The 106,478-nt window shown below is 37.0% G+C and overlaps 1 protein-coding gene across 6 annotated transcripts; it reads left to right on the top strand.

The window, feature by feature from the left end:
- The first annotated feature begins 13,401 nt into the window (after nucleotides 1-13,401).
- On the top strand, nucleotides 13,402-103,487 carry AHI1 (Abelson helper integration site 1). 6 transcript variants are annotated; one of them, XM_032101802.1, is made up of 25 exons: nucleotides 13,402-13,499; nucleotides 18,008-18,079; nucleotides 18,911-19,032; nucleotides 24,837-25,447; nucleotides 26,010-26,164; nucleotides 26,458-26,671; nucleotides 27,588-27,777; nucleotides 29,272-29,367; nucleotides 30,844-31,029; nucleotides 31,979-32,116; nucleotides 33,142-33,274; nucleotides 34,269-34,392; nucleotides 36,574-36,803; nucleotides 37,862-37,965; nucleotides 38,759-38,877; nucleotides 41,862-41,992; nucleotides 43,292-43,432; nucleotides 45,326-45,528; nucleotides 57,456-57,573; nucleotides 78,827-78,885; nucleotides 84,297-84,362; nucleotides 86,633-86,795; nucleotides 88,223-88,323; nucleotides 98,697-98,776; nucleotides 102,321-103,487. In XM_032101802.1, the coding sequence occupies exons 2-25, from the start codon at nucleotides 18,070-18,072 to the stop codon at nucleotides 102,556-102,558; spliced, it is 3,732 nt and encodes a 1,243-aa protein (XP_031957693.1). In that variant the 5' UTR covers nucleotides 13,402-13,499; nucleotides 18,008-18,069; the 3' UTR covers nucleotides 102,559-103,487. The 6 variants fall into 6 exon arrangements, with proteins under 6 accessions (XP_031957693.1, XP_031957691.1, XP_031957695.1 ...); XM_032101800.1 differs by having other exon boundaries at nucleotides 13,418-13,499; nucleotides 14,969-18,079; XM_032101801.1 differs by lacking the exon at nucleotides 13,402-13,499 and adding an exon at nucleotides 13,829-15,081.
- The last annotated feature ends 2,991 nt before the right edge of the window (nucleotides 103,488-106,478 follow it).

Genomic DNA, 106,478 nt, shown 5'->3' with positions numbered 1-106,478 from the left:
TCTGCTGTCTCCTTGACCTAGAGATTCCCTTTTTTCCCCTCTATTTGGGAGTAGGACTTAATTTTAATTTCATTTAAATTTTAGATTTAAGAGGCTACTTTAAACCTTAAACATTAGGTTTAAGAACCATAGGTAGCAATTTAGTGTTCTTCCTCACCAGACATTTAACCTCACACTGCATACACAAACTCATCCAGTGAGGGTGTCAGACTTTGCTCTGCTGTGTGTTATCCTGATTTCAACATCAGCTCACTCTGCATTTCCCAAGCAGCCTTTACCTCAGAAAAGTTGCACTGAAGCACCATTTCATGGCTTCTCTTGCATGTAAACTCTCTGGTGTTGCTTCAAAACAACTTACTGAATCACATGGGCTAGTGATGCACCAGAGGCAGGAGCAGGATGAATATTTGGATGGGGAGAACGGACTTGAATGGACACTGCTGGATCATGCAATTCAGTCCTCTGCAATTGAAGGCCAAGAGTTTACAGAATCATGAGTTGCTTCTAAAAACTAATGAGGCTATCCACTTCTACATCATCCTGCTTGCTTTAAGTAGAAGTTCCATTGTACTGAGGGCTTGGGATAAAGCTAGGAGTGCAGGAGTAAATATGTGAGAGAGGCATTCTAGCATGAGCAGCAGCTTAGCTTCTATTTTACTGATTATGTGAAAATTTTAAAGCTGATCCTGCCTCTGGTCCTATGCTATTTTTCTCTTGTAGGGTAGTATAACACTATGTTATTTGATTGTTTTCTGTGCTTGAATCTGTTTTAATGCAACTTGTGAACAACAGCAAAACATGAGATATCTGTAGAGGCTTGGGATACCACTGATGTTAGTCCAGGGAAGCAAAGCAGATGGGCTAGGGAGAGGAGCTGATTGGAGCTGGACTCAGCTCAGGGAAACATTTGAAGGGTGACAGGGAGAGTGGGTCAAGATATAGTGCAATAATATGTGGGATCGGGCTTATCAGGTTTTAGGAACAGTTACTCATTGGGAAAGAAGGGTAAAACAAAGGAGCAGTAGGCTTTAAAACCAAGTAGGCTTTACTAGCAAGCAGGCTTTTGAGAAATATTCAATCCTGGTTTAGCCTCACATATTTTAATCAATCTTAAATCCATTTGCAATTCTTGCTCCAGATCCTGGTTTCCCTCTCTCCTGCTCTATACCCCCTGACTCCCTGGCCACAAACAGCACCTGCTCACCAATCCCTGTGCCTCCTTCCCATCAGATATTATCTGATAGTGGGTTTTTTTCCTTACTCCAATGCAAAACCTCTTTTCTGCTCAGCCCTGCCCTCCCCAGCATCTTTGGCACCTTCCCCATTTTTCTGTATGCCCCATTTTTCTGTATCCCCCATTTCCACTGAGGTAGTCATTGGGTTACTGTGTTATGGTGCACATCTCGTGGTAAAAATCTAAGAAAAAAAGCTGCAGAAGTGGGTGAGTGCAGCTTTTTCTGCTGCATGGAGAGGTTTGAAAGGCTGTGAGTCTTAACTGAGTTTGTAAAACCCATCAATAAACACTACATGTCAGAGATTTTAATCAGATTAGCTCTTCCTACTGGTTCTCAAAACCAAAGAAGCTAATCGTGGTAGCCAAAGGTTTGTTAACACATGTCCAGGATAGTTTGGGAAAATTTGCATGCATCACACAAGCAAACTCTTCTGCAAGCTTTCCTCATGTTAAAAGTCTACATATACTCCTTCAGAATCTATACTCCTTCCTCATAGTCGATAGTTGTTGCCACTTTTAGGCTTGGCTCTGGTTCTTCTCTCAATCTCATTGCCTCAAATCTGATTTAAATGCACCTACATTGGTGTGGATGCTCTGAAGAAAGGAAAGAACACTCATATTGCCATTTCATTCAAAGATGGCAAGGCAGATTTGAAGAAATCTTATTATCTCTGCCTAAATGGATCTGATCCTGGAAAACTGGACTTGACAATATTATCAGCAATTGCTCCTGGTACAAAACCAGTCATTCTGTAAGTTTTTCCACAAGAAAAAGACAAAACAGAGGTGTCTTTCATCTGCCACACTGGCACTCCTCACTGTTGTCTTATGACAAGGATGTGACCCGTGAAGGCATTCTGTTTGAAAGGATCTCTTGTAAACTGTTGGTTTATCCTTTTGTGCCTTTCCTTCCTTCCTCTTTTCCCTCACAGATACACACTGTATCTAAATCTTTCCCCAGTTCTGGTCTTGTGGTGTTTGTTCTCATTTATTTGATCACTGTGAGGCCAACCCATAGGTGGAAGTTTATCAGATCTTATTTCAGAGTCAGGGTACATTTGTTAGCACAGTGGTTAAAATATAAACAACAGTAGGAGGCTTTTTAAATAGAAGTTGACCCTTGAAATTGGGTTTACTGTAAGTTCAGAAAAATACTGCCCCCCCCCCAAAAGAAATTGCAAACAATGTCAGAGCACAGAGCACATAAATTCACTTAAACATAAATTCTCTAAATTTCAGAACAAGAAATTGTCAGAAAACAGACACTTAGATATCACTTACTTGCTAAGAGAAAAGAACCAAAGGAAAGTTTTAGTTCTCTTTGAATATCCTCAAAGGAAGGGAAAATTTCAAAAGGCATCTCTAAGGCATTGCACATCCACAAGACTGGGGCAAGCATGAAGAAAAGGAGTTTGTGTAGTTGCTCCAAAGAATAATGCCATGACATAGAGCCATGCACAGCTGGGAAACAAGGAAGGCATTTTTACTTTCTTTTCAAACACAACCAGAAAAAGTAAGTTACATAGCCCTGATTCCCAGAGCGAGAGCAGCAACCCCAGATGGACAATGTGGATGGCTTCTAACATCAGGAGCTGCTGAATGTAAGGTAGGGAGGAGTTTGGGAGAGGGAAAGGTAGCCAAGTTAAAAATAAATTCTGTCCCTGCTCTGCACTTGAAAGAACACAGAGGGCAGAAGATCTGGTAGATAAATTCATCTCTGCGACTTGTGGCCACAGATGCTAATGGATCTGTGTCATCTTTACAGCAGAATGAGCTAAAGAATTAATTACTGAGGTTTCTACATTGCTGAAAAAGTGTCTGGAAATACAGAGACTGTGCAATTGCCTTTAACAGAGGTGTGGAGAGCATTAAAGCCATAGAGAATCTGACAGCCAGCACTTAGCACACTGTGTGCTACAAGTCTTTGTACATAAGTGACAGCTGCATCATGTCGCTGCTAGACAAGAGGGTAAAATAATTCTTCATTTCCTAGACAGAGAATATCAGAGAAACCACAGCTACACTAAAGGACTGTGGACAGCAGAGTGACCCTGTGTGTGCAGCTCTGAGTCCTGCTTGAGTGCCCCAGCATGTAACATTCAGCACTAGCACTGCTTTGGGAAGCGGTTCAGCAAAACTGCTGTGGTGATCTCCTGTAGCCTACTCCACATTTCTGTTAGGGGGAGCACGTGTTCCACACCCAAAATTGTCCTTTCTTGATTTTGTTATTCTCCTGCTATACTGCTGTCATCACCCTGTCTAAAGAGTGCTACCTGCCATTTGCATGTGCGGCTTCACAACACAGAGAAGCAGCACGTAATAGGGCCTGAAACGCAACCTGTATGTCTGATTTTCTTTTTAGTTCTGTGTTCTTCTTGGAAGAGTCTGTAAGAAAGTGAGAATCTGTTTGTGTTCAGGCTCCTCAAAGACTGGTAGGGGCCAGGTCATTTTTGTGTTTAGCAGGCGAGCAGTTCCTGTCTCTGCTGTTCCAAGTCATGGGACTCAGCCGTGAGCTCTGTTCTGGAGCCCATGCAGATGGAGGGTTGTTGAACTCTTATCAGTCCTTCCTGTCACACCTAATGGTGCAACTTAACCCTTTGACCACTCTGTTCAAAATGTTTAGAGTTAATGGTAAGTCCTTGGATGAGGGTAAGGGCAAATTGGCAGCAGAATGTGGAAGAGAAAATGAAGAAAAGAAGCATAACCATTATTCCACTTATGGTTAGAAAAGCCAAGGAGAGACTCTGTGGAGAGATTTTGCATTTTACCCAACAGTTATCCAAGTGCTTCCAAAGACCCCTGCAAATGTCTGCTATTTGTAAGGTGCTGTTCTGGACTATTTCTACTCACCTAGGCAGTTATATACAATGATCAGTGCTGCCGTGCTTTGCTAACTGATGGTTCCAGCTAGTGATGAAATCAACTGTGTAGAAATGTCATTGAAATAAAATGAATGTTTATAGTTCCTTACTTCTGTGACAGTTTCAGAAAAGAGGGACAAGCCACCTCCATTTCCCACAAAAAGGGTATCTTGAAATTTCCAAGTGCATTTTCTGCTTGTCACTTACATATAGGTTCATTTCCATGCTTGCTCTTGGCTCATGAACTTGCATAAAGGAGGGATGTTCTAACCAGTTTAATTTTATTGAAAGTAAGTGTTAAAAGGGTAAGGCAGCAAATGATGCTAATACTCCATTCAGGGCTGTGTGGAATGGGATCAATTCAAGACACTTGAATCAGTGAGGTTTTCAACAATATGTCAGCAAGGTGAGAATATTACCTTCAGGTTAATTTAATATTTTGACAAATTGCGTGTGTGTGTGCATATGTGTGAATGTGTTTATAGAACCTACTATAACATCTTTGTTTACAAACAGTTAATCAAACTGTTTATGACATTCCAGTTTAATGGATGTTGTATAAAACTCCTCTATTTTTTACTAATTTTTATGTCTCTATGCAAAAAGACCTTGTCATTATATTCCACAGCTTGCAATTGCTGAAGACAACATTGGAAATGTTGCTTGGTTCTTTTTTCCCTGACTCTCATGTAAACTCCAAAGTTGAGATCAGAAAATTTTGCATTAGGAATAATGGAAAATTTGCATGTCATCTTTATCATTTTCTCCTATTATATTTTAATTCAAAGTAAATTTCTGAAAGATATGCCATTTACATGTGTTGTGTGTCCCAAAGGCTGTAGCATATCATGTTCTATTTTTGTCATAGAAAGTGCAGAAATATAAGAGTCATCACAAACAGGGGGGTGGAAGGTGGATGAAAGTGGGATAAAAACTTAAATGGATGATGCTGTCAGCAACTGGAATTACCTTAATAACTTTTTCCAAACTTGCTTTTCAAACTCTGCAGCACCTTCCCTATTTACAAACTACCCATTAGTCTTCTGACATCCTGTGTAAGACACCTTCTTGAAAAAAAGTTTTTCTAACACTCAGAAAGCTCTGGAGTGTTGCAGTTGTCTACAGGCTTAAGAGACAGGAAAACAAGAAAAAATCCAGTGGTACTACATTTAAAAATGTGGCAGAATAGGGACATACAGATCACCGAAGCAGACCCAGACAGATGAAATGAGGAGGATGGTAATTGTGTGCCAAGGATTCACAATTGTGTGCAGAGTCCCATCCTATGACAAAGTGCTGGTGTTATCATCAGAATCAGGGTCCAAGCTCCTACATTCTATGTCAATGTATTGACACACTCCTAGCAGTAATGGCACAGTCCTAGTAGTCAACTGTAAATATGAAAAAAGATTTATTATTTAGGCACATCCAAAGACTGGAAAATGCAGGAAACCTTGCCAGAAGTATCACTAGGTGCCAGAACTAGGACAGATGACATAGTAAATCAAGAATTCCCATGCTGCAAAAGAACAGATAAAACTGCAGCTGTTTTCTAAGCTGGAGAAAATAATGCAAGATTTTCAGACTGTATTCGCACAAAAGCTAAAAAAATATCCCAAGTCACAAAATGACACATAGAAAAGACTCAAAACACTGTGGAATGAAGTCAAAGAAGATTCACAGAATATTGCAAAGTGAAGGTCTGACAGTCTCTAGCTTCTGAGAACATCTTGTAGCACAAGGATGGACTGTAATCAGTCACATGGATTTCTCTGGAAGAAACCTGATTTCCAAATGTGATGCATAATAACATGAAAAATTGTTATACTGATGGGCACCCCAAATCTAACCAGAGTATTGAGAGGTACAGAGACAAAAGTTTCTGAGGAGAGTAGCCATTTTTAAACTTTAAAATCAAGAACAATAGCCTTTGGTTTACATGAAACAGCAGCAGCATTTCAGTGACAAACGCACAGGGTTGTTGGGTTCCATGGGCAGCACGCTGCACGTCTGTCCTGCTGTGATCTGTGCCTTACAGGCACACTGTGCAAAGCCTCTCCAGGCAACAGCATCACCTAGGGGGGCAGATGCCCAGCAGGCACAGTTCAGCATCTGCTACCAAAACACAGTATCAGATATCAGAAATTTCCATTAGACAGCCCCAACAGGACCTGCAGAATGTCTCACAGGAACCAAAAGAAACAGGAACAATTTTTGGGTCTGGCCGGTTATTACAGAGAATTGGTGCCAATGTTTTTTTAAAGAACAGCACTACTGGCAGAACTTTCAAAGCCAACAGTACATGGGGGATAGAAAGCAAGTGCCAGATGGCAGCTAGCCTTTTGTGTGCTCTGGGAAAAGTTGTGCTCAACAGGTTCTGAAAGCATCCAAATTTACTGAGCATGAAGCTCAAGAAAGGCCTTTGGGGCTACAGTACAACAGAAGAACTAGGGAGAGACACACTGAGTACTGTACTTGAGCAAGGAGAGCTGGTTTTGAGTTCACATTTCAGGTTTTCCTCTGACCTTGTCTCACTGGTTGATTAGTGAGGCAAATGCTAAGAGCAGGCTGCAGAAGTGCCTGTAGGCTGAAGCATGGTCCCCTGTAACAGCCTGTTCAGATGACCACACAGAAAAAAGTGGAAGAGACCCACCACCGTTTTCAGCTCCCCTGGGTGAGAGTACAGGGGTCTGTGGCAGTGTGAGAAACTCCACACACTTCTAAAGGGCCACAGGGGTCTGTGGCAGTGTGAGAAACTCCACACACTTCTAAAGGGCCACACACTTAAAAAAGGTAGCCTGTTCTTATGGCTGTGATGGGGATACAGAACTAAGGGCAGACTGAATGGAAGGAGAGCAGGAGCTTGGAGAGGGGAAAAATACTCAGGACTTGAAAGGAATTGAAGAAAAGATGCTTTCAAGAAAGACAGTTATAGAAGAGCTATTCAAACAATATCATGCTGAGCAAAAGAAATTGATGAATGGATCAGAATGGAAGCCATAAATCATTGATGAAGATTATCAAGGAGTAAGCAGAGAGTCTACAAATATTTAATTTCTTTTTTAGCTGTAGCTTTTTAAAAATCCCAAAACGAGTTTTTGCAGAGCCTGATCTCTGTAGGCTTCTTTATAGCAATAATAAAATACCTAAATACTAGATATAGATTTATAATATACTTTAAATCAGGCATCCAACAGGAAGACTAAAAAAATACAGATATCCTTCTTCAGATTTAGAGGTCCATTTCTAACGGGCAGGTGTACATTTCTTTCATATGTAGGTCAATATATACTCTGTTTGGAAGTGGTATGTTTTTATGTGATACACAGAAAACTAGAACAACAGCTAAAAATTCTGGAATTAGCTTTGGTAACTGACTGGGAGTCTATGGGTCAGGTGTGTTTCTGTTCATTTTTGTTGCTGCTGGAACATGCCCCACTCACCAGTTTCCTTTGGTCACTGCAGTACTGCTTGAAGGACTAACCCAGACTTTCCTGACACTTCCAGTGGCAGTCCTTTTCCATTGCTCTGGACGGCACCCAGGCCACATTCCACGGCTCTCAGAGGCTTGACTAACCTGTGGGTGCTTCTTTCTCCACTTCCCTGCAGGAGAGTTAGCCTAGATTTACATTGATTTGAACTCTTTCAAACTTAAGGTGTTTTCCAGGCAAGCAAGATTTTGTGAAACCAAGGTTGAGTTTTCCCAAAATATAATTTATTTAGATGTGGGATTCTGTCTCAGCTCCCCCTCCCCTGCTGATTTTGTGACCAAGCTGCACGACATGGCAGGGCTCTCTTTCCCACTGCTTAAATGCAAGAATGGTGTGTTGATTTTTCCACCCTAAGTGACTTCAGAAGAAATCTAGCCCGTAGCATTTTTTTTGCTGTGATCACCAGAAAATAGAAAGTAGCTGCCACCATGTGGCAAGCTGAACAACAACAACAACAACAAAATTGCAAGTCAAGAGAGAGGAGAAAGGTGAGACGAAAGACAGTAATTACTGTCTGTGCTGGAGAAAAGTGTTTCTTTATAATGCTGATGATTTACACCAATATTAGAGTGACTATTCGAATATTTCTTTTCACAGCATCAATTTTGTTGCTAAATGACATGAGAAAGGAAAGGAAGTACAGCAACCTCTGTGGACACTTTATAGTAAAACTCAGAGAAAGGGACATGGTTTCTTCTTTTACTTTTTTCCTATTCTATGGGTGCACATACAAAGAAGAATCCTTGGCTTTGTTTTACAGGTGGATTATTAAAAACGTGGGTCTGGCAAATGGGTGGGAAGGGCATCTCTTGCATATAGCCCAGCAAGGCCAAGTGTCCATGTGGGAGTTGGGACTGAATGAGGGCACATACCAGCATCACTGCTGGAAGCTGCAGGGATGAGGAATTGCCTCCTGCTGCAGCAAAAGCCAGTCAAAGACAACTGGGTATTCTCATTCACAGGTGGAGTGAGAGCTTGGCAGCAGGACAGCACAGGGTTGATTTTTAATGCTAGACTGTGAACAAGATTTGTGAACACTGTATTTGCAGTAGAACTATTAAAGTATTCCCCAAGTTAAAAAAATGGCCACTTGTTTGCTGACAATAGTGATTCTTACTCAATAAACCAGTGGAAGGATAAAAAGAAATGAACCTTAATAAAATACTGAAGAATAAAATACCTCAGAGAGATAAACAATAATGTTTAAAAAGGTAGGCTTGAAGACTTTGAAAAAAAAGTTGTAAGAATCTATTGAAGCACTACAGTCTCCAAACTGACTTGATAAAAAACCCAACCCTTCAGAAGAAAGGATACCTGATGAACCACACCAACAATTACATTCTGAAACAGAACAAGTACATTTTCAAGAATAAATACTTTTCTGAAAAAAAAAAAAAAAGATTGTGGGAATTATTCTACAAATAAAATACTATTAACCATAGGATACAATAGGGATATTCAGGAGATCCGTTACTCTTTATTAAAGTTTATTGTATAGCTAATAAACAGCACAGAAGGAAAATAATTTAATCAAAACATATGCAAAGATGCACTAACCATACAAGGGGAACAACTGTACTTTGAGAAGTTAAAAAGCAACGATGCTGCACGTAGTTACAGACAAATTCGAGCTCCAATAGCCAACGCTTCCAGAACACTTCAGAAAAGTTAGACACAACGACACGTGCTGTGACACTGCCATCATGTGGCGAAGTTCCCGAAGCTTTCTGAGAACATGAGCGTTTTCCAAACGATAACCTGCTTTCAAAAGACTTAGCATTCCTGTTCTGAGGACGGGAAAAATATCACTAGAGATTTAGCTATACCTCAGGAGATGTTGCTCAAGAAACACTAATACTGAAAACACAATAAAATTTTTCTTCAGCGGGTTCATGACCCTCCTTGTCTGGACACAATTTGAACCTATGGCTTCTGAAACCTAGTTTTCTGGCAGTTCAACCAAATGAGCTTACCCTCTTTTCCTCATGTTGCAAAATAAATAGCTATTCTAGTACATTGAACATATATACAAGGGAGTGTTCATGTGACTTTCCTAATAACTCCAGCTCATTTAAAATGAAAAATAAAATTATTTATTAAAAATTTAGGAGTCTTACATTTCCTGTTAATACCAGACCTCTAGGATTGTGTCACTTCATAATTCCAGCCTTACTTCAAGTCTCTGCATTAATATGATGACTAAGACTTGATTTCCTTAAACCATTTTAAAGTCCTAAACTGGAAACATGTCCAAAAAAGAAAAAAGAAAGTAGGTTTCTTTAAATGTTTTGCTGAATTTTAATATAAGACTTTTTTGCTTTTGACCTGCAAGTAACAACTATAGTAGACTGTGAGAAAACTTTTCTGTATTTCAGAATTTTAGCTTTGGGAGAACTGGCATCCACAAGAAGTTGATAATACACAAGAAAAAAAAATCCACGGTCATAATTGGTCTTGTACCTACTCTGGAGAAAGCTTTGGGAAGGTAAATATGGCTCAACAAAGCCAATGAGGATAAAGAACATTCTTAAACTCTTTTCTGAGAAAGGATTGCTTACGTGCCCCCCCTGAACTAAGGGCACCCACTTCAGGACTAGGAGACAAGTCAAGGATTGAAATAACATGAAAATCTTTTCAGTTCAAAGACTTTCAGATCTCTGAGAAGCTGCCACAGAAATTCAGATTGCCAAATAAACATGTACAGACATTTTTACTGCCAATAGCCACATATTTGGGGCACACCAGCTTTCCAGCATTGCTAGTCCTTATGACTTGCTTTCAAAGCCCTAGAAATTTAGCACGCAAGATCCAATAATCACAGGATGTAGAACATCTTGCAAAATTGGTCTCTAATTATTAAAAGAACTGATGACTGACTTTAACTTTTTGATGCTTCTTTTTCTTATCAATATTATGTATTTAAAATTCTTCTTTCAGTTGCCCCAACTCAAGCTTCAAACTGTCAAACATTCACATCGTTTACTCAGAATACCAAATACCAGAAACCCGATTATATTTTGCTATCAAGAGAAAGTAACCCATTGATCAGTTAAACAATTAACTTCTGCCAAAACATCACTGTGTCTTTAGAACTCTCCGACTTATCCAGCCCCAGATCTTGTTCCTATTTTGTACACTCGAGTGACACCTAGAGCTTGTCCCTGCATGTGACACATTTTACCTTCTGTTGAATGTCAGCTTCTCTGACAAGAAGCTCGATCCATTCTTCATCATCCTGGAATTCCAGCGGGATTTTCAGAATGCATCTGATATCTACAAACTGTTTACCTGCATGCTACAATATTCCACCTTAGTTCACGCCCCTTTCTACTTCCCAAATGTAAGATAATGGAAAGCCTTCTCTATACAAGCCCCTGCAACTGAAAAATCAGGCAAACACAGTGAGTACATGATTTTCAATCCATTGAAAAACTCCATGAATCCATAATTACTGTTCCATCTTTTTCAAAATTCTTGCTTTTCCTCTTCTAGAAGAATAGGAATTGCACGCTTGTCTCTGCTTAGGATGTTGATGTATGCTTTCTTTTCTTTGGTCTGTTCCACAGGCCATCAAAGTACAGACAAAAGGCATCCTGTTATTTTGGGGGCTGTACAGGTTCCCCTGGATTCTTTAGGTGCTGCTCCTGACTTCCACTGCTTTTGCAATAATGAGTAAAGTCCAAATATTGTTAAAAAAATTTCAGTGTCAGGAAATGGAAAAAACCAGATTTGTGCACTGACACAGGAATACACATTGCAACACCTTTAGCTGCAATGAAAGTGTGACTAGCAGCCACAGGAACTGCTTCATATCAGCAGGTCACCTTATGCACTATGCAAAGCACATCAGAAGAACTGTAGGACATAGGAGCTCACAAGAAGTAACATGGGGCAAAAAAGTCTTCTTCAGATCAGCACATCAAACCTCGGCTTACAGTAGCTTTCCGTATGGAACGCTCTTAACTCCAGAACAGTGATTTTTAACTAGTCCAGGATGAAAGTAACAAATTTAACATAGACTTACTGGTTTTATCTATTATTTATGAGTAAGAACTGCAGGGGTGTCATCTGTCTATACCCCCCAAAAACACAACTAAGCAAGTCAGCTAAAGAGGTCAGATGTATTCTCCGCTGACATGGAAAATGGGCCTGAGCACTACTTGCTGATAGATCTCAAACTGTACAAATACCTTGTGCTTGTCAAAGGTCTAATGGTCACAGAAATCTTTAAGACATTCTTTTGAAACAGGTGTTCCTGGAAACTTGACACAAGCTTGTGCTAGTAATAGAAAACCCCTTGATGTCTCGTGCCAGGCTTATTTAGGTGGCTTTGTAGCCCATTACTGCTGCTGACAGGTCAAATCAGACAACATCAAATTTGTTTTCTATGTCAATAATTAAAAATGACTGGGTTTCAGTTTACCATAAGTGAGCCTCTCAGCTGCCAGGAAGTTAGTTAGGAAGGAACATCTGGATTTCTGGTCCAATCTCCTGTTCAATGCAAGGCCAACTTGCAAGTGAGATCAGGTTGTTCAAGGCCATTATTTAATGGAGTTTGGGGTACTACAAAGAAGAGAGAGATAAAAAAATGGAGACACACTAAGGATAAAAAAGAAGCACAAGAATGCTGAGGTGTTGGTTTTTGTTTGTGTTATGCCAAGGCAATCCAGGACAGCTACCTTATGAAAAAAGAAATATCCCTAGCTATCACTTGAGTGCATGTAAACATTTGAGAAAGCAGAGGACAGGTAAGTACAAAAAGAGACAGTACCATCTAGCACTAACAACACTTGAGGAACAGGGAAGCCAGGTTTCAGAAGGTGCATTCTTTCAGAAGCCAGTGTAATTCATTGACAGAATTTGAGGGATGCAATGCTTGGGAACTACATCACAAACTCAGGATCACAAGCATTTGCTCACCTCTAGTTTGTGCAAATTGCTGTCAACGGAAGACTAATTTTACCCAACTTCTGAAAAAAACTAACCATGTTCATCGAAAACTTTGCATTAATTTCTCAAACCTTCTAGTGCATGAGGTACCCTTGGCATCTACAGTTATAATCTGTTTTTATACAGAAGAAATGAACATACAGTTTTTCCGTTACAACAATGATAAGTTTATTAGGTAATTATCCCTAACGGGGAAAAAATCCCCCAAAACACCGCTTAAATCAACTACTAAATCAGGCAACAAATAAAAGTTTCTCCAGTATCTGCATAGCTCGAGGACATCCATTTGTGCCGCTATTTGCAGAAAGCTTGGGTTCACTCCAAGCACTTGTCACTTGCCCTCCTGAGCTCTACAGAGCCCACTACACAGAGACTTTATTCTTCCGGCAGCAACTTCTGTCAGTCTGAACTCTGAGAGCTCATATGTACTTCTGACACTTTTTTTTTAATGGACCATAAAGTATCCGCGGGACGGCTTCCGTTTCTAATGCTTTTCACCGTCTTTCCCCCCCCCCCAAATTTCAATCTCACGTTTCCAAACAGGTTTTCGTAACCAGCTCATCACGCATGAGTGGAAAACAATTCCGTCCCCATGCCCCCGGCAAGCTTTTCACGAGCAGCTCATGACGCGGGAGCAGGTTTCCACAAGCAGCCCTGGAACGCGGAAGGAGGCACGGCAGGGCCCGGCGCGGATACCGCGTAGAGCGCGCTGTCCTATCACCGCCCGAGCGCCGGGAGGCGGCACCGGGCCCCGCGCTCCCGCCGCGCCTCCCTGCGCGCCTGCGCCGGCCGCGCCGTTTCCTTGGGAGCCGGGATTGTTTTGGGCGGAACCAGCCGCGCGGCGCTGCGGAGGGGGGAACGGCGGCAACGAAGAGCCCACTGGCGGAGGGAGGGGGGGAGGCGGGGCGGCCGCAGCAGCCGCCGGGCCACGTCGCGGCCGCCAAGGGAGCGGACGGGGCCGACGTGAGTGATGCCCTCGGCGGGGAGCGGGGCCGCGCCCCGGGCCGGGCCCCGCCGGGCGTGTGCCGCCGCTCGTCCCAGTGCGCGGCCCTGGGGGCGGGTAGGGCTGGGTAACTCCTCCCCGCCGCTGTTCCCTCCCCCGGCCCCCGGGGCGGGGGGCTCAGCCCGGGGCTGCGCTCGGCCGGGGCCGCTCGGGGGTCGCGGCGGGACCGCGGCCGTTGGCGCGCGCGGGCGGGGAGCGGGAGCGGGATCGGGCTGGGGAGCGGCAGCGGCGGCGGGAGCGGGATGGGCGGTGGGAGCGGCGGGAGCGGGCTGGGCGGCGGCCGGCGCGGGCCGGGGTGCGCGGGGGGCTCGGCGCGCTCCGGGAGGCAGCGGGAACGGGCGGCGCACCTGGCGAGGGTGCCCGGAGTAGCCCCAGAGGGACCCCGCGGTGACTCTCGGAACAGGCGGCCTAGGGCGAGCCGCGCGCTGTCGCTGTCCGGTCGCGGCGCGGTGGCCGGGGCAGTGCCGCGGGAAGCCGTAATCCCCAGGTCGGTGTTGTTTCGCCCTCCGCTCTTCACGAGCTTTATAGTTCGCTGGGGTGACATTGCGTGGGCAGTTTACTAGTGAATATCCAGTGCTGCTCCGTGCCTGGCACCTTGGGCTCCAACGTGGGGATGCCTCCCTCGCTTGAGGAATGCGCATCTGCATGCACATCACATCCTTGTTGAATAATTTCATCGGTTAGTCCAGTTGTGGTGTGTGGTTGGAACGTCCTTTTATGCCTTTTAAATCTACCACTGTTCTTCCAGGCAAAGCAGAATGTCACATTGGAAATAAAAATACTTAGGGTGGTCACTTGCTGAGAACACATTTTCGTAATTATAATCTAAAATAAAGCAGAAACTTAATAAAAGTCGGCTGTATTTCCTTACATAGAACTGAAGTCTGTAATTTTGCCATCAGTCTGTTTGCAACTTTCTCTTGACTAAAGGTGCCAAATTTCTGGGGGAAAAACCACAACCTCTGAAGCAAAAACTTTCTGATATGTTACTACTAGAAAACGGAGCTTTTTAAAGCTCCAGCTTTTTAAAACGTATTTTTTAATTAGTATGAGCACAAGGTTTTTACAGGCACATCTAAACTGGTAGAAAACTATTGCACTTGTATTAGTATTTATTTGACATGCAAGTACATAGGGAGTTTACCTGGTCTGTCACTTAAAGCTGTCTGTCAGTTTTCTGGACTAAAAGACTGAATTTTCGCTGATAAAATTGGATTGGTTTTTGTTGTCAGATTTGTCAATAGTGAAGAAGAACAGATTCATCTCTGTGTAATTTTGCTGTATAATTCTGAGTTGAAGCTCTTTCACATCTCAAAGTAGCAATCCCTACATGTAGCTTAATTAGAAAGCTACTAGTAAAACCCAAGATTTCCCTCTGTGGTCTAAAAGATGAGAAGCAAACAAGGCCTGATGCTCTACTTGTTTTCAGCCACTGAAGTTTATGCTCGCTCAGTGTGACAAAAGAAAAATGAAGAATTTAGTTCGGGAAAATTCTAAGTGTGCAATTTTTGTCAGCTCAGTTTCCTAAATGGTTATAATTAGGTAAGAAATTTTTCACTTCCCATTATGTAGTGCAAATTCTGTATGTTCTGCTCATTATAGCATAGGTTTAATTTGTATCTTTTAGTGGCCAGTAAAAGTGGGGTTTGTGTATGGTGACCTTTATGGCACGTTTAGCATAGAGTTCCCTGTATTACAGGTGTAGAATATAGCAACTCAGTGAGTATTGTAAAATATGGTGAAAAGAGCAAGCGTTTAATGTAGAATCACTTTTATAAATACAGATAGAATACTGGAGAAGAGCAAACCAGGTTATTTTCAGGAAAGTATATTAATTCTTGGAAGTTTGGGCTTTATGAATTTATTTTCCTGTTTATTTCTGGTGGCTGAAATATGCCACTGTTCCAGGTATGTGTTTTTGTTGGTCTTGGATTGTATTATATTTACTAACATGGAAGACATCCAATCTGATGAGGCAAAAATGTGTTTTACAAAATTAATGATACCTGAGCTTATTTGCATTGGGGCATGGTGGTTGCTGAACTTTGATATACGATTAAATCTCTCCTATTCTAAAGTGAGATTACACTGAGTAAACAGCCTTGTTCTTATCCTTGTTGATTAATGATCTATATTTACACAAGCCTGATAGTTGCTTTAATGCACCATGTCAAAGACCATGAAGTTCTAAATTGGAAATGCCTTTAAACAATGGCACTGTCATTAGAGGACTTTATCTCTTAATTTTATTGCCACAACAGGGTAGACACTTAATGAATAAACAAACAGCACTCATTGGTGAATTTTGCAAATTATGCATTTTACAGAGAGTGCTTGCGGATGTGAGGTGAGCCTAGCCTTTGTTCCATTATAGTCAAAAAGTATCTGCAAAATTAATATTTTAACCAACCTATGGGATGGTTGGGTTTTTTGTGGATTAATTTATTTAACCTTTGACCAGAAGCTCATTTCCATACTTGGAATAGGTATGCACTTTTCTCATTTTGCTTTTGTGTTCTGTATTGTCTCTCATATTTTTTGCTTTAAATTTAAGAGCCCTTCAGTATTTAATTTCTTGTTTCTGACTAGTTTTTGAGGGCTTGTTGAAATCATTCAGCTAATTATAAGATACTTTTCCGTGTTCCTGTGGTCCTCAGTCAATGATTAAAGCGATATAATCTGGTGTATTTTATAAACTTACTTAGTTTTCTACTCTTCTGAATTATGTGGTTTTTAGCCAATTGTGAATTGACTACTTCAAAAGCAGCACTTAGTAACTTGTAAAATGCCCATTTGGTTTAACCAAGTATAACTTGGAAAAGCAGTTTTATTTTTCAAAGGTGTTTTCTCTTTCCATGAATGGTAAGAAGTGTTATTTTTAGCAGTTACTGGTTTAGTTGTGACAGTAAAGCTTAGCTTTGGGAGTCAGAACATGTTGTAGATAGAGAAAATACTGCAACTTCATCAGTGTCATTTGGAAGCATATTGCAAAACTAAACTTTTTTTTTTCTTCCAATGGAGTTTGTTCGGCTGTCCGTACTCTTTTGAAACCTTAAATTGTTGGATACTTAGTATAAATGCTAAAGACATGAAGTTAACTAATTACTCTTGGCATCTGGCTAATCAGCTCTTCTATAATCCTAAACCAACCTGAACACTTTGCCTTTTTTTCCTTAATTTGGTTTAGTTTGGGTACCCAGCAAACCAAAGCACTGTAAGTAATGGGTGTGAAATGACCTGAAAGTAACAGGCCTGTGCAAGTAAGGCTGTGAAAGAGATGAGAGGGATGTGAGGGTAGGGTGGTGCAGATGCTTGGGGACCCAAGTATAGCCTCAGCTCTTTCCTGTGCTGGTGAAATGTATGTGTCCAGGAGGGATTTTTAGTGCTGAGGGCCAAGTGCTGTATTTGGCTCTCTTCACTGCTAATCAACTCCTGCAGCCTCAAATCAGAGCAGCTGCATGCAAACTGCCTGTTAATAGTAATCCATAGTAACTCCTGCTCTGTATCCAGGTGTAGTTTGGGTGAGTGTCAGGTGGCTCGGACCAAAATGGTGCGAGAATAGTGCAACTACACAGCCTGGCAGTATTTAATGCCATGTCTTAATTTGTTCGGGTCAGTGTAGTCTGCAGTGAATGTGAATTGCTGCTGTCTCACAGGACGTGTTACCTAGGGAGAACTCGGAGCTGTCACCTGATGGGCTGTGGGGGACATGGGTACCAGAGTTCATTGCATGGAAGGCTAAGGGGAATATCACACCTGCATAGGAACCTACGCTTCATTAGTTCCACTGTTTACACAACAGCTTTTTGTATTAAAGTTTTTTGTAGAACAGTCTGAATTTTCTTGATGAAAAGATAAACCTGTGTAATATTTTTATTTGCCTTCAAGCTTTGTTTGGATTGCATTTACAGGCTTTTCTCCACAACCAGGAGGGCCTAACATTTGTTTTCTTTAGCAAAATGAATTTCATGTAGTTGCTTGTCTGCTTTATGAAAAATACAAATGCTTTATATAAACATAAATATGTAGAGATTTGTAATAAAATTAGATTTGCTGTCAGATACTAACCTTTGCATTGGAAACTATCAGCTGGCTTCTTCAATGATGCTGTCAGGAGACAAACCTGATTAGAAAGGCTTCAACATAAATGGTTTCATGGGTCATTATTATTTCAATAAACTGTTGGGGTTTTTAGAAGTCTGGAGGACTACAGTGCTGAATTATTTGGCTACTGTCCAGAAATACAGCTAATTAAACTGCTGTAGTGTTGTTTTTTATTTACCCTCAAATAATAAGTATCAGAGCTGGGACTTGATAGTGAAAACTTCTAATAATTTAGACAAATAGGGAAATACTTACTTCTAAATAAAATGTACTCATCCCTAATACTAATTAGCACAGATTGAATTATTAACTTCAAGTCTATGGACCATTTATGTTAATGATGGTTGTTAAATACTTTAAATAGAATGGTGAATTCCGAGGGAGAAGCAGCTGTTGTGTTGAGCCACTTCTAACTGAGGACTGAAAATGCGAGCAGGTAAGGATACTTTGTGTTTGATTTCCACTACATATTTTATGGTTATAACTAGATGCTAATGATAGAAGTTATTTCTGTCCTATATAAATCTTTAATGCTGCATTGGCTCCTTTTAAAGTTCATTATTGTAGCTGATTTTCAAAGTGGTGTTATTTTTTTGTTTTAAATTCAGGGGCTTTTTAAAAAGTTGTAATGACAGTGGTAAATACCTTTTGCTGAGGATTCAACAGCCTTTCTCAGTGGTGTGCCAGGTTGCATTTTGAATTCTTAGTTGCAAATTAAGCATTACCTGAGGGGAACTAGAACACCTATTGCTTCAAGGTTGAAATGCTGCTGATGGCAGTATCATGATTCATAGAAAAGCAGAGTGCTGGCTCCTGGCTCTTACAGGTCTGTCTCAGTATGGTGCTCTTCTGGGTTCCAGGCACAGTAAGAACTGGGAGCTGCTGCTTCTCCTCAAAGACAGTGTGTCACTTCTGCTCATAAACAGGGAGGGCAATAATCTGTCCTCTGCTTTGGCTAGCCCAAGTTTTGTGCTAATCCTGGTGTGCATACTCTTCAAAATGTATTTTCTTCAGGAGACAGAGTAGATGGTGCTGTCTTTAGTGACAAGACTGGTGTGTGTGTGTGTCTGTGGAAAGCTGCTGTGTTATCCTTGTATGGCTTAAGTTGCCAGTGGAAATTCTTAACTGAATACAAAGTGAATTTGTTGGTAAACTTTCCCTGATAAATAATTCTCATGCTTTGCAATTTTAAAGCATGATTGTGCCCTTTTTTTTAGCAACAGTGATTACTGAGATAGCAAATCATACTCTAGATTTCTTTTTGCAGTTGAAAGTGAGGCAAAGGCAAAAACCAAAGTCCGCTTTGAGGAAATCTTCAGGCGCCATGCTGGCCTAGCAGACACAAAGAAATCAAAGAAAAAGAAGTTTGACTCTCAGGAGAGTATTGTGGTGAGTTGGAACACATGCAGGCTTTGTTTGGTTGCCTTCCTTAACAGAAAAAAGATCAGGAAAACATATTGTTGAAAAAAGATGTGAGCATTTAAATAAAATAAAGTGTAAAATATGTTTCTGCATGTATCCCTTGTTTTTGGTGTGGCTTTTTTGTTTGTGCACCAGCAAAGTGTCCTTGGAGGTATGCCAAAATTAGATAGACTATAATACTGGTAAAAAGAAAGTGGCGCATGCAGGCATGCACTCATTTGATGTCTACCAGTACTTCTTTGTCCATTCCCTTTTTTCATAAAATTTTTCAAAATCACAGTTGACTTTACCAGGAGTTAATTAGATGTTTGAGAGCTAGTAGAATTACGTCTGTAAATGTATTTAATTTTGAGAGTACTACATCTGTGTAATACAGGTATGTCTGTCTGATACAGCTGTCAATTGAGAACTGATGAGAAAGTGTAATAATATTAGAGATAATAATTAACTATTCCATTCTGTCCTTTTTTTTTAATCTCAGTAATTAGTGAATTTCTCCATTCAGCTTTGTGTTTTTAGTGGTTCCGTGTTCACTTGTCGACTTTTTTAAAAGATTTTGGCTTTAGCTTGTGACTTGCAGATTAGGAAGGATTCTATCACCCTGAATTTATAGTTAGATGACATTTTTGTTTGTGGTATATCTGTCGTTAAAAAATCCTCAGAAACTCCTCTGAGTTATGGTTCACATTGTAGCCTTTTTCCTGAAGAGGAGAATAAAAGTTCAATACGAGTTTATGCATACCTGATTATTGACTTGGAAGAATTAGAATTTAGAAAGAAAGCAATTTGCTTAGCAGACAGATATTCTGATTTTTTATTTTATTCTTGTTAGGTTTTATATTTTCAGCCTTTTTTCTTACAATTGTATCCATATCAGATTCTGAAAATTCCTTCTTTAATACTCATTTAAGACAAATGAGTTGTATTTTATGTAATGTCATAAATTTTACGTGTAGTTATATATATAAAGTATATTCAGAATAGATATATTAAACTTAGTATTGCTATTTGGTCTTAGATTGACAATTTGAAATTGGATTTTGTGTGTATTTTTAAAAAATTATATTCCTTGATGTATATGCTATTTAGTCAATTGTCTATACAAAGAATCAACGATGTCTGAAAATAGCACAGAGAGTTAGAGGGTGGGTTTTTTCCTTTTTTACTGGCATATATGTAAATAAAAGACTAAATTCTTCCTCAGTTAAGTTTACTTTTTAATGAAATGTTAATTATTAATTCTGTAATTTATAAGTATTTTGAACACATAATTGTATGTTCATGTGCAACTACATATTACTCATAAGTATTTTAAATTTGCTCTGGTTTTGAAATTTGTTTCCATTCCAGAAGTCTCTGATGTAAAACACTAGTGTTTTGGAGTTATGTAGAAGCACTTAAAATCACAGTGATCTGAATCAAAACTTAGTGGTATGAAGCAAATTAAGAAGCATTTTTAGGATCCGTGTGGAAGCCGAAATTTCTGGCTTTGTTGAAGCTATAAATATTACCAATCAAACCACTTAAAAACTAAGAACTTGAGGAGAGCTTGTATTGAAACCTCTTACTGACCATTTTGAGTATTTCCTTAAAGTGTGACAAAGTTGCAGGAGCTCAGGTTGGTATTTTCCATGCCAGTTGCATTCGAGTAGAAATTTCTGTAAAAGCTTCAGCAAATAAACAGTCTGCAAGAAATAAGAGTGTGTGGGAGTGGAAGAGTAGGTAGATGGAGGAGGTTGGCTGGTTTTGTTCCCGTTTTCTTCAGTTCATATGATTTAACTGTACAGTTTCAGGTATCTTGAAATAATGTGAAATTTGTCAGTGATGGTTGGCTTTGTGTCATGCACTTGCCATAAATGGTCTCCCAGCTTTGATCAAAAACAGGTCACGGTTCAGAGCCTATTTCCACTTGAAACGTTCCCGTCTGTTTCCTTCCTTTGTCTTTGCTCTAGCCTTTCTTAAAGATTAATAAGACTTTTTCCCTTATAGTCCACTGTTTCTTTGAAACCTGAGTTCTGGAGCTGCAGGGGGTTGCTGTGGTTTTAAATGACAGAAGTGAGGATACGGAGAGTGCCTGCCTGCTTGCCTGCTCTGCTCTGTGTGCCCATTGCCTGGAGAGCATGCCTGGAGAGCTAGGAAGCAGTCTGCGTGGAAGAGGAAAGGTTGATGTCTGTAGGGCGGGATGAACTTGAAGCCACAACTGATAGGAATGAAGAGCTTGTAATGGAGATGGAAATACACCTCAACTGTGGCCAGTGAAAGCTCTGGTTTGCTGTTCAGTAAAGAGCCCCTGGGGAAGTAGGTGTGAAGCTTAAAGGCATAGTGGGAAAAACAAGCGCTTGAGACACAGTCAGAAAGTGAATTTGCCAACATCCTTTCTAGGGCAGTCACCATATTTATTTTTTACCAGTTATGCCTCCTATTACAAATTGTTAGAATGAGGCAAGCCTCGGATCAGGTAATGTCCAGGTACATTCATCTATCTAAAGTCATCATGAAAATGATTGAATTTATTTGGTTCAATGTCAATTCTGTGGTTGAAAAGAGGATGTTTAAAATTTTCTACCAGATGAAAAGGTTAGATCCCTTTATGAAGGGAAAAATTTCCTCCCTAGACTGTTATCTGATCAGATTACAATATTGGGATGGACAGGCATTGATAACTTGGGTTTTGTATTCAAGGCAGGAGTGCAACTGATTTATCTGGTTTATAGGCTGAAAAGCAGTGAATAATTGTGGAGATTTCCACTGGATTTTAGCATTTTGGTTTTTGTGTGTAAAATAGGAGAATTGATAGTAGTTGACTATATAATTGATCCACACATTTTCTCAATGTTTTCTGTTAGAATTTGGTGAAAAAATTCCAAGCCCATCTTATCTCTAAATAAAAATTCTTCTAGCTTTGAGTGTCTACATTTTATAGTCTTACACAAGCAATGGCAGTAAAATTGGTTTCCTAGTACATTAAGGTTTTCTTATACCTCCCACCCAACAAGCCATCTTCACAAGTACATTCATTAACAATTCAGTTGTAAGTAAATGGTCTTTTACATGTCAGCTCTTCAGTGGGCTGGCAGTGTCCATCCCTAGTTTTTCAAGGTGTGCCTGTGTTATTATGGGCAGAAATTCAGGTACCTCTGTAAATCTGGCTACACAAGTTTCCAGATATCCGTGACAAAATCACTTGATATGTTGCCAGCTTCCACTCATGCGTATTTGAGAAGCCCTTTCGAAAAGGTGTAAGATTCTTAGGTGTTGTCCCTGCTATCAGCTCTGGGACATGAATGGCAGTGATGTGACCTGGGGGTGACTAACTGTGGTGTGAACCTGGAGTGTCAGCCCACTTGTGTGTGCCTTGGCTGGCACCCATCTCCTGCTCTTCTCAAGGCAGTAGTGCCAGCAAGGCTGTTTTCAGGGGAGAGTGCTTCCTCTGTCCTGGTGTAACGTGGCTACAGAGCTGTTTTGAAACAAAGCCTTCTTATTTGTTCCATGTTTTAGGCTGAGAAAGTCAGGTTCAGGGTCAGCAACCCTCTAGAGTTACTCCAGAAACAGGCCTGTCTTTCTGAGCTGCTTTTCCAGCCTAACTCCTTTCTCTAACTCAGTTCTGTGTTTATCTGTTGATGATAGCTCTTAGTTGATATCTCTCACTTCTTTGTTTCAGACAGAGAATCTGTACCAGTAATCCCCACCTCTGCCTGAGTCCTCAGGTTTTTATGAACCTCTTGACTTTTACTTTATTGTTTTGTAACTTCACATCTTTCCTCTCTGTTTAATTATATCATGCAATTACAGCATGTGGAAAAGGTAGCCTGAATTGAGATCATACAGGCTGTTTATCTGAGGAGTTTATGTTTGAACTGCTGAAGCAGCTTTGTGCTGTTTGCAGTACCTATTAATGTTCCTGAAATTTGCTGTAGTTTGAGATTGTGGTTTGTTTGTGTTATAAGGAAGTAACCTCAAGTTGTGCCAGAGGAGGTTTAGATATTAAGAAAAACTTTTCTGTTGAAAGGATAGTCAGACATTGGAACTGGCTGCCTAAGGAAATGGTAAGAGTCACCATCCCTAGAATTGTTCAGAAGGCCTGTGAATGTGGCACTTGGGAATATGGTTGAACGTGATGATTTTAGAAGTCTTTCCCAACCTGAGTGATTCTATGAATCCATGATTTTTTGTTTGTAGGCAATAATAAATAACGAGTTCTAGTAAGTATTTCAAGCCAGTTTTTGCATCAGGTAGATTCTTTAAGGAGATTATTCTTGAATATCAGAGTTATTTTAGAAACTTTTGACCAGGTCAAAGGTGAGGGCTTTTTGTTTAGGATTTCTCAAATAATTCTACTATTTGTGCTTAGTGGATTGATGTTTTATCAAGGGCAAAAATCAGCATGACCTTAGTTATTGGCCACTGCTGGGTCTTAATTGTCAGTGTGTTTTAATCTTTATTTCTCATACTCTACAGTTGAAGTTATTAATAGAAATAAAGATATGGAAGTGAACAATCTATTAGGAAGCATTATCCTGTTAGGGTTTTTTTTTTTTTGTTTATACAGAGCCTGATGCTTTAATTCTTTTATTTTCCGTACTCTGTTCTGTATTTCAAGTTATTTGTATGAAATTTTCCACATCCTCTTGAATCATTGACTTAGAAATAAATATGATGTTAGTGATTTGTTTAAGCAAGTATTAGATGAAGATACAAGGACAATTTTTTCATACTTATTACACATATTGTCCTTTTTTACAAATTTTTGAGGCAAACATGATTCTGTAACTGGTATCCTGAATACAAGGGAACAATGTGTTTATTGAAGAAGAAGGTCTTGGCAAATAAAACTTTGTATGCAGATACCTATATTTTCTCGAAACTTTTTCATTTCTTTCCGTTGTGTTTTAAAGCCCTTCCTATTGTTCCATGTTGAGACTCGAAGAGAGTTTTCTGTAAGACAACAGAGTAAATGAACCTCAGTGACTTTATAGAAGTTACATCAAGGAACAGAGATCTGTGTCTTCACCTCCTTACAGAATTAGACCTCAGTTACTTGCTGTGTTTTTTGGCATTATCATAAAATAATGGTTTGGATTGAAAGGGACTTTAAAGGTGATCTAACCCAAGTGCCCTGCCATGATCAGGAACACCTTCACCCGATCAGGTTGCTCAGAGCCCTTCCAGCCTGACCTTGAACATATCCAAGGAGGCAGGGAATTGGCATTATAACCTTTAGTAACCAGAAATAGAAACCTGAAGGAGAGAGGAAAGGTTACAATGTGTTTTTTATAAAACCATCAAAAATTAGCAGCAGAAGTGCTTGAACAAATGCATTAGCTAAAATTTAATTCTGACAAGCAGCTTTCAGTACAAGAGACTACAAACAGCCGAGCCTGAAATCTCTCTCTCACTTGCATTTTCAGTGGACGAAAGTTTTTGTTATTCTACTGCACATAGTCTTCAAGTCCTCTATAGTGTAAAATATTGGCATCTGTTTATGGAGTGGACTTGTTGATTTCCTTTTTTCACTGCATATACATAAAAGTCGTATGAAAACATAATGTAACACTGAGGATGAGGTGCCCAAACACCAAATGTTTTTTTTCAGTGTGAATTTTCTGTTGACTTTTAATCTGTCACTTGTCAAATAGAAACAACAAAATAACTAGATCTTTGATTTAATTTTACTTTGTGTAATGTTGCTGAAGGAATAACATGAAGTGCAATGTTTATCCTTAGAACATGATTTTTAGTACAAGTATGTTTTATGTTCTTTTCATTTATAGCTTGATACCTTTAGAAATAATATTGATCTATCTAAGGAAAGTGTGAATGATGAAGCAATTATAAACAACACATATAATCCTGAAGAAGAGAGCCCCAGATTTACAAAAAATAAATTGAGAGAGAAAGCGTCAATTGCAGAGAAAATAAACAATGATGTTGTTAGTGGAGAGGAGAAGAAGCAGCCAAAGTCGAACAGGAAGAAAAAGAAATCACTGTTACAAGAACAATTTAATGAGGAGGAAGATTTATATGAAGCTAAATTGGGGAGTTTTGAAGAAAAGACTAATGATTTTCCAAAGAAGAAAACAAAAAGTAAATCACAAACAGATGTACCTCATCAAGAAGGTGATAGAAAGATCAAAAATTCCTTGACTGAAGTGAGAAATGTAACTGAATTAGAAGAAGAAGAGCAGCTAATTCAAGCCTATCAGCTGCATGTGGCTGAGGAAGAAGCAAATGCAATTAAAAAGAAAATGAGAAAGAAACTTAAAGAACAGATGTCTGAATCTACCTCCACTGTTCAAAGGCATGAAGTTGCATTGAATAATGAAGTGGGCAAAAAGAAGAAAAAGAAGAAAGAACGAGCAATTTTAAGTGAAGCTGAAACAAGGTAACATGACAAACTGTACACGGTGTGTCTGTGAATCTTAAGCAAAATGTTTCATTTTAAGATAGGCAGAAGGTTTCTGATAAATTGTTCATATTTTCTAAGTGATTAACTGGATGATATGAAAAAAATAGTACCAAATCCTTTCTCAAAAGGCTGTCATGATTAATACTTAGCTCACGGATTCTTTTTAACTCTTTTTAAAAATATCCTCCATTGCTATTTGATGTTTGTTTGGAACTCACTCTTAACCTCTTAACTAACTTAAGATAGTTTTGTGCCTGATTTTTTTTTTTAGTGATAAGTGATGGCCTTCATCCAGCAAAAGAGTGTTAGCTTAACTGTATTCATATAAATGGTACTGCAATTGTCTGGAAATTAGAGGGAAAGGAAGTGGGGAGAGCACTGAAAAAGGCAAGACACTAATGGGGCTGGGGGCTGTTACGTTTTCAAGATACACAGATGATGAGTTGCAGAATTTCAAGCGGATTAATAATGGCAATGAGTAATTGTATCAATATATGCAGTGGACTGCAGTTGCTGACAGTGATCCATTTCCTTGCAGTGCAATGTCCCTTTCTGAGCTGCAGCATCATCCAGAAGGTGGCAATGAAGGTCAGTCACTTGAAACACTGTTTACATCAGAAGGCCAGAAACTGGAGGAGAGCATGGATAAACAGAAACCTAAAGCCAAGAAGGTTAAGAAGAAAACCAGAAAAGGTCTGCCAACAAAATAATACTGTACTACTTTGCTGCACTTTTTTTGGTGCTGCTATAGAAATATTTGTCCTTAGTAATAATACAGAAGTGATTAAGCTGTTTGAGTTACTTATATTTCTTAAGTTACTTAATTGTATCTCTGTTCTTCCAACTCTGAGGCTTATTTTTGAGGATTTTATTTGATAAATCAATCGAAAATTTTGAAAATTCATTTACTATAAGCAGCTTTGAGTTGAGACAGAAGTTACTTTGTTCCGCTAATGACAGTTTATTTACTTTGTTCCCACTTCCAGAAGAAACCATGGAAATTGCTGCAGAAAACGATGAGGAAATGAAGAATTCAGAAATTTCAACTCAGTCTAAATTTGGTTTTGGTGATGATCTTGTTTTGGGAGTTTATATCCATCGATCAGATCGACTTAAAATTGATCACTTGATATCTCATCCTGTGGTTAAAATCCATATTGTTGATCAGAGGAGTGGCTTATATGTCAAGAAGGATTATAGGTGACTTTTAATAAACTGTTTCTGTTATCAGTGATTACAATAAATAGGTATACTCTTCCCTACAAAATTAAATATGAAAATGAAAATGGGGTATTTTAAGCTTGTGAAGTTGTTCGTTAGTTTCTACATCTATGATAATGTGTATATATATACGTACAATAAATAAGGGTGATATTTTCTTTTCTTTTTGACACTTTTAAATGCTCTGCACCGCTGTATTGCTCTCGAGGCTCCCCAGGGCAGTGGTCACAGCAGCAGCCTGACAGAGTTCAAGAAGCATTTGGACAATGCTCTTGGGCACATGGTATCACTCTTGAGGATGGTGCTATGCAGGGCTGGGAGCCGGACTTAATTATCCTTGTGGGTTCCTTCCAACTCAGCATATTCTGTGAATCTGTGATATTTCCAACACATCTATGATATTTTCAACACATTTCTTCCCAGAGACAAAATTTCTTAAGTCTCAAAAATATGTAAAAGCAAAGATTAGAATATGTAAGCAAAATTCTTGTAGTATAAATAGCATCTGCCTTTTCTTTTTTGTTAAGAACTTTTGAAACCTTAAATTTAGTTCTTTGTATTTCTAATTACTTCAGTTGTTTGTTTCCACTGTCATTATGCATAATTTCCTGAAACCAGATATTAATGGGGCTTGAGCAGTAGACTCCACCATGATCATTATGCAGAAATTTGCTAACAGTAACTTAATTGTTAGGATTTTCAATTTCAGCCTGTAGTTTTTCTATATACATTGCAAATTGTCTTAAATTTTGGGTGGGTTTAGAAAATTTTTTCTAGAATCATACATATAGTATCTTATATGTTTCCTAGCTTTCAGTAATTGAAAATATTGTTTTGTTTGAGGTTGCTTTTTAAATGCTCTAACAATTGTAATTCTTTGGAAATTTTCAAACAGCAAGAAGGAAGATTCATCTTATGAACAAGAAGAAATACAGCACATTCTTCCTATAATGACACAACCATGTGACTTTAGAAAGTCTAAATCAGCAATTCCAGAGTGGGAAGAGCAAGTAATATTTAATGAGCGTTTTACTTACTTTATTCAAAACACTGAGGAAAACCCTCAGGTTATCCTGTTTTTTGAGGTAAGATGAAATATTTTTCATCAGATTTATGCACATTCTGGTTTTTGGGCTGTTTCTTCAACAACATATATTTGACTGATTCAGGTGTTTTATTGCAGTTCAATTGGGTTAATAGCATGACTTTAAGATACAAAATCAAGTAGAGTTACCAAAAAGTGGGGTTTTTTGTAGAAAAGGATCCTGTTTTGATAATAATAAGGAAGATGACACTTTCTTATAAAATCAGCTCTGAAACTTCTGGGAAAGCCTGGTAAGATATGGTGGATATCACTGGTTTCACATTCTTGAAATTTGAAAAGAGGTTTAAGTACAAGAAGCTCAAAGTTAGAATTTTTCTGCTTGTAGCAACACCTCATTGTACCAGTGAGCAAACTATTACATTGTTTCCTTTAACATTTTACACATCTGCCTCTCCTGTCCCAGTCTTCGTAATTATTAATTTGTCCTCCAATACCATTATGATTAAAGGAAAAATTTTAAGTTATATATTCCATGTTATTTTGAGCTTAAGTATTTCAATATTTGTACAGGGAGATTCTGTAGTATAAACATCAAAATGGAAGCCTAATAGAATAAATATTTTTTATTCCTTGGGTTTTTTTCCTATTTCAAATAGACTGAATATAACTTATTACCATATTTTTTAATGTTTTGTGGTGCTTGTAAGTGAACATATTCGTAAAATTAAGAGTCCTTAGTTGCTTAATACAAAACTAGTTACATTTGTATGTAAAGATTCTTCATGCAAGTTGTGCTAATGTTGGGACCAAAAATATGATTACACTGAAAAAAAGCTGTTTGACTTCAGGTTTATGAAATACCAATTTGAAAAAAGTACTATGCTAAGGATTTTTTGTATACTGGGTAAACTTCCAGGAGTAGCTAAATATGAGAAAATTCTGGTCCCTGACAGAAAAATGAAGGCTCTTGTAGGCATCCCTGGAAGTGTTCAAGGCCAGGTTGGATGGGGCTTTGAGCAGCCGGAGTTAGTGAAAGATGTCCAAGCCCGTGGCTCAGAGCTCTGTGATCTTTGAAGGTTCCTTCCAACCCAAACTGTTCTGTGACTGATTTGATGACAAAACTGATAAAGCTAGGGAAGAAAACCTAACTTTTAGACTGCCATTTTCCATCTAGATTATTATGCAGCTGGTTTTAGCTGTCAGATTTGTGATCTAAGGGATTTCTGAATTACTAGGAAAGCTACACATTATTGTTTCTTCTCTTTTATTGAGATGTAAGGGGAGCAAGAACAGGTTTTTTTAAGACTAGGCTCTTTTTTAATGGAGGTCATAAATAGTCATCAGGTAAATACATAAGGACCTGTTATTTCTAATTTCTTACTTGTGAGGAAGAAGCACTGGTTTTGTAATTTCTCAAAATTTAAATCTGTTTAATTTAGTGAATTGACCAAGCATATCTTCAGCAGTTTTTTTTTAATTACCATGAAGTATATATTCATTAGAAATACATTTATATTCACGCTGATACTTCTAGGTCCTTGATTCTCTACGTATGAATGAAATGAGAGCCAACTCTGATATACAAGTTCAGGAAGGTCGTTACCGAAAAATTTGTTGGGCGTTTCTAAAGGTATTGTAAATATTTAAATGAAGAAACAAAATTTGTAAGTCCTTTTATCTGAAAATCTCTTGCTGTACTAAGTAGGAAAGCATTTTTTAATATTTTCAGCAGCAGAGATGGAAAAAAAAATCCTTGTTTGCTTGGCTGTTCTCTCCTTTTCCTCTTCTTTCACTCCCTGAAATCAACACAGTGACAAGCTTGACGTTAAAGAATGTGTTTTTCAAGAAAATATAGAATGTGTAAGATTGTTTTTGTTTGTTTGTTCATAAAGTACAGAAGGTTGTGTTCTTTTAGGGTTTTCTTTGTGTTCATGTGATTGTGAACAATAGGACAAATCCACTAATTTCTGTACCTCAGCTGTTCTGTATTCTAGTGGCATTTTCAGTTGTCCAGTCTTTGAAAAGACTCCCTAACTTAATTACTAAAATGCTTCTCATTTTCAGTTGCAGAGTTTGAAATGCTGTGGCAATTGAGATACAAATGTGCCAAATGTGAGATATGGATAATTTAGCCAGCACGTGTACCTTTCTACCCTTTTAAGAGATATTTGAATGTGTCAATTTGTTCTTTGAGAGCTGACAAACTACAATTTCCCTGAGGATTGTTTGTTTACATCTACCCCTGTGCGTGATAGTCATTGACAGTCCACAGCATAGAGGAAATGTGAGAAATACAGGAGAAGATAATGGACTGCAAATTAGGTGAAGGGATAGGCACCTCCATAGCAATTCAATACAGAGATTCTTCTGAGCTCTGCCCAAGATAAAGCTACTGGAATCAGGGGTCTGGTATCCTGTGTCTGTTAGCAGAGCTTGTAGGAACTGTGCATCCAGGCATTCAGTACAGCCTACTGCTGAACAGAGGGAAAAACGAATTTTCAGCTCATAAATATGAATAAAATTATTGCCTGTTCATCATTCTTACTGCATCTGCCTGCATTATCCTTTCATCTGTATCAGTCTAAGTAGAAATGTCCCAGTTCAACATTGATCTGTGTTAATGGCAGCAGGTGCATTTATTCTTCGGTTCCGTAGAGAGGACTGTCTCCTCTGAAGTTGGAGAGGTTACTACATTGCTGTATCTTCTGCTCTGAACCAAAGCCTTACCAATGCCCTTTGTTGCAGCATTCAAAGAGGACAGATTTGGAAGAAGCTGTTTGTGGATTGGCAGTCCTTTGAGATCTGGTTGTTTTAGCAACTAGCAATTTAAAAAAAAGTAGAAAAGTGGTACTGCAAAGGTGTTCCCACTTACAAGCTATTACTGCTGTGAAGCATCTTTCAAAACTAGGCTGCCATCTAGTCTTTAATCTTAGTGATTTGATACTGGGGGGATTAAATACATGCTTAGTTCATAATAACTTTTAGAGTTAGTATATTTCTGCAGTGGGAAGTGGATTTCAAGAGCTTATAATGTTACTTAAGATATTAGAAATTATCTTTTATGTTCATTTATCTTCTTCTTTCTTCTTTTTAATCACCCTTCCAGCTTGTAGGTGCAAATGGAGTTCTAAATGTTGGTGGAAAACTTCGTCTACAATTATATTACCCACCTTCAAGGACCAAGTCATATTTAAATGCTGTTGAGGTTTATGACTGGTGGGCAAAATGTCCTAGAAATCGTTACCCATCAACGTTATACGTAACTGTAAAAGGCCTAAAACTGCCAGATCATGTAAGTTAAATATATAATACGTAAGCATATTTGCAAATATGCAGACTTTTCTGTAGGAGCTAGTACCTAGATAGAGGATGTGAGTCTATGTTCCTATGCGTATATGTAAAAGCTGGGCTTACATGCAGTATATAAAATATATAATAAGAATGTTGCATCTCAAGGTAGGTGTTTCAAACTTAGCCCTTCATAGGTATCTTTGAAAAATAGGCATACTTTCCCACCTAAAGCTTCGAATATTTTGCTACTGACAGAAAAATTTCAGAGTACTTTCTTGATTAATGTTCCTTCTTATTAGCAGAATTGACATTTTAAGTCACTGGACTCATGCAGGTGTATGAATTCTTGGAGAAAACATGCAAGTTACTTAACTCTGATTCCCAGCACCCTCTAGCTGTATTGAGCTGTATTTTTTTTCACAAATGAAAGCTTCTTTAAAGATAGGCTTACACTGGTATGTGCTGAGATGAGCATTCAAGATAAATACGGCATTTCATTTTCTACAATGCAAGTACAATATTGTTCTATTATATAATTTCCCTTTTGTATTTAGAGCTCTAATAATACTTTCTTCTGCTCACTTTTGTACTATGAAGAGGTGATCTGTGGAAGCCTGGTGAGATGTGCACCTTCTCAGTAGTACAATATGGTACAATAGTAGAGTAATTCTAATTTTCACTGACCTTAATAGTTATTAAAAGTAGGAAAGTAACAATTATTTGAAAAAATTGTGATACCATTTGATTGACACAACTTTGGAAGCTTGGATTACTTTCTGACTTCCTGTGAAATTTTGCAATGCAGTTTTCATGTATTAAGCTTTTTCCGTTCTCTGTGTTTCAGATGTAGCAAAACATTTAAATTAAAAGTACCTTTTAATCTTTTCAGAAATTATATTGTTTGCTTTAAAAATATTTTTTCCCTGATACTTAGTTTTGTTTGCCTTAAGGTTGGTCCTTCTTTTCACTCCATGGCAGCTGTTCAACAGGAACAAGCTAATACAGCACTGTCAGAACTCCAGAGAGAAGGATATGAACCTTCTTCAGAGGAGAAGGAGCCATTTAAATGGTCAAGATTGCCTGGACAGGTGAAGTGTTTTTCTTTGAATTTTAAATGAAAATAATTTATATACTTACTATATTTTTGTAAGTATTATGAAGCAGGTAATGAATTAAAATAATTAATAAAAATATTAAACAAAACATTAAAAACTGTCATAGATAGTAGATGAGGCTTAACCTGAGCAAATATGCTTGATTTAACCATTTTTTCACCAGAACAGACAGGTATTTTTATCTGCATAATTCTCTAAGAATTTGAAAGAGTAGGGTTATTAAGGTAATGGAAGTAAGACAGGAAACCAGTTCTCAGATTTCAGCTTGACTAGAAATATATTTTCTTGACTTTTTCTGTTTGCTTGTTTGTTTGCTGAAGATACTTTTATACGATAACACAAAGAGCTTACACTGAAGAACCACGTAGCTACTGTGGATATCGTCCTTCACCTTAAACTTGAATTTAGTTTAGGAGAAAAAGCCATTGGGTCAAAAAGAGGTAGTATGTTGGGAGAAGGGAAAGGGAGCTATATTACTCATTCCATTTTTTGGGATGTTTCATCTCTGGTTCTGTCTTTAAAAGTCAGAGATTTAAATACAGATGAGGATGCTAAAAGTGATTTGGTAGAAGACCAAAGGTTTGAGTGCCTGTGGTTGGGTTTCTGAGTTCACACTGCAGTCATGAGGCTATGAAAAGTTGTGCTTAGACTCCTTAAACAAGCTTGGCTTACAGTCTTAACTCCACATCTTACATCATTGATGGTAGGCATTATTAAGCTCTTCTTAAGATTAAGGAAATTATTTCAATTTTAATTTTTTTTTAGGTCTTTTTAAACTTGCTAGTTGATTGTAATAATGGAGCAGAAAGAGATTATACATTCATGTGGCCTAGGTTATGTTGCAAAATTGTCTCTGTTTGTAATAATGTCTTTGAATTTTACTTTGGAATGCCATTAAGATGTTACTAGCCTTTTAGAACTTCTGCATGTCAGGGGTTAGAGTGTATTTTATGCATTGCATAATTAATATTCCTACTGCTTGTTCCCTGAAAAGCCAGGCTTGCCGCATACCCAACAAGCACCTGTTTTCCCTGCGGGGTGGGGATATGGGCTGCTTCTGTATCCGCTTCTCTCATGATGGGAGAACACTGGCAGCAGCATGTGCAGGAAGGAATGGCTATCCTATTGCTTGTAAGTTAAAAACGTTTTGGCTTTTTTCTTATAATTCATGCATTTGGAATTTAAAGGTTAAGGGAAGTTAATTTTTAAACTGTGCTTTTTGAAAGTTTCTGGTTTATAATTGTGATTTGAACATTGTTCTGTGCATTAAAGAGCATTGAGGAAAATGCCCTTTCTGTGTTGATAGGGCTGAAACTGGCTTTTCTTACATGGTTACATATACACAGTTTAATGGTATGAAATGGCACGATTTCTGCCCAGAGACCTAATGGAAATACTAAATGAGTTTGCAGAAGGAACATAGTTTCTGATGATAATGTTTTAAGGGAAATAACTTTTTAAGCCTCCACCTCATATACCTTTCATGTAAGTTTTTCTCCTAACCTGTCTTGAAAGTTAGATGCCTGAATGTTGTCATCTCCAGACAGACTGCTGGAAGCTGCTGTCTTCCATGGTCCAGTTCAGTCCAAGTACAAACATTCCTTATAACTCAAATTTTTGACTACTTTTTGACTAGCTTCAACTACATAGTTCTTAAACCTTGCATAAGAATTCTGAGATTTAGAGAGAGCGGTATTTTAAGCATGCACAAAGTAAGTGTTTAAATGCAAGGAGCAGTATATCTAGATTCCTTTATTACACAGCCCCAGAAAATTATCTCAGTGTTAAAATACTTCTAAGATTGGTCAAGTAGTTGTCAAAAATTTAAAAAACCCCAGCTTAATCCTAATCTGGTTCTAATAATTTAAAGCAAGTAAACTGTTTCTTAAGGGGTAGGACATTTGTGACATCCATGAACCACTAGATGGAAGTAGATGCTTTCTGTCCATTCATATCTAGCAATTATTTCATTCTGTTGCCTCAAAATAAGAAGACAAAGAAAATGAGTTGATTTATGCTAGCAGAAAATCAGCCTAGGATTAGACTAAACTTTGGCTCTAGTAGCTACATCTATGTGACTGAAAATACTTACAAAACTTTTATTTTTCTGTTTGAACTTCCCTAGTGTATGAAATTCCTTCTGGACAGCTCTTGAGAGAATTTTATGGTCACCTTAACATAGTGTATGATCTTTGTTGGTCAAAAGACAATCAATATCTTCTTACTGCTTCCTCTGACGGCACTGTCAGGTCAGTATGGTGAGATGTTCTGGCAGATACCATCAGAAGTTGAAAAGAAAGTGGTCTATTTCAGTGTGTTACTACAAACTGCTACAATGTTTTAATTAAGTATTTGATTACTGTGTGACTACAGTAATATAAAAATTGTGATTGGGTTAATCTCTTACACTGTATTTACTATTTCTAATGTATTTGTATTTGAAACCAAAGCTTTTCCAAAAACTCTAGTGACTACATCTACAGTGCAGTGAAAAAACAAAAGACTTTTTATTTCAAGAAGACACTGAGACAGTTGTAATGTTCTGTTCCTGGAGAAATTGCCATACTGTAAATGAAATACTAAATTTGCAAATTTGAACATGAGGCAGGAAATTGAAAATTTAAGATTCAAGTTATGTGTGTGAATTTGCCACACTGCATATATGTGTATTGGTGGTGTTCTTTTGGTTTTTGACATTTAGTAAAAGAATTCAGCTTAAATTGCTGTATATGAATTTTGATACTGTTATTTATTAAATCAAATCCTCTACAATTAAAGTGTACTTCCATACAGTGTTAATGTTAAAATATTGATCTGTTCAGATCTGAAAACCAAAACCCTCAAAGCTGTAGATACACATGAAAACATGGCTGGGACACTGTACAGTTTTATTATGAACAACTTCATTGGATTTCATAGAGCTTTTTGGGGTTTTTTTAGCTCTTCAGATCCCTATCTGTTATTTCTGTTATGCAACTCAGTAATGCTACAGGCAGTTGCATAATTGAAATGCCAGAAGAATTGTTAAATGATATATTGTATGTGTGGAACTGTTTTAAGGTCTTTTTGCTGCTTCTATGTAGGCCTAAAAAGAGTGTTTTGAGAGTTCAGTCCTTTTATTTTTTTAATTTGGGAGTGGATTAAATAAGAATTTTTTATACTGAGGTAAATATCAATTTCAGTCATTTATGTTGCCTATAAGAAGGCTGAGCTGTTCCTCAATTCTTGAATTTGTGGCAGCAAGTTGAAACTGCAGTGGTCTGCCTCCTTTTCTGTGTACTATGCACAGTCACTGTACGAGTTATTAGTTCCTGTATTTGTTGTGAGTTGCCTCCTTAAAAAGTCCCAGCACCCCATTGCTTTAAAGCCATTATCAGTTTATTATTTGGATAATCTTGTACTGAATTCTAAGGCAATGTGAAGGTAAATTCATGACCTTATGTGAATTCTTCTTTATATAATGTTTTATGTTATCCTCAAGCCTTCCCAAGGTTTAGTTCCACAATATTTGTGAGCAATAAATTAGTTTTTATTTTGTTAGATCAAAATCATTCTAAAAGATAGGTAGACTCCTTGTGACCTTTCTGCATCAAATTGTGAATTAATTGCAGTACTCTAAAGGGTTGGAATTTTCTAATTAAATCACCTCTGAATAAGCTTAGAATTCCTCAGTAGCCACCAGAAATGGTCACCTCACCTGGAAGGGTGCCACTAAAACAATTTAATAATGTACTGTAGCTGAACACTCTGTGCAAAGTGCTGCCCACCTGTATTTAATGATCCAGGTACTGTTCTATTCTTTGTGGACTCATTTTTGGGAAGGCTCACTAATGAAATGCATACCATCAAATAGAAAGCACTAAGAAAAATCTGGTCTTGCAGCTATGGGTGGCAAAGGATAGGAAATAGATTAATAGTAAGAAGTGAATTTATGTGATGTAAACATCCTTGAGATCATGATCACTGTGTGGCTGGTAATTATTATTTTAAAAATTTCTCGGGTTTTATTTATATTTAGTGGCCCTCAATGTTCCTTTAAGGGTTTTCTTGTTTTAAAATTGTTTTAAATGGATGATACCCCAGAAAATATTAATTTGGTTATAACTCCTGAAAGAAAGAATTGAATGCGTTCCATGGAATTCTTTATGAGTATTTTAAAATGAGAAATATATCCATTAAGTGAGTAAGCAGTCATTAATTTGCTTTGAAGACCTAATTCTGTGTAAAGTAGTAAATGTTTCATAATTCTTGTTGGAAAGTACCATGTTAAAGGGTTAAATAGAGGTGGAACAAATTGGTAGGATAAACAGGTGTTGTTAAGTGTTTGCAAGTATTTACCTCTAGAACCAGTAGCACAAAGTACAGCAGCAGTTGTACCTGTGTGTGTGACTGCTTTCTGCTGTAGAAATTCTGACCTTGTTTCCTTTCAGAATGTGGAAAATAGAAATGAAGGCGGCCTCTGCAGAGAGAGTTTTCCCTCATCCTTCATTTGTCTATACTGCCAAGTACCACCCAATTGCTGACTCGTTGGTTGTGACAGGATGTTACGACTCAGTGATTAGAATCTGGAATGCAAATGTGAAAGAAATCCATGGGCAACTACTACAGGAGCTTGATGGTCACAAAAGTTTCATCAACACACTTTGTTTTGATGCAGAAGGTATATAGTTAATATTGCTTTTACAAATAGTTGTCTTTCCAATTGAAGACCAACTTGAGTGTTACTAGTTCACTTTGTAGAGGCAGCAGTATATTTTCTTTCTTTATTATTTCCCAGTATATAATTTCTTAGGAAGAAGTTATTTACTGGCGAAGTGGTGAGACACTGGGACAGGTTGCCCAGAGAGATTGTGGGTGCCCCATCCCTGAAGGTGGTCAAGGCCATGTTGGTCAGGGCTTTGTTGTAGTGGAAGGTGTCCCTCCCCATTTCAGGGAGGTCAGAACTAGATGGTTTTTAAGGTCCCTTTCAACCCAAACCATTCTATGACTCTTCCATAAAGAAAATGAGGTAGTAGTAATTAGGTTGTGAGAATTTTAACGCTAGACTGAAGAAGTGGGAAGGTGATGAACTTTTCAATATTGACAAGAGTAGGAAACACTGAGAGAAAGGGACAGAGGTTTGACCATTGCGAGTCATGTCAGCTGGTAGGTTAACAGCTGAAAGTGAATGTTGTACTGACATGTACTAGTGGAGGAAGAGTTGAAGATGAGTGAAAGTTAAAGTTTGACTTTTTCTAGTACTAGTGACATCACTAATAGGTGGTTCATTTTAGTCACTGAGTAGGTACTGCAAAGAGGAAAGCTGTATTTTTATAAAGAATAAATATTTGTGCTTAAAGAGCAAGTGTTGGAAAACACTATTTGTTCTAGTTCCAGATTGTCTTAGTGAATGTATAGGTAAGCATTGAGCTATCATGTGAAGCTCGTTGAGCTGTAAATGCTCACATTTGCTGGTTTTAGAACATGAGTAAAAATGAAAAATATTAAAACTATGTTCTGCACCTCAGTACTTGATGTATATGCTACATCCAAATTTATGGTGTCAGCTTATGTTGTGCAATATGAGCAAATGCATTTGCAATGAGTATATTATAGCTAAAGAGATGGAATAATTGGTATTTGCCTATTCACAAAAGTGATAGAACAGAAGGTTGTTTCTTGTTTTCTGTATTACTTTTTTTGTGGGTGGTATTTTACTTATAAGACATTATTTCTCAGGACACCACATGTTCTCAGGAGATAGTTCAGGACTGATAATAGTTTGGGATACACCTGTCAAAGGAAGTTCTCAACACCTTTTTCAACACTGGAAGATAAATAAGGTAAACGGGTTTCTTAAACTAGCTTTGTAATTTTTACATGAACTGTTTCATATCTATAAATCTGATTTGAATAAATTTTTTTATACATTACCTTTTAACTGTATAGATGTATTTTCTTTAAAAATTGGTATAGGAGAACTGATACAATGTGCAGCAATTCACTGACTTAATTTTTTTTTAATAGTTTTGCAACGTAATTGGGTTGGGCACTGGAACAGGCTCCCCAGGGAAGTGGTCACATCACCAAGCTTGAGAAAGTTCAAGAAGTGTTGGACTGTCAGGCACATGGTTTGACTCTTGGGGCTCTCCTGTGTAGGGTCAGGAGTTGGTCTTTGATGTTCATAGTGGGGCCCTTGCGACTAAGGATATTCTAGGATCCTGTGGTTCTATATTTTTTTTCTATATAAAACATGAAAATACTTGGGGTTTGATAGCACTGTATTAACAGGTAAATGCTAATGTGTTAAGTTTGTTCTCTAGAGACAAAAAAAATAGACCACGGGCTTTACAAATCACCTTTGTTCATACTTCAGAACCATAATGTTCAGTCAGCATTTCTGTCATCAGCTTAATTTTTTTAAAATTCAGTCACAACAGAATCTGCCTCATGGTTGTAAAAAGTTGATGTCTAGGATGTAATGCCTTGATATAGGAACAAACTTTTTCCTTATCCAAATAAAATGAATTGAGCAGAAGAAGAGTAATGCGAGAGAAAAATGGGCAATAACATGTAAAAACATGAGTTTTAAAACACAAAGTTATATAATTTTCTTTATTTTCCATCTCTCTGTAGGAAATAAAAGAAAATGATATTAAAGGAACACCAATAAATCATTTGGAAGTGCATCCGAATGGAAGGCATTTATTAATCCATGCCAAAGACAGTACCCTGAGAATTATGGACCTCAGAATGTTAGTATTTTTGGTGACAAATGTGTATTTCCTTTCTGTTTTAAAATTTACTTGGGGGAATAAAGTACCACAAAGGTATTAGTTGTGTAGTTGGGAAGGAGAAAGATGTCCTAATAATCAAGGATAGAAATGTTAGGGTTAGGAAATGGTTTCAAAACACTGCTCTGTTACAGACCTTTTGGGTGATATTGAGTAAGACTTTTAGCATAGAATATCTAAAAATTACTAGATTACTTGGGAGCCTAAAGTGGCATGAAGAATACAATGTTAGTCTTGTAAAGATTGAAATCCCTTTTAAAATGCAATCTGGGCATGAAAAGAACTTGGTAACATAACATGTGTTAGTTTTGCATTTTCAAGACTCTGCGAAGGATATTTTGATGATGAAATGGAAGATGATCATAAATACTGAAAAACGCAGTGGTGTACATATTATGGTGTATTAAGCAGGCTATGAGATATTTTTGTGCAAGTTTTCTCATTCTTGATAGTTATAAGCATGATTCTTTGATGATAAACTAAAATAAAAACCAAGAAGATTACAGACTCGCTTGAGTTTCATGTTGGGAGAATGACCAGTTCAACCCAATAATCAAATCACAGCAGCATGTTACTCAGAGCTTTATACAATTGGGTTTTTAATATCTTGAAGGATGGAGATTTTATGACTTTTGTGAGTAACATGTTCTAGTGTTCATTCACCCTCAAAGTAAAAGACTTTTTTCTTACATTTTAAACAGAATTAGCTATATTTCAATTTATGTCCATTCCCTCTTGCCCTTTCATTGGGTGGGAGTGGGCAGAGTCTCTCACCAATCACTTTCATATGTTGATAAGATGCGCTTGGAAAGTCACATTAAAGATATGAACAAGTTTTCTAAATGTTTCATCCTTAATTTCATAGGTTTCTTTCTGCCCCTCACTACACAGAAAATCCCTGGAGGTATTTAAAAGATGTGTAGGTGTGGCCCTTAGGTACATGGTTTAGTAGTGGACGGGACAGTGCTAAGTTAACAGTTGGACTAATGATCTTGAAGGTGTTTTCCAAGCTAAGCAGTTCTGTTATTGGACTGGATTGAATGTTTGAACTAGGACTTTACTGTATTATAGTGCACTTTTCTCTTTTACTGTGGATGATGACTTATAATGGCCATGCTAGGAGCTAAACTGTCCACTCAACTGAAGCATGAAATTGCTGGATTAAGAGAGGGAACCTGTAGTTTTTGAGTTAGTGTTCTTCTGTTGCTCCTCTTTCTAAAATGTGCAGAGAGTTTTAGTTTGAGAGGGAAAAATGGGCATGCATATTAATCTTTAAGAAAGAGTTTAATATGGGGTGCAATTTCACAATTATTTTAAGCAAGTTTATCCATAGAACGTACCATCTCCTGCAATCTCCCACACCTTTGGCCATGTATTCCTAGCATTTCCTTTTTATCATCTCTATAGATCTTTTGATGAGGGGCAAGTCAGATCAGTGAGCTGATTCAACTAAAAATTAGCCTACAAATACAAATGATTAATTTTCATTTTAATCAACTACCTGATCAAACTCATCTGATAGCTGCAGAAGCACTAGAGAAGAAATGAGGGAGAGCCTGGGAAAATAAGGGTGGAGAGGACACCACCAGGACTGCTACTTTGACCACAGCCCACAGTTACATTGACTTAAGTCTATCAATAAACCACAGGGTCAGATACCCAGCAGTGATAACTTTACACGTCAGCATTAACTGTTCATTCCCTGCATGAGAAAAGAGGGGGTGGAGGTCACGGATGAACACAATTCACTTTGATTGACAGCTGGTTGCTCTTAACTTTCCCCTTTCAACTGGCTTTTTTCATCTTTTTGGATAATGCTGCTGTCCTGTCACTTAGGTATGTGATCGGGATTTGGTTTGGGTTCAGTCCTCTCCTTGGGGTTTCATGTGAAGGCTAGTTTTACATCTTGCAGGGCTCTCCTAAAGACATCTCAGAGATGCTATCTTTCTTATTCATACAGCTAAAATTCTTATTTGGGTTAATATGGTCTCACACTGGGATCTTTAAGGCATCCTTTTCTCTTACTTGCCAAATAGAATTTCATCTAGGGTATCCGCATTTGGAATATTGTTTAAAATAATTTTACTGTCGTATTAAATGCATTGCACTTCTCCCAGTATACCTCCATTGTTTCTGCAGTAACAAATTTGAAAAGATACTGTCTTCTGTCCTTGAGGGCTACAGTGGCCTATTGCTGTTCTTCTTTCCTCCAATTCTGCATTGTAGTATTGCTGCTGGGTTAGTCTCCATGTTGAACTTTGTTACCTTTTTCTAGGCTATGCCTCATGTTTAAAATAGCCTCTTACAAGCTGACTTATGCTTCTTTCTATCCTTTTGTGGATTCTCTCCTACTTGATGCCTACAAACTGTTTGACAGTAGATCATTATGACTGTGCTGACCAGGAGTGTTTCACTGAAAAAAGATTAGGCTACCTAAGTTGCAAAATAATATTAAACATATCAATAGTAAATCAATGTTTATGTCTGAAATCCGTTGATTCTGCTACTGGTTTTCTAACCAAGGAGACATTAGTCTGAAGAGCTGAAGAGAGCTGCTGGGTAGGTTTAATCATTCAAGCTCAAGAAGCATAATGAAAACTTTTTTGGCAGAGCTTGGAGTAATAGTGACAATTTCTCCATTTTTTTGCAAAGCCCAGGATCAAGATAGTGCAAATTACTGCATCTCTATCTGTTCTCTAGATCTGAGGATTTCCTTTTTCTGCTGAAAGACAAGGATGTACACTTTCACCTATACCGTTAGGTGCATTATGAAGGTCAGGGAAAAGAAAGGATAAACTCTGCACTCTGCAAAAAGTGTGTGCTTGTGTTTGGGATGCGAGGTATATTGATTTTTCTGAGGAATAGAGGGGGGAACTGACACTTAAAAAGTTACATTGTCTATTCTGAACGTATCTGCTATATCTGCAAACTTTCTTTATCTTTAGCTTGGCTGCAAAGAAATACATAGGTGCCACAAATTACAGAGAAAAGATTCACAGCACCTTAACACCATGTGGTACATTCCTGTTTTCAGGAAGTGAAGATGGAAAGGCTTATGTTTGGAATCCAGAAACAGGTAACTAATTATTTTATGGACTTAAGCCAGATTGTCAAGGCTGAGGGGGAAAGGATTTTTTAAGGTTTATTGAAACACTTTTGTTACGGAATTAAACTTTGGTAAGATGTTCTTAAATCCTGAAGCTTCAGCTCCACCTTTTAAATAGCTGTTACTAATCTCAGATTTAATTCTCTAGAGGAAATTAATAGAGGTAACATTTGTAATATCCAGCATGACCGGAGCACCTGAGGCTCAGCTTTTTGTATACTGCAACTCTTTACATGTGGTGAGGATCTTAAAATGGAATGCACAAAAAATGTTTTAGGTCAGGTAAGTTTTTCTGTTGTGTTGTTTAGATTTGAGAATCAAATCTCTCTTGTTCAGAACCACTTCATCTCTGTGGTGGGCGGTCAGAGATGGAATATTTTTGGTGTGTGGTATATAAGGTTCCTCTGTGAATTAGTCCCCAAGCCAAGGAGTTTCAAAATAGCTACCAAAATTTTTCTGAAAAAATGTGACGAAAATGTAGGGTAGAGTTTCTTGTACAGGAGGTAAAAGAGACAAAAATAAGAGTAGAAAGTAGCAGAATACCATTTTGGATTTGATGACATTATATTCTGTCTGTAATTATAATCTATATAATTTTTTAAAATAAAACAAGTAAACATTTTAAAACTGGCAGATAACTAACAGATCTGTTTTGAATTTCTTTCCATGTTTCCAGCTACATTAACTTGAATCTCTGCCACTACATAATTTGCCTGAAACTTAAAAAAAATAATAATAATAAAAAGAGGGAGGAACTTTGTTATTAATATGTTTTTATTGGGTTTTGACTTTGTTTACACACTGTATTTGCATTTGTAGTGCCATCAGCTGAAGAGCTAATTTTATTTATATTTTTTAATAATTCTCTGCTCAACTTTCACTCCTGTCAGAACTGTATAGCTGAAATCCACAAGTAAGATGGCTATCTTTGTACAATGCAAGCACAAACAAATACTGTGGAACGCCACCTTTCCAGAACTTGCTTATCAGAACAAGAGAACTCAGCTAACCTGGTGCATCCTCTGGCATTTCCTGCAGCTATTGCAACAGCACTAACTTTTCTGACTTACTGAATAACTTAAAATCATGCAATATTTCCTTTGTCTTATGCCAAAATGCTACTTCTCAATGAGGAAATTGACTGAACAACATTTATTTACAGTGGCAGACACTGCAGTAATACAAGCTTTAACCAGCTGTTATTTTCCTGTATTGAATTTGTTTCAGATATGTTCCTGTGGCATTAATAAACTTTTTTCACTTCTGCAGGAGATCAGGTGGCCATATATTCTGAACTCTTCTTCACATCTCCACTTCGTGATGTTGCCTTTCATCCACATGAACACATGGTGTCTTTTTGTGCCTTTGGTCAAAACCATCCAATACTTGTATACATTTATGATTATAAAGGTACAGTACAAATTTTCTTGATACTCACCTGTAAGTATTTTGTATTTGTAAGTGGTTTGCTAGTATTGGTACTTCTTTCAAAGGAAATAGAAAACAGTCATTTGATGATAATACATATCTTTTTTCTGGGAGATACCAAAACTGAATTGAACATGATCCTGCACAACCTGCTCTAAGTGATGCCACTTTAAGCAAGGGTTTTGGCCAAGCCAAAATCACCAGAGGTCCCTCAAGTTTAAATTTGTTTTTGTATTTCGTACTGTGTGATTTTTGCAGCACTTTATCATATATAGGCAGCATCATACAAAAGCCCTTTTTCCAGTATCAAGATGAATTATGGAACCAGAAAATACAATCGTTTGGGAAACTAATTAGGAGCTTAATAGGAATCTCAGTAGTTTGTGCCAGCTATGTTACAAAATAATGTTGAGGAGCTGTATAGAAATGAATGAGAGTGTATAGACTTTTAATAAATAGCTGTTACATCTGTGATGTGATTATGTGAGAGATATGTTTATTCCCAATGTTATATTGAAGAGAAGATAGTGATAAATGCTAATTTTGAATTTTTGGTATACAAAATAAAATTCAGATTGTGCTTTGCAGGCTTTTTTGGTAGTTGTGTTCAAGTAAGAACATTTGCATCTAGAGAGTTAATGTGTTAATATGAATTATGCAGTAATATTTTTGTTTGAATTATGTTTGCAGGGAACAGATCTGTAAAGCTAATCCTGTCTTTATACACTGGCTTTTTAAGTAATGTAGTAATGGGATTGCTCATATAAAATCTCAGTGTAGGTTGTCTATTGAATTGGTTGACTTTTACAGGAATATTAAGTGGAATGACTGTGCAATCAATATTCAGTGCTAAACTTCAATTAAGTAGGATATATCTGTACTTTAGAAAAAGTTTAAAAAACAATGAAATTTTTGGGGGGGTGAAGGGTTTCTTTAAAATTTTTTGATTGTTGAGCAGACAGTGAGTCTTAAAAAACTTAACACTGTAGTTTGAAAAAATATATATGTGCGTACACATTTAGAGATCACACAGATAGCACAGTCATAGTTATTTGTGTCTTCTGACTGCTGACAGTAAGACTTTGCATAGGTTGTGGTCTTTTTCTTGCATTGTTGGTTACTATCTTTTTGTTCCTATTTTGGTTAAAAGCACCCTCTTTGCTTTTAGAATATAGTCATACTGTCATAGTGTTGAAAGATTTAAACATATAGTAAAGCTAATTTTAGTCACACACAATTTTTAAGGCTCCGACACTATGTATTTTAGATACACCAACAGTTTTATTAATATCCTAGGCAGAACTTGCATGAAGAATTCTTTTAACCTTTGTTGGCTTGAGACCATAGTACAAAAAACTGCAAAAGTCAATTTGTCAGTCAGTATGTCCTGTGCATGTATAATATGTCTGTCAGCTTCTGAAATAATTGCTCAAATATAATAAACTCACTTGAACTAGGCTGGAAAAAAATGGGAAATGTCACTGACTTGAACTCAGTGCAAGCTTTATAACTTTATTGCCTTTGAAAAATTCCTTTCTCTTCCCACTCCCTCCCCCCACCCAATGCCAATATTTCTGCATGAGGAGCACTGTTGTTCATAAGCAATACAAAAATACCAGTTCTGTATGAGAGGCTGCTGAACACAGATAACAGAATTGAGATATTTTTATCAGAAGAGTTAGGGAAAAAAAAAAGGGTAGTAAGGGGAAAATTTCATGTAATTTTCAGGTTTTCCCTATAGCACTATTGGTACAGCTTCTGATGGTGTTTGACTGAAGACGTGGCTGACAAAATGGCTGCAATCCTTCAGTGGGTTTTTTTTCCCATGGCAGTGTAAGGCTTCACCTGAGACATTAATATTGGTTATTTCTACAGTTGCACAACAGGAAGCTGAACTTGTAAGAGATCTCAGTTCATCACTTACCACAGCTGCACCAAGAGAGCCACACTTCTTTAGCAGTTTTTCTGAAATTCCTGTACAAAAGAGCTCAGTGATGTCTCCAGCAGATCAGTTTGTCAATGTTGCAAGAGCATCAATGAGAATGCAGAAGGTGAAACAAAAACTTGATTCTGTTATGGTAAGTCAGATTTAATTAATTTCAGAAGTTTGTAGTCTTCCCATATTCTGGAACTGGTATACATAAAAAACCATATGTGTTGTCATGGCATCTGGTCTTTGGAAATTAATAAATCTCTCACTAATATTAATGCAGGTGTAAGTAGCTCTTAAGAAAAGAGCAATCATAAAAACCTTAATTTTGTTTTTCAAGTACTGATGACAAGGGATGTTTTTATGCTAGTGCCCGTCGCTGTTTGTCCATCTATGTGAAATCACAGATCCATAAATCATTACGGCTGAGCTTCCTGTCCACCTTAAAAATTGTATGTGGCGTAAATGGCAGGGGTTTTAGGGAGCTGCAGGGCTGGGAGGAAAGCATGGTCTTCCCTGTGCTGGGCACAGCTGTTTCAAGCCAGCTCAGTGAAGGATGATATGGACCCACTGCACAACTGAAACTGGAACCAAACAGAATATGGCATCTCTGAGAAAACAGACTTAAGAAAAGTCAGAACTGACTAGAGACAGGAAACACCACAGCAGAGGAGATATGCAAAGGAAAATGTGTCAGGGGGCACAAGTGAAGATACAAGGAGGAGGGATGTGAGGGGTTGTGTGAAATGAGATGTGAAAGAAGACACAGAAGGAGGCATGAAGGTGATGCAAGAGACACAAAACAATGCAGAAATAGAAATATGGGGGAAATAACAGAGTAGGCTTGAAGAGAGAGACAAGAGATATATGAGGGCACACAAAAGAAAATACAGCTAATGGTACACCTCTGAAGGGGCTGCAATTCATGGAAGAATGCATGCTGGACAGGTACAATCCCAAAGGGGATTTTGTCTGGTGGAGGATCCATACTAAAGCAGTTGAAAAGAGCAAGAAACAAGAAGAGTCAAAAAGAGCAAGTCACTATGCAGTAACCTCACTGTACTGCCCCACTCATCCGTTGCCTCTCCAAAGGGACTGAGTGCAACATAATGGCAAAAGCAAGGAGACTGAGGACTAGAAAGGAGAAAAAAGCGGTGCCTGAAGTGCAGACAGACAAAGAGAGATGAAAAGTGTTTTCTTTGGATGGGTGTTTTACTATTTGTCTTGTTTCTCAATACCCAAATTGGTAATTAAAGCTTTTGTAATTGGCAATAAATTTAATTAAGTTAAATTCCCCGACTTGAGACAATTTTGCATGCAGCAAGGATGCAGAATGTTCCTGAATATCACTGTGAAGTTATAATTACTTTTCACAATAACTTGAACTGCATTTGGGTTTGCACTTACTATTTTTCATTTTGAAGTACTTTTGAGTATGTGTAGATTTTTTAAATGTAGTTTTAGGTTTTGTCTGCATTAAAAAGTAGTGAATCACAAAAGAAGCAGATGAGTAGATGAAAGCAGTTGTTCCTGAGGTTGCTGTAACTACTGTCATCATGCTGTAGGGGTTTTACTTTGGATTAGATTTAGTCTGGTTCCTTGGCTTTGGCATCCCTATTAGGCCGGAGTTTTGAAACTCTCTGGAAGAGAGCTATCCCACAGACCTTTGATTTTTGAACTGTGAACTCCCAGTGAACCCCTTCATGAAACACCACATGCTAGCTCTCATGGATAACAGTGGCAAGCTGCTTCTACCTTTCAGTTACATGTGGCCTGATACATGGAAGCAAACCTTTTTTCTGCCTTCTGCTCATTCTCTTCCTACTCATTTAGAGTGAGCACAAGTGCCTTCAAGTTGTGTATCATAGAAGGGCACAACGTGGAGAGGATGGAGCATGTAGCCTTGTGTCTGGGACAAGTACTCCAGGAAGATACTCCAGGATAAATTTTTACTGTTCTGGATATCTGGTCATATGAAGAAAAAGATGGGGATAGAGAATTTATGAGAGTATTTATCATTGCACTGTTTATTCCCAGATTAACCAGTGGTTCTGGACTGTGGGAGACAAATCTGGTTTAGCAGAACCATGTAACTAGATGAAATAGAAAGCCTACAACTGTGTTTGGGAGAATTAACTTTCAGCCACTGGAGTTTTGTAACCTTAGGTTTCCATTGACCAGTTTGGGATGAGTAAGTCCACTGTGAGCAGAGACATGATCAGTGCTTTTGACAGCATCCTCCAAAACTCTCTACCTGTGTGGGAGATGTCAAAAAGTTCATCTGAGTCTTCTCACTGTGTGAGTTTCCAAACAGTACAGGATGGTGGTTGAAAGCATCCACATCCAGTTTGCTATCTGTCACATAGCAGTAGTGATTATAAACACTGAGAGTGCTTCCTTGCATGGCCTTAAACCACTGGGATATTGGGGAGAAGATTTCTTTGAAAGGAGTCTTGATGCTGATCTTTCCAGAGATCCAACATGACACTCAGGGGACAGCAGAAGATCTTTTTCAAGCAGGGATAGGATCATTTTTTGCATGTGGCTGCAATAATGCCTGCCTGATTTATCCCATTCTGGACAGCCCCAGAGTAAAATATATAACATTAAAACTTAAAATTTCTACTCATTTGTAATTGGGAATTAGTTTTTGATGTGTGTGCAATTCCCTTTCTCATATGAAAAATGATGGCTCTGTGCAAGCAGGCTTTGCTGGAAGGCTTGTTAGAATGCACACTCACATAAATGGTTTTCTAAAGTGTTTGTCAGAGTAGAACTCTTAAAAGTTGCCACTCAGCCACATGTGTGAGAATGTGCTAATATTTCTGGGAACAGACAAGCAAAAATGGAAAAAGATGACTTTAGGAAACCACACATAGGGTGGTTTGCTGCCCTGTGGTCAAGTTGGAACATTAAAAATCCAGGTGAAAACACAGGTGTTACTTTGTATGTATTTCACAGAATCACAGAATATGTTGAGTTGGAAGGGACCCCCAGAGATCAAGTCCAGCTCCTGGCCCTGCACAGCGCCATCCCCAAGAGTCACACCATGTGCCCCAGAGCATTGCCCACACACTCCTTGAACTCCGGCAGGCTGATGCTGTCACCACTTCCCTCGGGAGCCTGTTCCAGTGCCCAGCCACCCTCTGGGTGAAAAAACATTTTCCAACCTAAACTTCCCCTGACACAACTTCAGGCCATTTCCTCAGGTCCTGTCACTGGGCACCAGAGAAAAGACCAGTGCCTGCCTCTCCTCTTCCTCTCATGAGGGAGTTGTAGATGGCAATGAGGTCTCTCCTCAATCTCCTCCAGATTAAACAGACCAAGTGACCCCAGCCACTCCTCATACAGCTTCCCTTCAAGGCCCTTCACCATTTTTTTTGCCCTCCTTTGGACACTCTCTAATAGTTTAATGTCTTTCTTATGTTGTGTCACCTGAAACTGCACACAGCACTCAAGGTGGGGCTGCCCCAGTGCACAGTAGTCCTGGTCTTTGGGTCATGTTTGCATGCCCTTGTCCCCGAGATGTAGGAAATACCATGTTGGGACAAGCATGGTGGCAGCATACCTTGCAGACCTGGCCTAAGGTAATGCCTGGAGTCATGTTTTATGAGACAAAGGTGCTGGAACATAAAAACAGGAAATCTGACAAAACAGGGGTCTCTGGTTTTAACATGTGTGAACTTAGCAGCATAGCTGCTGGATTCAAAACTTAACTTTTAAGTGCAGAGTTTGGAGTTCTGTGACTTAGATACAGGATTGGAAAAGAAAATGTCAGTACATTAAAGTTTGGGTTAAGCTAGATAGAAATAGAGAGTACTCTGATCCTGTATGAGCTTGAGGTCTTTGTCTTATGACCCATGCCTTTTTTCCAGGTCCCTTTAGAACCAATAGCTTTTTATTTTTCTGTTTTTCTTCTTTGTTACCTGAACATGAACCTTAATGAATTAGGAGATAGATGAAGTTTCTTTTCTTCTCCTCTGCAACATTGCCATTCTTATTAACCCAGAAATTGTGTAATTAGAACTGAGAGTTGACTATTGTGCTAAAGCTTTAGCAATTCACAAAAGCCAAGACCGTTTGATAGAAAAGGTAAAAATTAATTTCTGTATGGAGCCAGAATGCAGAATCAGCTTGTGTACCACACAGAGAAATTACAGAGTAGTGAATCTTGGCAGCAGTTATTATTATTTATCTCTGCCTAAGGGAACTAATACTAATGTATGATTCTATTCATAGAAGTTTTTGATAGGAAAACATTTAACTCATCTCTGGCTCTTGGGAGTGCTCATAAGTGGTTTTCATTCAATGTTACTGTTTGTTTTTTAAATTTCACTTCTATCTAGCAGTGAAAAAACCTGTTTTTAACTATCCATAACAAGGGGACGATATATGTTGTGTAGGTGTGGAGAGAAGGGCTTTCTTTGAAGATGTAGTATTCCAGCTCTGAAATTGGGCTTTTAGATGCTTGACCCCTTTGTCGCACTCACGAATAGCATCAGTGTATACTCTGTAGTACTAGACTTGGAATCAATTATATGTTGGCTGCCTTATCTCTCAATATATGAATGCTTCTAAGTTAAAGTATGATTAGCTTTTCCAGTCTTTACTTCATGATGTATTTCTGAAAAGTGTTATTAAAAGGTTATCAAAGTGGTTACCAAAATTCTGATACTCGGAGCATAATAAATACAATGTTAGACAAGTAGAATGTAAAAGTATTCTTTCCTATGTACAGAAATGCTTACAACTATTTGGTTTTTGTTTTTTGTCCTTTGAGTGTATTTATTGCTGTGGCACAATTCATAAAGGAAGTAGGTACTGTTGGAGAATCCAGAAGCTTACATCTCAGATTGCATGGAATGTACTGAACTTCCGTCACTGAGCTGTACAACTGTAAAATATGTTCATAAACAATACTTTTGTGTAGTATACATCAAATACTAGAGTCCTTTCAGATGGTCTCCTTTTAAAATTTAGTGGAGATGCAAAATACATCTTCTTGTGTTGAAATAGAACAGAATTTAAAGCCACTGCTTTTCAGAAAAAAGCGTGCAACCCTTTTGGGGAACACATAAACATGATACTGATACTACCTAAGCCATCAAGTGGAAGAAGAGGGAAACTTGTGCTTTTGTCTGCAACAAAAACCTAGAGGCAGAGCTGGATGCCCAAGTGGTGTGTATTTTTTCATGCTACCATTTTCAGTCTTGTAAGAATCTGTCCTCTGGTTCATCTTGGTTTTGGTAAATTCTGAAATACCATGCTTGACTTCTGGGGTTTAGTGCAGATCTGGAAGGTAAGAATTCTGTAGTAACTTACTATAACTTCTACCTGAAGATGGAAAACCAGAATTCATAATATATTAAGTACTGAGGACTCTTTTTAAAACATTGCCTATTTTGTGAATGTTCTTGGCCTAGTACAAGAAAATGGTGCAATGTTCCTGCAGGCTGAAATAGCTGTTTCACTCAACTGTGCCAGCAATACAAAATTTTTATCTACAAACTACCAGGAAAGGTACTGGTGTTCTACAATCTTATCATATGTGTAAGAAATGTGCAGTATTTTTAAAATCTCTTTTTCAATTTTTTATCATATTAGTAGAGAACATGGATGTATTTTATAAGCTATGGTGCATCTGATATCCTATAATCCTGTGCATTTCATTTGCTATGTAAAGATAACCTTTATAAACCTCTTCTCCATTTCTCTTCTCCAAGCAGATACTGTTGAATCATTGTGATTTAATAAACTGATTGTTGATATGAAATGGCTGAATTATTACTAGAAGCTTTATATAGGTAAAATACTTAATAGCTTATAAAAGCTTTGCCAGAATTTTACTTTGTCTTTAAGAAATGTTTTATTATAGAAAGGTTTCAGAAATTGTGATGAATTTTTCTTGCCATTTCATTAAATTTTCTAGGTTTAATAAAGTTGCCTGTGTTAGAAAAAGTTGAACAAATAATGGAGTTTTTTTCTGTGATTTGTTTTTCACTTGATTCCCTCCCCACCGCTGTCTGAAAATCTTACAAGGCAGGTCAGGTTCTTAAAGTCTGTCATATTTTTCTATGTTAGAAGATTCTTTGCCTAATAAGAATTTTTTTATGCATTCTTCATTTTTGGCAACCAACAGGTGAATTTTAAAGCAGCACAGTCAAAATAGATGTATGTGTTGGTTTTGCCTAGGTTAGAGTTAAACCATGACCTCTTTCACCATTGTATGTATCTCAGTGACTTATGTTTTATATAAATGGTATGCCAGCCAGAAAATGAATTTAATTCATTTTTTAGCATAAAAATATACTTTTATAATAATTTTATCAGAGAGCAAAATAAGTTGGTGTTAAGAATTTTTACTGTGTGAAGATTTTAGTGGTTGTTTCTTTAATTTTGTTTTCAGTTTTCCTGTACTAGCTTTCCTGCCACAAAAGTTCGTACAGTTCGTAAAGTTAAGGAAAAGTTACTCACTGATTAAGGACTTCTACTGTGTGTGGGTTTTACTGATTGGTTTTGTTTTAAGTTTTACCCTATTACCTGTCTAGTCATAAATATTGGTACAGTTACAGAGTAGTTACTCCATGTTTATTTTGTCCTTGCTGAACAAAGTTAAACAGGGCTGTCTGAGTATTGCTATGTGTCTTGGGGTGTCCAAACTGGCACACTATGTTTATTCAAATAGTATTTTAAAGCAGAGAAAGCTGGATTCATTCATGTTAAAACCCAGCAAATTACTTCTCCTTCTGCCAGCTGGCTTGTTGTCACCAAGTTGTTGAGAAAGCAGCTTTTATTAGAAACTTTTAATAAGAGAAAATACTTTAAATGGGCACTGAGTCAATTAATAATATTAATGACAGTTTTGGTAATGGTTATTGGGGCTGTGATAGAGTTTCTTGCAACATGAAGAACATTCTTCCTGCCTGAAAGGAGGTTGTGGCAAGGTGGGGGGTTGACCTCTTCTCCCGGGCAACAAGTGACAGGGCAATAAGAAATGGCCACAGGATGCATCAGAGGAGGTTCAGGTTGGACATCAGAAAGAATTTCTTCACTGAAAAGGTGGTCAAGTATTAGAACTGTCTGTCCAGGGAGGTGGTGGAGTCACCATTCCTTGAAATGTTCAAGAAATTATGGGATTTGGCACTTAGTGCTGTGGTTTAGCTGACAGGGTGGTATTTGTTCAAAGGCTGGACTCAGTAGTCTTGGAGGTCTTTACCAACTCGATTCTGTGTTTGGTGCAGAAAGGAAATGGATCGTGGCTCAAGTACTAAGAGACTAACTGAGAGTTAAAGAATGATAGACAAGATTAAGCTGAGAGTATAACCAGGTACAGGGGGGCTGGGGGGAGTTTGTGTTGTGTGTGGTAGGTGGGGTGGGGTTAAAAACATCTGAGTACCTGAAGCTCTGTACTGTGTTTAGAGTCATAACACCCTAATGTCTTTTACCAGGAGGTATGAAGGAGTAGGTTTGTATGTGTGACAAAATTTGAGTTAGAAGAATTGCTAGTGTCTTATTTTTCATAACAGAAAGAGAAATAAAATCATAGGACAAGTATCTTTGTGTGTGGACAGGTTACATCCATTTTTCATTTGCAAAAAAAAGCCATTTTAAAATTAACTATTGAAGTAATGGATTTTTTTCCCCCCTGGTCATATGTTTTTTGATAGCATTAATCATAGCATGAAGTCACAGTTTACATAATAAGCTACTTGGCTCTTACTAAACAAGACAAATCTACTTTTTACTGTTGTTGATGGTGACATAGCCCATTTCTACTAGGATGTGTATATCTAGGCATGTTCTTAAGCTGAAATGCCAGTTTTATCCAATTCCAGAAAGGTCGTTCTCTTCACGTTTAATGGCTGAATCCTGTGTCGTTCTCTTTGTATTTAATGGCTGAGTCCTCTGTATAACTGAGCCTTTATTTAACTGTTTTGTTTCTTGTACAAAGAATTTAGTGTTCCTAGTGACTAAATGAAAGAAGCTTACTATTCCAAGTGTTTATAATAATCTTAATTTCTCCTTAACATTTTTTTTAAAGACAGAAAAAGAAAAAAGGAAGAAAGCTTTTGAAGTAACATGTAATTGAAATGCCAGAACTCTGGCAGAGCTAAGGAACTGAGTATACATAATTACTTTGTGATGAGACATAGCATCTGTAGACAATGACTAAACTGTAGCATGAAGCCTCTTTTAGTGTCAATTTTTATATGTATGCCCTGGTCACTTCTGGGCTTCTATGAGGAAAAACAGCTGAGCACTCAAGTTACAAGGAAACCATACTGCCATGTAGACAAGTTCCTGATCTGGATAATCAGAGTAAGAGGACTGTAGAAGCCTCAGGGGAACATACTTGCTTCAGACAAGCAAAGTAAATCTATTTCAGTTTTGCTTGTGTGTGGGGATAATATCTCGTTTTAGCTATGTTTGGTTTTTCTACTTAGCCTAGAGCTGTCTAAGACCAGAAGAGGTTATCTCTAAGTGATTGCAGGACTTCTACCACAATAGAGTCCCAGCTTTCATTGGAGTCCTTCTAGTGCTACTGTCATAGAAGCGATTGTACTTTTACATAGATGTAAACTTGATTCAAACTTACATTGCAAATTTAAAAGCCGTAGTGCCATATTCCTACTTTAAGCATTATTGCCTATGTATTTTCTTCTAGCATTGAGAAAAATATGAATTTGTATTATGGGGTTTTGTTATTTCAGATTCAGCTTTTAAATTCTGAAGAATAATGTCTTAATGCTTTTAAACTGTCTTTGAAAGCAGTGTCCTAGAGACATAAAGTTTCAGAAGAGAAACCTAAAACTAAGATATTGAAAAGTAATATAGAGCTGACCAACTTGATTAGGCTCGCAAGTATATATGGAAATGTTGATTATATTGATTGCAAAGGTCATTAAATTGCATTCTTAGGAAAAAGAGAAAGTGCTTTTGTCACCTTGTCAAGTCTTAGAGCATTCTATTTTTTGTCTCATGCAATTCACTTTTAATGTGAAAACTAGTTCCACTGAAAATGTGTATTTGCATAATTTGCATAGAGCTGCCCTAACACAGAAAATGCAAGTAGTCTTTGTTTAAACTTGGCAAAAATTATATAGGTATCTTTACTGTGACAAAAATGATACAAATGTTTTAACTCTTAGTTTTACTCTGTTCATGATAGTAGTAAACTGTGTCTTTGATAAAGCTGTGGTTTGGGCATGAAGCAAGTGGAGCCTGTTGTGAAAAATAAGTAAATTGATGGTTGGCTATCTTAGCCAACTTTGCTCGTTGTTGTAAAGGTATTTAGCAATGCCTTCCCACAGCATGCATTTCAAAAAAAAAAGATTGCTTCATTTTGTTCTGTGGGTAGTCTTATGTCTGCCTGTTGTAGGAGAATTAATTCTTTTTCATGGAACACTGTACTTCACCTGGAAACAGTTGTGCTTGAATCACTAGTCCTCAGTTACTAACTGAGTGCTTCCCATTTCTTTTAACATGTGCTTTTTTTTTCATCCTTGGGCCTCTTAGAGATTTAAATAATGCTTAAGAGCTAGTGGCAGAAAGGTCATTAAAACTCAGGTTTTGTCTCTGCTTTGGATGGGCAGTCTTTTATAGCTCACCTGCATTCAGCTTCACTGCCATAAAGGGGAGGAATTAATCACTTCCTGTGAGGTTGCTTAGATTTAAAACTTCATTTTTAAAAGCTCTTTTATTAAAAATGGTTTTTATCTTGTTTTTAAGGGCCTGGAGAAGAAGGAAGTATTCTAAGAGAACTTACGCTGCATTTTAGTACGGGTGATTTTCTTAAATCTTCAGGACCACACGTTCAGTCTTCTCTTGTGTGTGTCTGTTGCACTTGATTTCAAAGCGTGCTATTTCGCATGTATAGTGAGAGTGTTTGCATAGTACAGCAGGAAAATAAAGAGAAGTTAATTAAATGTTGTACAGGAATAATTTACATAGAGTTCCATCTCTCTTAAATAGTTCGTTCAAGGACCAGAATCAAAACAAGTTTAGCTTCATAATTCTTCCTTCCAGGATGAACTGGGGAGGCATCTCCTAAGTGCTAGTTTTCAATAGTTTGCTCTGCCCTGTTTAGTTTGGTTTCCAAAGGCCAGTATATTCAACCTGTCTTCATTTCCTGGTATTATCTGAAACTTAATTTTTGATAGCAAATTTGAAAGAGACTTCCATTAAAATATTTGACTGGAAAGCCTCCATTTGTCTTATAGTGTAGTGTGCACTCAGCAAGGAATTCATGCAAAGGGGAGATCTTCTCATTCATCTAGGGAGAAAGGCTCTCTCTAGAGTTTACAGTGGATTAAAGAAGATGAAACACTGGAATGCTGAGCTCGAAACATTTGCAGAACAGATTGTTTTTACTGTGTTTTAGTAAACACATAAGCTAATGGCTTTCCACCATTTTTTTTATCAGGGAAAACTTTATAATAATGAAGTTTACTTGCTTGCATATGTAAATGTAGGAAAATCAGATTGTTTTTGTTGTTGCAGTTGTTCAGAAAAACAGGCCTCCATTCTGAAAACATTTCACAGCTTCTGTTTACTAGCATTCATTTAAATTTGTACACTGTAGTAAAATCTAGCAGGTTTAAGGCTTTTTAAAATCATGTTCAATGATTAATCTGATTTTCTATCTTGCTTTTCTTTTTGTTGAAGTAGTCATTACAATTGTGCGCCTTTGTGGCAAGAGTCCCTTGTTAGTCAAAGACAGTTTTTACTATAAACTTCCCTCCACAGAATTAAATCCATATTCCTGCACAAAAAACAGACATGTTAAGATGAAGATCTAGTGTAGTGGTGCAGAGCAGATGGTGGCAGATACTCTCTGGCCCAGTCAAGTAATTCAACACACATTTTTACTGCTATACTACCTGCATTCCAGTACACCTACCAAGACCCAAATATTATGCATTATTGAGTAGAATAATATTTATTGAATTACAGAAGTAATAGATAGATAAAATATATCATTTTTGAGATAGTTAAACTAGAGTGAATTGGTGATTGTCTCCTTTCTTTAAACAGAATTTACAAGCCAGTAGTTTGAAAATTTGCAAAATATCACTGGCCTACAACTGAAGTTTAAGGTTCTGATTTGGAGTTTACTGAGGCCAGAGGTAGTGCTCCACTGATTGGGAGCTTTTAGTTGGGTTAAGTGACCATGTGCATTTATTCTATGTGATGAAACAGGCTTGACTTTTGAAAAGGTCAAGAACTATGGTGTCTTACGTAAATAACTCATAAGAATTTTAGCATATGAATATCTTTCTTGAAGAAAGTTGCAAGTATTTTATTCAAAGCCTATTTTTCTTCCCCTTTGGCTTTGGTGTATTAAGGCAGTGAAAATATAGTTAACAGTAAAATTCTCAATTGGATCAACTAAAGCTTAAGATAATTAAATCTTTTTTCATAGACTGTATTGGATAATACGTCAAGAGTAAAATTTGGGAAGGGCTTTTGCTTTTTAATAGTTGTATGTTTATCAAGAAACTCCATAGGAAAATAGATTTTAACTACATTATCTTTGTTGCTATGGAAATTAGGACTGGAATGATGTGTAATTTACATGTAGGAAGTGTCTGGGATCTTGGTGTTTATTGCTTTGCAGAAATCAGTTTTGTGCTAGGACTGGTTTAGGATTTTTTTTTTTCTATAATGGTGAGTATCTCTTCATGGATGTAGCGTAGGTTGAGTACTCAAAAGTTAGAAATTATTTTACATTTACGAGTTTATGACCGTATGTAAATGTCGTCTTCTTTTTATACATGAAGATGGAACGAGATGCTGGTTCAAATAATTCTGTTTGCACTGCTTGAGAGTTAGTGTCCATATATAAGCACACAATTCAGTTTATAGCTGCGCCAGTAATTTTTCCAAGTCTGTATCTCCAAATACTAAAAAAAAAAAAAAAATTTGAAGTTGTTAGTCATCATCAACTTGAGTTTTACTTTTTTTCCTGGAATTTAATAGTTATTTACAGTAAGCAAATATTTCTTTTCTAGCTATTGCATCAGTAAGTCACCCAGGAAATTACACTTCACTTTCTGATTTGTCTTCCTATTACAGGCGAGCTCAAATCTCTTGCTTCCTGCATCATCATCTCTGTCACCACACTCCAAGCTAAGACTGCCAGGCACTCTGAGTACTCCACTGAATCCTCTGTATACTTTCACTACTGAGGGCGGTAAGTATTTTTATTTCTTCACTCTTTCTAGGGAATGGCTGATAACTTCTATGAGAATTTTGTTTTTCTGCCTTTCTAAATTTTGCTGTGTAGCTCTTTCAGGGAGTAACCCAATTTTGTTATATGTGATACTGTTTAAGTGCAGTGTGATACAGTCCAATAGTGATGCATGTTCCTTTGTAATGCTTTTTTTTCTTTAAGCTGTACACTTATTTATTAGTGCTGTAAGTTCCTAGAAGAGGATGAGATTGTCAGCTTTTCTTAATTTAATATTTTGATAATATTTTAATGCTTACCGAAGTATCTTAAGCATGGAAACTCAAAAAGAATGGCATTTTAAAGCATATATACTAATAGAAGAACCATAGTGCTTGATAGTCTCTTTGCAGTTGTGTTTAATCTGTTTTTAGATTTTTTTTCCTAAAGATATTTTGTATTGAAAGTGTTTGAGAAAAAGGTAAGCAATGCAATTATGTACATTTGTGATGCTTACTTAGCTAAAAATATGTTTTATTGCTAATCACAGTATTTAATAATAAAATTTATAATTTCATGCAATTTTCTCTTTTTCTGGGCACCTGTAAAATAAGACAGAAAATTGGAACCTTAATTTCGAAGTGTTTTTGTTTTGTATCCTTGAGAAGAGTAAAAAGAATTCCAGAGGGAGGGTGGAATATATAATGAAATGAAAACAGGTAATAGAGATTTAAAATGTAGATAATAAAGATAGGAATAATCTCTGTAATTATATAGAATTATCTCCTAAAGGCAGACAATTCTTTTTGCAAATGAAGTTATGATTACATTTTCTGAGCAGCTAGGGAAATGATCCTTAGCATGGTCTAAATGATTGACCACTGGTCTCAGAATCACTCTTAGTCAGTTTCCCCATGCAAATGGCCATACACCCATTAACTTCTGGATTTTCTACCTTAACGAAAGAGCTTAGAGCCATAATAATATTCATCTGTTGCCCAATGGATTTCCACAGTGTGTAAATCTTACAGAAGCAGTAGAACACATATACTTACATATTATGAATGTTTAAAGTAAGTGGACTAACACTTAAAAGAACATTAACATATACTTTAAGTTGTTCTAAATGGCTATTCCTGGTATTGCTCAAACCAAGGAATTTTATTTTCTTGAATTTTGCTTTGTGCAGAAGCACAGGTAAAAGTGTTGATGGAGAGACTTCCTAAACACCACGAGCAAACATAAATGTATGTTACAGCTCTTCATGTACAATCCCAATGTTTTCATTTCTAAAACTGACTGATAATTCCAAGATGATCCACAGGTACAGGGTATTATTTATACAAGGAAAACATAGTAAAAAAGGAACTATAGTAAAGAAGAAGCCATGAAGATTTTTAAGGGAAGGCAACCATAAAAATACTAGTGGGCCACAACTGAAAGAGATTTTTCTGTAAGAAAACCTTTTAAAATCGCTAATTACTTCTCTGTTGTTTTGGGGGCCTTCAAGTTGTTCTACTGTGGTAGAGTTGTTTTCAGTGAAACATGAAAAAGATTTACTCATCTATTTCATCATTCCCCATTGGTTATAAACTGTAAAGATAAGTGCTTGTATTCATAGTGCCTAACTGCCAGTTAAATTTTGGTTTTGAATAATAGAAAATCGATTGATTTATGGATTGTGCTGGAAGGACAGAACCTTTATTTTCTATGTTGGTTTTATATACAAAATATATTTTCTTTTTTTACTTATATTAATTGGGATGTTGCATTGTTAACAATTGCCTGTACTAGAGTTCCAGCAGATGGTTGCATAATCCTGAAAGTTATGTTGACAGTTCAGTTCTGTCACCTTTTGCTGCGTGTTCAGTGCTTCTTAAGGCAAAATGCAGAATTCCCATTCATATTCTGTTAGCAATATATGTAACCACATAACTGGTGTATGTGCATGCTCTAGTAGTTTGGTAAGGTGGAGCTGATGTCTTGTAGTATGGACAGTGTAGTAGCCTGAATATATGCAGCCTTCTCTTTTTAGAAGACAGTTTAATTGCCTAGGTCTTGTCTGAGGTAGGAAACAGTGGAAAAACAGTGTTTCCATCTTTGTGATATATGAGCAGTAGCAGTAATACAGCCGATCTTTCCTGACTTTTAAATCTTTTCATATCCAGATACATTTGCTGAATTAGCTATATGTGACTTTGTAATATAATACTTCAGATAAAAGTGATATTCACTACTATGGCTTTTAAATATGTGTGTTCATTTTGACAAATGGATTCTGTATACCCTGATGTATCATATGTTTTGGCTTTTCAAGTGCATACTTCTACAGGTTTATAGGCTTTCATGAAGCCCCAGTCTTATTCTGCTATCTATTCTGCTGTTTCCCCACTTCCCTCAAGATCAGTTAGCTCATGGATGCTGAGGCAAGACTGCCTTTGTTTCCAACCAGTTTGCTCTGAATTAAGTAATTTATTGTTTAATCATCTAATAGAGAACTTCAGTATCTTTCTCAATGACAGAATATTCTTTATGTGAGATGAGTAAAGACAAGATCATGATACCATTGACCATGGAGCCCAACCCTCCTGCTCAAAGTGGATTCTCCTAAAGCTCAGGACTGTGTCCATTTGGGTTTTGAATATCTCTAAGGATAGAGACTCCAGAACATCTCTGGCCAACCTATTACAATGTTTGACTATTCTCACAGAAAGGATTTTTTTATTATCTTTAAATGATATTTTGTGTATTTCAGTCTGAATTGGTGGATGGGATTATTCCTCCCCTAGTTCAGGACTTGGCATTTCCCCTTGTTGAACTTCAAGAGTTCTTGTTGGCCCATTTGTGTGGCCTGTCAAGGCACCTCTGTATGGCAGCACGTCCCTCTGCTGTATAAGCCCCTCCTCCCAGATTTTTACCGTCTGCAAATTTGCTGAGGGTGTACTCAGTCCTATAATCCAGGTCAGTAATGGAAAAGTTCAAGTATGGACTCCAGTATCGACCTCTGGGGTGCACCCCTGGTCTAAAGTCTCCAGTTAGATTTCATGTGAGTGGTTACAAACCTCTGATCTCTACAGCTCAGCCAACTTCAACACTGTCTGTTTTACACAGTGCATACTTGAGCTGTTCATCTGTGAGAATGTTATGGGGGACAGTGTTGAAAGTCTTGCCAAATTCAAGGTTAAAAACATCTAGTGCTTTCCCATTGACGCTATGCAGTGCTGTGCAAGAGATAGTTTTGTCAAGAGCGTGGTTAGAATTGCTAGAAAAACGTAATGAATTTTGTCAAATAGTAATTAGCAAAATAAATACCACAAAGCAGATACAAGACATGGATCAACTTATTTTTGTGTGTTATGTATCAAGCATTTCATTAGAGACATTTCATCAGATTAACAAAATTAATTAAAGAAAATGTGTGTTGTGTGCCTTTCTCTCACAAAGATTGTTTTAAATTTGAGAGAAAGCCATGGAACTTGGGTTTTCTTACCGTCTGTCTTGATAGCCTGTTAGCTGAAATTTTTCATCAAGAGTGTGACTCATTTTACCATATAGGATAATTTTTGTGTCTGACTCAGTAAAGCTGTATCTGTGCTCATAGCTATTTCAATAATTTGAAAAGTTTACTGGATGTTTTTCTTTAGAATAAATCATCCCCTTCAAGTTTTACATTTATAATTCAGATTCACAAAGTCTTATGGGTGTTTAGTACTCTTAAGGAATCTGTCCCTAAAGATATGTAGTATTTAAGGTTGTTGAACTTCTTTTTTTGTTTCTTTAATTTTTTTTCCCTTCCTTGGTAATAAAATTTGTTTAAGATCTGTCTTTGATAGTCAGAATTGAGGTTTTACCTTGGCCTGTGCCGTATAGCTCTGCTTATGCTTAGTGCTAGTTTTATCATACCTGGCCTGTAGTGCTGTTCTGCAGCACTGCACTGTACCATTATCCATGACTTGGTCTTAAACATTCCCATCTCTTCCTTCTCATATGCTCCTCTTTATAACTTCTCCCAGGATGACCCATTTCCTAGTTGTTATTTTTTAAACAAATAGGGAAGTAGCAAAAGCTCCAGATTCTCGATTGCTCATTCTAGTTGACAAACATTAAAATCTCCTCTGGTTTTGTTTGCCTTTCCTCCTTAAGACTGTGAGCATCTTTGAACAGTGAAATCACCTTCCTATGAGACACTGTTTTGCAGGTCTGTGGCATGCCATGAAAGAAATATCCAGCATCTTTGGGCTTTATTCAACAGTGACTCTTCAGTAACTACCACTCTGTTCAGGACGTGCTTTCTAAAATAAGTTCTAGGTTTCAAGTCATTGTAATTAACAGTGACCCTAATTGTTAAGTATGTGGGAGATTGAAGCTCGACTATAAATACTACACAGATCTTTTCACTGAATTTTGGACTTCAATAAAACCATTTAATTAAACTTGCTCTTAAAAATTAATTACGTATGTGCTAGAAACGTGATGGTTCTTGTATCTTTAAAGAAAATCTCAAAAACAAAAAACATAACATTTTGGCAGGGTTGAGAACAATTAGAAATTTTCTCTCCATTAACACAACTGACAGTCAAAGGTGTTTTCCACCTATATAAAGGGAAAGCTTCAAAGCACTCTTTATTGCTCTAAAGATATTAACAAAACTGACTTCACATTTAAGTCCTCTGTTACATTTGATAGACTATTTAAAACTGCTTCTTTCAGTCTCAAGCAAACAGTGAAATAGATTTCTACATCAAAGATATCAGAAAAACTTATGCATCATTAAATGTTCTCAAAATACCATTTTTATTCTTGGAGGGTTTTTTTAAGAATCAGAAAAAGGAGGTACACCATGCAGCAAAATTCATGTTGTGCAGACATGCTGCAGAAACACATCAAAAGTTGCAGTCTCATATGTATGTTAAATAATTGATTTTTTTTTTTCTCAGTATTTCATACTTTCTCCCCAACTCTGTAACATCTCTCCTTCAGTACTGCCACAGTCCTGGAGGAATTGGATGGTTTTGTTTGGGTTTTTGCCTTTCACATAATTTTGTGCCACTCAAGGAAGAATGTCCGCCGAAAACTTGTTCAGTGTGGCCTTATTCTTTTCATGTCTTACTAAGAAACTCTTAGGGGAAAAAAGACTTACGCAAACTGTTATTGAAAATGTATTAAATGAACAATTGAATTCAGTTTGTTATTCTAATAACTTATTTTGTCTAATTTGAGAATAATCATTAACAAAATATTCCGAAGAGATACTAAAAAAGATGACAGAGTATATATTAATTGAAGTGTGCATGTATGTGTACTATATAGTCCAAGTATAACATGAAATACAGTATTTGTAGTATTTCTTGAAAGAACTGATTGAAAGACAGAAGATGACTAAAAGAAGCCATGTGGTACAGGTGGCAGCATTGGCATCTTCCTCGCACTACTGTGCTGAAAATACATAATTTTGACCTTGGAGGGGTACTACTTCTGTTTAGAGGGAGTGCCAGTGGGAGTGCCCCTTGGAGAAATCTGTTACTGGGATCCAGTCCATGCAGGCAAATTGAATGGCACACAGATCACTGAATGCATACTTTTTTTTTTTAATCCCAGCATATTACTGTAAATATTGTATTTTAACAAATCAAATTTTAACATAGGAGTGAAATATTTTCCTATTCAATTTTTAAGAGAAATATCTTGAGAGTGTGTAAAAGACTTCTTGCGAAGAATATAAATGTAAGAAAGGAACTCAATTTTTGTTTTGAAAGAATCTGGGTATAACTGTTCCCTGTTGAATTGTAATGTAAGCTGCCTCATTAGCTCACCCAGCAGCTTCGTTTAGATTTGCTGTGATGGTGAAAGCAATTAAGCCTGCAGGACTGCACAGATCAGAGCTATGGAAATGGTGTAGCAATTTGCCATAATGTCTAAGTCTCATTGAGAGTTTTCTTTTTATCCCCACATCTTCTTAAAATTGGGGCAGGAGCATATTATGGTGAAGAGAACCAAATACACACCTAAAAGTGGTTCACTATCCACACTATTAGTTGAAAGTGCTTTGAGTGTAGTACAAGCTGCTAGGAGGAATAGGTAATGATAGGAAACTAATTTTACTTTATTTTACTTAGGAAAAAACAAAAGGGAAGTAGATAATGTATAATTATTTCACAAAGTTTCTCAATTTCATTAGCATTGGTGAGTCTGCTGGCCTTTTTTTGTGTTATTGACTGAGCAAATAATGAAGTGATATTATAAGGCCTGTGCAAAATGGCTGTAGTAGTCTGCACTGGTTGCCTAATCTGTTTATCTTTTCCATTTATTCTTACTACTACAGGCGGAGAAAGGGATAGTCCTAATGGCCTCATGTGATCAGCCAGTCCAGTGGGGGAAATATCTTTGATTAGCAGTCTGCTGCCCATTGTCTTTAAGTCTGAAACTGGATAGAAATGCAGAACACTTTTAGTATGTCCTGTGGAGGTGCTGCCAACATAGGAAGTGATACCTGAGAGTAAGTGCTTGCAGAATGTTTAGCTTCCTGCAAGCTACAGTCTGCTGCTACTAGATTATGTCATGTGTTTGAAAAAGGGGAATGTGCATCAAGATGAAAGAAATATGTGCCTAATACTTGTCTAACTTCTCAGACATTTTTCTATGTTTTTATGCAGTTTGCTGTCTTCCTGCTCTGTCACATATCTGAAGAACTAATTCTGCCTGACACATTTTTCAGAAATTGAAACTTCAAAAAATTTTCAAAAGAACTATTCTAATATTTTTAGGGGCATGGATTTTTTTTTTTTATGTGACCTTTTCATTTAATTATTCCAATGGGAAACTGATGCCAAAAAATTCAAAATTTTGCCTAGTGTTTTCTTTTACATTCCTAACTGTCGAAATGTTAGTTGCCTTCTGTTATTATAAAAAGTATCTTATTGCAACTTTGCAGAGTTCTCACATTTTCTGTAATTTGTAGGATGTAATTGCATTTAACTCTGCGGCTGGATCAAGTATGTATGTTTTCTTTCTTTTGGAAACTGAATTACTTAAACATCCCCACCACCACTTGGTCTGGATAACAATAATGCAGAATATTAGCACTTTTTAAGTGAGTGAACTTGACTTATTTTAGTCCCTTGGTTTTTGAGTATATTATTCTGTTGTGGGATTTTTTCCTACTATTAACCAAAGATAAACATACCTTTACAGTCATTACAAGCCTTTGTTTTAATTGAAGATTACTGCATAGTCACTGAGAATTTATTATAATGAATTAAGTTTTAGATCCAGTTAGTGGATTTTCTCTTTATTTTTCAAAAGATGGTAGGAGAACTCAGTAGAGAGAAATCATCAGCTCAACACCACAGATCAGCTCTCAGCAAGTGTCAGCTGATGTAACTACAATGATGTTTGCTAAAAGTATTTTTACCATAAGCAGAAGAGAATTAAGTCTAAAGTGCTTTTTATATATGTCTGTTAATTTGAATGGGAACTCCCCTGGGGAAAATGATCATTCATTTTAAGATATTCATATCTCTCACTTTGACTTAATGGAAATGTGTAAGGGAGAATGGAGAAAGAAAAAATTTTTTGTTACTATTTGCTTATAATGCAATGGAAGAACTCAAAAATACAGCTTACAGATATTTTTCTCAAAGTTAGTTTCTTTTAAAACAATAGGAACATCTATCACAAGATGGTTTTGGGGGTTTTTTTATACCTCCTTCTTTTATAAGCTATTTGGTGATACCATTTACATTTTGAAGTGGCTGTGACTCAGTTTCTTCAGTGCAAACAGATTACAAAGGCTCACGATGTTCCAGCTTACAGCTGACTTCGGCAGTAAATAAAAATTACGAGTAACGGGACACACCTGTGCCTTCATCATGGCTTACAGGTAGCTCAGGCCATTCTGCAGAGGAAGGAACTTCCTCAGAACTCTGTGACCCTGCTGTGCTGCCCACATCACTGGACAATGTCAGAGTTCTGGCTCAAGGCACAAGTACAGGACCTTGTTTTAAGGTAGAAGAGCTGAGTGTTTACACTTACAAAATGAATAGTAAAAATGATTTTTTAATTTGAAAACATAAGTTGTATAAATAGATTCATCTAACCACAAAAATGTTCCAACAGAATAGTAAAGACACAGAGACATAACCATTAACATTAATGACAATCTAGTTCTTCTGTTCTAAAAGGTTGCTTATCCAGTTTCTTCTATCTGATTGATAAAATGTTATAAACGTCAGAAGAGTTTGTATTTTCTAGTTAAACTTGCTAGAATTATTTATACTGAGATCAAAGATACACATGTTCCTTTATTATATGTTCTTTTTCATGTTTCTTCTAGGTAAGTTAATTAAAATATTTCTCTAAAAATTACACTAAATACAAAGCACAATAACAGCAATCTTTGAAGATTCCAAAAACTTTATCTAAAGAACACCATTTATATTTATTTGAAATTGGTGTATGTTAGGGTAATTACTGCTGAGCCTTCAGGCTAAAGGAAGTACTCTCAGCCAAATTATACAAGGGTGTGGATTAAATGAAGCATTACTCTCTGTTTGGCAGCAGTGGATATAGATTGCAAAATCAGGGTGTGATGTAGTACTGTGGAAAGTCTCTGCCAAAAGTGATTTGGCCTAAGTGTGCCCTTACTTTCTCAGTTCTGTGGATCCTAAAACAACTGAATCTAATTAATTCCTAAGTTGAGAGGTCCTGTTAGCTGTTTTCACTCTGAGCTTGTCTGTAGTTTTGGTCTATTGAGCCACGAGACAACAACATGCTTAGTTGAAATTTCAGCTGGTCACAAAAGGGGAAACTCCTTCTGCCAAGGACTGTGCAGTAAAGTATCAGTTCCCTCCTCCATTAGAAAGCTCAGGTCAGCAAGGATGCTGTCTGTGGAGCAATAAACATGAGTGAAGAAAACGAAGAAATTGATCCCTTCTTGTATTGCTCTAGTCCTTCTGCTCCTGTCATTTCCAGAGGAGCTGGGAGGACTATGCAAAAACCCCAGTAGCAGCCATGGTGCACAGGAGGGAGACACCTCTATCTCCCCAAGAGGAGACCAAAGTACTTTGATTTCATTGCTGGTTTTGACAAGTTAACAAAACCCAATACATTAAAAACTAAAAAAATCTATGTTTTAAACATATATTATCCATCCCATTTTGGTACACATGCATACTTTTTCAACTTTTTTAAAAAGCCTTTGCTAATTTTGTTGATAGATTTTTATGTGTGAAGCAACTAAACTTCCACGGGTTCATTAGACGACTTGTTACTGTTGTTGCTGAAGCACCAATTTCAGTGACAGCAAACTTCCCTGACATGATTCATTCTACTAACATAATACCTTTAAAGTTAACTTCGGGTGTATGTGGTCTATATTATGCTCTGCAATGGGCAGTGGTAGTGATGCAGTTTGATCATTACAGTTTGATATGGATCATGTTGATTCTGTAGAAGCTAATGATAGAGGATGGTGGCTTGGGAAAGCATTAACAAAGCAGAAGGCAGGTACAGAGAAGTGAAGACTCTGTGGGTGTGTAACTCAGATGTTGCTGTTGTCACACAGTAGTTTGCCGTTATATACAGAGCTGGCCTCAATGTGCTGCCTTGATGCAGATGAAATGAGAGCTTCACTGGGAGCCTGTCTGCTCATTGTTAGCTCACTTTCTTGCTTGCTGGAGGTTGTAAGGAACAGTGACTCATTGCTTGTTGGCCTCAAATGAAGTGCTAGAATTCTTTTAAAACTCTGCTTCTGAAAACTTGTATTTGGGTGTTCTCTGCAACCTGTGGCACTCAGTGAAGGAAGAGATTGCAGAGGTTCCTTTCTCATGTTTTCCAATTAGGGCTCAGTTTCTTCAGTTTTCACTTCCCCAGGCAAAGAAAAAAAATTCAAATGACAGACACGCAAATTTGAAAACCTTTTAGAGTCTCCCCTGCTCACTTGACCCCAGGCTTTGTTCTGGCTTGCTGGACAGTCCCTTTGCAGAAAGCTCTTACTCAACTGTGTGACACATAATATTTTACACTCTGTAGCTCATCTAAAGATTGATTCCAGCATCCCCTTATGATTCTAGATATCACATCCCCTTTTCCTATCCTGTCAATCTCTACTCCAGTTGTCTATATATGCTAGCTTCTGGTGCTATGGATTGGGGTTTTTTACAGATTAGCTGAAGGGTGTTGCAATGGCATATGTTGATACAGGTCTTCCTGGAATCTTTTCAGAGCCTGACTGGTCAAAGGAAGCAGACTGCTGCAGCTAATATGCCAAATAATAAAATACAGAAAATTGGAGCTTCCTTCAAAATATGCATCGAGCATCTTTTGCTGTGACAAATTGCCTAGTAGCAAAAGTGTGTTGAAAATTCATTCACCTAACTTCTGGTTGTCACTATGCACCTGCAGAGCATATTAAGATTCACTTTGTAAGGTGTATTTTCAGCTGAAGACCCTAAATTGGTTTCATTTTCCTACTCCCTGCATCTTTGAGTTTTCATTTATGGATAATCACATTTAAGCAGAGTTCACCTCTGTAGTAAAAAAGGATCGTCCTGTCCTTAAAGTGGGGGGTTTTTTGTGACTGTCTCAATTCAGAGGAGGTGTCTGTGAGATGTCACCTCTTCTACTTGTTCAGGAGAATGTTGTAACAGAGCTAGTTGAAGAACTTGCTTATCCTGTGTTGATACTTTTCTCCTGTAAGGACTCCAAGCATGTTCTTGGAAATTTTCATTTTAGGAATAGTTCAAAACACAAGTTCTGAATATACATGTTGATTAATTAGTGATACCTTTTCACCTGTCATGTCCAGCAGTTCAATCTCATATAATATATGTTCTGCCCAATTATATTTGCTTCAGATTTGGCTGCTTCTGCATAAAAAACAGCAACAAGAGGAGAAGAAATATAATTGTTCTTCTGTTATGTGCAAAATTTGGAGTGTAGTGCCCACCTGATGCACATCTATAATATACCACATCATGTGTACCTTGGTAACAGTACTTTATTGAAAATTTGTTTTCCTTCTTGTACAGAACATAAAGGAAACTTCCATCTTTTTTTGCTACTCACACATGTAAAGGATCTTCAGCAATTGAAATTGTGGTTTCAATTAAGGCTCTTCCTGCAAATCAGCTTCTCTTACCAAAACAAATAATTTTCAGAGTAAGTTCCAGGAATCACTCAAAGAGAACAAGGTGTGTCCAGGGTTGTCTGTATCACCAGTTCTTGAGTTAATAATTGGCACGTAAGCGTGTGCAAAAACCATCTAGGAAGTTTGAACTACTGAACATGGTTATTAAGACATATGCTTTGAGACTTCCAAACTTAAGAGTGTTACTAGACAATTTTCTGTTTTTCAGTTGTTTGGTCCTTTTGAAGAAACAGATGTTTGTAGCGGTTGTTGATGAAGTCAGTTTTAAAGAAACTCTGATATTATTTACAACGCATAATGTATAGAAATGGGTGGTTCCTTTCAGAATAGGCTGTGGAGAACTTCTTGTCCTTGAATATTCAGACCTTAATCACTCTCCTCTTACTTATGATTATGAAAACTTAGCACTTGCTGCTTTTGTCTGGGTTTTGGGTTATTGGAGATGCTGTATGAGCGTAGTCAGTAGTGATTTTAGCTGCAACTGGTAGTCAAACCAGAGAGGATGGGTCATATAATGAAGCTTACATGTTAAAGTACTGCAGTTTTTAACAGTTTGGCACTACCTGTGTGATGATGTGAAAAAAGCTGGTATGGTATTGGATTAAGTGCTTAATCAAATTTATTTCATGATACTGTAAAAAATATTTAGTCAAATGATATTTCTTTTTTCAGTCGTTCAGAATTTAATTTTCATTAATATTTGTGTTTACATTTTTAAACTTGCTGTGCTAATAGTCTTGCTTGCAAAATTCCTGTACAAATAAGATACAAATTCACTGGATAGAACTGTCACTTTTACTTTCTGGCTTGCAACTGAGATAATGGAAAATCTTACTGTCTTCTAATCCCAGCTGCAGCATTTTGTGTTGTTGATTGAACCTTGGAGAGAATTCTGTTCTCTCCAGGATAATCCAGAGTTTTAGAAATGTGGTTTTAGCCCAAAGCTGGGCACAGCACCTCTTTATGAACCTGCCTGTCTTAATTTGCCTTCTTTTACCTCTCCTCAGGAAATTTATCCCTGTGTAAATGAAAGGGAGTATTGCTTCCTAATTATGTTCATTGCAAACATTTTCCATGCTTATTTTTTTTTGCATATTCCCCTCCTAAGACCTAAACATTCAAAAAATCCACTGCTATAAAAGCAGTAACAGGTTGGTGTTGCATTCTAGAGGACTTTGAAGACCTTGTAGGTAAAGGAAACTGAAAAATCAACATCATTGAAATCTGTGCCCAGCTGGATATCCAATGTGTTGCTTTAATGTTGGACTTAATATTTCAGTATATTTTCTTCTGTAACAGATGATACCAATATTAGTCTCAAGTGCTTTGTCATGTGTTATTTGCAAGGAACTATATTCAGATTTTGTTACCAAAGTGGTTGCAGGCCATTATTATATTTCCCTATACAATTGGATACTAATTGGAAAGGGCTTAGTTATTCATACATGTTCTAAGCACTGATACATAGAAAAACTCTTTCTTAAAGTAGTTCATAAATTGTCTTGAAAATTCAGAAGTATGCATGTGGGAAAGCTCTCATGGGGTAGTTTGGTTTTACCACAGACATATTTTCGTGAAATATCTGACCAGTCTAATTTCTAATCTAAAAAATGGAAATTAAACTCGGGGGTGTATTTTAAAGACATGATCTTCTAATTCTGAATATACAGTAAGAAGTGTGTCTGTCATGAGCTTTTTTCCTTACTCTTTTGATTTGAGACCAAATTAAAAATCTTATATAATGGTTTCCTGATACAGTGTCTGCCAATGGTCCTGCATTTTTCAGGTTTGATAAGGTATGAATTGTTTGTCTATTTCATGGAATTTTCTGGTAATAATTTGTCAAAATTACTATTCAGTACTGGCTGAAAGTGCTAATGTCATAGAGAAAGTAGTGGCTATTCTGGTCATGATAAAGACCTGAAATATCAAGCTGACTTATTTTTTCCAGCATATTGCAGATGATGTTGGTGATACTATTCTACCCTGAGTGTAAATGTTAGGAAAATGCTACATAAGTTCTTCAAGCAGTTACAAGATTTAAAGTGGTTTTTTTTTCTCCAGTCAAGATGTGGTGTGACATTGTGAGGCTTACTCGGTAATACAGAAATTCAATAGTTTATGCAGTAAGTGGTTGTTTTTACTTAGCTGACAAGACTTTGCATTGCAAAAAATTGCTGATTTTAAAGAGTATTTGTGGTATTGCAAGCATATTTTCTTACATCTTTTCACTTGTGGAACGGCAGGCTAATTTGATGTAAGTTACTGGGAGTAACTAGCCATTGCTGAATTTCTGTTGTGGGAAGAACCATGCGAAGTAAATTACTTGGTTTTCCTTCCTTGCATAATTTTCATTCTTTGCCTTTTATCTGCAGTCAAATACATTTTTTTAAAGACATGAGTAGAGTCATGAGGTCATAAGACACTTCGAGAGTTGCAGATAAAGTCTATTTAACTGTATTACATAGGAATTACCTGTATTAATAAATAAAATTTAACTGTACTACATATTTTTAGAAAACATAATCATAAATCCTGCTTAAAACCTCAATTTCCTCTGATTCAGGGAGGGTAAGTTAAAGTAGAAGCAAAACTATTACTAAACTCAAACTATTACTAAACTCACTGCTACTTCAGTGTTGGGCATTTACAGCTCCAAGGGACTGCAGTTTTTATATTTCATGAAGTATTTTTTGATAGGGAGCACCACAAACTACATGTAATAGAACACAAAATAAGTTTCTTTTCAATTTTACTTTACTTTTTTTGCTTTTAAATAGTCCAGGTGAGCTTAGCAAAACTAATAATGACTTTCTCAGGATATCTGCAGCACTAGAAGAAAAATAACTCTTATTAATACAAAGAATGCATCATAGTCTGCATTTTCCTTACATCTTTTTTATCTGCTATCTAAAACTTGTAAATAATGCTGCCAATCTGATTTCAGAAAGCTGATGGTATCTATGCAGGCTTATTGATGTTTGCTATAGAATCACTTTCTGTTCTCTATGTTGTAGAAAGAAGCAACTGGATACTGTAACCTCTGCTCATTTTCAGTATCTACTGCCATTGTGATGTCATGTTAGAAGTTGTCGTAAATTAGCACATTCCTGATTAGCATGAATTCAATAAATGTTCTTTACTTCAAAAGAATGCTTGGGACACGTGCTACTACTTGCGTTGTTTATATATGGTACTGTAGAAACTTAACATTTGCAAGAAAAATGTAAGATGATGGTTTGATAAGATTACTCAGAAATAATTAGGTGGGTGTGTAGGCTGCTAAATGTATTTGATTTTAATCTCTAATTAAAAAGTTGGATTTTTTAATTGTTTTTGTGATGCAATAGTTTTCACTTCATTGTGCTTTTTGTAAATAGGGGCCAAATTCAGCCTGTTCATTGTGCCTAAGTACAAAATATATGTTTTCAAATGAAACCCAAAGCCAGTATCTCTATAGTCCTCCTCCTGGAGGATTATTCTCAGAGCAAACACATGTATGTGTCCTTGTATACCTTGAACCAGCAATGAAAATGATGGCTAAACTTGAATGAGTATCTCTATGCATTCTTTCGGCTGATGAGAGATATAATTATGTTGTGGGATCTGGCACTGCCAGAAGCATAGTGTTTTCATGTTGATGCTGTCTGATTCTGAGGTCTCTTACATGAGGATTGGAATTGGTGGATATTACAGCAAAGGTATCTCTCTGTGGATCTACAGGTGTGAATTTAAGCCTTGCTCTGTTCCACTGCTCCAGTGTTCATTTAACTCTGCTGCAAGGACAAACTACTTGGTCACTTGGGCTGTGGAATCAGACACAACCAGATGCATTAGCTGGAGGGAACTGTATCACTTCTTGGAGAAGGAAGTTACTCTGTTAAAGCACACTAGACCACTTGTGTCTCTCACTTCAGGAAAACCATGACTTGCTCGTGGTTTGAGAACGGAGGGTTCTCCTAGCAGTTGCAGTTGGGGCATCCACTGGGAAGTTGCATGTTGTGTTAAAGAAGCTGCAGCACAATGTTTGGAGCTGCATGGTTCTGAATTGTGTAACTCCCTAGAGTTATTTTTCTAGATAACTCCTTTTAGTACCAGTGTTAAGTGAACAATTGGTTGAAAAGGCAAACATTACTTACTTTTTTATTGAAAGCTTATCCTGATGCACAGGCTTTTTCTATATGGTGTAGTGTTTTGAATGGCAAACCAAGCCCGATCTATTGACATAATTTCCCAAGATTATTTTGTTAATTTACAAGTTTTTATTGCATTAATAGGGATGGAGAAGGGAAACAAAAATAAGCTATGCTTTTCCACCTATCAGCACAGCTGTTTCAGCTTAGCTTGGAGAGGGTAAGGTGGGGTGGATTTGAGGTTTTTTATGCTTTAGGATTTTTGTCATTGCCATCTAAATTAGTCTGCACTAACTGGCGGAGTGTTGTCTGGCGGCAGTAGAGCTGCCAGAGCTTTTCTGTCTCTCATTTTTCTGAAGCGTATATAGCATATAAACAGCTCTCATATCCAACTGGCAAAATAAATAATCAGAAATTTCTCTATATAACTTACAAAAAGTGAGACAGTAAACAGAGGGATTCTATTTGTCCTGTAGATTTTTGGGTTTAAGTGGATAGATTTAGGTTAATTGGAATCCCACTTAGAAAATGAGAATGACATTGAGGAGATAATTCAACCTTTTCCAGATGCTCTGATAGAAGCAAAAGGTGGGGAAAAGACAAGGAGAGTGCTAGTAATGGCATGGGCTGACACTGAGTAGACTTCTGTCAGTGCAGAATACCCTGCAAGAGGTAATGGGTGTTTGTAGGAGACCTTTGCATTCAGTAATGTTGCCATCACAGCGCCTTCGTATGTACCCTTAAATACGGCATGTGAGAACTGTCTATTTTGAGCATATACATTTTAAGGGGTTTGCAAGATCACAGAATCACAGCATTGTTTAGGTTGGAAAAGGCCTACAAGGTCGTTGAGCTCTAGCTTTACCAAGAGTCACCTTGTCAACTAGACCATGGCACTAAGTGTCACATCCAGTAGTTTCTTAAACACTTCCAGGGACGATGACTCCACCACCTCCCTGAGCAGCCCATTCCAATGCTTAACAACCCCTTCCATGGAGAAATTCTTCCTGGTGTCTAACCTGACCCTCCCCAATGCAGTTTGAGGCCATTTCCTCTTGTCCTGTCACCATGATACAGATTAAACTTCATTGAAATAGTTTTCAATACACTTTGGTCCTATCAATTCTCTTATTCAGTCTGGAATATCTTCAAAACCAAAGGTGCTAGACTAAGTTATGTAGAGCAGAATTGGAAGTGGGCTTTCACCTACAGCAGTGGATATTTTGAAACATCTGCTTTGCTGGTGAAACAAAAAGATACGCTTGTGTTACGTAGGTGCATCCACTCCTTTCATTTTGTGTGAACTGTGTCTGAAAATGTTTGTGGTGGGTTCTAAATGTATTTGTGATCCTGTGTTTAAATAAAGGAAAACACGTTCTTACCCAATATATAAACAGTATTTTTATTTAATGAATTCTGCTTGATCTGTTAGAGCATAATTGGTTTGAGGATAAAGTCTTCGAGGGAAGATTAATATATATTTAGATCATTACAAAATTACCTTAATTCCCTTACATTATACATAGCTTGAAAAATGAAATTGCAGAAATAGCTGAAACCTTAAAACTTTCCTTTGAAACCTAAAGTAGAGATTATATTGCATTCTAAAAGATCCTTTGGTGACAAAGATCATACTTTTGACTCGGCGACTGTGCTGAAAACACGATTCCGTTTACTGGAAAAAGTTTTAAAGACGCAGATGAGTAGGGAGAGGAATGAGCTGATCGACACATACTCATCTCATATGTGACTTGACTTTTTTTCCAGTGTTTGTTATTTAATTGGGTGTATTTTAACTACACTGTGTTGCAAGAGCAACCATGATATAATTCATAAGAATTTCTGTAACAAGAAATACCATTTCCTAGAGGCATTGTTTATTTTCATGTCTTCCAGGATTTTTGTGGGTTTTGGGACATTAGCAATTAGTATAAACCTAAAGTAAAACTCCATTAAAAACAGAATAATGTGTAACTAGAGTAGGTAAGATATTTTTTTTTTCTCTCTGCATGCTTTAGAGGTGTTTGTCACAGAAATGTCTGAATATTAACATTTTTCAGTTTCCTTAGATGTAAATTTGTCCTTTGTTCTGTGATTTTCTGAGAATTTTCCAGGATGAACTTTTGGATGATTTCATTAACTATAGATTCCATGTGACTGAAATCCTTAGAGATTTATTATGCTCAAATACCTTTAGTAATTAAAAAATTGATTTATCAAGAGCATTTCAGAAAGTGAGAAAAAACGTTCTTTCAAAAAGTTCATTAAAGCAAGAGTTCTGTAATGAATGCTATCTAAGCCTTTTAAAAAAGAGCATTTTTTCACAGAAACATTTCACATTGTGTGGTTGTAGACAGTCCAGTAGGGTAATAGTGGAATTATGTGACTCCCTAGAAAGACTTCTTTCCCTGTTCTGCCTCTTATGCTTTTAGTTTAAAACAAATAAAATCACTAAAGATGCTGTTATTTGAAAGGGGGTGTTCTTAATTATTACAAGTACTATTCTGGGGCACTCTTGCTGTTACCATATCAATTTCTATATAAGTCAAGTCTGTTTGGAAGTGAACTCACCTACTTTGTGCATTTCAGTCCAACTATTTAAAATTTGATCACCTCACACTAATGTGTTTATCTAGAGCAGATGGCAGCTTTTCAGTGAAAGCATGCAATAAAACTGGGGACTTGGTAGTACAGACACATTTTGGACAAGTGCATGGCTTCTGTCTTCTCTTTAGTTGCAGTTATACTGGCAAAGAATATATTAGCAGAAGTGACCAAGGGGAACTGTTTCAGTTCACTGTTCAAATTGTACAGGAAACTACCACAGTTTCAGACTCCTTTCAAGGTAGACAGATACATTGTTTTTCAAACCAGTTCTTTGGAAGTCATTTCCCTAAAGGTGGGCTCAGGACATAATTGTAACAATAGGATTATGTGGGCACTAAAGAAGAGCTCTCCTGCTGTTAAATTGTGTCAATGTGAAAATTCAGAGCATTTGAGGAGAAGCATTAGCATCTATCATCTTGAGATGCCTAACATTGCAGTTAGACATTAACAGTAATTCTCCTAGAAATAATATGTTCTTATGTAAAATTCCGTATAAAGGAAACTGCTGAAGAATCAATGTAGAGTAGTAGGAAATGCAATGATTCAAATGTTGATACTTTCATAGAGATTAGCTTCTGAAGATGTATATTATTTGGAAGGTGAAGACAGCAGATGTGTTAAGAAAGAATATTGTTGGAGAGTTCACATAAAACATCTGCATCAATAAAAATGCTTTTCCATTTGTGATTCTGGAGTTTCCTTAAGAAAGGACAGTCTAGATTACCCTGGGTGTTGGGGGGGGGGGGTGGTTTTGGGCTTGACCTTACAAGGGATTTAATGACCTTTCTATAAGCTCAGACTAAGTGAGAGTCCCAGCAGGTCACGGTGTCCTGTAAACTTAATTTTTAGATCAAGTGGCAATGTCCTTCGGGAATCTGGACCTCAGTTTCACTGTGGTTGTTGAAAAGCGTGTACAGCCTGGATGAGAGAGAATCAAAGCAAGCACTGCTGAGGCTGTTAGTCACACCTGCTTGATGTCATTTACATGCTTCATCAAGGATGGAACCATATCAAGCCCATAGCTGTGTAACATTGCTTTAAAATTCTACTGCCTCATTTGGGGAAGAAGAGATGTATATTCCTTTGCTTGCTTGTTTTGTGAATGGGGAAGATTTGAGCAGGTTTTTTTTGTTGGTTTGGGTTTGTTTTGTTTCTTGGGGTTTTTTAATATGGCCATTTTGAATGTAGGGGCTACTAAAGGAATGCTTGATAACTAAAAACAAGATAACACTAAAGACTACTTTGGGGTAACCAATAGACATGTTCATGGAGTATTTGGACCCAGGTGTGCTGTGGTCTGTTTACACCTTAAGCAAAGTAATAAGAATTTTCTGTTTGTTTTGTTTCTAGTCACGGAAAACACCGAGTCTGAACCAGTGCCAGCTTCTAGAATTCCATACAGCACTCCTTATATCTCTGAGTTACATATCTGTCTCTGTCCTATGCTTGCAGCGTAGCAGGTCTGCGCTGCCCTTTTTGAGGCTTAATTGGGAATATCAGTCTAACCATAAAGTTTTCTCCTGATAAGCAGCTGAATATAGAGGCTGCACAGGAGTACTCACATCCATAAACCTACAGTCCAGGAGCGCTTGGAAGTAATGTGTGTTTTCCTTAGAAAAATAAGAAGGTCAATAATGGAAATGATAAAAATGCAGATTCGTGTTGTTTTTAATTAAAACTTGAATATTTTTATACACAAGCAATTGTTTTTATCAAATATTTTATATATCTTTTATCTTAGTATGGGTTTGTGTAAAGTGGCACAACATTCCCATGCTCAAATTGGCCATCTTAAAAATAAATTTTTTTTATCATGCAGACGTTTTATTGATTTTCAGTTTGTTTGTTTTTTATTCAAAGACTTGATACAACATGTGTATGTGACAATACATCCATATGTACTATCATCTCTGTAGCATCTGGTTTTCTGGCTTTCTGAATATGTAGATAACAATATCAATAGGAGTAATATCCCCACTGACTTTTGGTTAGTACTGAACAAATGTTTTAGCAAATAGCTTATTTGAAAAAAGGTTGCCTTCAGGACTACTGTCTTCAAGGATGGATTGAATTCAGAAAACTGTTTGCATTCTCATCTCTTTCTTCTTCTTAAAAGAGGTGGGAAAAAGTAATAAAAGCAAATTAAGCCTTTCAAAAAAAAGTATTTCAGAATTTATGCAAGATTTTTTGAAATTATTAAGATCAAAATGTTTTTAATTCATACATGAAGCTAAATAATCCATTATTGCATGTGTTTAGGACTTCTCACAAGTAGGAGATCAGTTGCATGCAGATTTGCAGGAGCATGGTTTAACTACAGTTATTTGAGCTTGCAGCTTTTATTCTAGTTAGAAATGTCTAAATATCTTAATGATTAAGCATTTATGAGTAAACTTCCTGTGAAAGTCAAAACCACTAGGCTTTAGAAAGTGTATTATAGATGGAGCTGTGCAAGTTTCCTTGTGGAGCTCTGCCAGTACATGGGAGTCTGAATCTGAAAAGTCCACTTTATTCAGGTACTGGACTCCTCGAAAGCAGGCTTTTGGTGTGGCAAATGAAAATGAGTTTTCAGAACTTATTTCTCTTTAAAAACAAAACTTGTTTCAAAGCTAGTGTCTCACAGAGAAATTCCAGTGAGCTTAACTCTGTGTTGCCTGGCATTTCTGTGCTTGAGAAACTGTTCTTCAATGATGCGGTAGCATTTTTCACTGTCATGTTCAACGATTTTCAGATTTTTTTGTGTCTTTTCTTTTTAAGATGTTTTCTTAAGTATACAGCTGAGGAGACCAATAACAAAAAGATAAATCCATAGATGATAAAAGGATTTTCCTAAGCTTAGTAGTTAACATAATAGTCTGAAAAGAAAAGAATTTACAAGTACTTGTTCAAGTGCGCTATGTAGAGAGTGAATAAAATAAACAGCAAGATGTGTTGTGATAGAAACTCTGATGATCAAAGGGAACTACTGAATAGGAATAGTTATTCTTTCAGATAAAATAAGGAAGTAATTCCTTTGTGAGTTTTTGTGATCATTTCTGTTGGAAAACTTTGTATGCATTACTTGGAAATTCAATGAAGAGAAAAGCAATACAGCCTAGATAATAGTGTCAGCTTTGAGCACGAGGTGGCATGTGGACATAGCTTGAGCTACTTCTCCAAATCATTTGAATGGAAATATTGGATTAGTTAACCTTGTGTCAGGTCTGTTAGTTAAATAAACCCTCCAACTGTTCCCGACTGAAGGATGCATAGTTGTGACTGAAAGATGCTGCTGCTTTTCATTAGAATTTTGTCAAACATACCCTGCTAACATAATGATTTTAAAATAAAATGGTTTATTCGATGGAAAAAGGATAACAAGCAGAAAATTCACAGCCTTTTCTTTTCACAGGGTGCTTCAGCCCAGTAGGAAATCCTCTTAGTCGAACACTATTGGGTAGACTACAGACGGTAAGGAATTCTCTCTTTGCATTTTTTTTAAATTGATGTTTAACTATAAAATGTCATTATTCACAAGTTCTCATTGTAGAGACGTGGGTTTTTTTATCCTGTCTTTATTCAAAAAAGAGGTATCTTCAAACCAATTGTCTACATGGCCAAATTAGTTTATGCTGTGACCAGCTGGTAGTAAGATCAGATATCTGCAAATCAAATCTTTATATTTTTTTCATGATTACTTTTACTTATTGTTTAGAAATAAATAAGATAAAATCATACTCCTGTGTTTTTTTATTTTTACTAAGAAAACAGGCATTGATAAGTAGGTGAGAGAAAAGCTAAGACAATACCTTGGAATTAAATTCTCTTTGCAGCACCATGTTTTCATTGTTTACTCATACTTGTAAAAAGTGAAATCACAGCTATCCTCTGTTTACTTAATTGCTTATCTATTAAATATTGATTGTAAACTTCTACTAATTATATTTGTTCTTCTCTTTGTTTCTGGTTTCCTGATCACCATAAATAAAATAAAAATCCAACAGAATCTGTAAATGCTATTAGTTGCAACTATACATTTGATGAACCTGTATTAAACACAAAATGTGTGGAAAAACTAGTGAAGAAAGATCAAGTGGTGCTTCTGAATACTGAATGCGTTTGTGTGTCTATGAAGCTGGGCCTGTTGTACTGGAGATGTTAATCCTCCTACACCCATGGACAGAATGCCATGGTTTAATATTCTGTTGTAACTGCACCTATTTTAAGTTTTGAGAGAAATGTTATAAATGGACATAAATTAACTTGGGTAATTTATAGCTGTTTCACAGTTAATTTGGGGTTTTGTTTGGACTGCTTTAGGATTTTTTGGACCTACCTTTTTTAACAGAATCTGTTAAGACAGTTGTGGAAAGCTTGTAAGGTACATAGGATTCACCAAGAAATTTTGAAAGCATGGTTTTACATTGCAGTTGTATTAGTTGCTAAATGATTCCTGTTTTCATGTTTTCAAATTTTTAACCATCAATATGTAATTTTTTAGGGAAAAATATAAATTGTTCAACCAGTACTATAGTGTTTTCCACCACAGCAATCTTGATAGACATTTCCAGGATCAACTGTTTTGTGAAATGCTAGGTAGCAGCTAATTTAAAATAGTTTTTTCTGAGAGGGCTAAATTAAGGTTTTGAATATATTTGTTACTTCTTCTATTATAAATGCATTAATACATGTAAGTGCAGGTTAATTGAGCAATTAGTATCAAAACCTAGCATATTTAGAAATGGCAGAATAGTTGAAGAGGTTTTGAATCATTTCAGGAGTTGGAGTATTTCACATGCTTCTCAATTGATCTTTTTCCCTTTTTTCTTTTCTCTTTTTTTTTTTTTTTTAATCCTTGTAGGTTTTACTACAGCAGCTGTGTTTGCATTTCTGATTTCTATTTGTACATTTCAGGTTTCAATAAAGTGCAGCCTGGTGCAGTTTTGGTCCTTTCTTTGTCTAGACAAATTAGAGATTCCCATGCTTATTGAATATTGCAGGACTGTAATCAAACCAGGATTGTAGTCATCTGAAGCCTAAGGAGCTGTACAGCGTCTCCACACAGATTAGTTATGACTGAAGAAGAGTGTATCATTCTTGCCAATTGATACTTTTAGCATAATTTTAATTTAGCTATTAATACTAATATTTGTACTTCTGTTTCTCATAGACTAAATTTGTAGTTAGATGTCCCGAGCTAGCACCTGCATTGGACCAGAAGATGAGAACAGAATACAAAAGTGCTAACAGTATTGAGCTGCTTTCTTCTAAGCCTCATCTTATTTAGCATTTAATTTAAAACTTCACTTACTGGAATAAAGAGATTGCATAGCATTCTTAGGGGAGGAGACAATTAAGTAAATTTCTAACCCATGGGTTCCTAAGGAAAAAGGAAAACAATGGAGCAAAATCTCAGATTTATTCTGTAGAATTTTTAAAATGTTTTAAATATTACCTTTTAAGCCAACCAGGGGTTTTCAATTAAGCTCTGTGAGTTAATTTCTTACTTTTTCTCCTTAGAAGAAACCAAACCAAGAAACCACCATAAACCAAAAGCTGCAGCAAAACAAACCCCCGAAAGGTAATAGTCTCAGAATGTTGGCTATTACACAGTGAGGCACAGATTTGCTAGACAGACAAGAGAAGCTGTAACACACATTTCTTGTGTCTTTTCTGGGGTGTTTGCATATGTAATATTCCCAGTTTCTCTTCCATTCTGGCAGATAGCAGCTATGGGGAGGTGGAGTGGAGGGAAGCAGTGCTGCTGTCAAGGGTCCAGGAAATAGATGTTTGTCCTTCATGTCCCTGAGTCTGTCGCTAATGGGAAAAGGAGGGAGGGTGGCTTTGGCCCTGTGGGCATACACACTGGGGTTCACCTCGGTATGTGTAGTGTCTGCCTAAAATTAATCTTAGAAAAGCTTTTTTTCCAAGTGTTGTTATTAAGAGTTAATTAAAGTGGGACTTAATCTGTATATTTATTCTGTTACAATGAAGAATATCTTTACATATAAGGAGGAAGCATATGAAACTAAATGAATCATTAGACTCTACATTTTCCAATATTTCCTTCTTTACATTTTGATATTGCAGTAATTGAAATATATTGGTTCAGTAGTAGAAAGGAAATGCTGAGATTTTTACAGAAAATGCAGCAATAAGATACATCTCTTGTTCTTACTCAGTGCTCCTTCTCCTAAGGGAATGAGTGCTATCTAATGCCCAAATCCTGTTGGCCGCTATACATCTGCATCAAAAAAGCAAAACCTCCATTTGAGCAATCACAGAAACTGACCCATTAAAAAGAAGCTGTAAACATTTTAATTAGGGCTATTATCAGGAATCAATAAAACTTGACACAACAATGTATCAGGTTACTCTCACTTACAGTGTTCTCTTTTGTATCAGCATCTTGAAACATTTTTGTTTGGTTTGAGCTAGAAATGTCAAGGGTACCTAAGTGGGTCAGTCATGGATAACCAGTGTGATACTCCATGGTCTAGAACTCTGCATCAACTGATGGATCTATTTATCTTCCACTGAGGATGTTCCTTAATGCTGAAAGCTCCTAAGAGCTTTGTTCAACCACAGTCAGTGTGACATGGCACACTTTTTCAGCAAGCATTTTGTTTCTGTTTCCCACAGATGGTCTGCCTCCCAAAAAGACCAACTCCTCGGAACATAGCTGTAGCCCCACATCTGTTTCAGTGCAAGAAAAGGATTAGCTAGTTTCCATCCTGCATGAAAAAAAGGACGCATTAATATTGTATTAAGAATGATGTATTCATACCATTTAGTATGTCTGTTGCTTTTTTGAAATCCTGAAAATATGCCTTAATCTTGTGACACAGCATTTAAAAAATTATGTTTCTGAGCCGAAAGGCCGGTAGTTTTTATTGTGTTTCTTGTGGTGTAACTGGTAGTTGACACTACTTGAAGAACGGCGTGGCACACCAGAGGCAGCTCTGCTGCCTTGCAGTAGCTGTGTTTGTGGTAGGCAGCCGTGGCAATTGCCCTGCACAGCTGGAGGTAGATGTGTGTGCAGCCGGTGACATACTCAGAGTACTTCTTTAAGAGGCACCTCTTTGGATTGTTGTTGCCTTAAAAGTTTAAGGCAGTGTCTGAGAACATTCAGCATAGTCTCAGGGTGACTCATAGATTTTAGCTTGTTATTTCCACACAGCTTGCTCTCTTCAAGCTGTTCTCAAGTGTTTGAGAGCCACATAAATACTTTATTAAAAAAAGAGAGAGACAGATTGAGACATAATAATGGGGCAATATGAGTACCTGAACTAGATACCTAAATAATACTGCTAATAATTCTGATGAATCATTTTTGAGCAACAGGAGGCACTCCCATCCCACAGGCTAAGCACATTGCCTGCACAGTTCTCTTAACCTTGAGAATGGAAAATGAGAATTAGCTGAAACCTGTACTGCAGTGCTGACTACCAATAGACCACTGAACAAGCTGTGTACTCTGAACTGCAGCTCCACCAGTCTTTGTTCAAAATTTGTTTATCAAATCAGGCAGTTACACTTTTTTTTTTCCTTCTGTGCATGTACATAATTATTCAGAACTCTTTAGGTGGTAGGCTTAGATATTTGGGTAGATGATAAAAAATGAGTGCAACTGTTCACTTTTGTACTGAGTTCATCTGTAATTGCTGTGTGTGTCTGTAACTACTGAGACAGTACCAAAACAATCTGGAGGCTGGATGGAGTTCAGGACAGTCAGTGATTTCTTTCCCATATGGGATAAGTTCAACTAAATTATTAAAACAACACTGAGGGCAAGAGTCCCTGTTTTCAAGAATGGCATTTATTCTACTGAGGATTTGCAAGGATTTTCTCTGTAATTTGTAATGATGTTCCTAGGACCACCATAATAAAAAAAAAAAAAAAAACCAAACCAAACGTTGAAAATAAAAAGAACAATACATTTTAGATATATTTTTTAAAAGCAGAAGTAAGATAAAGAAGTTCATGAAAAAGACAGATAAAGGAGTGGCTGTAAAATATGAAAAAGATGAAGTATGTTGGATTAAAATTTTCAAATTAAAAGAGTTATAACGCAGTATATCTGTTAGAGGTGGAAATGTTGACTTCACAAAGCACATGTTTGACTCTTCTAAAATATTTTAATTGCTGTGTAATATTTCTATTCTGTATGGTAGCATGTATCCTTTAATGCACACAAAATTGAGGGGAAACTGGTTTCCCTTGGTGAAGATAGACCATTGGAAAAAAAATAAGTAATACCAGCAAAGGACTTCCAGCTCTTCCTTTTTGTTTCCTAGTTTGTCGTTCCTCTGCTAATTTTAGTAATTATTCTGAATCTTCTTTCAGTTTAAGCATTCTATTATTTTACAGAAATTAATTTTTTTTAAGGTGCAGGCTTATCCTGATTATTGCATTATATACCTATTATTTTTTTGAATTCATTGAAAGTCTGAAGAGCAAGTGGTAAGGATAGAACAATTAGAATCAAATGGAAAGTATTGGTTATTAAGACCAACCTGAAATTCTTCATTATATGGAAGTGGCATCTTTTGCATACTGGTTCAGAGGTAAAGTTCACTGCAACAACTTCTTAAATGTCTGCTGTAGTGTTTGCAATGCAAACAAGCTTGGACTGCATAGTCATTAGCCCAGTTGTGTCTTTAATGCGGTGTACATACTTGAAAAATTTAATATCTTCTTCTAAACATCTACCAACCAATAGCCAATATTACTCAGTGTTGCTTAACATCACTTCTGCTTTTTCTTTTTTATAAAAAGCATTTTGTTGCAGATAATTCTTACTGCCTTACAGGAGAAATGAAAAACAATTGTAATTTAGCAAAATGTTTCATATTAAAATTTAAAATAATTTATTCTTCTAGAATTATGACAGCCTGACTGCGTTGGGAGTGGGAGGAGGAAACAGTTGTCCACCCGGGCAAGAGACAGTAAGTATTATGTAATTTTTTGCAATATGTTCTGTACCTGTTACGCTGTATCTGCTTTAGAAAGCGTGCCCTTTTTTTAGCATGATCCCAAGGACATTATTTTTCCTACTGTAGATTTTGTAATTCTTACAAAGACGTTCATAACTGGATAACTACATTACTGCTGGGTTTATATCAATCTTGAAAAATAATTTCGTAAAATTTTGTTGAATATAGATTTTTTTATTTTTTGCCTGGACTTGGACCCAAATAGAACTTCACAAATTTTTGAGTGTCACACCAGAAGTAAGTCCACTGCTTTAGGTGTAATTGTGAGTGGTTTACATTCTTCTTTGGTTCTGAGGTGCATTTCCTATATCCTGTTATGGTCATTTTTCTGATCATATGTCAACAGAGAATATAGTGGCAATTTCAGCATTTTATTTAAATTGTCAGGCTTACTAAACCAGTTGTATTACAGGACACATTGGTATATTAATTTCTTATTTCAGAGAGGCAGACAGTGGAACTTGCTTAAATGTTTTGAACTATTTGTGGCAGTTTCCATGTGACTGAATTTTTGTAATTTTTTCAAGAAAACACAAAATTTGCACCAGAAGTGTCTTACAAAAGATACTGCAAAACAAAGTGGTTGTTGCTCTGCCTTTCATTGTTCTTCATGCTGCCAAGTAATTAATGTTGCATTCCTACATTCCTTTTTGGGTTTGGGGGTTTTTTACTGTAAGTGACCTCATGGTTTTCATGAACTTGTCGCTTAACTGAAGTGGGCACTGTTAGAGCACCTCTTACTGGACATGGCGCTCATTAGTGTGGTTTAGTTTGGTTCTGTTCTACAGTTCATATTTCTGTACTGCCAGCATCACCAGTAATTACTGTTAGCTTTCCTAATGCAGGGAGGAGAGTTATGATAAAGGACATTTCATTGTTTAGCTTCTTTATGTAAATTCAGGACTGCTGAATGCATATTTAGGTAAGTTTCCTGTCTACTGAAAACTGTGGTGTTACTAATTCTTTGGTGCTGACCATCTCACAAATTGCCACGTAAAATTTACAGTGGTAGAATCGTTTCCATCTTTTCCCATTCATAACTGATTTAATCTGTTTAATTGGTGGCATGGAATTATGGAAATGCAAGTGACATTGGCTATATTTTTACACACACAACTCCCAGGTCATCTTGCTCAAAGCAGAAATACAAATATAAAAAGCACTGTGGAATTCAGCCGTCCGAAAATTTAAATGCATGCATGAGTAATAAAAAAGTAATGAGTAATAAATAACTTTGCTGGCTCCTTCAATTCTGTTAACCCTCCTATTGCTCCTAGTGATCCCCATTTCTGACCTCCACTTAAAATTTTGTAGAGAAATATGAGGTGAAGATTGTAGGTAGGGAAGCAGCACTCTGTGTGTAAAATAGGTCATAATTTTGCTCTTCACTTGTGATGAGGGAAGTGAGTAATTCCCTTATTTTTTCAGTTTATTTGTTTTCCTTTCGTGCTTTTCTGCTCAGAGTTCACTAGGACAGATTTTTGTTCATAGGGCATAGGAGATAAATAAGAAATTGTACTTGATATTTTCATATTCAGGGTAGAAATCAGGCTTCTAGTAGTTTATTATATGCAGTATGCATAGTGCTGATGACTCTTAGTACTCTTGTTCATAAAAGTATAGCTGCACTGTGTTTCACTGTCAAATAAATTCATTACATGAAATGTAATATAAATGTATTTTTGCAGGAATTTATAAAATTGTACATCCAAATGCTTATTTCTGAGCAAAACAAAACAAAACAAGAAAAAATGGAGTGATCAAAGCAAAAGTTTTCAATGTCTTTTTGTATTAAATTTTTCCTTGGTTAAAGCTGTCATACTGTTGAAGTATTTATTCAAACACATATGCTTCATGAGCACACAGAGAATGGGATCTGAAGGTGGTGTAACAGTTCTGAGAAAGTGACTGTATGAAGCTTTTTTTTTTTCCCTTTTGCTTCACAAGCAAATTGCTTATAAAACTAACAGCTGCTGTTTTGAAGCTAATCTTAGTGAATTCAATGTTCTTAACCATTTCTGCAATCCCACAGTCCTTTATCTTGCCTCTCCTGCTGCTTTCCCACCACCCCTGATCCCATTAGCAAAACTTGAGGCAGCCTCAGCTTTTACCAAAGTGGAGCTTTGGTTTCAGCTGCTTTTCTGCAAGAGGAAGTGAATGTTGCGCTTTTTTCTCTGTGGCATGGTTGTGATAAAGCTGTGGTGCTCTTATCTCTCTTTTAGGTAGTGGCTCTTTATGACTACACAGCGCATCGATCAGATGAGCTAACCATCCATCGCAGTGACATTATCCAAGTGTTATACAAAGATAATGATAACTGGTGGTTTGGCAGCCTAGCAAATGGACAGCAAGGCTATTTTCCAGCTAATTATGTGGCTGGTGAAAGTAAGTTTACTGCTGTCTTCCTGGTATACCGGTGTGGGTTTAACTGATGCTCCAAGATTTTACCATGCTGTTCTGCTTATTGTTCTGAAGATAGGAATTTATGTAGTACACACGTGGCATAATGATGACTTATTGTGGTGCAAAAATTGTGTAAAGTTAGCTAACCATTGCACTTGGTTAAACATTCCAGCTTATGGAATAAGTCAGCTTATTACTGACTTAATTATTTGTCAGCTGGATTGATCCCTTGTCTCTTCTAACACAGAGCCACCTAATTCAGGCCCAGCTTGGCAATGTTTTAGGACACATCAGAGCATTTCACAAACATCTTGGTTTTCTCTTAGGCAATTTCCATTAGATCTAGCTTTCGTACAGACTCTTAATTTTCCCCTGCTCTAATGGAAAATGTTCAGTTCCCAAATAACTGGATTTCAGTATGAAGTTTTGAAAGAATGGTAATGGTTAGATCTCACATCTGAGCATTGAACTTGCTACCAGGTTCTTTTCATTAAAACAGTTTTGATTAAACTGATTACAGACAAACCTAGATGAATCTGAACAAATAACATAGGAAGCAATCCTACTAAGTCCACTGCTATAAAGATGCTCAGTGTGCTGGCAGTTGTAAATATTCAGCTTGTGGACACAGCCTGTGGTTACATAGTACAAGAAATTATTTGCTTTCCTAAACTATCAAACTATCAGTTATACTGGTATTTAGAAATCTTTTAACCCAAAATTTCTCAAGATGGTTTCCCCCATTTTTTAGTTCCTCCCTATGTCTTTAAAGTGAAATCTAGTATTTAAGCCTCTTTTCCTAAAAAACACTTGCAGATAACACTGTTCTCACTTGATGAAGTTAATTAGAATTACTATGCCCTTCCCTTTTGCCTTCTCCTTGTACATCCATTGCATTTTCCCCTGCCTTTCCTCCTTGCAATAAAACCCAGAGAGAAGTCTGTAGGAAGAGTCTTCAGTGAAGGCCTTAAAAAAAATGTTCTGAAAAACAAACAACAACAAAAAAGTAAACAAAATTTTTGAGGCAGTTGTCCAACTGTGAAATAAAATCTCTGGTATATAATTTGCTATTTCAGTTTGTGATCATCCTATTATTGAATCAAAAGAAATGTGTATGATACATTTGTTACATATCACCTGCTTGCTAACAGTATGGACTTTGTTCTTAGGTAAATGTTTGAATGCCTTTATACAATAATGAACATATAAATCACATTTAAATCTAAACTTATGAGTATAAATAAAGGTTTATGGGAGAATTTTCATAAATTCTCGTACAACAGTTGCCTTCAAACATTTTTCACCTGTTTTCATTCACATCCTGTTTTTGGTTAGATTGTAATGTCATGGTGGTTCACATAAATTCTTTCATAGCTCTAATAATGGAGAATTATGGTTCCTCTTTTCAGAAGAATATGAAGAACAGCCTTCAGGATTAGTACCAGATTCTGCTCCTCTCCTACCAGAAGGACCAACAGAAGCAGAAGAAGGTTCTCTGACTCTAGATAAGGTAGTAATTTGAGAAGGAAGGATTGTGTAAGTAGTGGTAGGTTATGTCTTTTGTGTGCCACATGGACTGTGTTAATTTTTGATGCTTTATGTAAAAATTTCTCGTGTGTACATCTCATTCCAGGCAAGCAGGTAGATTTTCAGCAGAAGTTTAATATTTCTCTTGTGTGGAATCAGCTGTTCCATCATGTGGCAATTAGATATTCTGCTTACTTGCACCATTGTAATGAGTGGCAAATCTCCCATTGACCCCAAGTTTGCAGAAGTTATGTGTGCATAAGCATTCCTGTTTCTGTGATTTTAGTTAGTCAGAATATACAGTATGTACAGAAGAACAAAGAAACAGGGCCCAGTTTTCAGTCCAGGAAAAAATAGACATTTGATGTTTACCTCACCTTTAGAGATTCTGCTATGTGCAAAGCAGGCCAATTGACACTCACTTCTCCAGGAGATTAGAAACTTTGCATGCTTGTGTTTCCCTTCTGTGAAATAAGACTGATGATTGTCTTAAAGCATGGGATAATTTCTAGGAAAAAAAGTAATAAAAAATTAGTTCAACAAGTGTGAATTTAAGAAATTTTTATTTTGAAATGTTTGTATCCTTAATAAGTGTGCTTTCCACAACTGTTCGTTTACTGAAATGGTACTAACACAACTACTTAAAAAGTGGTGTTCAGATTTCTTTTAAATTATTTGACTTTTCCATGTACTTTTCTAAAATTGAATCCAGTATTTTGTGTCTGATTTGGAAGACTCTGAACATATTCTATGTTGCTTAGTTGCAACTTTTGGGGACTTTTTCTCAGATGATTGATCTATTCTTTGCTCCGTAGTGTATAGAATCATAGAATTATTTAGGCTAGAAAAGACATTGCAGTGTTCAAGGTTAAAACACTCAAGGCTATTTCTATTGACCTTTTTTATGCAGCTTCTGTTTTTAGTCAGTGAATATAGAGAGGTAGCATTTAATAAATTATAGAGTACAGATTACTCACTTGGTGATCTTGTTGAAGCCAGCTGCCTTCTTGAAGCCAACTGCTATAAATCAAATTACGAAGTGTTTTGTTCCTAACTATACTTGGAAAATGGAATAAATCACTACACTGAATAGTAATAATTAATCTGAAGTATCCTTTACCTCTTTGTAGCTGAGAAACTCCTAGCCAAACCATTGTCCAGGAAAGACAAGGGTGCATTACTTCTAGATGCTTCTGTAAAGGCAGACTAGAATAAATATGGAAAAAATTACATTACTGAAGATTTCTTTCATTAATTGTCTACTTTGCTAGAGGCAAGGAGAATATCCCAGAGGGAATATGTTGTTATAATCACCCAGTTTCACTCATATCTAGATTAGAAGAGAGACAAGTGCTACTGTTGTTAGACTTGGTCATTGTTATCCATATCTTTTTTTCTGTTTTAATCTGGTAGGAATCTAGTAAATTTACTGTATCAAAATACTTTTATGTACACCAACTACAGTTACTAACATTTGCAACCAATATTTGTTATTCAGCTTTGTGAGAAGCAACATTTAATTAGTTTTGATTGCTTAGAATTTCTCAAGTGTCTGTGGTTGACATACTTTTCTAACACTAGTTTTTGTATTACTAGTAGTACTTGTTTTAGTAACACTCAGTTTTAATAATGTTTAATTCAAATGCTCTTTACTCAAATTCTGCTTGTACCTTGAGTTAAATTAACTGCATATTAAATAATTAGTTAGAATTTTGTAGTAGTCTATATAGTACCTACAGATATTCAAAGGATATAATTAATCAAATATACATTAACAGTCCAAAACCAAGCAAATACAATAAAATTGCTTTTTATTTTGCACAGCAGCCAAAGGCACTACAAAATCATATTAAAGAGTCCAGAGGAAGGTTATGAAACAGGTCCTGGAAAAAATTATATCATATATTATTAATCGATAATAATATAATATCTTGTATTATTATATAAAATCCTATAATTTATATAAAATTATTGGGTTTATATTAAAATTATTTAAAAATTATATATTAAACTGGCAAAGAATGAGCAGTGAAGAGAGTGTACAAAGTAGTACCTGATGTGAAGTCAATGCACTCTTCTTTCTTTTATTTTTCTTTCCTTCTGCTGTTAAACGAGATCAGGGAGCATTAAGCTGGAATGGAACACATCTACTATCAGTAGAAGGAAATTTTTGGTTAGGCCATGCTTAGTTACCCTGGTGAGCTCAACTACTACAGGACACTCTTACATGAGTGCGCTTGGGGATTAATTGCTTTAATAACACGTTTTAGGCTGAGGTAATGACTGAGATTTCAAAAGCATCTGAATGACTGGGAAACACGATGTGGAGGATTTATTTTAATTTCAAGTCACATCAGGACCGTATAAACCATCAAGAAGATAGTGAGTTGAATCAAATGATGAATCAAATCTCTGTAAGACTTACGATGCCTTGAAGTGTAATAGGTTTACAAAAGCTGCAGAGTTCTGCATAGGAGAAACAACTTGTCATTCAGCTGTTTGCCAGAATGAATGAAACTTGTGCAGGGCTTTGGCTTTAGGCAATTTAGGCAGAGGCTTCTGAGACAAAACTGCTAAGGTGACCACTGAGGGGGCTCATCGGTTATGGCAGTTCCTGTCTTGCAGCAGTGACACAGCAACTCTTCTTCCTATTCCTTTCATTTTTTTTCATTATAAGACTCAATGAAGGGAAATGCCAATTTCCTTTATATGGGAAATAAGAAAAACCATTACTTTGTAATACTCTGTGTTTTGTGTTTTTTGGGTTTTTTTTTGCTTTGGAAGAAAAGCTTTAATTTTTTTAATCCAAAAATATTTATGGAGTAATTAAGTTGTTGCTTAAATTGTTGACACAAGCAGGAAAACATAACTTAATTTTTTGGTTGTGTTTGTTTTTTGGACACAAACATGTTTTCCCAAGTTCTTCGTTATACCTAGGTCTGCTATATTTATTGTTCTTTCTGGGTGTCTTTGAGGATTACTCAAATGTTTAGCACTGTTAAGACTGCAAAACAGTTACTATGAAAATCATCATAGCAATTACTTGTGAGATTTTGCTATCATTCAAGACTAAATAAGCACTTAAAATATTGACTATGACTATGGTTTTAATTACTGAGAATACCAGATAGTCTAATTAAAAATAGTTTTCCAACTGCAGATATTACACATACATATCTAGCTAATTGTCAGAGCTTTATGAGTGAATAAAGTGGAATTATTAACATTACAAGAGGGTGTAATACTTAAGATCCAATATTAATCTTTGCAAATAATTTTTAGAAAAGCTTTAGTTCAAAGAACTTTCTTTCAAAATACTTTCTACCATCAGTTTTGCATTCATAACATAATAATTTTATGCAAACCTTGTTTTCCTGCCTTATGAGTTACTTAACTCCTAAGCCACAAAATTAGGTCATAATCATCTTTAATTACAACATGCATGTAAACTGACAATAGAAATTTCATGGAGTGAAAGTCTTGCTGCATTGATGAAGAATTCCAAGAAATAGAGATGGATTTATCATCTGGCTGCTCCAGTTAATGTGTTGTTTTCAAGTTCCTTAAGATGAAGGACAGGAATTCAGATAGGGTTCTATTAGAAACCAGAATGTGGGGTTTGCAAAATTTTGGCCAATCAGAAACATTTCAAAGTCAATAGAGTGTCTTTTTTTTTAATCAGAAATTTTCTGCTGGCTATAAGATCTTGCGAACATGCTTTATAATTCAATGGCCTGCCACTCACTACATGAAATGCAGGTAACTGGATTCTGAATATGAAGTATGCAATTCCATGTTACATGAGAATAGTAGGAAGTAGTAATAGACAAAAACAAAACAGTAAATTTAAAACTTCCATTAAAAGTGTAAGAAAGTATTCTTTCTGGTACGTTTATCTTCGGAAAACAATGCCAAGATGTAAAATAGAAAATAAAAGAAAAGGCTTACTGGCAAGAACCACATTATTGTTGCACAATTTGAATGATCTACCCAAAGGTCATCAAAACTTGGTTCCATGTATATTTAAACAAAGTTTGGGATTATCAGTGTTCAGAAAAATAATTCATGGTCTCACTCTTCTTCTCCTAGAGGAGGTTGTTGTCAGACTTTGTGAATACTTAGCCCAGTGTGCCTGAAACTAACCTGCCAAGCAATTGTTGCTTTTCCCCTGGGCTTGAGCTATGGAAATGTGGGTGATTTTATGGGCTTAAAATTTATTTATTTAATCTTAAATTTTAAAAAGCATAGAAAACTTGTTCCATATTTCAAAAATAATAGCTAGAAATTTTTCTATTAGTTTCATCAAAAACTTCTGGTTTATAGTTTGTGCTTTTTCTATTTTCTCCATTAATGGTACCTTTCTTCAGGTTACTGGTGAACACTTCAGAGAATGATTATCTTTTAGGAAGAGGAGAGGGGAAATAGGAAGATGTGATTATGCTAATGAGGGAAACACTGTGGAATTAATACAGTGAAACTCCTGCAGTCAATAGAGCTGAAGACTTTTGACACACTATGGAATGTGTTCATTTTCAAGGGTCAGAGAGAGCAGATATGAAAAAAGGTGATATTCAATTGAATTAGAATGTATTATAGTGAAGTTCATAATTCTGAGCTTCATTCCTTGGTAATGTGATTACAGATCTCTCTTTCTGAAGGTATTGACATCTGGGCTGACAGAAACTGTGCTTTTCTAGAACCAGTCTGCAAAGCTGCTGTGTAGTCTTCCACATAAATTGTTGAATAGATTATAAAATAGATATATCTTTACAAACCTACTTTTGAAGTAGTAATGACTTTGATTACTCTTTAAGAAATCATTCATCTGAAGGAAATGTTACTATGGCACCATCTATGAGGAATGGGCTATTTTTCTTAATCCTTACCCAACATCAACATATTTCAGCTTTTGAGTTCTTTAGTTTCCTATTTCTTGGTACTCTGTTTTTCCTTTAAAATGCAGTTTGTACTGTTTGAATGAGAATCATGAAATATGAAGGGGTTGGAATGGACCTAAAAGATCATCTAGTCCCAATCCCCTCTGCCATGGGCAGGAACGCTTCCCACTAGACCAGGTTGCTCAAGGCTTTATCCTACCTGGCTTTGAACACTGGCAGGGTTGGGGCATCCACAACTTCCCTGGGCAACCTGCTCCGGTGTTTCTCCACCCTCACAGTGAAAAATTTCCTCCTAATATCTAACCTAAATTTCCCCTCTCTCAATTTGTACCCATTATTCCTTGTCCTATCATTACAAGCTGTTGTAGTTTAGGAATGGTACTTCCCAATTCAGTTCCCCCATCGAGGCTCTCGATCCACACACCCCTCTCTTGCTCCTGCTTCCTCCCCCGCTTTCCACTGTGCTGGGATGAAGTTGAGAATTGGAGGCACAAAAGGTGAAGATCGTGGGTTTTGATAAGAACAATTTACTGTAAACAGCAATGAGATAAGAAAATGAACAGTAACAGTAGTAATATTAATAACAAAAATGTACAAAAGAGAGAGTGATTCACATCCAGAAATGCTCACTGTGGAGCCTGCTACAATAAATTAGTGCCAGATGGCTTCCCCCCACCAAGTTTCTGACTGGAAGGGACACCCTTCTCCAAAAGTCCTTCTCCCCCTATCCCTGGCAATGATGTGAGGTCCTATCACATCTGGATCCTGGCCATGCCCCTCCCAGCTGTTGCACAAAATTTTAGCCTGCCTTGGCTGAAATCAGGACACAGACAAAGAGTCCCTCTCCAGCTTCCCTGTAGGCCCCCTTCAGATACCAAAAGGTTTTATGAGGTCTCCATTCAACCTTCTCCAGGCTGAACAGCCCGAACTTTCTTAGCCTGTCTTTGTAAGCAAGGTGCTCCAGTTCCCTTATCAACTTTGTGACCCTTCTCTGGACTTGCTCCAGCTCCAAGTGGGGTCTCACAAGAGCAGAGTAGAGGTGCAGAATCACCTCCTATGACCTGCTGGCCACACTCCTTTGGATACAGACTAGGATTTGTTTGGCTTTCTGGGTTGTGAGCACACCCAGCTGGCTCATGTTGAATTTTTCATCAACCATCACCCCCAAATCCTTCTCCACAAGGCTGCTCTTAACCACTTCTCTGCCCAGCCTGTAGGTGTGTCTAGGATTGCCACAACCCAGCTGTAGAGCCTTGTACTTCACTTTGTTGAACTTCATGAGGTTTGCTTAGACCCAGCTCTCAAGCTTCTCAAGGTCCCTCTGGATGGCATCCCTTCCCTCCAGCCTGTCAACTGCTCCTGCAAGTTGAATTACTCTCTCTTTAAGCATGTGTGGTGCTACTTTATTTGTAAACTGGTAGCTACGTGTTCTGTCTCAAAAATACTTATGCCTGTGTCTATAGTATTATTTGAGTCATTGAAAGAGAAGGTATCTGGTTTACAACCAAATTAATACCTGCTGGGGGAAAAAAGTAAAGGTGAAATTTCATGCATAGACATTTTCTGTAGGTGACCAGTCTGTTTAAAGATCAGAGGAATCAGACTGAGCCACTGAATTGGTCAAGCAGAACTAAAAATGCTGTTGAGTGACACATATTGTCTCAGGAGAAAGCTAACTTCTCCCTTCCCCATTTTTCTCCTTGGGTCCTCATAGCCTCTTTCTGAAGAGAATTGAACTATTTTTGTGCAAATGTTGATGCAAAGCTGTGACCCCATATAAATTCCCAGAGCCCAAGGCTGCAGGACTGGAAACAGGTGTTCTAAAACATACTGTTTCAATCTCAAGTGTCTTTTCCCCACTCTTCCTCCTCCTTTTGTTATCCCTGAAAAGCTCATATAGTGGATTTCATTTCTGAGATGCAGTATTTGTTAGTGTTAAGCCATGACTACAGTTTTCACCCAACAGATTTTTCCCTTTTATGCAAAAGAGAGAAATTCATGCCAATGTGTCTCTTGTGTACAGAGCCACAGTGCTGCTAGATTCTCACAACTAAGCTAATACTGTTAGATATAAGGGCTAGAACATGGTCAGTCTGATTTAGATAGGCTTGTTCTTTAAAAACACTAGGGAGGGGGAAAAGCAATTGTAAGTTAATTGCATTTTAAATAGGAAGGTCAAGGCAAAAGAAGTACATGTAATTCTGCTAGCAAAGGCCTCTGCCAGTTGTTCATTTAATGGGGAAATGTGTGGACGGGTGCAGAATAGCAGGAAAGAAGATGATGAGTGTGGTGTGGTGTCACAACATTTCCCCCAAACTTGACTTGTTAGAACAGTTTTGACAGCAGGCATTGGCATAGTTTTGGGGAGTTAAATACATGGCTGTGAATCTTTTATCCATGGACTGCGTAATTGAAAACAAAATACAAACCTAATACTGAGTCTAGTGTCCTAAAGACGCGTCTGAAAAGGCATCAGAGACATGTTCATTCTTGCCATCTGTGATCCAATGAATTTTTAATTAGATCAAGTTCTGTAGAAACAGCTTCTATGGGAGAGTTCCTCTGTAGGCTATAGAGCAAACTCATTTACTGTCATGGCTTGAATCATCTGAATAGATTCCCACACCACTGTATTCTGTCCATCTACTTCTTAGTCTGCCAGAGAACCTCTGCAGACCATCAGTCTTAGGGCCAAATGCGCGCAGCCTAGAGGAAAGCACTCCAAAGATGTAGACTTAGGATGAGACTTTGTCCCTAGTATTTCCTTTAGATGCCCTCTGCTTCAGGTTCTTTTAGAAAGTGTGTTCTGAAATACCTGATTGGTCCCACAAGTTGCACAATAAGGGTTTAGTGCTTGATTTACTGCTGTGGATTCTACAGCAGGGATCAGGAACTTGATATGCTTTTCGTGTATTTTGCTTTTATTTATATTGCCTAGGTTGCTTCTTATGTTGCAAGCAAGAGAGAACTTCAGGATAAAATAAAAGAACTGTAAAGCAAGCAAGCCCTTTAGGAAGGAAAAATACATATTTTATTACAATTCCTATGATCATAAAGCAAAAGAAACTTGAGAAAATCCAAGCTTCTACAGTTGACATGAACTAATGTTCTCTTCTCCTTATGGTGGGCTGGATCTCACAAACGGGGAGAATTAGAACATAGCAGCAAAATTGAACACCATTAGTGGCACTCTGCAAAGGAGCTCATTTTTTATACAGTGTTCAGTATTTGGTCTTGTGATCAGAAAAATATTCATAAGTATCTGAAACATTAGGGTGTTTTTCTTTAAAGCAAACACTGCCCTAGTAATACAATATTAGTATTTAAGCTCTGCGATCTGGATGAGAGTCATGGCTCTCACCATGCCTGTTCCAACACCAGCTTTACTGCATCTTAATACAGAAGCAGTGACGATAGTGCAGAGCTGTTTGGAACTTCATGGGAGATCTGCTCAAGCATAATAAGTGGTGGAGAGGTTTAGAAATGGAAAAGATTAGATCAACAGCCTCTTCAGCTCCTCCATACTCCAGCCTTCCCTGCCTGGATTGCTCCTTACATTGACATGTCCTTAGTGAGTTCCCAGTGTGTTCCCAGACCTCCTTAGCCAAATACTTCCTGCCTGTTTTCCCAGCCTTCACTTCTTCCTCCTGATGCTGCATCCCCTTGCTTAACCCAGCTCCTGCACTGCCTCTGTGCATCTGCCACTGTTCCCCTCGTTTCTTCAGTACTGCTACTTCTTACATCACTAGGATGGGAAAAGTAGGTCAAGGAGTAGGCTAAGAGGGACACAAAGGTGTGTGGAACAGACAAAGGGAGGTAGTGGCAGCGAGATCTGCTTCAAACAGATCTAGTATCTAGTTCCTCCTTTGTTACATGCTTGAAAGGTTGTAGGAATAAAGTAAGAAATCTGTCACACACAGTACTGTGGAGTGTTGGGAGTCCGTCTTCACAGACCTAGGAATTCTCATGAGTTGCCATGTGAGGTGAACGCAGCTATTTGAGTGTCTCCAATTGTGTGCTCTTCTTTCCTTGGTACTCATACTAAAAAGCTGTGCTTTAATATATGAAAGGCTATGTGATGAGTTGCTTTTAAAACAGATCATAAGAGCTTTCAGTTAAGCAGCTAAATTTAGTGGATACTTTAATCTTCTAACTGTAAAACAAGGATAATTTTGGGTGTTTAGGTGTCTGAAAGTATTAAAAATCTTAGTCTGTTTTTTATAAGAGGTCAGTCTTCTGTAGTAGCACTTTAGGGAATTCTACTCTATTGTTCTTTGGAATGGTTCATATTTGATTATAGTATTAGTACAGTGAGAAGATTCTGTAATATTTACTCAAAAAGGAGGCTAAAAATGATTTGACTCATTCACACAGGATTTTCTGAAAAAGAATTTGTTTTGACTGCAAACAAAGTGAATTCATGATTGTGTGTGGCAAGGAACCATGAGGTTATAAATGCTGAAGGAAGTATTAATTACTTGAAGTCATTCCCTTTACAACACTCCCTTGTATTTTCATATCAGTGGTATTATATTTCCTTCTTTTGTGTTTACTTTTACCATTTACTTAGTCTCAAGTTTATTACTGTATTAACAAGGATTGTGTGTGAAGTAGATGATTTTTCTTCCTAGCCTTGTCAATGCTACATTATTGTATTCTAATAGGCTGACTTTTGTCCAAACTAATCCAGCAATCTGTGTTTTTACAGCAGACTAATTCTAATGACTAATGTTTGAACATGGTTGTTGTGGGCAGTGTAAATGTATGAATTCAGTAAGTCAATGGGAGCTTGATCCTGTTTATTCTAAGTCAGTAGAAAATAATATTAAACTAATAAAATAAACTGTCCCTGAAGACTCAGGGAGGACACTCACATTTCCTTATGGGAATTCTTTCATGAAGTATGAGACCTTTTAGAATTAGAAGAGGTTTGTTTGTAGAGAGTTTGTTTGCAAGTTGTACTAATTACTTGGGAAATGAGAGAATTTACTTTTCCAGATTCGGGGAATCTTTCTAGCTCAGAATTACAAGGTCACCTGGCGTGATTTGAACTGCTTTTGAATTAAACTTGCAGGCTTAAAGAAGATAGGTTTTCCTTGTGAAAACTATGCAATAAGAAGGCTTTTTAGCATTCTGCTTTTTCACTGGTAGTAGCACAAATAACAATTCTTTTAAGACAGTGTGTGTTTTAAGCTGGCTTCAAGCAGATTCATAACCTCTTGTTTCTACACATACCTGAAAACTTTCTTTTATTTGCAAGTAGCTTTTTTTTATAGCAGGGCACTGTTTCCTTGTTTGTAACCACATAGGAGTTAACATTTTATGGCTGATAGACATTCTTTTTCAAACGTGGTATATTCTCTCCTTATTCAGGAAGCTGGTGGGTTTTCTATGCACATGTGTTGGCCCCGTTGTCTGTCGTCTTTTTACCTTCCTGCTTTTTTTGTTTCTTTTACAGATGACACCAGTCACCAGTAAGTCAGGGGACCTGAAATTTATCTCCAAACATGACACAGATAGAGACTCATCTGCAGCACAGTAAGCAAGAAATGCTTAAAAAATTGCAGTGTTATTTCCCACCTGCTGTTTGAAAACTGAGAGAAATGTTGGAAGGGTTATTTTTTTTTTAAAGCAAAACAAGAAGTTAGCTTTTGGGTGATCAGTCAGAGAGTGCTTCACACCCAAAATGCAAAGGAAATAACAGTTCATATACACATGCATATCTCCATGTGTATATGAACATAAAGACCAAGGACTATAATGTACATAACAATCAAAACTCTGGGATATGTGGTTGCTCACTGGCATCCCTTAGCTATCTTAGGATTTTATTGCTGCAGACTGCAAACTATTTTTGCACCTTCTAATAATTAATTAACGTAAATTCCAAAGGGTTTTCACATTCTAAGAAGATGCCAGCAACACTTTTGATGTTAACACTTGCATTTTTTAAAAATCGTATCTCTGCGTTGCGTGAAAGCTGTAAGCAGATAAGCTCTCAGCATTTTGAACAAGAGCTTCCACAATATCTTTAGCTATTGCAACCATTTATGCTTCAAAAGTTGATATCTGAAAATACTTCCCATGTTTGCCATTGTATGTGTCACCTAAGCAAAGTTATTTCACTGATCATTTTCCAGACTGGTTCCCTCCTCATATAAATAATATGTGCATTATGCTGTAGATGCAGATACATACCTAATTTTAACCTGCCTTTAAATCTGAATTTTGTTTGTCCAGCTGTATCTAGATTTGAAAATAAATTGTGAGTGGAAAGTTTAACCCTCATGTACAATGAGAAATAGGCTGTACAACTACACATTGACAGAATTCAGTGTTGAATTTTGGGCACAACTATTCTGATAGCATAGACATTAAGGAAGGAAATGCTTTAAAAGCGCAGTTACTGTGACGGTTGACACAGTCTGTTAGAAGTCAGTATCAAAAATTTGGGATGACTCAACCCCATTGGTAGAACTTCAGGAAACAATTATTTTGAGTGACCTTTCCAGGGCATCCACTGAAAAATAGGGGACCCCAGATTTGAAGTGTGGAATCACAAATGATACAAGCAAATTCAAGAATTTTGAGTCATACCAAATACAAATGTTCATTTTAATGGAAACTAAGGGTATCCTGAGAATATGTCACACCAAAGGCATAGAGCCCCAAAATCACTTCAGTTACATTTCAAAAAGGTGAGAGAAGACACCTACATGCTTGAGTCAGTAGAATGTGCTCCCTCATCCTGAACTATAGGGAGCAGGAGCATCATGGAGATTCCAGTCTGAATTCATGTATGCTCCATGTCATGGCACTTCAAAGCAGTGACCACATGTACCAGGTTTTTTTCACAAAAGACTGAAAGCTGTTAGCTTATTTTGAGAGCTAGAAGAGAAAAGGATCCTCTGATACTGCTTATGCCACTAGTTTGAAAAACTCTCAGTATTTCTGTTTATAGGTACTTATACAGCACAGATCAGATAATAAAACAGTTCAGAATCATGGCTACCTATTTTTCATTAAAACTCTGACTTTACTGTTAAAAAAAACATGACCTGCCAGGGCTCTGACTGGATTGTAGTTTTCTTGCTCACTGCAGTCAATGTGTCTTGAAATATCCTTAAAAATTTACATGCATGCAAGTATTGCCATCTTAACTGGAAAAGTTTTATATTTCAGCATCTAACAGCAATATCAACATGACTTGAGATCCAATCCAATCTGTACTTAAATAGTTGCTCCACCTAATACTATTATTTTCCTGGTTTCTGTGGAAATACACTTAATATGCATGTCACATTGACATATATGATATGAAATTTATTTACTGCATAATTCATAAGAATCAAGTGAGATGTGGTTGCCACGTAGACACTTTCGATATGGAGAAGTGAAACTTTAACACCTGCACAACTCACTAAGCCAAATGAATGACTGCTGGCTTGCTTATTAGAACAATATTGTTCACTATGGCCACAATACCTGCTCTAAAAGAACGTGAATGGCAAGTCCTTATAAAATGTCTATTTTTTGAGAATTTCTGGGTGGAAAATACGGTTTTGCAATAGGAAAACAAATTTTATACAAGGTGGTAGTAGACTTTTATCTTAGCCAAACAGTTAATGTGTCTTCTGCAGACTCTAGATGCTAAGTGTTTTTAATCTAAGTTTTGATGCATCATCACATCTGATGTTCAAATAATAAAAAGATAAAAACTGCTTCTCAAAATTAGAGTAGCTTTATATTGGAAATAGCATATTAACCTTACTCTTTGAATATTAATGATTAGCTGCTACTTGTCAGTGCAGCCATTATGTCCTTAGACATGTTTCCATTGTGTGGTTTTGCTGAGCTGCACTAGGTACTGCTCTCTGCATAATTTACACGAGACCCAGCTGAACACTCGGTTTGGTACATTGGTACTTGTATCACTGAATAATTATGACTTTGTATCCCAATTTTGTCATGCAGCAGTACTTCTCAAATTGTTCTAGGAATCCTAACACAGAGGGTCTTAGACTCCAGAACCTTTTCCTTAGGATGTTCCAGTACTAGAGCTGCAGCAATCTGCATATTCATAAGTGTACAGTTTAGCTTAAAAACACCTTCCAACTACAGGCAGATATTCATCAGTTCATTAGCAAGGCTGATGTGTAAACGTTTTCATCTATAAAATCTGATTACATTAGGACAGTATCATCAACAGTGCAGCACTTGTGGAAAAGACACATTACATTCATCAGTCTCGATTCATCCATTTGCTTATGTGTTTCAGCTGCATTAAACATAACAATTCAGGCCATAAACCAAGACCCCTTTGTACTAGGCACAATACAAATTTTTAACAAAGACAGTACCTTCCTTTGAAAGGTTAGAGTCGAAGTAATATTATGTATTTATAGTTAAATAGAAAGTTGCAACTTCTGCCAAGAGTGGGAATTCATGGTGGAAGTGGTGTAACATCTGCATAATCCCTGCCATCATGTGCAAGACCAGTTAGAGGCATTAACTGGGATACAGGAACTTGACTGATCCTTTTGGCACTGTATGAAGGCTGATAAGCATAAATAGACATTAAAGTGATTTCTGACTGTCCTCATTCAGGCAAATTAAAATGGAAAAACTAATCTTATATACTTCGACTGCCTGTCTTACTCTTGTTGCATAAATAAACCAGGAATGTCTCCTTAATTGTAAGTGTTTTGGTGTCTGAGCTTAGGAAAGTTAAAAAAAAAACAAGTGCAATTGCTTTTATGAGAGGAGGAGACTGGTAATTTGTATTTTTTAATTACATCTGTTGTCTATTGATCAAGACGAGCTGATTTTTAAGATCATGAGCAGTTCTTTTGAAAGCAATGCTATGATAAAAAGTAGACTAGTGGAGTGGTCTCATATTTTGTCTTCATGGTTTTTCTGTCTTTGTTCTGCTGTGGAACAGTAGTTTTTGTAGTTGTTTCAGCATTGTGCTCAAGAGGGTAGGCAGACAATTGCTCTAACACATCAGCTGTAGGTGGAAAAAGCTCTAAATTTGGGCTAACTTTGTGTTTCTTTTACTCTTTTTATATCCACCTTCCTCTAGAGGTACAAAGGAAAAGAAGAAAAGGATACAAAGGAATGAGAGAGAAAATCAGCACAACTTAATGAGTGTCGATACTCCTCTGTCATCAGTTACAGCTAATGGTGTTGAAAACGAACCTACATCCCATGGGGTGGAATTGAAGAAGAAGAAGAAAAAGGCAGCAAGAGGCTCAAACTTAAGCACAAATGGAAGGACAAATATTGCCTTTGAGCCCGAATGCCATGACGCAGAGGCATAATTTATTTCTGAATACTGGGGTGATGTTCATTAGACATGTTGAAGGCTGCAATTATGATCTCTCCTCTAGGACTAACAACAAACAAAGAAATTAAAATACTTAAATATGCAAAATGGTACCAGTTGTGACTTATCAATGGTGCAAACCAGTTTTCGATGACTTTTGCCCTGGGTTCCTTGAAATCAACATAACTTGGAGGTTCAGCTCCTCACTGGACTGGAAAAGAACTGAAACTGTCAAATACCTTGTTTCCTAATTTGATATCTGATTAAACCTTCACTTAGGCATTTATGTGGGCTGTAGATCAATCCATTGGGAGCAGAGAATCAAGTGAAAAAGTGTGGTCTAGAGCAAAACAAGCCCAACCACTACGTAAGTTATTAAATTAGCATTTTAAAGTATGCTTTAAGTAAAATAGAAGAGTGTTCAGAATGGTAAAAAACCAAAGGAGTGCTGACATTAAGGTGTACCTGAAAACATAAGCTTTTAAAAAATATTTTCCTGACATCTAGTATCTGTTTGGACTGCATTTTGCAGCTCTGAAGGGAATTGTGGAATAACTACCTATGCAACTACACTGTCTTCAGTAGGACTACTTGTTCTTATCAAAATATATTAGTGTTGCAAATTCCAGGCAGTTATATTTTTCAAATGAGGTATGCTGCACATAGTAAAGATTCACTGCAGTTTTGTCAGAGTTCCTGGCTGCTGTGGCAGCAGTCTTGCCAAATGTACTTTCTTTTGTCTGAATGAAATATTTCATATCCAACTGTGCTGTTTGTTTTACTTGTAGTCCTTATTCACTTATAAGCATCATTAATCTATTTTTTTACTTGAGTATTATTTTGTGAACTTTTACTATTGAATTCACTAATTATCTATGGTGTTAAATAATTTATATTTTATATTAAACAGAACGCTTTCTATCAGTTAGTGTTGGTATTTTTTCTGGCTGATGATGTCCAGTTTATTTTTACTCTGCTAGGAAATTCTTTCTCCTCCCCCTCTGAAGCAATAAATAACATAAAATTAGAAAGCCCTTATTTAGTAGACAGGGCACTTGATTCCATTAAAAAAAGAAGTGAAAATAACAATGGTGGGCACTGATGTGTGAAATGCACCCAGATGCAGAGGACTAGTTGTTGTGTATTGTAATACCTTCCTTGCACGTTTTGAAGCCAGAAAAACCTGTAAACGTTTTTCTTTCTAGTAAAGCACAGCAGCAAATACTCTTTTTTTGGCCCACTGGTAGTTGTTATTTGCCAGCAGTCCTAACTTTGCTCTGCCTGGAGTATGTGCATGGAGCCCTGCCCTGAATGGGGCTTGCATATGTGTACTGGAAACTTAGCAATGTGTCTTTCCCCAGTCAGAGGTGGTGTAAAATTACCTTAGTCCTGGGGCTGCCTGATTCTGTCAAGACTCCCCACCTCTTATGTCCCTGCAGTGTGTTTCAGCTCATCATCCTGTGTGACATGTGGCATTTAGAGATTTTATAAAGAGGAAAAATCTCTACATCTTGCATTTCTTAAAATGTCCTGGGTCACGTTTAAAACAAGGGCAGAACGTGACATCAGGCTCCACGTCAGGGAGAGCTGAGCAATAGCCAAGATCTGGGAGCTCATTGGAAAGCATTGTAAAATGTTAATTTGCCATTGTCGACACTGAAGACAGAAATAACACTTCAGATAAACACCACAGAGAGATGGTAGTTCTAATCAAAGGCACAGCACCTCCTTTCATGCTTGCGAACTAGGGCTCCAATTATGTTCACTGCTCTGAAGCTGAATAGAGCTGCTTTGCCACACTTTCCAAATTGAGAGGAGAGGCAGCAGTAGTGTCTTCCAAGGCACAGTTCCAAATAACAATTAAGCAGAAGGAATCAGATAAGAGCCAAACATGAAAATGCAGGAGTTGAAAATAAACTTTTCATAATGTTTTTTTGTAATTGCAATAGCTTTTGTTTTGCTTCTATAGTTTTTTTTTCTTCCCTACCACATGGTTGGTTAGAGACTTCTATTCCTTTATACACAGTGTCACTGTGGTGCTAGTTTTCTGCATTCATTTAACAGAAAAGGAACAAAAATATCTGAAATTTTTAAAAGTCTATGATCCTTCGGTATTAAAATTAGAGCCTTCACCCTAAAACCTCTTTAACAAATTATGAGCATGGCACAATGGCAAAGACAGATTTTACCTTTTGTTCAGAAATATGACTGATATATTCATTTTAAGAAGAACTGCTTTTTGGTGTTAGTAGAGTCTTTATTCTTCAGACATTGCTGGTGGGATTTTAAATTTACAAAAAAGGATAAAACTTTTAAACAGTTTGGATTAGCATAAGGATTTAAAAAGAGGTTTCCAATTCAAAAACTTCATATAATTCTTCTTGTTTCTGTGTTAATGCAATCTACATATTTTCTAAAATCACTTTACAGTGAATATCATATACGTTTGCTGAATATTGTCTATGTACATAGAGGACTTAAATTTCAGTGGAAGACAAGAATTGCAGAAGGATTCAGATTGCCTACTGAAAATTTTCCTTTTTTTTTTTTTTAGATGAAGCATTACGAGTGTCCTGCAAAATTTCTCCCTGAGCCATGATGTGTGAATTAAAATGCAAGAGTTACAACAGTCTCTGTGAGACTTCCTTAGAGGGTGACATGAGTTCATTACTGGAACAAACCAGATAAAATGTTGCTTTAAAAAGTGTGAATATTAGGTACTTATAGCTGCCTTGCAATAGCAGCGTCGTGGGTCTTTCATTGTTCTGGTGTTTGTAGGTTTTGTGTATGTGGTTACACCATACACTTGATATTATGTTTTTATGATATGGCAGAGATACCGAGAACTGTGCATAAATCAGCAATGCAGAAGAAAATGGATGGCCGCGTTTTTCCTGTGTTTCCCAATAGCCATCAAATTGCATTTAGTTTTTTTCCTTAAAATAATTTGAGGAACAGACATCATAAAACATAATAAGTGTATTTGTAGCATCACTTAATTCAGAAGGCAGTAGGGGATGGATCACAGTCAAACAAGGGCTAATGAGAACACAGAGGAACATGACAACCGAAAGTCTCTGTTGACTAGTGAACTAAATCTGCCGGCTGGACGCAATTGTCTGATGGAGAATTGAATGTCAGGATCATTTAGGGTTAACAATGGCCCATTACAAGCAAAAGCAGACAGCTATGAAAAATAGCCGGCATGGTAGCCATTCTGCAGGGACTGTGGATGCAAACTTGATAATGAGGCACTTCATTCACTACATCCTTCTGCTCTAATTACTCAGGTGAATAGGAAATACTTCATTTAAGGCGGGAACAGACTAAGGCAAAAACACTTGTTTGGTAAACACAAAGAGTGATGGGGTTTTTTAATGATCCTTTTCCAGCACGTATGGAATTAGTATGTATGCAGTGCAACCTATTTTATGGATGTGGAAATTGGGTGGGGATAGAAATATTTTCTGAGTAGTGGAGGGAAGCCAGGAAGAGTCATGTAGAGGTTGGTACTCTGGGGTTTTTCCCTTAGCATTCTGTCCAATGTCCATACAGAATATTTCAGACAAATTAACTTATGGATGTACACCTGCACTTGTAAAAATATACTATGTTAGTTCAAGGGGGTTTATTGCTTGGAGTTTAGCATACATGCATTAGGAACAAAACTGCTGCGTGTAGGGAATAGAAACAAGAGGAGGTCTGAGAGAGGGAAATAAGCAACTTTGAGAAGAAAGCTGCTGCCTAGGGGAGTCTTGCAAAAATGTGGCAATTAGAAATTGGAACTTAAGAAGAAGGAACAGAAGATAGTGTGTAGGTGCATTATAGCAAAGCTTTGGTTGCTTCAGTCATGTTTTTTAGACTTCAGAAATTCAGATATTTAACCACTTCACTTTTTAAAACATTTGTTTTGTG

The sequence above is a fragment of the Corvus moneduloides genome, chromosome 3, assembly GCF_009650955.1.
Source record: "Corvus moneduloides isolate bCorMon1 chromosome 3, bCorMon1.pri, whole genome shotgun sequence".
Lineage (NCBI taxonomy): Eukaryota > Metazoa > Chordata > Aves > Passeriformes > Corvidae > Corvus > Corvus moneduloides.
This window is presented reverse-complemented; position numbering and strand designations above follow the sequence as displayed.

Coding starts and splice junctions, on each gene's coding strand:
- AHI1 (XM_032101802.1), top strand. Junction 26,165..26,457: donor TAAGAAGAAAACCAGAAAAG/GTCTGCCAACAA, acceptor TCCCACTTCCAG/AAGAAACCATGGAAATTGCT. Junction 33,275..34,268: donor GAATGGCTATCCTATTGCTT/GTAAGTTAAAAA, acceptor GAACTTCCCTAG/TGTATGAAATTCCTTCTGGA.